The following is a 132,878-nucleotide window of genomic DNA, read 5'->3' as shown; positions in this document are numbered from 1 at the left end:
AAGTTCCACTTTTCAGGGCGCAAGTCGGTGCAGGTAGCCCTTTGTTGACTAACCAAAGGTTTTAGCAGCAGTTTAAACTTGTCTTCTATCATTATATAATAGAAGAACTCTTCCTAGAAATGTTTATATTGGGGATGGAATTTAAGTGGAAATCTGGCTTATTTATAGGAGGTATATTTGAGACTTTTTCAAATGGAAAAATTATTAGCAACTCCAGGGATGAACTCTTGAATCTTATAATTTAACCCTTTTAAGGTAAAAGAGTATGTTGGTCTAAGACAGATAATGAAAAACTGCATCCCTGGGAACAGAAATCCCAGTGAATAAGGGGAAGTACATTGTATATAGAAATGTATCTCCTTAGAAAAAGTAAGCAAAATTTCTCAAATTGAGGGGACTTCCTATTTTTCCTTCTGATCAGTCATAATGCATCCATCCTATTAATATACTTATTCTCTGTCACCCTCAACACCTTTCTATATTTACATTGATTTTGTCATTAAATGCAGTAGTGACTTTAAAAGAACCACAGATCAAATTTCAAATCAGTAATCTCAAAAAAAAAAAAAAAGCTACAACTGTAGATAGGAGTTAGGAGTGTACTTAGGGGAGCAGGATATGGTGATACACACCAATAACAGCCACAGTTTGAAAGTAGAGATGGAAAAATGAGGAGTTTTAGGACAGCTTCAGCTACATAACTTCAAGACCAGTTTAGGCTGTATGAGTTCCTGTCTCAACAGCAACAACAACATCAACAAAAAGTAAGTAAAAAAACAGTTTTATCCTATTTAAAATATAAGTAAAAATATTTCTTTGGCACTTAAGAATACAGAGAATTTTTTTTAATGACTTTGCCAGACTTGATGGTAAATGCCTGTAATCTCAGCACTTGGAAAGTTCAGGACACCCATAGCTGCATTCATTGCAAGTTTGAGTCTACCATGAACCACATGAGAACCTGTCTCAAAGTGAAGGTCGTTCATCTGTGTGAAATGATTTGTTGAGCAGTCTAGACTTAAGTTCTAGGTAAGATGAGCCTACTGTGTCATGCCAGAATCCCTTCTAACTTGAAAGGTGTCAACCCGGGTAATAATTTTCTAGCCTAAATTTTAACAGAGGGACAGTCAGTAAAGTTTTTACAAGTTAACAAGGCTTAAAAATACTAAATATTCGATACCAGAATACGTCTTTTAACATTAAAAAAACACATAGCTGTTGCATTACCTTGTAAAATAATGATTTTTAAGAGCTCAAAAGTGTTTTGTCAGATAACAATATGCACATTCAATTTAATATATGACATGTGTTTACAGTCTAAGAGGTAGTTTGAGTGGTATCTAAGTCTCGATGGATGGGCAACAATTCTTAGAATTAGCCATTTGACTAAAACTAGCGTCCCTAAAATTTAGTGCTTACATTGAAATGGGAGCTGGGATTTACCTCCTTTGTCAGTTCACAATCAGGTGGGAAATAGCGGGAAGACAGACAACCCCACCTTTCAGAATCCACCCCAAAGGTAAAAAGATGCCAGCAATAACACCATGAACCAAAACTTGGATTATATGGTAAAGGAGTTTTGTTTTTATCTCTTACTGCTTCTAATGAATATATTGCACCCAAAACTGTTTTTAAAAATGGGTAAAGGTGATTATGGAATGGATATCATCCTTCTTAGGAAACAGCTTACAAATTAAATGATTCAACTATGAATTGTAACAGGGTAAAATCGGATGGTGTGTTATGATAAGACTGTCAGTACTTAACAGCAGACTATACACACACACACACACAGAGTAACCCTAAGACACTTATTAATGCCACAGAAAATAGACTTTAAGGAAATTAAGGCTTCATAGAGGCAAAAAGATTTCACTGTGGTAAGACAGCCAACACATTAAGACGATCCAAGAACTGTAAACGTCCATATACCCAAAAATATAATTGGTAGAATTGGGAGGTTAGGCTAAAGCCCAATGATAGAGTGTCTGCTCAGCAGCTGCAAAAAGGGAGTGGGGGAGAATAGAATAGAGAGGCAGACAGCAAAAGCCTGATATTTCAATACTCTCATTAATGGGTAGGAAATTAAACCAAAAACCATTAAGTATATAGAAGCTGTAAAAACACTTAACACAAATGGTAAGTGCAGACCACTCTACTTAATAACAGCAGAATTTATACTCATTTATCAAGTGTCTGTTTTCCTGGATAGCCCCATATGGTGGGTCATAAAACAGGTGTGAATAAATTTAAAATGAATGGGATCATACAGGGTATCCTCTCTAGTAACAATGAAAATAAATTAGGAATACACAATAGAACTATATTGGGAAGTTAAATTACTCAATGGTTAAAAAGGCAAAGAAAATTAGAAAGTAGTTTTATCTGAACAAAAAGAAAACATTGAAATTTCCCAGTTCCATCTGAAACAATTATCTGAAAGGCACTGCCTTGGGAAAGGGCCTCAATAGTTTGGCTTTATGACAAAATAAGAAAAGCACAACACACACACACACACATAAATGAGGAATTAATGCACAGAAAAAATAGAGAAAAATCAATAAAAATTAAAAGCTGACTTTTTAAAAAGACTATTTGATTTACAAAAAGGAAAAAAAAAGAAAGAAAAAAGAAAAAGATACAAATGCCCCAAATTAGGCATGAAAATGAGCATATCACACAACCCACTCTACAGAAATTTAGATTACAGGAAACTATGTATAAATTTATGTTAATAATGTAGCTGTTGCAAGTAAACTTGACAAGGTCTTAGATACAAACTGTCAAAACTTGCTCAAGAAGTAAATATCTAAAAGGATTTTATTGTCTAGGATTGGCATTTAAAAAGAAAAATAAAGAAGAAAAGTACCAGGATCTGGGTGACCTAAAACATCAGCTGATTATTTTCTCACAATTCTAAAGGCTGCAAGTCTTCGATTAAAATGTTGACTGGACCACACTGGCTCTGAAACCTGGAGAGAAAATCCTCGCCTCTTTCTTGCTTCTGATATTTTCAGCAAACTTTAGTCTTTCCTTGGTCTTCAAGGCAACACTTGTGAGTCTGCCCGTGTTAAGACATGGTGCTCCCCCAGAAGCTTTTACACACACACACACACACACACACACACACACACACACACACACACACACACACACTATCAGTCTCAAGGTTGAAAGAGCCAGTTTTTCTCACTGTGGCCTCATCCAAACATTACACTTGCAGTGTTCCTGATTTTAAATTAAACACCCTGAGTGTATGGTCTTGGGTATGTGGATCAAGAGGGGCATTAAGGCAAAATGTTCTTTGGGGTAAAAAATGTATTATAAGCTTTGTAAATGCCATGAGGAGACAACATGGTGGAGGCTCTGAGGAGAGTTCAGGCTCATGAGTGTAACATGAGAAGTAAATGACTCAGAGACAGAAATTGGGGTTCAAGCTTCAATCTGAAGATCAGAAAAGCAAAGTGGCCAGCCACCAGCTCTCACCAAAGGGACGATCCTCATACTGCTCCTGACTTCACTGCTCCTCATATTCACTCAGACTGCCATCTTCTCCTCAACATGGCTAGAGACCAATCGTGAGACTGACTCCTGAAGACCCTGCTCCCCCATCTTTTATATCTCTCTCCTGCTGGAATTGAAGGCAATGAGCTCTGTTACTCTTTTAGACTGATTCAGTCTCTTAACCCTATGTGGCCGTAAACTCAGAAAGACCTATCTGCCGTTGTCTCCTGAATACTGGGATTAAAGATGTGTAACACTACTGCCTGATCTCTATAGCGTGAGGCTGACTTTGCTTTCTGAATCCTCAGGCAAGCTGGCTGGCTGCTTTGCTCTTTGGAATCCTCAGGAAAACTTTAATAAGTCACAATATATCATCACCACATATGAGGGAGAGTGGAGGGTGGGTCCCATGCAGGTTTCAGAAGAATAAGGGAGTTCCTGTTTGTAGTCAGGCTCCTCCTAGTGCCCAGATGGCAGAGGAGGATGGGAGGTCTTGCATTTTGAGGAAGGAATATATGACCTTAATGCTGAGGAAGAAAGACCCATTTAGTTAAACATGAATCCTTCCTATGGAGGTGGCACTGGTAGTCTGGGGACTGTATCCCAGCTAGGAGGGTGGAAAGAGACAGAGATGCAAATGGGCTTCACCTGAAAAGTATCTGCGGGGTCTCATCCTATCTTTATGAGTGACACAATTCAACTTATAATATACAATTAAGAATTTGTATTTTTTAAAAATATACCCACAAAGAAAAGCCCACATTCAAGTGGATTTTATCAAACATTTAAGGAAAAAATGATAAATCACTGGTGTGAACTTCCAGAAAATAGAAGGTCAGTTCTCATTCTATGAGGCAATTATATATTTTAAAACAGCTACAGATAATATCCTTCATGTACATATAAAATCCCAAAGCAATATATTACCAAAACGGATCCAGTGATACATAATATGTGAAGATCAGTATAGCTACAAGTTTGATTTTACTTTTTAAAGAAAATAAATGTAAAATACTATTAATAGACTAAGAAGATTAAAAAGCTGAGAAAATGTGTGTGTGTGTGTGTGTGTGTGTGTGTGTGTGTGTGTGTGTGTATTAATGTGTATTAGAACCTTTGTTTTACGGATAATGGATGCTGGTTTAGCTGGGGCTGTAAAAAACAGCTGTAATTAATAAAAAAAAGTCTAGCATTATAGAGAGGAAATCTTCTGAGTTCCTTCCATTCAGCACATGGTGGCCATGGTCCAGGAAAGCCAAGGCTACATATCAAGCTAGCAGTTGAACTCGGTAATGTGTAAGAGTCTCCCACATACAGATTTTGCATGCATAGGAGGCCACTCAGTTTGGCTGAAACTTGGCACCATACAGCAGGGTCAAGTTCCTGAAGAAAATACAGGCTAGGCCATTGGTGAAGATTCAGCTTCAGTTGCCATAGAGATTCCAGGATACTGTAGATCCTAGGACCATCGAGGACAGTCCCCACTGAAATGGAGATAGCTTGAGTCTACTGAACAAACTGTACATGCTGAGAATGGCAGACACAGAGATTGGGAACTGCTCAAGCCTGTTCTGAGTCCCGGAGTTTCAAGATTTGGAGCTATACTGTTATACTTAGGTTTTGCTTATGTGTGACTAGTTTTATGCCTTAATTCTTCCCTTTTGGAGTAAGAATTATGTAACTTAATTTTTATTTTACAAGATCCCACAGTTAAAAGATTTTGATTTTAAATGAGACATTGAACTTTTTTTTGTTTTGTTTTGTTTTGCTTTGCTTTTTGAGACAAGGCTTCTCTGTATAACAGCCCTAGCTGTCACAGAACTAGCTCTGTAGACCAGGCTAGCCTTGAACTCATGTCTTTGCCTCCTGAGTGCTTGGATCAAAGGCATGATCCACCAGCACCCAGCTTGAAACATTGGATTTTTAAAGCAATAAATCTTTTAAAAGTTGGATTTTTAATATTTGGATTGTGTTTTATATTGTGATATCAACCTGAGGTCTTGGGAGCAAGAAAGGAAAGGTTATGGTTTAATAATGATGTGTTTGATAGCCCTGCCCATGGGATGGTTCCATCCCCAGGCAGGTGAGCTCGGGTTGTATAACTAAGACAGCTGAGTATGACCTATGTGTGAGCCAGTAAGCAGTATCCTTTCATCGTCTCTGCTTTAATTCTTGCGTCCTGGTTCTGTTCCTGCCTTGACTTTTCTAAATGATGGATCATAACCTACAAGGTTCTTCAGGTTGCTTTGGTTAGTTTTTTATCACAACAGATACTCAAACTAGAACAGGGCACTGTAACAACAATACCTTAAGTGGATTAAATTGCTCATTTAAAAAAAGGAATTTATGAGTCAGGTGTGGGGGAGCATACATATAATCCCAGCACTCAAAGGTAGAAGATCTCTGTGAGTTTGAGACCAGCCTGGTCTGCAAAGCGAGTTCCAGAACATACAGTGTTACATAAAGAGACCCTGTTTCAACAAACAAACAAACAAATAAATAAACTACTACTACTAATAATAATAATAATAGGAGTTTGAGATGCTCACCATCAAACACCAGCAGATTGAATGTGTAGTAGGAGACTACTTTTTCATAAATTTCTTACTATATTCTCAGGAGTCTTTGTGTGTGAGTGTGAGTGTGTGTGTGTGTGTGTGTGTGTAGCAGCCTCACTTATGAGCACTTCTCTCCCATGACCCAACCACTCTCCAGAGGCTCCCCCTTCCAGTAACATTATCATAGGGGATTGGTAATGACAGAAAATTGCATTCAGTCTAACTTCAGAAGTCCCCATTGTCTTCCTCTCAGCACTGTTCAAAAGTCTGAAGTTCCTTCCGAGACTGGAGACAATGTCTAAACTGTAGGTCTCTCTAAAGTCACCAAGTAATGTCCATGCTTCCATTAAACACAGAGTAAATATTTATATTCCAAAGAGGAGGAGTAGACATGGCAAGATTAGACTAAAGCAAGACTGATGTCCAGTGAGGGAGATCCTTATTTCTGAATCTGCATGCCACATATTGGAGCATGTGGTGAAATGATCCAAAGACCAAGTAGCCTTTAGTAGCCTCACATCCCATGATCATGCTGCCTGCAATGCGTTCTTTCTAGAGCTGGCTTCACCCTATACTTATAGCTCTCCGTTGAGGATAGTCCATATTCCTAGCATCTCCAACATCCTTAACTAAATGGAATAGAACATTGACATGTAAAAATAGTGGAAAATCCATAGACTGTATGTTTAAAATGAAGACTATTAAATCCTAGTTGGGAAATGTGCCATTTAATAATGGGATCCAACCTATTAGTATGATTTAGAAATTGTTATAATTGAATTTTTATGTGAAAATGTATACTTTAAGACTCAAATAGTTTTCCATTGTCTTAGAAGATTATTGAAGAATTAAGAATCCATCATGATTGAGTTATTTTATAGCCAATGAGAAAGATCTTCCCATAAATAAAGTATAGCCCAAACTACAAGTTGAACATTGCATTTACAAGACCTATGATAGTTAATTATCCCAATGGGATTATGGATATAATCATAATTGCATATCAATTTTACTAATCAGTTCTCACTTAATCTAATGGATCTGAGGTGAGTGTAATAACAGTAAAATAATTTCTGCTACTCTACAAGTATTTTAACATACTTAACAATTTAATGCTTGAACTCCAGTTCACATATCAAGCATTTTCTAATTTGCAATAACACCATAAACAGAGTATTTCCTATATTAGGATACTAAACAAAATATTATTCTCTCCTTGTGAATTATATTTTTCTCCTGTGGAGCCATCTCCTCCTACTATGGAAGATAAATAAGCCTCATTCTCTTGTCCTGGTCCCTCCAGGGAATAGTAGTACAGAATCTGTTAGTCAAAGGGTATCTCTGTGGAGTTTGGCTGAGCTCTCTCTGGAGTTGATTGATGGTCTTCATCATACCAACAAAATTAGGTGGCAGAGCTTCCATGGAGAACTACAGATTATGTACCCTCCTTGCAGGCCTGGGAGGAATGATGCTAGTAGAACAAGCAGAACTCTCTAAGTTTTAACACAAACCTTGAACCTCTTTATTTGCTAAGACCTCTGGATTCATATTGTTTCCTTACAGCTTATTTTTATTTTATTAGGCTTGAAGCTCCTTATTTAATTCATTGGACACCCTGCAAGATCTCCTATTATCACTAGTATGATCTCTACTGTACAATTAAAATCATGAATTTAGAGCTTTTATCAAAGTGGTGGAAATAGAATTAATAAATGAAGCAAGTTAATTATTTTAATTTTTATTAGTTCCCATTTGTAAATGCCTGTATATGCCAAGTACCAAATGTAATTGATATTTTACAAATAAGGAGACAAATGGTTAGATTACATTGCTAGTGAACACAGGACAGCTAGCTCATACATATATTTCCTTCTGAATAGTAAATGTCTAGTTGGGTGGCACTGGATTATATCATCCAAAACATAAGTGTTAACTTGTTTTTGTTATGGTGCCTGTTTTCACATTTTAATTGTTTTATTGTCTAAGCTGAAAATACCAAAAGTAATAGCTACTAATGATTTGCTTATGAATTATATTCAGTATTTTTATTTTTCTACATTTTTCCATTTTAGCATTTTTTCTCTTTAACCAGTATGCTGTGCAATCTTCAATTGTACTTTCATTTATTATGATCATTATATCCAACTCCAGTTTAGAAATATCCCACTGATTTTCAGTGTAAAGGGTAATAGGATACAGTTTCAGAGTTCCTATTTTGTTGGAATAACAAATCTTGTGCACTGTATTTTAATAATTATTGGTTTAATATATTTTAAACTCTTCTACCATCCATTTTTATATCAACTGAAATGTACACACTTCCATACACACAATGAGAAAATTGACTTCAACTTCCAAGAGTTGCTTTTCCATGCTCCATTTGCAAGCTCAAAGGAAGTGCCCTAAACCAGGTTGCCTAAAATCCGCAAGAAGCTTCATGAACCATCAGTGATGGGTTCTTGGTTGTGAAAGAGCTATGAATGTTCTTAATAGAAAAAGTATGCAAATAGAACTTGCATCAAAATCTAAGAAATCCAAACCGGGTGGTGGTGGCACACACCTTTGTACTCAGGAGACAGGGTCAGGTGGATCTCTGTGAGTTCAAGGCCAGCCTGGTCTACAGATCTAGTTCTAGGACAGGCTCCAAAGCAATACAGAAAAACTGTGTCTCAAAAAACCCCAAAAAAAAAAAAAAAAAAAAAAAAAAAAAATCTAGGAATCCAGCAATGAAGCAATGATCAGTGAATCAGTGATCAATGCCATAGACTCCTCTTCTGGGCAATTGTGAACATATCCAAACACAAATATATTTCTGGCACTGCTTACTAATAGATAAAATCCCTTCAAAGGGGTCTTTCCTTCAAAATTTGATGTAATGTGTTTAAATTAAATCGGGCCAAAAACAGCTAAAAGTATACAATGGGAGGAGGAAAGCATGTTCAACAAATGGTGCTGGCACAACTGAATGATGGTATGTAGAAGACTGCAGATAGACCCATGTCTATCGCCATGCACAAAACTCAAGTCCAAATGGATCAAAGACCTCAACACAAATCCAGCCACACTGAACCACTTAGAAGAGAAAGTGGGAGGTATCCTTGAACAAATTGGTACAGGAGACCACATCCTGAACATAACTCCAGTAACACAGACACTGAGATTGACAATTAATAAATGGGACCTACTCAAACTGAGAAGATTCTGTAAGGCAAAGGACACAGTTAACAAGACCAAACGGCAGCCCACATACTGGGAAAAGATCTTCACCAATCCTACATCTGACAGAAGGCTGATCGCTAAAATATACAAAGAACTCAAGAAACTAGTCAACAAAACACCAAATAACCCTATTAAAAAAATGGGGTACAGAATTGAATAGAGAATTCTCAATAGAAGAAATCAAAAAGGCTGAAAGGCACTTAAGAAAGTTCTCAACACCCTTAGCTATCAGGGAAATGCAAATCAAAACAACTTGGAGATACCATCTTACTCTTGCCAATGACAACTTATGCTGGAGAGGATGTGGAGAAAGGGGAACACTCCTCCACTGCTGGTGGGATTGCAAACTTGTACAGCCATTTTGGAGATCAGTATGGCGGTTCCTCAGGAAAATGGGAATCAGTCTACCACAGGACCCAGCAATCCCCCTCTTAGGCATATACCCAAATGATCCACATCCATGCAACAAAGACATGTGCTGAACTATGTTCATAGCAGCATTATTAGTAATAGCAAGAAGCTGGAAACAACCTAGCTGCCCCTCAACTGAAGAATGGATAAAGAAAATGTGACACATTTACACAATGGAAAAAACTCTGTTGGAAAAAAAAACAAAAACAAACAAACAAACAAACAAACAAAAAAAACAATGGAATCTTGAAATTTCCAGGCAAGTGGATGGAACTTGAAGTCAGTTCAGCCTAACCTGGAACTAGCTCTTGTGGTCTAATAAAAAGCTGAAGAGCCCATAACAAGGGAGGAGGATAGTAAGTTGGAAGAGGAATTTAGGATAGAGACAGAAAAAAATAGGTAATGACAGAGAGATGCCAGGGTCCTGACAGACATGAAGGACACAGGAAAGTAGGATGTACAGAATGAAAGAAAGGTAAAAAGCCCCAAGGCAAAACACAGATGAATAGCAACAGGTTAAAAAGTTAAAGGAGCTAGTGGCACAAGCCTAAGCTAAGGACAACCTCATAATAATGTCTCCATATCTTTATTTGGGAGCTGGTTGGCTTCCCAAAGAAAACACCAACTACATCATCATTATGACCCAGTACAGTCTCTTAATGCCAGTACATTCTGTATTGGCTTTCAGCATATGAGTTGGAAGCACAAGCACATTCAGCCTTAACAGACCCTTTGATTTAAGCTGCTGACGTGACTTTTCAACATTTTTCATATGCACAAAAGAGTAAGTCTCCCAGTAAAAATAACTTTATAAGAAATATCTAAGAGCCTTAAATTTAATTAATTGAATGAATACGATATAAGCCAACAAAACAAACAACAATAACAATTATCAGTGACTGAGAAGACAGAGCTTGGAAGGAGCTATGATTGTCTGCCCATAACAGGCTGTACTAAAAGTTACTGTCACACAGAGCTAGAAAGCTATTTGTGGGCCTAATAGAAGCTTTTGTTTCTGATGCCTTTGTCATACATTGATTTAAAAAGTACAGAAAATTTGAAAGTAAAAAAAATATGATTTTCATCTCTATTATGAGCTTTATACCCCAGTGTAAGCTCTGAAATATATTATTCTCCACCAAAAGATGATGGAATAGCATTAAATTATTTCTAAAGCTCCTTTTAAATTTTGGGCTCCTTACATCCAGAAAAAAAGTAAATAGCATTCCGGAAAAGAAAAGGATAATGTGTTAAAATTTGACTAGAAGTAAGAGTTAGTGAGTCAAAGGAAATAATAATAATTTGGGATACAAAAAATAAAAAGAATCTCCATTTTTATTTATTTATATTTCCACTCCTGCCTTACTTTTCCATTGCTGTGACAAAACACTATGACCAAGGCAGTGTATAAAAGAAAACATGTATTAGGGTTCACACTATTCGAGAGGGTTAGAGTTCATGATCATCATGGCAGCAGGCAGGCAGGTATGATGTTGTGGGGAGAACTTATATCTGATTCACAAGCACAAGGCAGAGAGAGTTATGTACTGGGAAGAGCATAGGCTTTTGAAGCCTCAAAGCCACACACAGTGACACTCATCATCCAACAAGACCCACTCTTCTAACCTTTCCCAAACAGTTCTACCAACTGGGGACCAAGCATTCAAATATATGAGCCTATGAGGAACAGTCTCATTGCAAACCAACCAACCTGCTAAGCAAAGAGCCCTACCACTGAGCTACACCCACAGCCATGGAATCACCATATTTTTAATACATCTCTTATATGTCTTACTAAAATTTGGTAGCATGGAATAGTAGGAAGAATAAAGTGTACAGCTTTCCTTTATTGAAGAATAGAACGAAATAGTTGGGGAGATTACGATAATGGCAGCTCACAGATGTTTGTGTCATGACGTCTATAAAACATGGCTCCCAACAAAGAAAATCCATGCATTATATGAACACGCACAAGTATGGAAAAAATGAAACAACCTAGGGCAAAAGTTGAAAGCATTTCAATTCTTTGAGTGCCAGTAAGTTCTTTAGGAAGGGAAAAATAAAAATAGTGAAATCAACAACAGTGACAAAACTTAAGCAAAGAACAATTTTCGTTTGTTTTGGTTTGGGGTTTATCAATACAAGGTTTCCTTGTGTCTCCCTGGCTGTCTTGGATCCTGCTCTGTAAATTACATTGGCTTCAGTCACGTTTAGTTAGGGAGGAAAAGATAGAAAGTGTTCATTTGTTGATTTTAAAGAATGTGAAAACACTACTAGTCCCTACTGCATTAGCAAGTGGCTTGAAATCAGAAAAACTTCAGGTCTGTCAAGTTGCAGCTCTGATGTGCAGTTGGTTCTTTCTCAGTGGATTTTTGTCAGGATCAGTTGAGGGAAAGCATACGAACACCTATAAGTACAACAGCATGACAGATACACCCTAAAGGCCCAACACATGTAAACTGCAATAGCAATGTTCTCATCATTCCTATTCAATTTATTGTCTTAAGAAGAAGAAACAAAAACAAACAAATCTAAGAGCTTGAGTGACAGTGTCAGAGGACATAACTAATGCTCTGCTTCCTGGGCCAGCTACAGGCCATATTTCTTCAACATTATTCTTTCACACACCAGCTAACTTTCAGGAAACACCCCCATTTTTGCTTCATCTTGGTAACTTTACAAATACTGCATTCAAAAGGAAAAGTTAAAAAATAAACAATTCCTTTTCTGTGGATTTTTTTTTTTTTTTTTTTTTTTTTTTTTGCACACATACCTGAGAAATACAATGGATGGAATCTTGGGCAACAGCAATGATTAACAGTTAGCTTAAACATGCTCTGTCATGGAAAAACAAAATATGTTTTTCCTTATTTTTTTATTGAGTGATTAAAACTACTTAAAAGAAAGGATGAAAATGGAAGTTCACCTCTTCCATTCTTAAAGGGTATTTCCTTTTTTTAAAAATTTTTAAATTTCATTTTACATTCCAACCATCCCTTCCACCCCTCCTTCTACTCTTCCTCCCACCCCCTTGCCTCCTCCCACCATCCCTTACCTCCCCCCCATCCCACCCCAGTCCATTCCTCCTCACGGTAAGGGGTTCCATGAGGAGTCAACATAGTCTGGCTCATTAGTTTGGGACAGGGCCATTCCCTCTCCCATGCTTTAAGATTGAGCATGGCATCCCATCCACAATAGGGAATAAAAGAGCCTTTTCTTATAGTCCTTTGGACTCAGCGCAGGGAGAATGGTGCCCTCACCAAAAACATAAAGGCTGTCCCTTAACCATATTCTATCACCTCACTATATACATCCTCTTAATGCAGCTATGATGTGGAATAATTATTAAATTTTTATACATAAAGGAGGCTAGGAAGAAGCTACTTCAAAGTTCATATAGCCAAAAATTGGAGAAACAGGAAAAAAAAATTAAGGTGTATGTGTGTGATGTAAACATGTATATATGTGGGTACCCACATGCAAACACAGAGGACAGACCAGGATATTAGGTTTTCTGTTCTATCACTCTCCACCTTATTCCCTTGAGACAGAGTCTCTCATTGAACCTGGACTAGTCCAGCAACCAGAAAACCCCAATGACATTCCTGTCTGTCCTTCCAGAATGCAGTCATGCCAGCATTCACAGGTGCTGGGGATTCTAATTCGGGTTCTCATGCTTGCACACCAACCACTCATACCTACTGAGACCTCTCGTTAGCCTCAAAACCCAGAGAGCCATCATGAATCATGCACGGCTCTTCAGCTTGCCCTGGACAATAGCTACATGTGAGTTCCAGGAGAAGAATAACACTAGAACAGGTAATTTCAAACATAAAACCCAACTTAATATTATATTAATAGATTTTTACCTCCAATTGTCTTGAGGTTTATTTTCAATGCATATCGTCAAAGAAGTGAAAAGAATAAGAGGAAACTCCTATTTCCCAAGGTCAAGTTTCATTTCAGTTTGGGAGAAAGTCAACATGTTGAGTTTTCAAGGCCCTGCTGAGAATGTTGAAATATTAGCTATTTATATTTTTATGGAATGGGAGAGACATAGGATCCATTTGATATTCTTGGGCTATTAGGTGCATGTGATTGATTTAAAGCAAATTTTCCACTTTGGTTTTTAATACAGTTTCAGTATGTATGTCTGAAGACTTTACATGGCCCTACTCTTTCATACACAGCCTCTGACATTATTAATCCATTATCAATCCCACCTCATTGACAACAGATTATGAACATATACTGACAAATGGCTATACAAATATGAATTTATGGATTTTAAAGTATTTCATTTTGATAAAAAGTTTTTAAATAACCATCTCTGGTAAGACATCAGTCTCTATGAACCATCCTTTCTTTGGCTGTGGAAATGCAAAGTAAAGCACGTACATCAATTAGACGAGGCAAATTACATAGCCTGTTAGAAAGGCTCAAGTTAGACTGGACTTTCTTTTGATGAATGTGCATTCTTTAAATGAATTAGTCCAGCGTCTGCCCAGGAACATAGAAAGGGGTATCCCGGGGGATGCAGTAGGACAAGTCTGAATGTGGAATATCTGTCTTCATCACCAAATACTGCTCAAATGCAATCGGCTTTGAAGTACCTTCAAGGCAGGGGTCATAAACTCAAGCGCCTAGAGGATCTGGGCAGGTGATAGAAATGAGTCAAGTGGGCCAGCTGCAAGAAAGCTTCGTGGTGACAAATGGTGCCTGACACTTGACCATGGTGTCAGGAAGATGGTGGCAAACTGACCATTAGAAGGGGCAGCTGCTTTTCTATTTTAGCTGACTGAGAACAGGCAGACACCTGGGGCCAGTGCTTTTCATATTGTTATTTATTAGCACACACTAATTGCATATGTTAATGGGGCTTAGTGTGATACTTGCATACATACTTAGAATACGCATTTCTCATATTCTGCTATCTTTCTTCTACCCCTAGGGTCCATATACAGACCTCCAGTCTCTGGTGGCCACTATTCCATTTCTGTGTTAACTGTAGTTGCCACTATTACATTTTTGTGGTTTCTACATATGAGGAACAACATGTGATACATGCCTTTCTGTGTCTGGTTCATTTTACTTAACATATTGTCCCTGAATTGTAATTTTTTTTAAAAATGGGGACAATACTATCATATTTTGATGTATCATCTTTTAATGTTTAATGTTAACATCTAACTAAAAATACTATTTAGTCCAATTAGAAAGACCATCCATTTCAAGCACATGACATCAACAGGCCTCCACTTTGAAGTTTCTGATTCCATGAAATAAGGTGACGATGGTGGAAAATGACACCTGTATAGAGCCTCATCATTCTCGTGTGAATTCTCACACTTTCAAGCCAGCCTTTAGGTACTATAACAAATGCACTAAGACAAGCAGGAAAGGTTTAGGGAATCTGTGCAAAAACCACAAAATATTTCCCAGTGTAGGAAGTGCTCCCCCGCTTGCTACAGAGTAATCTCCTTAAAAAGTACACACTACATTTGTATGCATTTGGTCTCATGTGAATCCTAGCAAACTGACAACCATACATGCTATCACCAAGTGATGCTAACACAGACATTAGTAGAATTTCTCCATTGAGAACATACTAACTCTATGGTAATTTTGTTGCCACCATTAACTCTTGTCTCTTCCAAATTCTCCCAGGCAGAAACGGTCTCAGTTTTAAAAAAAAAAAAAGGTAAAATTTGGGTCTTCCAGATCTATGCTTGGTTGGGTGATCCTGAGCACAATTGCATTTCGGTCACCCAATTACACAGGTACAGGTTGACACTTTATAAAGACAAATTTGTCTACCTCATTAGCTTCTAGTTTATGGTTCCAGTTTATGTCTTCATTTAGTTAATCCCTTCCAGGGTTGTTTCCCCAGGCTCCCTACTGAGTATCAGTGTAATGTACCTGATCGGTGCCCAGTAAGTAATTTTTGATTGACTATTATAATGCTTTAATTAGAACACTGCCAACAAGGCCTACCAGATCAACTGTCTGTGACTGAACCGAACAATCATTTAGTTTAACCTAGGTAGGCATTTTAGTTAAGCCAGTAACTAGGCTAAGTTTTAGCTTTTGGAAATTTGTTTTATGATAATGATCAAATGAATCCATCTACACATAATGTAACCCCTCACTTCTGCCTGCTCTTAACCTCAGTGAGTAAGCATGCTGTTATGAGTGTATAGTTCACGAAACACTCTTATACAAGACAAAGGAGCACAATGAAAGTGGAAGCAATAATGACTGACATTTTCACAAAGAATTAGGTATTTTAGCATCAGAGGGAAACCACAATTGAAGTATAAATTGTTATTTTTGCTTCTGGAAAAAAAGTAAGTCCAAATGCATTAAAACATTGAAAATGCATTAGACCGTTTTTTAAAAATTTGTCTTCATACCTTGTAAACAACAAAGTCTTGGATATGTGGAGCATAGTTTAAGATATTAGAGTATCCCTTAGTCTAGATCATACGTAGGCTATTTCTCAAACCACCCTAAGCATCTTCAAACAACAGAAATTTATGACCTTTGAGGTAACCCTCTCCAGAAGATGAACTAATAATTTCTTAAATATCTTGCATCCCTCTCCCTTATCATTTCCATACAATCCTGATGAATGCAAGCTGACTTATGGCTCAAAATACTCAAATATCCTCTAGGTTTGTGGCCACAAGGATGGGTATTAACTTCTTCCTAGCAGAGGGGGAAGTAACATTAAATTTGACCCTGCCTCATATAAGTCAGCAATGCAGCATTGCAGAATCTCTTTAGAAATACTAAGTTAAGAAGTTTGTGGAGAGGAAGGTGAAAAGAAGGTCAGTTGCTAACATCAAACCAGGTGCCACATGTAATGACCCTCACTTAGCCAGAGGCACTGGAGCCTGCAAGTCAGCAGAAAGTTACTGAATCCAGCTTCAAGCAGAAGCCAAATGCTTGACAAAGGCAGCCCTACCTGTACAGTCAGCATAGTGTTACACAAGTGGAGACAGAGCAGGGGGACAATAAGAACAAGCATTTCAGGCTACGACCAGCCTCTTCTCTAGTCCATTCCCTTAACCCAAATTTTCAACCTTTATTTTAATGGCTAAAAGACCCATGCACATATTGTAAAGAGAAATGAAATTGGAGTCCTGAAAATTAGAAGAGCATCCTCCTTGGTCCTGCTGTACTTCAGCGTTTGTATGTTTGTTCGCTGGCTAGAGGTTCTAACACATGCAATAGTAATAAGCCTACTTTTCAGTTCCCGCTAAAGTCCTAGATAGACCCAAGCTTTCATGTTAGTAGACCATGATCTTTAATTGTAAGCCAAATACACCCCTTTGTGATGGTTTGAAAGAAAATGGCCCCCAAAGGAAAGAGTACTATAGGAGTTGTGCTTTTGTTGGAGTAAGTGTGGCCTCATTGGAGGAAATGTGTCACTGTGGAGGTGGGCATACATGCTCAGATCACACCCAGTGTCTTAAATCACTTCCTGTTCCCTGCAGATCAAGATGTAGAACTCCCAGCTCCTTTATATATGCTTTCCTTTATAAGAGTTGAATGGTTGTGGTGTCTCTTCACAACAGTAGAAACCATAACTAAACTGTTTTTTATGAAAGTGTTTTGTCACAGCAGTAGCCTGAAGCTACAACATGGAAGGCCTAGTGTTCTTCTTGACTTTCCTACCATTGTTTCCACAGCCCATTCCTAGAATGTTCGTCACCTCCCTTTAAGACACTTACTACTCACCTGAAAAAGCAGGGGGACTGGCCAGACTCTAAAGTTGGAGAATAAATAACATAAAGGTAAAATTTCAGAAAATAGATCAGGAAAAGAAGAAAATCAAATCGTTGACCATTTGCCTCTCCTTTAAGGGATGACATTTTGAGGTGGCCACGATGAAACAAACTTGTATTCTGAGCACCCCAGAGATAGAAACAGGAGCACAGGAGTGTAATGCCAACCTCCCTCTGTTCACATAGTCAGTCTGATGGTAGACTGGACCACATGAGAGCCAGCCTCAAAAAGCACAGACAAACAAGCCAGCAAACAAACGAAAAACTGAAAAGGGTGAAGTTTTGTGACACTTACATGTTTCTTACTAATGAATGCTCTGTTTTATGGTGAAGTGTGGGATGAAGTGGTTTCAAAAATGAGATCTAACCATATTTAAGGTTCATGATGAAAAACAATGGCACAAGAGATGGCTGGACGTGTATTATTTATCAAGCAGCAGTCTGTTTAAGAGCTCATAGCATGGGCTAGAAAGGTGGCTCAGCAGTTAAGGGCACTTGCTGCTCTTGCAGAGGACTTGGGTTCAATTTCCAGCACCCACAACTGCCACTCCAGTTTCCGGGGATTCAGTGCCCTCTTCAGGTACTGCTTGCACATGGTGCATATCCAAAGCAAGCACAGACATAAGGATAAGTAAATGCAGTAGTTTAACAAGACACTATTACTTCCATGTATTGATACTCAAGACACGAAGAAGCCTAAGTATGTTATCTATTTACAGGGATGATAAAAGGCAGAACCAACTGAGTCCAGGCTGCCAGACCTAAAGCCTGAACCAATAGCTATTCTATGAATTGCCTCATCACAAAAAGAAATCTATATGAGTTAAATCACTCAAAATTCCATGTCAAGAGCCACTCTTTCTCTGATCTCCTTTTCTCTAAACATCTTCTAACACTACAAGAGCTGTTTATCTCATGGGAATGATTGAAGGTGTCCTTGTCCTGGTTCAATACCCCCACTACCTGGAAGGATAGTGGGGGTATTGAAGGCAGAGAATAACTAGGCATACATTTTCAAGTTTTCATTGATCTGTACCTTAATTGGACTGAATAAGTACATTTATTTATGTGCTTTAATTTGTAATTTAAAAATTTCATGTGTATAGGTGTTCTGTGTGCATATATGTCTGTGCACTATGTGCATGCCTGGTGTTCATGGAAACAAGAGAGGCATCAGATCACCAGGAATTGATGTTTTAGAAGTTGTTATGTGAGTTGTTACATGGAGTTTGGAAATCAAATCTACATCCTCTAGAAGAGCATCCAGTGACCCATCTCTGCCATCCCTTAACCACTGGCCCATCTCTCCAACCCCATCTTGCTTTGTATTTTGATTACATATAAAGCAACTTAACACAAATAGTAATCTAGCAGTGTCATTAAAAACAAACATGGTGTAGGGAGCCGTCCCTGCATTCTCCATTACAAGATGGCGCCTGCATCCGGCAGGCACCGAATGGTAAACAAGCTAGTGTGTAGGCGCTGGGTAACTTTCCATCCCTTGGGCTCTGCCTCTCCCGTGGCGTCATATGGGCCAATGGGCTGCAGCCAATCAGGAGGTGACACGTCCGAGGCGACGGTTGTAAACCTATATAAGGGTTGGATTTTGGATGTTTGGGGTCTCCGCTCTGTAAGCTTATGCTCTCCCTCTCAAGATGCATTAAAGCTTTACTACAGAAGGATCCTGAGTGTGCCGCGTCGTTCTTGCTGGCGAGACGGTAGCGTGGGACAACATGGACTATAACATATTTTGAAAAGTCAGGCTCCTTCTGACAGAAAAATGGCTTCTAAGAGTTCTCCTTTGTCTCTATAATGTCTTTACATACCCAAGAGCACTCATGCACATTTATGAAAAACATGAATGGGAGCATCTGCAACATAGTTCTGCATCCTACCTTTTTCCTGTGTGGATTGCTCAATACCAGCACACACAGTTCTACTACATTATTTTTCATGGCCTTATGCTATTTCTTTAAAGAAATGTAGCATAAATTATCTAGAAAACTCTCTTTTGGTATGTTGTTTCCAGACATCCTCTTTGACAAAATAACACTTGAGTATATTCTAATACACTCACTATATAGTTCTTCCCTCCAACCAAAGTGGAATTTCTGGGTCTATTTCTGGAATTGAAATAGACATTGGGCTGGGTATAGTCCCAGCACTCAGGAGGCAGAGGCAGATGGATCTCTGTTGACCATCCTGATCAACATAGCAAGTTCCAGGATAGGTTCCAAAGCTACACAGAGAAACTCTGTCTCCAAAAAGAAACCAACAAATAACAAAAAAGAAATAGACATTGGAAATTTATGTAACTCCTTTTTAACTGCCCTCTGAAGGGTCTGGAGCAATTTATACAGTTTATGCCACACCATAGTGAAAGAAGTTATTTAACTGCATTTCATGTAAACCACTAGGATTTCTTAGCCAATTTTCCTATGGTTCTTGAAAGCTGATGCCATACCCATTCTTCCTGATCTTTTATTCTTCCCTAGGACTCTTAGTGTTTTACCTGAATACAACCAATGAACGCATACACATGCACTTGAAAGTGAAACTTCCTATTCATTGGAATTTAACTGTGTGCAGAATGAGCGAGATAATTCCTAACGTGATGCTGACAGTTCTGGGTACTTAGGATCAGGACCTATATTCATGCCTTATTGTCATCCATTCTCAAGGCTGCTGTCTCAGTATGACTTAAATCTCTTTTTTTTAGTGGTCTGGTGTATTCCATAGTTCTCAAAAATGTGACCTTGTGTAAATCATACCAAGTTATGAATTTCAAACTCCAAAAATTGAACATTTTTCAGTAGGCAGCTTATTACTGTTCACTATTGAAAGCAAACTCCATAACGAGTTTCTTCAATGTCCATCTTTCAGTGTCCTGTCGTCTGTCATTAGATGGGATTCAGGTAAGAAGGAATGTTTTATTTGAAGACAAGATCTTGCTGTGTAGCCATGCTTGTCCTGAGCTCACTACCTAGACCAGACTGGCCTTGAACTCCTGAATGACCTCTTACCATAATTCTCCTGAGTGCTGAGATTACAAGTGTCTGCCACCACCTGTAGCTCTCAATGGAGACAGTCAGAAAGCACTAGCCCAATATCTAGAGAAATCATTTCCTCTAAACTTCAGGAAGTCAGCAATCTATTGCTTCTCACTCTGACATTTCACATTAAGCAACACTTCTAAAATTGTCAGGTCTCCTACCCACAAGACTAGGTATTTGTCAATGTCCCCTTCTTGATGCTGTCCACGGTCCTGAACAACACTTGGGGTCAGTTAATGTGATTGGTTTTGTAGCAATTTTCAACCCTCCCACACTAATAAACAAACCACAGTTGACCTTGGAAAAAATTAAGATTTAACAATTTTTAGCCCAGATTCACCCTTTCAACGTCAGTCTCACATGTGTAAATGTGCACTTGTGTTTGGAGTTTCTCATGTCACTGCATCTCCTCCTTTTCTATCCCTCCATGTCTTCCAACCTGTGATAATTCTTAAAAGGTGGCTACTATGTGTATGAGACTGCTTTCATCAAAACTGCGATCCAGGCTCCCTTTTCACTCTGCCGGGGGTTGGGGCTTGGTTTCTTTGACTAATAGGGTACATGTGTGCAGTAGCTATGAAGCCTCGTGACATTTCAATGGGTCCATAAAAGTGACACAATTTCTGGAGCAAGTTTTGATGTTCAGTAGCTCCCTGGGTGATTCTGATCTCAGGGCCTCTGCCCAGAGTCACAGTGGACATTGGCTCATATAGCAATGTAATTATAACTTCTAGAGTCCACAGGAGCTCTTTTATTTGTAGACCAAAGACACTAATATTTCCTCACCTTTAATCAGTGATAAGCCCTAATTTGAAAAATTTGATGAGTCCCAATTTTGACTTTTTTCAATATCATAAAAGGGAGAAGACATAATTTACTAACTTTAGAGTTCAGGTGAGAGTGTGATGAGAAAAAGAGTTGTGGAGGTGAGTTTAAGATGCTGTGCAGGGTAGCTGTGTGTATGGACACCGGCCCCACAGTAGAGGGCACGGGGCATTCACCACTGGGGAAATGTGAAAGTTAAAAAAAAAAAAAAAAAAAAAAAAAAAAAAAAACAATCGACTATTTGAAAGGCAGTTTTGGGTGTTAAATTTTAGACTGAGCACACTATGGCAGAATGAAAAATTTAAGATATCATGTGGAGCTGGACCCATTCTCTGCTCATGCTGGTAATCCTAGCTCCTTGGGAGGCTGAGGCAGAGAGACTGTAAACTAGAAGTCTGATTGGACTACAATGTGCTTAAGGCCAGCAGGGAACCTGACTGAGATTCTGCTTCAAACTAAAGAGTTACAAAAGGGCTGAGATACAGTTCACTCATAGAGGATTAGCTTAGCAGACACTAGACTCTGGGTTTAATTTCCAGCCCTGAGCCCTTGTACCCCCATCCCAGAGTCAAAGAGTGACTTCATCACGCTATACAACTGAATGCCAAACTCCCAGTCTGTATTAAAGACGACTAAAAAGGACATTAAAATAAAGATGTACAAGAGGGTTGGGGAGATGGCTCTTTGGTGAAGAGATTTGCTGCTCTCACAGAGGACCTGGCTTCAGTACCCAGCACCCATATGGTGGCTCACAACTATCTGTAACTTTAGTTCCTGGGTGTTAAAGACCTCCATGGGTATCTGCATGCACTGAGGCATACGTACATACACATACAATCAAGTATGTGTTTAGAAAAGATGCAAAGAAAATTAAAACAAAAAAAAAAAAAAGAAAAAAAGAAAAAAGAAAAGAAAATTGAAGTTATTTAGACAAAGGCCATGTATAGACTTAGCTCTGAAGAAAGGAGTCAGCCATTACAGTTCCTAAAATGGATGAATTAAATTTTGAGATTGGGTTTTCACTTTGCTCATTCCCTCCAGTTTCATCCATGTGCTCGTTTCATGCTTTTGTATACCGCAAATGATAAAAGTTTTGGCATTGTTGAGGGGATGGGTATATTTCTGAAATCCTGGGTAAGCGTTCGATGCCTTTACTCTCCCTGAATTTGCAAGGATATAGTGTGAAACCCAGAGATGGATTCTGGGTAGCTGATTGCCAGAAATTGATTTTTCTCAAAGCTCCTCTGAGATGCAGCCAAGCGTGGGTCATTGCCTGCTCCACCCAGCTGTAGTGAACAGCCCAGAGATAGAGACCTTAGTAGGTAAGCTGTATGTCCATTTAATTTCATAGCGCCTAATTAAAAATGTCCCCTTTGTGCATAAGCCAATATTGCTTAAATTTTTGTCTAAGTAGAAATCTCCTGCAATCCTGCTTTAGATGAGTATGTTTTTACTAGGACATGTTGGTTAGGGGCTTGTATGAGGTCAGAAATCTGCAATATTTTAATCACACCTTGGAAAGAATAACTCTTCGTGCTTGATAGCTGTGATTAAATAGAAAAGTCCCAGAACATTGAGCAGTTAAGTAGGATGTTTATTGTTGCTGTTCTCTTTGAACATGCATAAAGCTGTGAAATAAGTACTCTGCTTGTATTTCATAGCACCTTACTATTGTGTCTTTCAATTCATCATCAGTAATATAACTCTGTGGAGTAAGCAGCACTGGGAATGTGCTAAAAACACAGGCCCTTTGCCTCCCTTTCTGAACCTTCTGAAGCAGGGCCCTTCATTTTAAGATCTCGAGGACAGAGAAACCCCAGTCTAGCAGATTCTGAGGCCAAATGTGACTTTACAGCTTGCTTTTAATAATCTTTTCTAATCTAAAAGGATGGAAGGTTTTCATGACAAGATGGAAATGTAGTAAGTGTAGAGGCATTCATTATTGTAAAACATTGTCTACAAGGATGCCCAAGTTAGAAGACAATTGCTTGCTACGTGATCTTAGGCACCAGTAACTGCTTTTCTTACAGACAGGTCATTATGCTCAAAGAATTCAATACCTAGCTGAAAGCTGGCACACAAGCAGATGTTCCAAGAATTGGAATGAGGGGAAATATCTACTAATCACTTCATGAGTTGTAGCCACCCTTAGAGTTCAAGCTTTTGACTCCTCTCCTCTATAGAGTCCCCCCACTCCCTGCCAAGTTTTTCACAGACTTGGGTTCTTCTGCTTGAGTAAATGTCAGGTATTTAGCATATGTGATATTTAGCATATGTGCACATAACCTTTTTTATATACTAGTTATTTTGTATCTTTGATACTAAAGCTGAAAGAACCTGTTTCCTATGTTTTGGATCACTTCTGCAGAGGAGGCTTTCAGAAATTTGTAAACAAGCATGTATATTAAAATAATAATAGTGAAAAAGAATCCACAAGTTTTCATTTTCCTTCTAGCATTGTTCCAAATTGTCAACATTAATTCTGAGATTCCAATGGTTTCTTTAGTGCTGACCCATTTGTATTAAGGAACATGTCTGCTGATGCAAAAGTTTATATAAAGTGATTTGATAATTTTCAAATGAAGTTATAGCTTTTCACTGTTCTTTCATTTATATATAATAACTTGAACAATTTTTACGATTTTCTTGGTAACACAGGTCATTTTCCTATTTTAATGGTAACTGTAGATATGTTATTCAAATACGCACCAAAGACATGTGAAAATTTAATTCTCACAACCATGACTTTATTCGAGACTTCAATATGCCAAATTTGTTCTCTGACACTATTTCTATGCAATATTTTAAAAACGCAGTTTTCCTTTATTGTTTTCACCAGTGGTCTCTGACTGGCCTATAGATGGCAGCATTGAGCAGCTTTTTTCTGGTAATCAGTTGCTTGCTTGGTCTGCATTTTCTGTTAGGTGTAAATTTTTCACAGAGTATTTCATTATAATACACAAGACTAATTTAGCATAAGGTGACAGGATAATACACGTATCTGCTCAACATGACTTCACTTAGATTCCACCAAAGCCTGCGTTCCTATTCTGTATATTCACAAGAATCGGATGTTAATATGCATTTCCAGACTTACCTCAACCCGTGAATTAAAAAAAGTAGAAAACTGAACTTATTGTAGTACAGTTTAAATGTTCTGTCTCTGTCTCTGTCTCTCTCTGTCTCTCTGTCTCTGTCTCTCTCTCTCTCTCTCTCTCTCTCTCTCTCTCTCTCTCTCTCTCTCTGTGTGTGTGTGTGTATGTGTGTGTTACTGGGGATCCAATCCTGGTCCTTGGACACCTCAAGGAAGTCTGCTTTATCTTCAGCCATAATAATAATTATTTGTATATCATCAAAGCCCTAAGTAACTTTTTGTGAAGATGACTTGTGAAATTTTTCCAAATTAAATTGCTCTTTCGGTTATCCCCCCTCCTTCGAGAAAAATAGTATGTTATAGGGTTCCCCCCCCCCCGGTCTATTTTTGCTTTTGGTTAGGAATAGAGGGCAGGAAGGAATTTAAAAAAAAAAAAATCAAAGTCTATGGATTTGAAGCGCTTTCCCACAAAAATGCGAATTGCAGGACCCCTCCTGTAAAAAGCCCTTTTGGCCTAATCTCGATTTTGCTGTTGCTATCAAACAGCTGTTTATATCTTTTTTGTTTGTTGGGGTTGGAGGGCTTGGGCAAAACCTTCCACTGTTACTCTTCCACAGGAACTTCACGTATCCTCCCCTCCCCCTGTGGCACTCCAAACCTTCAGAATCCGATTCCTGCTATTGCTGCCTCGGTACCACTTCCAAATTACTTGCTATTTATAGCCTTGCTATAGTGGGCACGTGTACCCGCATCACCAAGCTGTCAGAGGGAAAGAGGGAGGGCTTTCAATTCAACATGTGTACCCAGATAATACATTAACCAGGTTTAGTAGAACTGGCGTGATGAAGGAGAAGATGAAAAGAGAAACCAGAGGCTCCCAGGCTTTCGTGAGGGGGTGGCATCTGCGGGTGCGGGATACCCCAATTCTATTGCCGCAGACTTCTGAATGGCGCCAGTACCTGGTACCTACGTTTGTACCCTCACCCTCTTTCCCCTCTACCGCATCTGTGCTAGACGGGAAGGACAAGCAACTCCACCAATCAGCAGGCTGCTCCAGGAAACTCACCCCGCCTTTCGCCCCGCTTTAGGCTGAGGCGCGCTCCCCCCGCCCCTGACTCCCCTACTCTAGGCCAGGAGGTCTAGTGGATTGAGCATGCCCAGCACCTTTACTGCTGCATCTCCCTGTGAGAATTCTGCAGTGCCAGAGAGCTGAGGGGGGTTCCTGGCGTGGAGAAGGGGGCGGAAACCCAGAACCGCCCAGGGCTAAAGTGGGATGGCTTTAAGCACGGGGACCAACGTCACCTTTGTAGGTCTTTAATGCCATTTGGGCAAGACAGGGACATCCTGCTTGATTTATAGGTCACAAAAAAAAAAAAAAAAAAAAAAAAAAAAGAAACAACTTTGGAAATGGTCTGCTTGTGGAGAGACCCGAGTTTCAGGCTTTACTCGGCTCCTGAGACGTCTTCATCACGAAGTACCCATTTTCCTGTCCAGCCTAACCACTTATCCTTGTGGTCAAGGTTAAAAATTTATAAGGTCGTCCTGTGCGCGTGGAACCCATGAAACAAACATTTGCTAATATGTACACAGTAGGGATTTGGACTTAGGAACTCTGTGAAGGTCCTTAACATCTTTTTTAAAAATGACAAATAGACTTGAGAATGTGGTAAGGGGTGGCTGGTTTTCCTCCACTCTCATCCTTGGCCCTAATCACCTACACCTAATCAATCCCTGCTCACCAGCACGAAGGGAATGATAGTGTGACATTTACACTTTATTTCTTTCCTAATTGATCAGCCGCCAGTCTCAATAGTGCCAGGCTTTAGGCTTCTGGTCTTAATTCTGAGAGACCCTAAACCAGCAACAGTCATTGCCCCTGGGCATCCTTCAGTGTTCCTTCCAGGTGCTTCACTGGGACACACCAGGTGGAAGGCTGGTTCAGACGTCCTTTAGAAAATTTTACAATAATAATAATAATAACATCAATAACAAATGAACAAAAACGTAGCTCTCCCCACCAGGGCTTCACACCTAGAAACCAACATCTAGCTGGTTCCCGGAGGTCGCCCTTACCTGTTGGGTGAGAGGCTGAGGGTCATTCGTGTCCCCTCATCCCCAGCTCTCCCACTCGGAGCTCTGCAGCCGCAGTGCACACTCCCCCCCCCCACCCCCCCAACTGCTCCCACCCTCACTCCTGCGTCTTCCCCAGATCGCCCCCTCCCATTTTCCCAGACTCCCCTCCTGCTTTCCGGTAGCCACCCAAACACGCCCGCCCTCCCGCCGCGGGGATTCCTGCGGGCCGGGGGCGCCATGGGTGGCGCGGGCTTGGGAGGCGCAGTGCCCGGGGCTCTGCCGGCCACGCAGGGGCGCTGCCTGAGCGCTGCAGCAAAGGCCCGGCGCGGGCGCCTCTGCGGCACGGCCGGGGGGTGGAGAGGGGCGGGCGCGGGGCGGGCTCGGCCCGGAATGTAGAGCGAGAAGGGGGAGAGAGAGGGAGAGGGAGACCCTGGCTGGAGCCTCCCGGCCGCGGCCGGGCTGCAGAGAGCAGAGGCTCCGTCACGTGTTTTGCTCCTCCGGAGTGAGACGGCGGCGCGGTCAGAGGGGGCCGGCGCGCAGTGCCAGACGCCGCCGCCGCTTGTTTTGGTTGGGGCTCTCGGCAACTCTCCGAGGAGGAGGAGGAGGAGGGAGGAGAGAAGTAACTGCGGCGGCTGCGCCTCCGGAGGACCGGGCGCCTTCCCCGGATCTCTTCCCAAACCCGCCCCCCCCCCCCGCGCGCCCGCTGTCTCCTCCCTCCCTCCTTCGTCCCCTCCCCTCCTCCCTTGCGGACTGGAGCTTGGGGCAGGGATGAGTCTGTCCCTTTGGAACGTCCCCTGCTTCCCCGACTGCCCAGTAGCGTTGCGCGTGGAAAAACCACTTTCCCCGCCCGCCGAGATGGACTCGAGTGCGGGTTGCAGAGGACGCGTCCTCGGGCGGCGGCAGCAGCAGCAACAGCCGCAGCGCCGCGGTCTCTGCGATTGAGCTGGTATTTGGGCGGCTGGTGGCGGCGGGGACGGTTGGAGGGTGGGAGGAGGCGGAGGAGGAGGAGAAGGAGGAGGAGGGAGAACCCCGTGCAACGTTGGGACTTGGCAGCCCGCCTCCCCCTGCCCAAGGATATTTAATTTGCCTCGGGAATCGCTACTTCCAGAGGGGAACTCGGGAGGGAAGGCGCGCACGCCTGAAAGACCAAGCTGGGACTCCTCGGTCGCTGCTGCCTCCCTGCACCCGACTCGACTAGGGGCGGCGAGGGATGCATCTTAGCTTCTTCTTGGCTGCAGAGACTCGGGGGAGACTTGGTTCTCAGAAGATCGCCGCTGCACTAACCCTAGACACACTGCCTTCCCCTCTGGGCATGAAACGCCCTTAAACTCGGGACGGACAATCTTCCTTGGCGCAGCTACCTCGTCCTTAGGCTGCTTCTCCCCAGCGCCCGGAACAGCGAGGATTTCGGAATCAGGGTTTCTGCTTGCTCCAGCCCGGAGTGTATGTGCGGGGCCGCATCGAGAAGCCTCCCCCCACCCAGTTTTTCGGCACCTCCCTCTGCTCCGCAGCAGCATGGCGAGTCCTCCGGATACCGATGGCTTCTCGGACGTGCGCAAGGTGGGCTACCTGCGCAAACCCAAGAGTATGCACAAGCGCTTTTTCGTACTGCGGGCAGCCAGCGAGGCCGGGGGGCCGGCGCGCCTGGAATACTATGAGAACGAGAAGAAGTGGCGGCACAAGTCGAGCGCCCCCAAACGCTCGATCCCCCTCGAGAGCTGTTTCAACATCAACAAGCGGGCTGACTCCAAGAACAAGCACCTGGTGGCTCTCTACACCCGAGACGAACACTTTGCTATTGCGGCAGATAGCGAGGCTGAGCAAGACAGCTGGTACCAGGCTCTTCTGCAGCTGCATAATCGAGCGAAGGCCCACCATGACGGCGCTGGAGGCGGAGGCTGCGGTGGTAGTTGCAGCGGCAGCTCTGGAGTCGGTGAAGCAGGGGAGGACTTGAGCTATGACACGGGCCCAGGACCCGCGTTCAAGGAGGTCTGGCAGGTTATCCTGAAACCCAAAGGTCTGGGTCAGACAAAGAACCTGATCGGCATCTACCGCCTCTGCCTGACCAGCAAGACCATCAGCTTTGTGAAGCTGAACTCGGAGGCAGCGGCCGTGGTGCTGCAGCTAATGAACATCAGACGCTGTGGCCACTCAGAGAACTTCTTCTTCATCGAGGTGGGGCGTTCTGCTGTGACAGGGCCCGGCGAGTTCTGGATGCAAGTGGATGACTCCGTGGTAGCCCAGAACATGCATGAGACCATTCTAGAGGCCATGCGGGCCATGAGCGACGAGTTTCGCCCACGCAGCAAAAGCCAGTCTTCATCCAGTTGCTCCAACCCCATCAGTGTTCCCCTTCGCAGGCACCATCTCAACAATCCTCCACCCAGCCAGGTGGGGCTGACTCGCCGATCTCGCACTGAGAGCATCACTGCCACCTCCCCTGCCAGCATGGTGGGAGGGAAACCGGGTTCCTTCCGAGTGCGCGCCTCCAGTGATGGCGAAGGCACCATGTCCCGCCCAGCATCAGTTGATGGCAGTCCTGTGAGCCCTAGCACCAACAGGACCCATGCCCATCGGCATCGAGGCAGCTCCAGGCTGCACCCCCCACTCAACCACAGCCGTTCCATCCCAATGCCTTCTTCTCGCTGCTCACCTTCAGCCACCAGCCCAGTGAGTCTGTCATCCAGTAGCACTAGTGGCCATGGCTCCACCTCAGACTGTCTCTTCCCGAGACGATCTAGTGCTTCCGTGTCCGGTTCTCCTAGTGATGGCGGTTTTATCTCTTCTGATGAGTATGGTTCTAGTCCCTGTGATTTCCGAAGTTCCTTCCGCAGCGTCACCCCAGATTCCCTGGGTCACACCCCACCAGCCAGGGGTGAGGAAGAGCTGAGCAACTATATCTGCATGGGTGGCAAGGGAGCCTCCACCTTGACTGCTCCCAATGGTCACTACATGTTGTCTAGGGGCGGCAATGGCCATCGCTATATCCCAGGTGCTAACTTGGGCACAAGCCCAGCGTTGGCTGGGGATGAAGCCTCCAGCGCAGCAGATCTGGATAACCGGTTTCGGAAGAGAACTCACTCTGCAGGCACATCTCCTACCATTTCCCATCAGAAGACCCCCTCGCAGTCATCAGTGGCTTCTATTGAGGAGTACACCGAGATGATGCCTGCTGCCTACCCACCAGGAGGTGGCAGTGGAGGCCGACTGCCCAGCTATAGGCATTCCGCCTTCGTGCCCACCCACTCCTATCCCGAAGAGGGTCTAGAGATGCACCCCTTGGAGCGTCGTGGGCCCCCCCACCGTCCAGACTCCTCCAACTTGCACACCGATGATGGCTACATGCCCATGTCTCCAGGGGTGGCGCCAGTGCCAAGCAACCGTAAAGGAAATGGGGACTATATGCCCATGAGCCCCAAGAGTGTATCTGCCCCACAACAGATCATTAACCCCATCAGACGTCACCCTCAGAGAGTGGACCCCAATGGCTACATGATGATGTCTCCCAGTGGCAGTTGCTCCCCTGACATTGGAGGTGGGTCCAGCAGCAGCAGCAGTGCAGCCCCTTCTGGGAGCAGCTATGGGAAGCCATGGACAAATGGAGTAGGGGGGCACCACAGTCATGCCCTGCCTCATTCCAAGCCCCCTGTTGAGAGTGGTGGCGGCAAGCTCTTGCCTTGCACAGGCGACTACATGAACATGTCACCAGTGGGAGACTCCAACACCAGCAGCCCCTCAGAATGCTACTACGGCCCAGAAGATCCCCAGCACAAGCCAGTCCTCTCCTACTACTCATTGCCAAGGTCTTTTAAGCACACCCAGCGCCCTGGGGAGCCAGAGGAGGGTGCCAGGCACCAGCATCTTCGTCTCTCTTCTAGCTCTGGACGCCTTCTCTACACTGCAACTGCAGAAGATTCTTCCTCTTCTAACAGCAGTGACAGCCTGGGTGGGGGTTACTGTGGGGCTAGGCCAGAGTCTGGCCTTCCACATCCCCACCACCATGTCTTGCAACCCCATCTGCCTCGAAAGGTAGACACGGCTGCACAGACCAACAGCCGTCTGGCCCGGCCTACAAGGCTCTCCTTGGGAGATCCCAAGGCAAGCACCCTACCCCGGGTACGGGAGCAGCAGCAGCAACAGCAGCAGCAGCAACCTTCGCTGCACCCTCCCGAGCCCAAGAGCCCAGGGGAATATGTGAATATTGAATTTGGGAGTGGCCAGCCTGGCTATTTAGCTGGCCCCGAGACTTCCCATAGCTCTCCTTCAGTTCGGTGTCCACCCCAGCTCCGCCCAGCTCCCAGAGAAGAGTCTGGCTCTGAAGAGTATATGAACATGGACTTGGGGCCAGGCCGGAGGGCAACCTGGCAGGAGAATAGTGGGGTTGAATTAGGTAGAGTAGGCCCTGTACCTCCAGGGGCTGCTACCATTTGCAGGCCAACCCGGTCAGTGCCAAGTAGCCGTGGTGACTACATGACCATGCAGATAGGTTGTCCTCGTCAAAGCTATGTGGATACCTCACCAGTGGCCCCAGTCAGCTATGCTGACATGCGGACAGGCATTGCCGCCGAGAAGGTGAGCCTGCCTAGAACCACAGGGGCTTCTCCATCTTCATCTTCCACAGCCTCTGCTTCTGCTGCACCTCAAGGAGCAGCAGGGGAGCAGGCTGCTCACTCTTCTCTCCTGGGAGGCCCTCAGGGACCCGGGGGCATGAGTGCATTCACCAGAGTGAATCTCAGTCCCAACCATAACCAGAGTGCCAAAGTGATTCGTGCAGACACTCAAGGCTGCCGGAGGAGGCATAGCTCTGAGACCTTCTCAGCACCTACTCGGGCTGGCAGCACAGTGTCCTTTGGAGCAGGGGCCGCAGTAGGGAGCAGTGGGGGTGGCAGCAGCAGCAGTGAGGATGTCAAACGCCACAGCTCTGCATCATTTGAGAGTGTGTGGCTGAGACCTGGGGACCTAGGGGGAGCCTCCAAGGAGACCGGTCAAGTGTGCGGGGCTGCTGGGGGTTTGGAGAGTAGTCTTAACTACATAGACCTGGATTTGGCCAAGGACGTTAAACAGCGTCCTCAGGAATGCCCATCTCAACGGCAGTCCCTACCACCCCCTGCCCCTCGCCAGCCCTCAGGCAACAACGAGGGCAGCTCCCCCAGGCGCTCCAGTGAGGATTTAAGCACCTATGCCAGCATCAGCTTCCAGAAGCAGCCAGAGGACCGTCAGTAGCTCAACTGGACATCACAGCAGGTGCGTTCTCTGGTGACAAAATCAGAAGACAAAAGTGCATTTCCCCGGGTGCTTGAATTCTGTTCTTTACCTCTCCCTTTTCACTCCTTCCCACAGTGTCCTTGGGGAGGGTACACTTTCAGGAGGTGGGGTGGGTGGGTCAGGGTACACAGATGCTCACCCCACAATGACACCTGGCAGATAGTCAAGGAAATGTGTTGGGGCAGCCACAGAAGGGCTTCTGTATTTGAGAATTCCCAAGTGAAGTACCTGCTACTGCACTGCAAAGCTTACGTTCTAGAAAACCTGTTCTGAGGTTTGTCAAGAATCATTTTCTTCACATCTAAGTTTTCTTTTGACCAGTCCTCAGTAGGGACAATACAACAAAAGAACTTGTTAATACAGAGCCCAACAAGCCCTCATGTAAGATCCTTTCTCAGAGTTCTGAAGGGCAAACTCACTCAGTGGCTTGTGCACTTTTGTTCTGTGATTTCACACAAGACCAAAGCTGTGTAAACAGCAACGACTTTTTTTCAGGCTGTCTTAAAAAGATTCAGGAGCAAGAGCTTTTTTTAAGGGCAAGTATTTAGAAATGCTCACTTATTTCACATCTCCAAAGAAAGTAATTATGGGAACATTTTCTTTTTGTACTAAGATTCATGATTTTTTTTTTTTTTTTTTTTTTTTTTTTTTTTGGTCACACACAAACCTACCATCTTGCAGGCATGGCTGCTTTTGTACAGAATATGCAATAAACACCATGTGCCTGGAACCCATTATGAGTTAAGAGTTACAGAAGTTCACCCCAGCCTCACTGCCTTGTACTTCCTTTTCCTGTATTGAGGCATCACGCATACCATTGGGGGCTACTGTACATTTTTCTATAAGATTACTTAACATTTTTCTAGTGAAACGAACAGGGGAAAGAGGGTGTTTGTTTTGGTGTGTGTTGAATGGAGAGGGAAAACTGTGCGGTCTCCATTCGTAGGGTATTTGTTTTCTTTTTAGCTCATGAATAGATGCCTCAGAGATGTTGAAAGGTGGTTTTAGGTCATCTGCGGCCAAGGCTGTGTTGAAAATGAGAAACATTTGTAATAGGAAGTTAGCCTGCCCTTCTTTCTGTGAGCCTATTTTCTTATGGTCATTGTGGGGAGAGCAGTGTCGTTCCCAGATAATGTGATGAGTTGGCAAATCAGAACTTTCCAGAATTGGAAGCAGTTTATTCTGAGAAACTGATTACCTTGTGAATTTTATGTGTGTGTCTCAGAAATAGCATTGAAAAGCATTTATTTTTCTCAATAAGTATTCATAAGAAATTAATTTGTATCTTGGGCTTTTATCAATAGGAAATGTTAATGAATAACAGGAGTGATTGTGTGGTCAAAATGGTCCTGATTTGCTTCCAATGACTATCATTCTCTATTTTGTAGGACCAAATAGAGGCACATGAACATTAAAACTAAGATTTTATGTGATGTTAAGAAAGTATCGATCTGATTGGTATTTATTTCAATAGTTTCTTTTATCACTGGGGCAGAGAGATTTTTAGTGTATTGTTGCCAACATAAAATTCCTGGTTACTTCTAACATGGTTTTTGAGGGTTGGGACTCCTGCAATACTTGCATTGTAAATGGATTACTTCATAAAGTAAAAAGAGCCTGAAGCAAAGAGATCCAGCAAAGCTCACATTTGGGGTTTACAGTAGGTAAAGGAAGAAGGGGAGAGAGACAACCTTTCCCTCTCATTTGCTTTCATACTTTTTACAGATTTTGTTTTACAGAATAGAATAAGCAGTGTTTGGTCTTTTGAGGAAACAAATGAAATGATCAAACATAATCTTCATTGCTTTAAAAGGAATTTAAAAGAAAATCCTTATGTGGAGAAAACACACACACACACACACACACACACACACACACGCACACACACACAGAGTGCTGTTTGAGCACTTCACACACACACACACAGAGTTCTGTTTGAGCATTACACACACACACACACACACCTACCTCCCTTCCCAAGACTTGAATGCTCAACCCTCCATTCTTACTTTTCTTAGGGAAAATACAATAATCCAGAAAAGTCAGTTGTGTCTGCTACAATACTGGAATAGCAATAGATCATGTTTTTCCAAATGCTAGAAGCAGTCTTCTGCAATGTGTATCTAAGGGGTGTGTGTGTGTGTGTGTGTGTGTGTGTATGTGTGTGGTGTGTTCTTCAAGCAGAACATCTAGTGCTACCTGGTGCTTGTATACCCTCGATTGTGCTTGCTTTTGCTAAGTTTAAAGGTTTTATTTGCTAGTCACTTATCATGCAAAGCCGAGCACAATCAGATCTGCCAGTGGCAGACAGCTTCTGCTCACAGTGAGTTCAGTTAGCTATTTTAACCTTCCCTGCCTTTGCTGTTGCTGCTACTTCTTGTTTCAGGGGGAAAAAAAAAACCCTGAAAACATGGCTAAAGTAATACAGCTGCCACGAGGGGTGTGCGTGCGTGCATTCTCCGAGCCCCTCTTTTTAATATCTCGGCTTGTTTACTTTGTTTCAATGTCAGTTCAAGGAGAGCCATTTGTGAAGCATTTAGCTCCCCGCTAGAACTTAACTGATTCAACAACAATCTTTTGTGTGTGTGTGTGTGTGTGTGTGTGTGTGTGTGTGTGTGTGTGTGTGTGTGTGTGTTTCTTCTCCGGTCCATGTCAGGGTCACCTCCAACTTAGTTCTGAACAGCTAGATTGTGCTGTGAAAGATCACCCCTTCCCCTGATTCCCTTTGTCCCCACCTCCTAGTGCATGGCCCTGGTTAGTGCGCTCTTTGTGGCCTACTGCCTGTACCAGGTTAACCCAGATCCGAAAGAAGAGGGCTAAAAGAAACCTGGGCCTCAGTAAGTCCAAATACCTTTAACCAGCATTCGCCTTAGATTTGTCTTTACTGTTGAAACTGCAGCCTGGCAGCACACTTTTGCTGACACAGATTGGAGTCATCCCTCCCTCTGGGGCTCTGTTTTTTTTTTTTTTTTTTTTTTTTTTTGGTCATCCTTTTGTTAAGGCCTCCTTAAAAGAGAATTTTACCATTCAATTTTATCATTCATTTCTATTCCTGTTTTTCCTTGCTGCGACCTCCAGGATTCCATGCTTCCACAGGCACCTCTCTTTACTCCCTCCCTCGATGCTCTCTCCACCCCGTGGCCTTTAGAGCTGGCGCAGACCCGCGGGGCCCTGGCACTTTCCCTTTTCCCGGGTCACCTCTGCTTCCTGCCAGCACCTCCCCTTTGCTTAGCCCTTGCCCCCCCCCCAAGCCCCCTTCCGCCCCGCCCGGGGTGGGGGAGTCAGCAGGGAGGAGATCCTCTAGGCTCTCGCCCCCGCCTGGCTCGGTCCTCGCGGGACACAGGGCCCCTTCCCAGGCCTCGAGGTTGGCGGTGGCAGCCGAGCCTCCGCCTCTCAGACCGGCAGGCAGGACACCGAGTGCCGATTGGCCCTTGCAAGAGCCAATCGGCATGAGTGATGGTCGGGGCAGGGGCAGGCTGGGGCCTCACTGGGGAAGCTTTCACTCTTCTTGGTGCTGCAGAGCTGATCTTGATCCTCCCGCCCCCAAGCCTAGGATGCGATGCGCTTCATCTCTAATGCATCTCTGCCAGAATCCTAAGAATGAAAAGGCCCAGCAGCGGGCTGACAGAGGCCGGAAACACATCACTTCCTCTTTTTAATTGAGAAAAATTCAGGCCGCGACCATGTGACATGCCCCATTTTGTTTCCCTCCTGTCTTTACTATGGTTTACTATGACTGTTCCTTCATCTTCCCATTTCTGGTATGCAAACAGGAGCTAGCAGCAGACAGCATGTGGTGTGGGATTGGTTGGGCTGGCTCAGGAGTCTCACATTTATGTTTCTTGGTAAATGGGAGGAGAAGGAGACACAAGCCTTGCTTCGGGGTCACTCTAAGAAACACTCCTTTGCCTTGAAAGAGCCCGAGGCTCTTTACAGTAACTAACAATATCCACTTTACTGAGTACCTGCAGTTTAAAACCACCTGAGCTAGATAAGATCAAGGAAAATGGATCCTCCCCACTCCTCTTGTGAGGGAGCCCATAATGCAAGGGAACCTTAGGTTACAGCTTGTACATTGTGTCTGTGGATTCATTAGGAACTCTGGAAGAGTAGAGTTTGTTCCTTTCTCAAGATTTTGAGGACCAGTGGGTGTGTTTTTCAAACATTTGTTTTTGACCACCAGTGACATCCCACCAGGACAGTCTGGACTGATAGTTAGGGTTCGTTCTAGTTGTACTGAGACCTCATGACAAAATTTCATGAGATGCTATAGGGATGGAAAAGGCACTTGAAAAAAAAAAAAAAAAAAAAAAAAAAAAAAAAAGAAAGAAAGAAAAAAAAAGAAAAGGAAAACTATGGAAGTGTTTTCTTCTTCCCCTACTCCCAAAAGAGTTTTCTCAGCAGCAGGTGTCCAGCTCCATCACAGACTCCTAAGTCACAGGGGTAGTGTTTTCCCGAGATGTCTGTGGAAAAATCACAGGTGGAAATCAGTGTGTGATAGCTCTAGTATGAAAGAACTCAAGTTTCTTGAGAGCAGCAGAAAAGACATACTGCAGCATTCAACTTTTTTGTCTCCTGCCATTGTTTGGGTAGCCTATGTCCTTAAAAATATGTCCCTGTATAACAACTATGTATTTGAGCAACCCTAATATTCCCTAACAGGAAAGAATTTGAGCTCCAACCAGCATGCTACTTTTTAATCCCACCCACCCCAACCCCCAGTCTATCAGAATTCCTGGAAAATCAGTGTGTGCTATCTTGAATGATGTAATGGAAAAAAAAGCTGCTCCTGAGAGTGAGATCTTGAGCTCTAGCCTCGTGACCTTGATCAAGTCACTTAATTTCCCTGGGTCTATTTCCTCATCAGTAACTGGAGAAGTTCATTCCACATTGTTCTAAACTTCTTTGCAGCTCTAAACATAGGGATGTTTTGGAGCAAATGACTGATGCTCTTTAATGAGTCATCTGTACTGAGCATTATTTCCTCAGAAGCTGTAGTTGGGGTCATAGGAAAGTTCATTCGATGTCCTAAGCTGTTCTGTTCTTACCTATGTGTGTACCATCCTCTGTCTTGCAGATGGAGGCTTTTGGCTTTAGGACTGGCTTTTGGCCTTTCTTGTTTAGAGAGGGTTTTGTTTGTTTTTCTTTTTTCTTTTTTTTTTTTTTTTCCTCATTTTTCTTTTTCTCTCAGACAAGATTTCTCTGTGTAGCCCTAGCTAACCTTAAACTTGCTCTGTAGACCAGGCTGGCCTCAAACTCACTGAGATATGCCCACTTCTGCCTCCCTAGTGCTGGAATCAAAGGCATGTGCTATCACTGCCCATTTTCATATTTTAACAGACTTTGAGGCAAACACTTCTGATAGTACTTAAGTGTTCAGAGCCATCTCCAGACTAAACCAGTCTCCTCTTACTTCATTTACAAATAAAGTATCCTGTGTTAATGTAAGTCACCTGCAGTTCTCTGCTTTCTGACCTCTCCATCAGGAGCATCATACCTGACAGCATAGGTCAGGCAGGCTGTCACCACTGTAGGTCTGTGACATTGCTCAACATTTCTTCTGTTAGGAATCTCCCGAGTCTTATAGGTAGTCAGTTTACTGATAGTGCTTCTCATTTGAAGCATCAGAATTCTCCAGTGAGATACACATTTAAGTGAATGGACAGGAAATTCGAGAACCCACCTGGGGACTATGGGATGTCTTTCCAATTTTGGGCTATTTAGCTGATTGATATATGTATATGTATGTGTACACACATACATATACATACACACATATATATTTGACTGGCCCAATGTTATCTTGGCTGTGGAGTTACTAATATATTCAGATGCTCTCATGGTATTCACATCTCTACATAGGCTTCATATATCATCAGAACAAGAGTCTGTTCTGTACACTTCTCATTTAAAACCATTCACTTAATCTTTTCCCACCTTCCTATTACAGTCAGATGTCTTAGCTGCACTGGAGATAAATGCTTCCTTTTATTATGATGGGTTGGTAATTCAGTGTAATAGCACTTCATAATTTCAAGGTTCTGTTTTGTTGTTTTAACTAAAGCCTTCTAATTATTTCCTCATGCTAGAGAGTTCCTGGAAATAGCTAACATTCAAGGAAACTGACCTATCATGAATTTGGGTCGAAGACAATTTCTCATAAAGATCTGGTGACTTTTTTCATGCTGGTACTTTTGGGGGAGCTTTAAAATGAACAGGTACCCTAACATTTATTATTACGTATTTGATTTATTGTTTTATTACCTTATGGATCCACAGCTACATGGCCTACTTTTAAAACCTCTTAAATGTTATGTTTGAAACTTGTTGAAAAAGCATAGTTATACATTTTTAACAAAATTACTTCTTAATGCTGCCCAGTATAATACTCATGCACTTTGGTCTAATAAGAAACAGTTTAAGAAAGTGAATCGAGGGCTATTTGAAATGATAGGCTCCCAAGCATCATCAATTGGCATTTACTTTTGTCTTACATAAAGGGTATAGTATCTTTACCAATCTTAAGTCACAGAGAAAGGGAAATGGTGGGGTAGGCAAAACTAAGTTACTTGTCATCACAGTGAAAGAAATCTTTTGCTAAGACGTTCTTGCTACAGGCTCTGCTATAATCTATTTGTTAAAATAAATTCGGTTGGATAAATGTCATTTGTACATTTTCCATGAGTCACTAATGATTGTATAGTAGGTTTTAAAAACTGTGTTCATTTGGAGAAGGTTGTGCTTTGTTTTTCAGCCCCTGCCATTCCTGATGGCAGATGCTTGAAATACTTGGGCCAGACATTCATTTAGTTGTGTCAGTCATCAATAGAGAAGAGGTTTAGTGGTTTTACTGGCTAGATTGAGTTGCATTTATTGCTCCCTTTACCATTTCATGTTTTAGTTTTTTTTCTTGCAGTTACACGTTGCATATATGTAACTGTTCCATTAGTTGTTTTGTTTGTTTGACCTGATATTCTCTGATGCAAGTTCTCCAATCTACCCTGACATATTCAGGTCATGTTGCTATCAGTATTATTTAGTCTTTAGAATGTGATAGTTGTGTTTACTGGAGTAACCAAAGAGATATTTCATTTCAAATGTATGTTGTATTCCAGGCAAATTATGTCTTGTGTAGGAAGTTCTAATTCTTGCTTTCAGGAAAGATATACACCGTGTTAAGTTGTTTTCAAAATCAACATAAAAAAAAAAAATAGCCTTCGGGTCAACAAGATGGCTTAGTAAGAAAAAACATGCTTGTTGTCCAGGCTTGAGAGATGATCTGAGTTTGATCTCAGGAACCCACAGTAGTAGGAGAAAATTGACTTCCAAAAGTTATCGTACACACACACACACACACACACACACACACACACACACACACACACACCATACACATGTACAACAATAAGAAAATAACATGTTTTAGAAAATAATAAGATATAACTGATATGTATAGGCCATTAGAAGACTTGGTAATTACTGTGTAACCCAACTATCATTCATTTGATCTCCACAGATCACTTTTCTGTTCACTTTCAAATTATGTGGAGGGCTCAATATATTAAGTTTCATGAGTTATGGAGAAAATCGGATCTTTGGCTGTTGTGTATGTGGTGTATTCATGTGTGTATGTATGTGTATGGGGGGCATCTTTAAGGGCTTGCCATCTTACTTCTTGCTTTCCATCATTAGTGCAAATGAAGCAGGAGGGAGAGGGTCCATGCCTGAAGTGAATAGAGCTTGAATGTGGGATTCCTTATTGATTGGGTGCCATTAGGAATCATAAAGAGTACAAAAACAGTTACAATCTTTCTTTGTATTTTAGCTTTGTTATTAAGGGCCTCCTGTCCTTCAGGTGGGTTTTGTTTATTTTTCAGAACTCAACTGTGTATATTCTGAAGCTTAATAATAGAAAGCCGATTAAATTCTCAACTCCTTTAAGTCTTCTATGGAGAATGTATTCTGCTTGCAAGTTTGGGTGCTAAAGAAGCCTAACAGATTAATAAACCTGGAAGAGCAGGCTTCCTGGTTTTTGTTTTGTTTTTCCCATAAAGGAAAAAATGAAAAATAGACTCTTTTGAGTTTTCAGATAAAAAAATTGCTAGAGATTGTGTATGCAGTTTAATAAAGATGAAAAGACATTAGTTAAGACGTGATCAATGGTTAGGAATGGTGACACACACCTCTAATCCCAGCACGTGGGAGGCAGAGGAAGGCAGATCTCCAGTTTCAGGCCAGCCTGGTCTATAGAGAGAGTTTTTAGTTTTTCTGGTGCTGAGGTAAGTGGTCTTTAAGTTTTCAAACACTAGCATTTCAAATATTTTCCCTTTTCTTTCTGTCTTCACTGATCTGGTAGTACTCACGGGGTCCCTCGTGCTCCTTAGATGGGATGGATTATAATTCTCTGTGTACCATGGAGGACTAAGTATAATGGTTAAGGATTCTTGAGCAGTGGAGTCTTTCTGGGCACCATGGAGTTGTATTTCTGAGAGCTGGGAAGACTTGGTGCTTTTTACTGGAATTGGTTTTTCTGGGAGCAGCATGTTTTCATCTCACAAGTGTGCACACATAAATTCCTTTCCCTTAGTGAGCTGTCTTACTCAGCTCTCCATGGGACAGGTGTGGAATGTAGAGTGTCTCCTTTGTCCCCGGTGGTAAATTGCTCCAACAACTCCTAGAGAACTTCTCTAGTGCTCAACACATGCATGCCCGACATCCTTTTTTTTTTTTTTTTTTTCCTCTTGAGTGTGGTTCAGGATGATTATTATGGAAATGAGATTGCTCCTGTTACAAATAGAAACTTTCAAGCATATGAGAATGCACAATATGTAGTCAATAATTATCAATGTTTGCCTACTTTTGATGATTCGCCCGCAAAACATATACTCACAGTAATAGTGTCAGTTTTGTTCTAGTTGTCTGCAGTGAAAAGTCTTACATGTGAAACTGTGAATTTTCTTAGATATATGTACTATTTAGCCTTTGAAGTAAAACAAACCATTGTAAAAACAGATCCATTAAAATACCAACTGTTTATTAAGTCTCAGGTCTGTAGGCTGGCGTTTCGGGCAGGGCTCTATTGGGCAGTTCTTTTATGTGTCTGCCTGGGTTGTCTAGATAGTGCTTGCTACTGATAGGTCCATGTGTTCTCTGGAGACTAACTGGACTTTGCGTGGTAGGTAGACTTCACAGACCCTGGAGGCAAGACCTGAGTGTAAATAGTTTCTAGTCTCCATGCCCATCACATTTGCTACTGTCCTATTTCCTAATGCCTAAATCACACAGCCATGCCCAATTTTTAAATCTTTTTTGGGGTCTGTACAATATGTATGTATATGATGTGTGCATGTATGAATATGTTTGTATGTTCCTGTGTGCAGTAGTGAGTGTGCAGTGAGTGTTAGTCCTTACCTTTTTTGTTTGAGACCGGTCTCTTTGTTGTTCTTTTCAGTGTATACCAGGCTTGCTTGCCTGTGATCTTCCTGACTCATCCTCCCATCTTGCCTTAAGAGAACAGAGTAGCCCTGAACGCAACCCAATGTAAAATGATAGAGTTATTTAAAACTTAGGCAATTTCTATTTATTTATTTTGGTAACTTGATTGTGCAGTTACAGAACATGAACTTTGTCGATGACAACTTGTGTGTCACCGTGTCAAAAGGTTGAGGTTAGATGTCTCTGGTGGAGGATCTTAGTTGCTGACAGCCCTCAGGTGACTGGCATAATACCCAAGAGCCAAGGTGTCAGCTAAAGTCAGAGAACCTTTTCACACTATCCCTCTCCTGTGGCAAACCTGCATGCAGACTCAGCAAGCTGGGCCAGATTAGAAGGACTAGACTGTGGGGAGAGATGGGAGGCAAGGGCCATAGAGGAGTATGAGAATTTAAAGTGGGCTGGAAGACTGTCCCCATGTCAGCACAAGTGAAGGTCCGGTCAGGGTTTGCTGAGTCTCACCCAGGGCAAGAACTTTCCTAGACACTGCCCTGCCTTCCCCCACAGTCACCATTTATGCGCTTCCCTTAACAGAATCACAAATGTTTTTGAGTTCAGAGAACAAAACAAAATGGGACACTGTATAAAATATACCTGATGGAGGGAGAGGAGGGGGCCCTGGAGGTTTTAGGTGCAGCTGGGATTTACACTGTGATTTCGGTGGCTCCCATCCACCCACCCCTCCCACCTGCCCCCTATTGCCCACTTGCCCCTCCTCCTCCCAGTTTAAACACACTCTTTGAACCGCAGCTAAACAATAACTTCCTTTCAAAGCAGATCCCATTCCATCTGCTTAGGGTAAGGATTATAAATAAGTATCCTATTTTTAAAAGAATGCATAATGAAATAATTTCTGCAAGTGTTGAAATCTCTGATAATATAATTAAATCATTTTCTTTTGCCTAAATTTCCCCATTTGTGTGTGTGTGTATGTGTGTGTGTGTGTGTGTGTGTGTGAGAGAGAGAGAGAGAGAGAGAGAGAGAGAGAGAGAGAGAGAGAGAGAGAGTTTGTGTTTGGGGGTTGGGAGGAAAGTTAAGCGAGGAGGTGGGAACTAGAGTGTAATAAAAAGGTAACATTCCTAAAACTCAGTCTTTAAAACTATTTTGTAGTTTAAGCCTTTGGTCCCTCACAAGTCTCTACAAGGGACGACCTTCAGCATGAGCGTACAGGCTTGTTGTCTCTCTGCCTTTGAAATGACGAAGAATGTGTCTCAAGATGGAAAAAAAAAATGAATGGCTGGTGCGTTTAGCCTGCAGCGTGAAACTCGCTGCAGGGATGTCTTTCTGTCTTCACAGCCCCCTTCCTACTGCACTGTAGTAGATGGGCTCTTGAAAAGGGTCCTTGCATTGTCAAGCATGTCAGCTAAACAAAACAAAAACCAAAGCAAAACGAAAACATGCCACCCAATTCACCGGGCCTTTTTAGGTGGACTCTTTAATGAATGTTCATCCTTTGTAAGAATAGAGCTTCATGTGGCCCCTCTATACCCAGTTGATAGGATCAGGGACTTTCAGGCTCCCTCCCCAAACAGCAAATGGAACATTTTTAAAAAATAGTGACAGAGGTACCTGGAAAACATCATTGATCTAAAGAGTTCTGAACGAATATCTAGCGCAGGTAAATTGTGTTTATAAAATGTAAGATTAAAAATATATGTATATTTAAATGACCATATTTAAATGACCAGAAAGGCACAGTCGTATTTTCCACTTCCGGTTCAAGCATACCTGGCTCCAGGCTCTCCTTCAGAATGGTCACCCTGTCCTGAGGGACAGTGACAACACTTACTCCTGTGCAGCTGCAGGCTTCCTGGCACTTTTCACTCACCAGTTGTGAGCTTGTATAAGTGGGCTGCACTGCCCAAGTTGGTACTCATAAAAGCCCAGTTAAATTGAAAACTTGTCATCAACAATTCACAGAAGAATGTTTGATCACAGAAGGGAAATGGTGTAGTAAAATCCCCAACAAAAGCCAATTAGTGTATTTTTAGGGACCCTAAATAATTTCACTTGTACAACATCAAAAAACCCTAAAATTAGATTTATTAATGTCATATGTACTAAATATAGGCAAAAATTATATGATAGTGTTTATGATCTGATATGGATATGAAAATGTGGGAGAAATCCATTATTTCATTCTGAAGTTGCAAGTTTTGTGTGTGGAGGGGATATGTGTGTACAAGTCCTCGAGTGTGTGTGCCTGTGAGTATGCGTGTTCCTATGTGTGTGTGTGTGGAGGCTAGTAGTTGAGAGTATCTTTCTTAGTTGCCACTCACCTTGGTTTTTGAGATAGGGTTTCTCACTGAGCCTGGAGCTTGGGTAAACTAGCTGACCAGTGAGCTCCAGGAAGCCTCCCATTTCTGCGTTCTCAGTACTGAGGGTACAGATGTACCCTGTCATGCTTGGCTTTTTGTGTATGCTGGGCCCCCCACACTGGTGCTCATGCTTGTGTGGCAGACATTTTACATACTGAACCATCTCCTCAGCCCCTGCAGCATATTTTGAAGTCTTGGATACTTCTCCTGTTTCTCAAACCATTCATTTGAAGATTGACAGACACTCCACTGTGTTGTGACAAGATTTATTTCTCAGCCCCAACAGCAGCTCATCAACTCGTATTCTATTAATATAGTTCTTCTGATGTTAATTGTAGCTCACTCATCTGGGTCACAGCATAGCATTTGCACTGAGGTTTAAGATACAAAAGCCCTGGGTATAGAGGCACATGCCTTTAATCTCACCACTTTGGAGACAGAGGCAGGTGGGTCTCAGTGGATTGGATGCCACCTTGATCTACATAGTGAGTTCCAGGACAGTCAAGGCTATATAGTGAGGGCCTGTCTCAGAACACAAATAAAGAGATAGCAAAATCAAATTTACTTAAAAAGTACATAAGAAAAGTACGTACAACGTAGCTGTGTATCAGTTACCTCTGTTTTTAGTAAAGGTCAATCATTCAGTCTGTGATTCATAAGCCCCCTTCTAATGTGTCACTTCACTTCATCCCTCTTGGGGATTATTATTGCCAGTTAGACCCTCAGCTGAAATGTGTGGGGAGCACTGGGCAAAGCCATTGCATTTAACTCCATCCATTTGGCAGTATGGTCATTTTTAGCAACTCTGTTGAAGTGGCTAGGTTCAGGAAACTGATCCCAATTGCTAAGATTTGAGGCTTTCCCCAGAGTTCGTTTTGGTATTTTCTTTTGAAGTCAGTATCATGTCCAAAGTAATGCAGTGTGTAGTCTACGCTCAATTACTAGCTGTTACAGCAATTCTTTTTAAAACATTATTTGAAGGAGGGGAAACTGGGATTGGAATGTAAAAAATAAATCAATAAAAAAATCTCCATAAAGAAAATAAAATAAAAATAACATTGAGGGCTCAGTTGAGTGGTAGGTGCCAAAATTCCAGCATCTGAGAGACAGAAACAGGTGGATCTCTATGAGTTCCAGACCAAGGACAGGTATCTAGTGAGACCCTACCACAAAAATGGTAAGTAAATAATATTATTTGACATTTCAAGTATGAAAACCAAAGGTAAGATCCAAGAAAATGTACATGTAACAGCAAGTGACTTCTCATAATTATGATTATTTTAAATAGAAATTCAGGTCAATTGGTCCTCTGTAGACCCTTTGACATTTATACTAATTCCTAAAGCTTGGAGATATGTTCCAACGGGTGTGTATTGATTATAAAGGGAGGTGGCTTCTCTCTGCAGCCACATTGTTGGTGAGCTTCAAGTACGTGGTAGAACGAGCTTGACATTTGGTAGATCCTGTTTGTGGTATCTAGGTATGAAATGAATGAATGTTGCACCATGTTTTTTAGAGCACAGTATGGGAAATATTCAGGCAGGTAATCATCTGTAAACTAGATCCTACCTGTTGAGCATAGACATTTGCTTAATGACATTGATTCCTGACACTAAATGTGCCTGAACATTGTGTCAAACATCGCCACTTGTTGCACATTAAGCTTTTGTATTTTCTGTACCCAAAAGGTAGATAAAATCAGATTTTAGAAGGCTGTCTAGTGTGTGTTGGGACATTCCTAAAGATTCAGATTTCTGTGGACCAGGTAGGAAAGAGTATTCTAGTTAATGACTATAATGAGGAGTTAGTGAATTACTACATCGTAAAAGGGGGTCTCTGAAGTGTATACTTCAAGCTCTCCTACAGCTTCTGTTCCTGAGAACAGGTCAAACAAGAAAAAAGGGTCAGCTTCCCTGGGGGACAAATAAGATGCACTGAGAGAAGATACAAGGACTTCTGGGCCCTTCCATGGACATTAGTTCACAGTTTCCTTATGAAACTTAGGACCCTGTGTACTGCCTCAATGTAAGTACTTCATTCCCCTCGTATGCCTGTGGCTTTGTCAACCATGATTAAGGCTGTCTCCTGAGTCCCAGATGAAACAAAGTCAGCATTTTCTGATGTCGTAGAGATACAGAAGAAGGATATAGAAGGGTGTAGATTAAAAGGATACAGATGAAAGTAAGGATATAGAATTTTAAAAGGTAATATTTAAAATCATTGTGTCTGCTTGAGAGAAATTGTCCAAGGTAATTATCTGGAACAGGTGGCAGCTGGGAACACCAGTGTGTATTAAGCCACATGTGCATGGAGGTCATGAACCCTAGCTTATGTTCCAGGATTGGATGTTAGGATTTTCAGGGGGCATTAAGTTTTCTTTTAAAGATTATATTCAAAACTGATTGTGTGTGTGTGTGTGTGTGTGTGTGTGTGTGTGTGTGTGTGTGTACACACACATACATCATTTCCCCAAATTTTGTTGAAAAAATAAGGTGAGAAAATTATTTAACACATTTGCTCTTCCTTACACAAATATATTCCTTACACAAATCAGGAGGAAAGAGGAAAGATTAGTGTCTTGAAACTGGTCTTATACAAGAAACTTTTATTTTGAAATCACTATGCATTTTTACAAGTAAACATCTTTAGGCTTATTTCTGTTAAGTCTATACCTGGCTGGAGGAAATATTGCAGCTTTTGAGAATATTTTTGTAGGGGTAACAGCTGCTACGCTAGGACATTCCTTCTGAGATGACTCATTCTGGTTTTGTTAGTGGGAATGCATGATATGCCAGGCATTTAAAATTTTTTAATAGAGGCCTTTAAGCTATTATTTAAATCAACAAGTTCAGACTATGTTGTGTGACAAAACTTTTCCTGCAGAGATGCAACACACACACACACACACACACACACACACACACACACACACACACACCCCTAGTCACCCCACACAGGGATCCTATGACCAACCAAAGAAAGTACAGATATCACCAAAGTCCAGCTTGTTGAAACAATGAGTTGTAGTGGGATTGCTTACAGGGGTATGGGTTTGGAGCTACTGAAGGGAGTAGAAATTACTGAAAGACAGCTGGTCCATACTGCCATAGGAGACAGCTCACGAAACTTGGAAATCCTAGAGCACACAGCCTTCAGGGAAGCTCAGAAGTCTGGAGTGTCCTATCCAAGTTCCTCTGTTGTAAACCTCTTCCAGGCAACCTAGTTTCTGCTTCTTCTGCCTCCTTCAGTGAGGTCACTTCATACATTTGCAATACATTTTGAGTCTTTTGTCACATTCTGAATTCCATCCGACAGTCATTGAACTCAGAGTTCTCTAGTCAAGCTATGAAGTACCATGGGTTTTGCAAAGTGCTTAATGTCTGTGTTCACTACTACACTGTCGCCCAGAGTAATTTAGTATTAAGATTTACCCCTGATCGACATTTAACTCTCCCCAATTTTTCAGCAGCCACCAGTCTCTGTGTTATTTCTATGCCATGGTAATTGTCTTAGTGTGTTAGCTGCTTTATCTGACTCCTTCCTTAGCAATATGCATCAAAGATTCATCTACATCTTTACATGGCTTGGATATACCCTGTGCTTTATTGCTGATTAGTAACCCATTATGGCTGTAACACAGTTTGCTTGGCCAGTCCATTAACATTTTATGACATGTTTCTTTTCCATGTGTTTAAAGACCCCCTGTGAAGCCAGCCGTTGGTTTTCCTTTAATTTGAATCATTTTTAGTTTTCAGTGATGGCTCTTCTCAAACCTTTCATTAACTCTGTGTTTGTCCCCGAAACCTATAGCACATGCATTTTCATGTCCTGCATTGTTGTGCATGCTCCCACAGTGTACCACCTGACTGTCCTGGGCTCCAGCTGGAGATTGCTTCCTGTTTCCTGTTTCTCCTGACTTTAATATGTCCTGTGTCGGTGTCTTTTGTTCACTGACAGCAGATCTCTATGGGTTTACGTGCCATCTTAGGGGAACTGTGATTCTCAGAGATCCAGGGTAGGATATGGTTGGAGGAGACAGAGGAGGGGAAGAAGGGAGTGACAGGAAAAACTGCTAAAAAAAAAAAAAAAAAAAAAAAAAAAGTCCCACACCATCCATTTGTGTCCCCTGTTGCAGCTCCATATACGCCCTCCGTTCCCTTTGAAAACAGAATTTCTCTCTCCACCCCCCACCTCTCTGAAATGGTTTCAGATTGTTCTGCAATTCTAGCAATAAAATTCCTGGTATAGTAGATCATAAAGATTATAGCTGGCATCTCTTACAGCTATGTATGTGAGAGAGGGAAAGAGAGTCTCATATATTTTAACCTTGAATCACACATGTAATTCTTCGGATACATTCCTTTCTGTGCTATGTACTTGTTGACTGGAAAATTTGTTTCCAATAGCAGACCCAGAGTTTTTCCCTCCCTCCCTCTCTCCTTCCCTCTCTCCCTCCCTCCCTCTCTCCTTCCCTCTCTCCCTCTCTCCCTCCCTCCCTCATGCCCTTCCTCCCTCCCTTTCTCCCTCCCTTCTTTTCCCCCCTCCCTCTCCTCCCTCCTTCTCCCTCCCTCCCTCTCCCTTCCTCCCTCCCTTTTTCTCCCTCCCTCCCTTCCTTCTTTTCTTTTTTCATAGCCCTTTCACTAAGGTGAATCACTTGATCAAAACTTTTATTAACTAAAAATCTTAAGGTCTTTTGTGAGCTGTGTGTTAAAAAAAGGAATACATATCTCCCAATGGCTTGCATTTCAAAGTTTCCAGAAATAGTCTATGTGGAACCCCATAGGTCATTAGCTCACAGGCATTAGTAGTATCTTCTATAGTGTTTCCATCACTGCTTGGTTGTGCACATTCCATATTGTCACCCGAGTCTCCGAGAGACTGAGCTATGTTTGTGTGCAGAGTGTACCTGATGCTCAGGAATGCATGTGCAGGGCTATTTATGACACAACTTCAGCTGACAGCTGAAGAGCAGAAGGTTCTATTTGGGGGGAGTGTCCTAACTGAGTGGTGGAAAAAAAAAATACAGATAACACATGAAACAGGCTGCAGCGGTAACTTATTGCTTCCTGTTTTGTTGATAAGGCTACTTAGACCAGCTTAAGTCTTGAGTTCTGCTTTCCTGACCCAGGAGTTCTTGTAATCTTCTTCCATAAGAAGATTAGAAATTTCAAAAAAAAAAGTGCGTGTGGAGGGAAACGGGAATTTATTTTCCTTTTTTTTTTTTTTTTTTTTTCCTCTTTCCATCTTGATAATTTACTTGATTTACTACCACTCATTGTCCTTGTTCACCTAAGTGAAAAACGGGTTGCTGATGCCCCCTTATTCCTGGAGTATGTTTCATGACTACAGAGTACTGACTGACCTGTTCCATATATGTCTCTAATGCAATACCAGGGTGTTGTTATAGGTTAATGGACCCAGTGACATAATTGAACCAGTGTGGTCAGAAAAAGAAGACGCGTGGATTTTCTTCCCGCCCCTGCCTCCTCGGGGGAATCTGTCATTCTTTGGCCTAATTTTCTGGTTCATAAAAGTGGAGGAAGCAATATTTCCCCAATGCATCTTGCAGTGTTGTCTTGAGGATCAAACGAAAGCTTGTTTGTAAGCTGTGAATTGCCAGTGGAGGTTGAGGGTCAAAGTGGTCTGCATATATATCCCACCAACTCACTTTCACCTTCAGATCACAACGATACTTTGGGTGTGGGCTGTTTCCTTATTAGAAATATTTTTCAAAGTCAGCCAGTTTGCCTGATTACTTGGCTGCAGGGTGCATCATGATTGAGGGTGTGAAGAGATTCATCCCTGTTGACTCTGCAGCTCGGAAATTTATTTCAAGGAATGAGCATGGTGTGTTCGTACGTTCTAGGAAATTGGGTTGCGTTCATTAGCTTGGCACAGTAAAAAAAAAAAAATAATAATGTTCTCCGTGTGAGCTAAATTATTTTATAAGCTGTCACTCACTATATGTTACGATTAAAGATCAAAACATGTTTATTAAACTTAAAAAGAGGTGTGTACGTATACAGTCTGTAGTTCTTGTGGATTTAATTACATGGTAACTATGGAGCATAAAGATAGTACTGAGTACTAGAAAATGCTTGGTGATGACTATCTATCCTGTTGACTCTCAGTTTTCCTCAGTGGGGAGATCCCATGTTACAGTCTGGGCTGGGCAGAAAGGAGGACCATATTGAAGGGATGGATAAAAGAATGCCGTAGATCTCCCACTTACTGAGCAAGCTGGATCAGCTCTCCCACATTGCCCATAGAATCTAAAGTTTACATGTCCCAACAAGAAGGATCTGTGGGGACCAAGAACCAGGCAAATCCTCTGCAATTCCATGCTTATTGTTCCAGGGTAGCATGTAGTGCTGGCCACTTTAATAAATAACCTGTTTTTGTCAGAAGAGTGTACACTTATGTGCTTTTGCATACATAATCCGGTCTGTGTTTGTCAACTTCAAAGATTTCTGGAAGGTTAATAACAGTATACGGCATAGGTGCTGATGGTGTCAAAGCTGATCCTCTTTTCTGTGCCTAGGGTGCTTGGTATTAGCCAGTTGTCCACTAGCTCCCTCTCCTTATTTCTGTTTCAGAGTTACTTCTGGTAACTTCAGCAGATCAGGAAAGGAAAAAAAGAGAACAAATTGAGTACAAAGGAGGGACACTGGTGGGTGCCTGGGAGTTCATAATGCCACTTTTACAGATTAAACATGGTTTGTTAATAATGTATAATATCCTAAGGATCAGTGGTTTAGAATTCATTTTTCTGTTCTTGCAGAGTGGGTTATATAAGTTATTGACTATGTTTTTTAAATTTATTTTGGAAAATGTTTGAGTTGAAAGTGTCCTTAGAGCTAGTAAAGATGTTTCTATTCCTAAATAGACTCAGGATCAGAAATGTTAAGAAACTTGCTCAAGATGGTACAGTCATCTCATGGTAGAATTGGAAAACACCTTAAGTTCTGTTGCTGGCTTCATATTCCCTCCTATGCTTGAGCTTCTAAAGGTATACTTGTAGATGCTACTTTGTCTCTTTTATAATCTGCACTCACATGCTGCATAATCGCATGTCTGTGTCCAACGAGAATGTGTTATACATTTGCTTGTTTCTTCATTTATTCCTCAAATGTTTATAATGACAGACACCATTTTGGATGCTGAGCTCATTGCTGGAAAAAAAAAGTTGTTGTTTATGCTTGTAATACCAGCATTCTGCAGGAAGGATATTGTTGAGTTCAAGGCCAGGATGGGTTAGACTATAAGACCTGGTGTAGAAAACAAAACAAAATAACTTATTTTCTGTCCTCTTAAGAGTTTGTGTTCTACTTCGAGAAACGTAGTAATTGATGACATTCTCAGATAGTGGGGACTGCTTAGTCAAAAGCAAAGGTAGATGAGTTTATAGACAAAAGCACAATCTTACAAATTTATCAGGGAAGTGTAGAAGACCACATTCAAATTTATTATTGTTATGCTGGGGTTTTTTATATTTATTTATTTGTGAGTGCATGTGTATGTATGTGTGTGCCTGTGTACATGCACTCATGTGCACCATAACACATGTGGTAGCTAGAGGACAACCTGTGGGAGTCAGTTCTTTCCTTCTACCATGTGGTTTCTATGGGATTAAAAACAGTTCATCAGGAGTCGTGACAGGTGCCTTTACCTGCTAGGCCTTCTCGCCGGTCCTTTTAATTATTATTATTACCATTTTAAATTTAGCTTTAAATTAATGTTTCTTAAGTTTCTCTTGAAAACTTTTATCAAATAAGTAGCCATTCAGGTTTCCAAATATATGGTTGGAAAAAATAATAGTTTATAAGAATAATTAAAGGAATTAAAAGGTAGGTTGTTAAATGATGTTTCTCTTTTATATGTAGAGTTCTTGATTATTAGTTTTACCTAACAGTAATTTGTGAGCACTGGTAATTATCTATGATTTAGTTAGCCTTAACCGTGAAGTTTTAAAACTGCATTTGTGGTTCATAGGACTTTATTAGTATCCTTTTTAAAACATTCTGTTTCCCTTCTGGGAGATGAATGGACTTCTTGACTGCTTATCAGATGGTGATTGTTGACACTGTCATGTTATATTCTGTAAGATTGGAAATGCCAGACCTTCTACAGTAGTTAGGCAATCCATGTTGGGGTTTATGCTCAGTGAAGATCTGGATTCATTCAGAACTTTTTTAAGCTTCTAGTCCACTTGATTATGATCGATTGTTCATATACACATTTCTTGGAGTCTTGATACAACATTTTCTGGTAGAGATATCTTTTATCTTTCCTGTTCCCTCTCACAGGGGAGTTTTGCTAAAGTAGTCTGATACCATAATGCAGGTCATGATAGGTTCATAAGCTACTGGTTGTCAAATGGAAGTTGTTTCTAAGACTCCTTTGAATATTCTAAGGCAAAAATGACATCACTTTCATGTCTAGGTCTTCCATACTTGTACTGATTGGCTACAAGGACAGGTCCAAGAATGGCTCTGTGCTTCCATAGAGCTCTGGAGGCTTGGTTACCTTTGCTTAACCTTCCTTAGAGTTGCTTCTGAAGACATTCCAGTTGTTCTTGGTTCAACTTTACTTTCCTCTTTGGTCAATGAATCATTGAATTTGGATTGCCTTGAGTTCAGGGTCCACATATTGCAATACTAGTGACTGCCCTTGGTAGTGGCCTAACTTGTTCATTCTTAATGTCTGTTACAACACCTTTCTGATTGTGCTCAGAACACTGACATCTGCATGTCTTTGTGTGTTAAGTGGGAACTCACCCTCAGGGTGATTCAACACTAGGTGTTATAGGATTCTGTTATCAGTTACCTTTTTCTCATTGGCTCCTCAGGTGCATGACACAATCCTGAAGTCCACTGAGCACAGTTACATGAACCATGTTGACTGTGAGCGGTCCTGTGATGGGAGCGTTACCTCATTGTTATTGGAGAATGGGTCATGTACCAGGAAGAATCAAAATCTTAGTAAAATTTCAAGGCCACTCAAATTGGCTTCACAACAAACACATCTAGTTTCAAATAGATTTTAAAGTCAACAAATACAGAGACATGCTCATTGTAGCCTTGGTAGCTGTTGCATGCAAAGAACTAAGTTTTTGAGTAGCTCCCTGGGTTTGATTCATCCCTTTCATATATATCCATGTATATCTTTGGGGATATATGGGTGTATGTGCTGTATGATCTCATCTATCTTCTTCTGTTGTTCTTCTTGTTGGCTTGTTTTTTGTTTCCTTGTTGTTTTGAGATGGTATCTCTTACTGGCTTGGATCTCACAGATTCAGCTAGTTGTCTAGTGAGCCCATGTGGCTTCCTGCTTCCACCCCCTAACATTGGGGTTGCAGGCCCATACCATCATGCCTCATTTCTTGCATAGGTGCTGGCGAGTCACACTCAGGTATTTACCCCTATGTGGCAAGCATATTACTGACTGAACCATGTTCCCAGCTACAGGCTTTGTCCGTTTCAATCTTTCCAAGTTTTACTACCTTTTTAGTTAGTGATTTTGTCACTTATTTGATCTATTTCAATGTAGTCAGCATATATCAATAAATATTTGTTCATGTGTACTATAAACCAAAATCTTTGTGTCTGGTGAATTAGATAGAATAATAGGTTTGTGTGTTCATGGCTTGTGTACTCTTGTCATGGAAGAGACAAATGACACCCTGAAGTAATATCATTTCAGGAAGAGCCACGAAAGAAATGGAATGCTATAAAGGAAGAAAGAAGGAACGCTAGCATAAGCTATTTTTGAGAGAGAAGGCAGGTTTAAGCAAAAAAAAAAAAAAAAAAAAAAAAAAGGTGTGTGGTTGAGGCAAGGAGGTAAGTCTGTGACTGTACGCAGGTGAGGTGGTTCCTGGGGAGGGGGCTCAGTAGCTGCAGTAGGTTGCAATGTGAACAGTTCAGTTCTGGTATTTCTCAGTACATGTAGAAGAGCAAGAACGAAAGGAGTGGAATACTAGCCTTGGGCCAGACCTTGGAGAGACTGTGAGACCACAGTAAGTTGGGTTCTGTTCACATTATGATGGAGAACGTGAACAAATGTGCCAAACCACCCACCATGCTACCGAACGTTCTGTTGAAGTGGTGTACAGTTCTGCACGATCTGTTATTCTCTCTGTGTTGATGTTGGCACAGCCCATGAGCTGGGACCTCTTAGATGTAGAGAGATTACATAGAGTACCATAGATTCATTCCTAGTACCAACAGCCAGACAAACTCAAGGCTTCAACAACACATTGCTCTACCTTTTAAAACGCCCATTGGCCAAACTAGGCCTGTGAAGAATTGCCAGTAGATTTTGGTCTTAGATTCAATCCTACTTGGACACTGGGCCACTCTGGAATGACTTTTGACACATATCTTTCAAGACATACCTGCTCCAGTTTCTTCAGGGTTGGATTTCGATGATAAAGATTAGTCTGGTGTTTACTTGTAGGGTCAGATCATTGTTTTAATTCCCCAAAAGATATACTAGCTATAAATAATCTGACCCAGTTTTGAATATATCTTGAATTGGTCCTTTTTGTTCTGGAGTCGTATCACCTGATGTGACCTGCTCACTGCCTGGCCTGTTTTACCACATACCCATATTTCAGCACTTTTTTTTTTTTTAATTATTATTGGAAGTGGTTTTTAGGTTATGAGCTCCAAACTTAGCCTTGCTGATAACACTTGGCTACTAGTTGACTGTGTGGAAGTCTCATTATGTTTTAGGAAGTACAGTGTTAGTTCATTTTAATCCTTTAATTGTCCTGTAAGCTAGATAATAGCAGGCTTCAACACCTAAATTTCAAAGTGTTTTCTCCCTTAATATTTAAAGCCCATGGTAGAAACATGTAGCACCAATTAGGTATAGTGGGTTTGCTTTGGTTTTTATTGTTCTTTTTCTCCCTGACATTCTCAAATCCTGATATTTCCTGCTTCTAGAAAATTACGTTGGTCAGATTAACTTTCAGTGGCTTTTTTGGGTGTACCATTTGTCTTTAAGTGCTAATTCGATGGCTATTCCTGTTTTGAACGGCTGTAGACAGCTGTTGCTAGTAGCTTCAGGGAGGCATGCTAGAGGGTGATGACACCAAATCCTACCATATGGTGGCGGGGGGGGGGGGGGGGGGCGGAGGGGAGTGATCTTCATTTTCTGAGTTCCTGCAATTGTAAGGTCCTAGCAAGGAAGCAGATATAAAAATACAGGAATGAACTAGGGACTCCGCGTTCTTCACTCACTCTATTTGATAAATGGTATCCAATCCTCGATCCATTTGATTATGTGTGAAAATGATGCATTTTGAAAACCTGCCAGGCTTAAGCTAGTGAAAGTGATATTGGAGAACCATGAGTTTCACAAATCGTGGCAGAAGTACAGACTAGCACAGTCAGGTGAAGCAAACAGGGCTTCTCTGGTGCTTCTGATAGCTGAGGTGGGGAAGAACACTGTGAGATTAATGGAGGACTTGAGAAAATTTATAAAATCGGGGTGGCTCAGTGGCAATGCTCTTCTTTTTGATTGTTCTATAAAAATTGTACAAGAAATCAAAGATGAAATGTGATGGAAAAATCATACAAAACGTACATGTTTATCGTTTGTTAATAGCTTTGTTCACTCTGGGGCTGCTGTTAACTGCATCCAGTAAAGCTTATTTCATGTTAAACATAAGATGAAATAACTATTTCCCATGTTTTCATCTTTAGTTTTCTATGTAAACTCTCCATTTTAGCACAAACACTGGGCTCACGTGTCTAACAGGTTTCCTTTTTAGTGCAGCTCCCTTCTTGTCCCAGGTTTTTCACTTGTGGAACAGACCTCCAATTTCTCTGGCGAGGTAACCAAGGAGGCTCTTGGGAAGGTCTTTCGAAAGAAGGTGGAGAGGAGGTTTTAATTGCTCTGAAACCTTGAGATCAGTTGTTGAGCAGGGAGATGACAAAGCTCCGTGGGGTCTTCAATTTTAGGAGCTCACAGAGGATTGTTCGTGTTCACAAGGCTGTTTTGGAAAGCATCCACAGATACAGAGGGATGTTAACCAGCTTGGTAGAAAACCCAGCTAAGTTGCTGCTTTCCCACAGGGTCTTCATAAAAATTCTCCCAGGCCCTGATCGCTGTGTATGGTTCCAGCCGGGAGAGAGTAGAACAGAGAACACTCTCTGACGTTTCTCTGACAACAGAAGCCATTCGTTGTGAGTTTGTTATTGGTTAGTCAGTGGAAATCTAAAGTATGATCTCATGCCTAATTCCTATTTTAGTTCAGCTGTAGGTTCAGAGGGAGGTGAATTTGAGAAAATCTTTTCCTAAGAAAGAAATAGTAATTGATGAAGCTGTATGGTGAGTTTGGAAAGTAAGGAATATAATTCAAGGAGTGGGAAACAAAGTTGGAAGCAGATTCTTTTGGCTCAGATGGGAATTAATAAATAAAGTTTGCATGGTATAGTTCTACATGCAGGAATGATGGCATTCCTGGAGCTAAAGGTGCCTGTGTTCTGTTATGAGCATCCTACACACAGTGTTTAGACCTCGACACTACTGCCCAATAGGCAAATGGTCCTACAATTTACTTACAGAAGTCGATGCTACAGAGGCCTATCATTTTGATCTGTTTGACTTCATTTTCTTGGGTTGCTGACCCCATCATTACTCATTCTCTCTTTTTTTCCTGGTATTTATTGAGACTAGAGACATGATCCAGGATTTTAGGGGGCCTTTTCCCAACAGTATAAAACCCATATTTTAAAATAATTTTTATTTGACAACTTTATATATGACTTTAATATATTTTTATCATAGACAGCCCCTCCTCGTTCTTCTCTTATTTTTCTGAACCCTTCTTTCAACGTGTCTTTCTTCTACTTTCATGGTGTGTGTGTGTGTGTGTGTGTGTGTGTGTGTGTGTGTGTGTGTGTGATTAGCATGGGTATTGGGATCATTTGCTGGGGTCATAGATGACTTACAGGGACTATACTCCTGAAGAACAATGTGTTCTTCACCCCTCTCCCAACAGCCATTAACTGCCAATAGTGTCTCAACTAGGGGTAGCCTCATGTACCCATGTTCTATCCATGCTGGAATCATGTTTTCCTCTCTGACTTATTGTGTTCAGTCATTGATCCCTTGTTCTTCTAGGAACACAGCACTTTGCAGGGAGGATAGCCAAGGCAAAAGCAAAGCAGAGAGAGAGAGAGAGAAAAAAAGATCAATATTTGGATTGAATGTGACCATTCCTACATTGTGGCTATTAAGGTTAGCAGATTTAAAATTCTGACTATGTAGCAATCAGCCCACGGTCATGTTAAGTGGGATTTATTAGTTCCTTGTATTACACTCTGGAGAGTCACAATGAAGAGAAGAATAGGAACAAGGATCTTCCATGATTTCTAGATTACCTTCATGAAACAATCGTTTAAGTATCAAGATTTATCATTGTAGCTTAACTAAGATAACAGATTGGGGGCATGCCTGGCTTATTAGCTAAAAAATCTCTAATTGTGTTCAAATTTAGAACCCAAATCATATACAGTTTAGTTTTATCTTGAGGTAGAGGAATACTCTTTGCAAATTCATGTAGGCTCTACTCCTTTGAAGTTTGGATAAGAAACAAAATTTCTAAGTACAGGTGACTGTGCACTGGAAGGAGAAGGTGGCTGGGAAGAATTATTTAAAATAAAAAAGTTTCCATCATGCAGTAGGGTTCTGAGGTACTACGTTCTTGGAAATTGGTTCAGAGTGGTTAAATAAAATCTGCAGTCACATGGTCTGTGTATGGCAGAACGTTGTGGTATAATTGGTATTGACACACACAAAGGCATACATACCATCCTCTGAAGTTGTGCAGCCAAAAACCTCAGTTACAACAGCTAGATTTAATACCGGAGTTCATTCCAAAGCAATTATGTTGTCAAATACCTGGAGGGCTGGATTTTATTAGTCTGTTTTGCTCATTAAAACCAATAGTTAAGAATTGAACTGTCTGGTTGTCACATTCCTGCCCACAGTGTGTTAGGTGGTTAAGCTTGATATAGAACCCAGTTTAATGTCTTAAGTTTAGCCCGGCATCCCGAGCCAGTAGGGTTGGTTCACAGAAGCAGTGTGGAGCATGTTAGCAATTCCTAAATCTTTACTGAAAATCTACGGGATTTCACATTACTTTCACAAGTTGGCCTTTGCTTTATATATATTTGGTTCCAGGTCTTCAAATAGGCTGTGATGAAGATGGCACCCTGAACTTTAGACAGCTTTGAGGGCAAGTTTCAAAACTTTGTTCTGCAGTATCTTTCAACAAAGAATTAGCATCTGATGTCTGATAATGGTCCAGAATGCCATCTTTTAAGGAAGCATGTGCCCTTCCTAGTATTATCTGAAAATGAATAGAAAGGGATTACATATTTGAGACATGTGCATGCATGGATAAAAGTGCTTGCCCTCATACGTGCGCAGGCTTTTGCCAGCTGTGTACTTTAGAGGAGGTGGAGGAGCAAGGGTTTCCTCTAACATGGAAACTTTCCAGATGGACAAGAGTGTAAATGCCAGGTTACATTTTTAGGGGCTTACTAATGGAGCCACAGGAGATTAGGAGGTTAAAAAAAAAATGGCTGTGTGTATTTGTAGAGAAGTGTGGACTGGATTGGATTTGCTATCTGTGAGATCTAGTTTATTGATATTTAATAATTTAATTGGGTATTTTCAAAGGTTTGCTTTTGAGAATAGTATTTCAAGCAACCTTTTAGTAAAAGCCACTTATTGAATCCTGGTTTTTAATCTTGTCATAAAGTGTAAAATAAACAGAACAAAATTAATTGTCTCACGTAAATTAAAAAGTCTTGTTTAGAGGGCGGGAGAGTATTTTTCCTCCGTTTTCTTCTAGCAGACAGAGTATAAGGAGGTGAAACTTCCGGATGTGTTTTTGTGGCTTTGCTAACTATTATTAGGCTTCTCTTGTGATTTTTAACACCCCCCGCACTTTCTGTGGAGGAGGCAATAGGGCAATAGGTTTTCATTTGTATCAAAAAAAGTTTTTTATATTATCTTCATAAGAACTTTGAAATAAATGTCTACCGTATTCTTTATTCATTTAAACATTACCATTGAAAGTATACATTTGCTGTGATCCAGTTTGCTTCTTTGGGCTTTTGTGAGGACATGTGGTTGCTTGCATGCCAGCATTTACCATGCTATAGGACATAGTAGATTGAGGAATGTGCCTTAATTCAGCAGCTGTTTGGTGGTTGATGGCTCAGGACATTTGCTGGCTGCCATGGTTCTGCCATGGTTTATCAGAACTGAGCCGGAGCCCTTGAAGTCTTAGGTTCCAGAAGCCAGTACACATGTGTTCTTTTGTTAAACTCAAGTGCTATGGTTAGAAATTTGTTTGCTGGGGGAAAAAAATCCCTTAAAAGTTTTCTCTGAACAAAACGTTTCATTTTCAGGAAAGGCTTTTTTCATTGGTCAGCACAGCATTACAAAAACCTAGCCGTTGTTTCTCACAGTTACATACGTGAGCATTTAGAATTGTCTTTCCAAACCTTGTGCGCACCTAACAAATATCACCTGCTAGTTGTAATATTTATTTGTGCTCTGAATCTACAAAGCTTCCTTCCTTAACAGCAGTTTTTACTGTGGGTTTTTTGGTTGTTGTTTTAATTTGGTTTGGTTTTGTGGTTTTTTTTGTTTTGTTTTGTTTTGTTTTGTTTGTCATTGTACTTCATTGTACCTCTTAAGTCACACTCTGGCATAGACCATAGACCAACAGACCAAAGGGAATGTATTATTGTAGGACATGTCTTATTCTACAATGTCTAGAAAAAAATTTCTTTTTCTGGTATATTTTAGAATGTGATTGGAGTGTGTCCTGCTTAGCTAGTTATGCCATTTTAACCATGTGTGTCTGATAAGTTTATCTCAACTCTCTCTACCAGGTCCCCATCACCAAGTCCTTTATGGTTTATTTTTCCCTTTGCAGTGGAATATAATACAGGTGTATAAAAGTGTCTTTGAAAATATTATATGCCATCCCAAACAAGGCAAGAATCAAAGGAGAAAATCAAAGAAATAGCCTGATTGACTTATTATTTCTGCATAATATTTTCTCTGAAGACTTAAGAAGACTCATCCCCTTCTCAGCATCATATACTTGGAGAAAAACACAAGTTGTATGTTGTATTTATAATTCAAAGTTGTTACTTATTCAGCATGCACTTACTTTCAGTTATCCTATAAAATTAACTTCAGGAATGTATTATATATGTATGTATGAATTTATATGCAATCGAGAATGGAAGACAGGTAGATATAGGGTATTTTTCTTTATCATGCTCTATCTTTTTGAGGCAGGGTATCTCACTGAACAGGATGCTTCCTGATTCTGGTAGACTGGTTGAACAGTAAGCCCTCGGGGTTCTTCCTCTTTCTGCCTCCCCGGGGCTGGAATTACAGGTGAACAGTGTTAGAGCATTTCTTTTTAACCAGCTTTGGATCTCCAAACTCAAGACTTTCAGGCTTGTGTAGCAAGCACTTTCCTGGGTTGAGTCATTCCCCTGGCTCCCAAGGGCAGCTTTTCATTGGATTAGAGTTCTGATGCTTGAAGGCAAGAATTTTAACAACAACAGCAACAAAGGTGGTTGGTATGAGGCCAGCCAGTTTTCTAACCCTTATCATCTGAGATAAATTGACATTATTTGTATATGTGGATGGCACTAGTTGAAAAAATGTTTTAAAGTGAAAGGAAAAAGAAAAAAATTGAGGGGAAGGCAGAGGAAGGAAGTAGAGGATACAAAGACATTGCACCAGGTAATGTATAAACTTACCTAGTTTCACCCAAAGCAGGCCACCCTGCATAGACTTCCCATCTAGGCTGGCCTCAAGCTCATGTCACTGAGAATGACCTTGTCCCCACCTTAGTGCTATGATTACAGGCATGAACTACCATGTTCCATTTACGTGGTGCTGGGGATCAAACACACAACCTCACACATGCTAAGCAAGCACTTTGCCAACTGCACACCCCAGCCCTCACTTAGATCTCAGAACACAGCATTCTGTAACCTGAAAATGCATTTTTAAAAAAATTATCTAGTTGGGTGGATAGAACTTACATTCATGCCAGACATCATTTTAACAGTGTCATAAGTATTTTTTTTTAATTTTCTGTAGGAGATAATTAACACAATTAATTATAGGTCTCCATTTGAGCCATTCAGTTCAGTTGCTGCCAACTAGAATATTCTGCATGAACTTAGCCCTGTTTATATGTAAACTGTGTAGTAGTTTAAAGCTCATGTCACTGTTTCCTTCTTCTCCAAGAACAGCATGTTTTGATCTACACAGGGAATATTTTTAAAAACTGGCTGTGTAAGAATGTAAACAATTGCAAGGGAGATACAGCTGTTTATAGTTTACTTTTTAATCTTACGTTCTTTTGTGGCCTCTAATGGCAAAGGACTTTTATTTACCTATTATAGTGTATGGCTCATGACCATCTAAGTATAGTTTTTCTGCTTTTTATTTCGGCTTTCTAAATAAAGGAGAGAAGGACAGAAGGAAAACGACTGGATAAAAATATCTCCATGGCCACTAGGTCTTAACCAGAAGCAGTGGGGAAGCATAGTTGGGCTCCTCACAGGAGGAAAAAGGATTCTATCCTATAGAGTCCATAACTGGCAGGCCTCAGTCTTTGTCCTTGGCTCTCCTTGTGTTTGTTTGTTGGGATCTTTTAGTCACACTCAGTTCTTGTGTCTGCCACTGTCTAGACCAGTCCAGAAATGAGGGGCTTGCATTTCCAGTGCCCCTCCCCACCAGTCCCCCGGAGAACACATAAGAAGGGATAAAAGGCATGCTTTGGTGATGGCAATCTCGTTTGCAGATGTGGACACTTTCCAGCAGGGAAGGTATTTCTGATATGTGTAGGTGCCTCTTCGGTGGGCTTTTGTTTTAGTTGCTGTTTATCGGCGTGTCATTTCAGCATGTAATTTCCCATTACCCTCCGTGAACACGAAGCCTACCCTTGGCTTCCTTTTATAAAAATAACTTTGTATTCTGCAGTGGACTCTGTTTAGATGAAAGGTCTAACAATGCTCCACCCATTCTTTTTATAGCATTGTCTACGAGCTTGTGGCTAAAAGCATAGGGTTTGCTTCCCGGGCACCCCGTATACTAGCTGTGAGATCTTGAGCAATCGTGCTCACCATTTCTCATCTTTCCTTTACTTGTTTTATAAACAAGAACAGTAGTATAATCTCAGTGTTGTTGTAAGAATTGAATGTAATAATAGACATTGAGACTGTCAGTATAGCTTCACATGTGACCACTAGAGCCTGTAATGTTTTCGGAGACTGTAAATGAATTTATGTGTGTTTATGGGCAAGGCTGGGGTACGCTTAACCCCCCTGCCCTTCCAGAATGGGGGGGGGGGAAAGGATATGAATATAAACTGAAAATAATTCTCATCAATGTTAAAATCACCTTATTTTCTAAATCACGATTCATGCTTTGTAGCATTAAAAAAGCAGACTGAGTTTTTAAGAATATTATTAAATTGAAATGGCATGGGGTGGGGGAGGGGTTACTGCTGAGAATCGAGCACTATTATACTAGTCAAATAGTTACCCCTTAGCCATATCCCAAACAAATCCCTGTCTTCAATTACTGCCAGCTGTGGGTGGGGGGGGGGGGGGAGAAACCAGTTTTCTGGTTGGTCTGTATGGAGAACAAACTTTGTCCGTTTGCTTTAGTGTTTAGTCTTTGGCACCTTTGAATTAACATGGTGTTATTACTTCCCCCAATTAAAAGTAAAATATATTGCTTCTAGATTTCTCTATGCTTCTGGTCCTGGGCACTTACATGGTGAATTGTCTTTGCCATTAAGAAAGATGGTGACTGTTCATGGAAAATAGGAGCCTACTTTGATACCTGCACCTTTGAATTTTCAGAATTGAAGGGTTTTTTTTTTTTATTGTTTATTGTTTAATTTTCTCCCAGGTTGAGGATAGGTTGAGATTGGTAGAGTTTATCTAAAATGTGAAATCTCAGGTTCAATTCTTAGGACCACAGAAACCAACCAACCAACCAAACAAAACAAAACAACAACAAACTAAAGACACTGCTCATTTGTTATTGCAGCAATGCTTACATTTTGAACAAACCCAATTCTGTCTCTTATGACCTGCTCTTCTCCTCGGATTATCAAAGTGTGGTTTATTTGGTTATAAATGACTACAGTGCAGATTGTATGTATCTCACTGAGTTGTGAGAAAATGTCTGCTTAGTTCTGCTTGTTTTACCAAGCAACTCAGTCATACAATGGTCCTCAGTGTGTCTCAGGTGAGACCCTCTGATTCTAAAACAATCTGCATTCACTTTGTGAAGACAGAAATGTATTGAGTTATCATCTTAGTTAGGGTTTCTATTTCTTTGAAAAGACACCGTGACCATGGCAACACTTAACAAGGAAAGCATTTCATTGAGGCCGGCTTACAGTTCAGAGGTTTAGTCCATTGTCATCATGGCGGGAAGCATGGTAGCACACAAGCAGATCTGGTGCTGGAGAGGTAGCTGAGAGTCCTACATCTGGATGGGCAGGCAGCAGGAAGTGAGAGAGTGACACTGGGCCTGGCTTGAGTATCTGAGATCTCAGAGACCGCCTTCAGTGACACACTTCCTCAATCAAAGCCACATCTGCTCCAACAAGGCCACACCTCCTAATGGTGCTACTCTCTATGTGCCTATGGTGGCCATTTTTATTCAGGCCACCATAGTTGCCATTTTTGCTGCTTTTCCCTGTTCCAGTTTCTTCAACTTTTGGCCTTTTGTATTAATCTGAATCCTACGCAGATTTGTTTTATGTTTTAAAAGGTATATGTAATATCCTTCTATGTATTTAAATTTATTACCATAGAAGGAGATAGAGGGAAGGACTGACTGATGAAATGATTATGACATGTGCATAAGAAAGAAACTCTTGCTGCATTTTTAGATGAAGGCCGGTACTATGTATAGCCAGAAAGTCAGGGTCACAGCGAAGACTAAGATTTGAGGGTTGAATCATTTTTAACATGTCATGTCTTCCAGTGTTCAAGTCATAAGGTCAACTAGAAGGTCCATTATATGATTCTTGATGGAGATAAAAATTAAGACACTGAAGCATTAACACTGTAGAAACTTGGTCAGCCTGACATGGGAAGAAAGGACAGGGAGAGAGAGAGAGGAGAGAGAGAGTACATAGGGATGTGAGGAGTCAAGCCAGTATGTTCTGGAGAATTCTGACTGTTGTCCCTAGTATCATCTTCAGGCATCTAAGTCTGGGTTGTTCAGGAGTTTCCAAGAAGACAGATTTTTCTTATTCTTTTCTAGTCAACATTTTGTGAACCTTCTTGGAGTTTTTGTTTGTTTGTTTATTTTGTTTTCATGTCTCAGTTGAACATTCCCTTCCATTGAAGCCTATTTTCCCTACAGAGGTAAGGAACATGGAGATGATGTAACCCTCCTATCAGCCCTGCAGCTGGGCCTTTTAATTCTTTTATACTTTGCAGAGGGTTTTTCTTCCTTCCTTGTAGTAGGTCCTTCCTTCCATCACCATGGGTGATCCTCGGACCAGTATGTTGTTCTTTTCTATTATTATTGCCTAAGAAACACAAACACAAGACTCAATGCCCACGTGGAGTTTATTGGTAGGGAGGAGAGAAAGGGAGAGGGGGGAGGGGGAAGAGAGAGCAAGGGTAGAGAAGAGAGGGGAGCAGAGCAAGAGAGGGAGGGGAGAAAGAGAGAGAAGGGGGAAGAGAGCGAGGGAGAGAGAGAGAGAGGCGCACTTGGTGAGCTTGCTTTAAAAGGGAAACTTGCACATGCAGTTAACTGAGTCCCCTGTGCAGCCAGGTAAAGCGTGAACAGCCAGGTAAGTCCTGAGCGTGGCCATGAGCATCCCACCCATCATCAGGGGGCGGGGTCAGCAGACTGCTGGATTCCAACAAGTATCCCTGGCTCCCATTGTATGCTGGTTAGAGATGCAGAGACTTGGACACTGCCTCTGACCTGGTCAGCAGAATCTCTCTTCTCACAAATTCTTGGGGTGGTGGTTTGAGTAGTGAGTAGGGGTGGGGTGGGGGTACTCTAATGCACTTTAAGTACATTAAAGTATGAGAAGTATGTTTCCCTCTGTCTTCGCGACTTGTTTTCTTTGACTTTGACCCGTATTAAATCATTGTGAACTGTGCCTGTGAACAGTCTTATACCATTCGCATCCCTTTTCTCTTGTAAATTCACCTTCACAGTAATTCTCACGTTGCCATCGGTTGAAATTTACTCTGCACTGACTGTGGCAACCACACTGCCTTGCTCCCTCTAATAAGGTTGCTTTACTTTTCTATACTGCTGTACTGGTAAGATTTGGTTTCCTTAGTGCATGGCTAGAATGTGCACTGCTTTGGGGAGGAACAGCATTTCTAGTCTTATGCAGTATTAACTGCCAGCCAGTTCCGTGAACTTGAGCAACTCATGTAGTCATTCTAACTGCACAACAGGATGCAATCAGCAGAGGGTCCTGAATGGGGCCGCATGGGCTGTTCCTTTCATATCAGCCATGAGCTCTTAATATGGTAGTGTGACCATTTATAGAAACCAGAGAGAGACATTTAAAATGGAAATTGGAAGCGGTGTCATTGTCATCTAGGTTATTTTAAATATTGCTCATGCACACACACACACACACACACACTTTTTTAAAACAATTTTTACAGCATTTTCAAATGGAAAAAATACGAAGTTGAATTTTATTGAGTCTCTTTTTTATCCCTTGGCTCTCCCATTGCAGGAAGTGCTAGTAAAGCACTAAGTAATCAAAAGCAGAGAGGAGTGGCCATGAGGAAGGGTCTCAGCTTGCACACTAAGGTCGCATGGCCCTCAAGTTAGTACTGGTTGCATTTGAGGCAGGAAATGACCCAAGTTGGTGCAAGGCTGATTCTCCTGCTTGGGGCCTTTAGGAAGGGGATCCTGTACATTGGGAAATCTATGGAGATTCTAGAAGCTGTGGTGAAGATTCCTAATGGGCATTGCTCCTAGGAGAACTGGGAAGATGAGGAACATCTCCAAAGAACCAGCTTGTCATAGAGACTGACCAATCACATCCGTGTTTTATGGGACAGAACACCAAGAGACCACTTGACCAGGAAGGCCATTTCATTTCCACTAGTGGCTTGGGTTTAGGGTAAAAACCTCAGGTGATTTTTTGTTTGTTTGTTTGTTTTGTTTTGTTTTTAAAGCAAAATTAGGGAGAGCCTACTTTTGGGTTCTTCATAAATTATTCATTATAATCCATTAGTGCCTGATAATAAGGCAAAATTGTGTGACATTTTGTCAGCCTTCTGGGCTACAGTCTGGAAAGAAAAGAAGCTGTCATTTCTTTGTTATATGCTGGGACCATGGCAGTTCCTGGGGCTGTATTTAAGGCGGATCTATTATTACTGTTATTACCTTAGGGATCAGCCTGAATTGCTTACTGTTTAATCATCTACAAATCAATTTATTCTCTGCGTTTATTGTTTTTGTGTGTTTAGAATTTTGAACCCTTACTAGCCTTGTGGGTGATGCTACCTGAATCCTTGGTCATTTCACTCCTTTTTCTTATTTTTCTTTAAGATCCATTTAAAGAAAACAGAGCTGAAAATACCTTCCCAGGCAGACGTGCACTAGAACGACTAGAATTCGGGTCCCAGTCTTACATCATACCTCTTCTTTGTTTGCCTTTGTGTTTTTTGTTTATTTGTTTTTGTTTTTTGGTAGTAAATCATCTTTCAAGGTGGATAGTTTGAACATCTAAGCAACAGTATTGTGATTGTGATTTAGATGTACTTCGTCTAAGATTAGGGACTGGGATTGATCTAAAAAAATCAACAGATTCTGGAATAGTGAAAATCCAATTCCTAATTTTATTTTCACTCCCGGATGCTTAAGGACAAAACATAGGACTGATAGTCACAAGTGGCCTACATAAACTGTCCCTTTGCTCCCAGTAGCTTTGTCTTGTATCTCCCTGTGCTTCCAAATGATTGTGGGGACAGATATTTTCTCTACTTTGTTGTGGAAGCAAAATAGTGTCACCACCTTCAGACCAAGTGTTCAAACACATGAACCCACAAGAACATTTCCTATTGAAACCATAGGGAGGCTAAACAAGGCATTCCTAGTTGTCACAACACTGCTGACCTCCTGTCTTTCGAGGCCTTTCTTCTTCCTGGTTTGTTGTGTCCTGATAGGCCAGAATAGACAGCAGACTCTCATCTCTTCTATTGGTACCTTTCCTCCTTTGCCTTCATGCTTTAGTGATAATCCTAAGGGCCAACTTCCTAATACTAGCACATGAAGACTATGAAGGAAGCCACAATTTGTCTGTAATATACCTATATAGCTTTGTAACGATGCCTTAAGAGTGGTCAAGGTCTCCTTAGTAAGAATTGGGCACAATAGCCCTCAGGGATCTTTTGGCTCAACCAGACCACCAGCTCACCACTACATGTTACACCTCCAAATGTAGCCAAAGTAACTTCCAAGTCAAGGACTTTTCCAGGTTATGAAGTACAAGGGCCTGAGGAAATAGCTACATTAGTAAGGTGCCTTTGAAACCATCAGAACATCCTCAATCTCAGAGCCAATGGAAAGTGCTCTTATCATCCCCTCTGGAAAGGCAAAGACAGATTCCTGGTGCTCACTGACCAGCCAGCCTAGCCTGTTTGGAGACCCTCAGGCCATTGAGAGACCCTTGTCTCAAGGAAACAAGTTACATGCAGTGCCTGAGGAATGACACAAAGTTGATCTCTGGCCTACATATGCATGCAAACACACACACACACACACACACACACACACACACACACACACAAACACACAGGGGGGAGGGAGGGGGAGGGGAGGGTGCTTCTCTAGAGCCAAGCAGAAGTGAGACTTGAAAGATGAAAGCAAAGACACAGGACCTTTGGGGTCAGCAGGTGAAAGGTCACCCACTTTTACCAGCAGAGAGAATTTTCTTTGTGCGAGACAATAAAGAACTGTGGGCAGTTAGTCAGGAATCTACACCAGTGTCTTCTTCCAAGGCCTGGGAGTAGCAGGCAGCCATGTATGCATTATCAACTCTTTCAGATTATCTTTCAACGCCCCCCCCCCCACTCCTCCAGCTGCCAATAATTAGACTTCATTGCCTCTGGCATCGACTTCAGCTTTTCAAGTCGCTCAGGCAGCCCTGACTGGTCAGGGCACTGTCCTGTTCAGTTCCTTCAGATGAGAGATTTGGAGGAAGGAATTTAAAACCTAAGCCACTCTGTTCCTCCCCCACAATGGTAAACATGCCTCAGGAACTAGAAACACCCCAGTGAACACCCCTCTAAGCTTGTTTGTGGAGTTTCTTTGTAAAAGTTTTTATTACCACAGTTAGAGAGGGCAAAGGGGTTTCCAGCTTCTAATTTATTCAAGCAGAAGTGACCTTTTGCAAATAGCGTTAAGACCTCAAATGAGCACCACTGTCTTGGTGTTTTTAACTACTTCTGTGCCCTCTCCATATATAAAATCATACCACAGGGCATAGTGTGAGCTGTCGGCCTTTCTTTTCTGTTCTGTCATTTCCCATGCCATCTTCCCTTCTTCCTAAAGGTATCTCTCTTCCAAAATTGTCCCAATTCTGCCTTCAGCTCTAGGCAGTGGCCCTAGGTAGTGTGGTCTATGGACCCCTTCTGGCTTGCTAGTTTCATGAGCTATTGTCAGCTGATGTGTTTTCAGTTATCATGAGCATATCTGAGTGCTGAGGATTTCTAGTTCTTAAACAGAGTGGCCACAAAAGAACCACAGACTAAGGACTTCTGTCGTGCCTAATAAGAGGATTCCATGTATCACCTCAATACATCTCCATGATAACCCTACGCAATCATTATTATTCCATGCTGTAGATGAAAATATTAAACAACAGGAGAGCTAGTAACTTGCCTAAGAGCACAGAGTATAGAACAGAAAGAGAGGTAATAGAAGTCATCTTAGTTTCCATTCACATTTTAATCTGTGAATAACTGGAGTTAGAGAAAATGTACAAAATGATCAGTTATTAGCAAGCATCAAATCTATTTGGTAGCTCAATTTTCATTCTCAAAGAGTCACTTGAGTAGAGTCTTAATAAATTGTCTAGATCCTACTGACCTGTGGCCACATCTTTGGGTATTGATTTGATTGTTAATTGAAGAAGACCCAGCCTATTATGGGCAGTACCATTCCCTAGGCAAGGGGTCCTGAACAGTATGAGAAAGGAAAAAGCTAGCTGAGAATAGGCAAGCAGGCAAACAAGGATGCTTGCCTTTGTCTCTTTTTTTGACTGTGGTTGTAATGTGACTTGTTTCGAGTGTCTGCCTTCACTTCCCCTTAGTGATGGACCGTTGCCTGGAATTGTCAGCCAAAAGAGGCCCTTTCTCCTCTAAGTTGTTTGTTGTCAGTGTCTTATTGCAGCAATAGAAATGAAAATAGAACACCAGGCAAAGTATACACCTCTGGTTTATTGTGAGGAATACCTGTAGCTCATCTTTAACATCACCCATTCCATACGAACCTTAGCTTTGGACTTTAGTTTTCAAATGTGGGTGGCATGGTTTTCTAACTTTCCTTACTCCCTTTACATTTGATCATAGCTAAAAGGCCAAAGAGCGATAAAGTTATGTTTAAAATTTAGCCTCATACTCCATAAACTTTTGTTAAATTGTATTTCCTTAAGATTCTTAAGTTGAGATCAGGGAGGGCTGTGGTGTTTTAATGTATTTGGAAATAATGCCATATTCTTATGTATTTTCAATTAGTTTTGGATAGAAAGTGTACATTTATTAGTTACCCTCCCCAGTCCTCCAGAACAGTTCATTTAATTTCAAGCAAAGAGCAAATTCCCTACAACGTGCTTCTCATCCTGGCAGTCTCTTCAAAGTAAGAAGGGAGACATGGCCAAACAGAAAAACTCCTTCCTTTTGATTTGACATCTGAGTTTCCTGGAGATGTTCTAGCTCGATGAGCTTAATGGGTGAAAGTCTTTTCCTCACACTGAACTCCCAGGAACTGTTGGGAGTAATGTCCTCTGGTAGACCTGTTTAAGCCACCTACAGTGCTGGAATCAGGCCACACTGCTGAGGTACCCTGTGGTTCCTTTAAAAGTCTTTTCTTTGGTTCCATAGACTTTTCTTGCATTACCAAAATCTTCCATAAACTCAACCACAACCAGAATACTGGGGACTCCGGCTCACATTTGAGGCAATTGGGGAAATAGATTAAACACAGGTTTTCCTATTTCTCTTGCTGCCAAAAGTGATGTCAGTTGTGGTAACGATTGTTACCTCAGTTCCCTGCAGATCCAGGGCTGAGTGTGTGAATGTCTGTTCTGGGCCCGATTCAGAAGTTGTTATGGAAAAACTGATGATGGTTGGGAAACAACTGGATGTCCGGACACTTACATGCAGTCAAGGGTTTGCTTTCCTGGAGCAACCAGACTCAAGGGACAGAGAGTACATGAGAAACCTCTTCCTGGTTGAGAGCAAAAGGAAGGATTTGGCTGTATGTCTACCTTCTTCCCTTTTGTCCAATTACAGAAACTGTGTTGCAAACACTTTTTACTCTCTCTACACCACATTGTAAAGGAAGCTATTGTAATTTAAGCCCACTGGTTTGTATCCAAGCCAGACTTATAAATTCTGTGTTCTGACCATTATAAACAAAATAAAACCCCAAACCCAAAAGTGACGTGATGTTACATATAAGCCTCAGAACTAACTAGAATGTAATTCCAGTAAGAGAGAATATGCTGTTGAAACAACCCCCACAAGCGTGAAAGACTTCTTGCCCCACGGCACTTATGGTCAGACTTGTCGGAGAATTTTTCTAAGTCTTTTCTGCTTTAATCCTGTCAAATATGTGGCTGTACATGTTCCTTATCTCATTGCTATGACCAAAGCAGCTTAGGGATGGAAGGGTTTAGTTTAGGTCACCATTCAGGGATGTATTCTATCATGGTGGGGTAGTGGGAGTGGGAGGGAACTTGTCACATGACATCCCCAGTCAGGAAGCAGAGTGGGATGGATAGATTCTGTTGCTCAATCCCTTACATCCTTTTCATTTACTCCTGAGTCCACACCGACATTTCGAATGGGTCTTCCTGCCTCAATTAATCTAATCTAGAAACTCCTTCAGCAATATGCACAGAGGATTGTCCCCTGGGTGAATCTACATCTGTCGAGTTGACAGAAATTATTAATCATAGTAACATGATATTGATGGAAACATTGATGGCATTTTGATTTACTCGTTTCCGGGGACACTGTTATGTCACTGATACCATTTGCTTTATTAATTGTACTCCCCTATAATTAATTAAAGGAATGCAAAATCACTTTGCTTTAAAGGGATTTTTAAAATTAATTTTATGTTATACATATAAGGGTTTTGCCTGTATGTGTTTATGCACTACGTGCGTTCCTGGTGCCTACAGAGGCCCAAAGAGGGTGCTGGGTGCCCTGGAACTGGAGTTCCAGATGGTTGTGAGCTGCCATGTGGGTGCTGGGACTCAATCCAGGTCCTTCTGGAAGAGCAGCCAGTGCTCTTAACCCCTGAGCCATCTCTCTAGCCTCAGTTTCAAATATTTTTGAATTTTATTTAAATTAGTTTTTGGCAGCACACCTTTACTTACTGAGAATGGGACATCGTGCTTAAATTTCTCTCCCCGTCCCTAATCATTCTGAGAAGTTTCAAGAGCACAGTGGAAGCTAGGGAAAGAGGGACCCACAGTGGGGACATCATCGTTCACCCCAGCAGGCCACAGAGAAGCCAAAAGGCTCCGTTGCCTCCTCGATAGATCTTGACTTCTCTTTTTTAATAAAGCCTGCCTTTCTTCCTTGGTGGTCTCCTGAAGTCACCAGCCCCACTAGAAAGGTCTTTTGCAGGAACAAAGGAGGAATTGGAGCGAGATGGCCTCTCACATGTTGGCACTTCGCCCTGGATTTTCTCCCAGGCAACCCTGTGCTCATGAAGGTCTGGCTAGCAACTTTGTTATTTTCACCGGCTCTCCCCATGTGACTGGCACCAGGCATGAGGGCTATTTAAGCAGCTCCACTAAAGCATTGGTTTGGGCTCGTTGGTTACCCTTTGCCATCTCAGACCACAAAACCCAGCCTTTTGCCAACTCAGTCTTGGCTGGTCTGAAGAGAAGTTTTCTTTCTAGTTTTCAATGTCAGGTAGCAGCTATCTAAGCCCTGACCTCTAACTTCCCTTCAACCCTAACTATTTTGGTGCGATCACTGGAAGGCACTGTTGTCTCACTTCCTAATTTCCCCTTCTTCCAAAGCTTCAACTTGTCATAATACTTGCTAACTCCACTTTCTAGAGACCATAGAGATTCTCCTGTGCCCCAGCCTATCGAACCTCTCTGGACTTAGCTTTCCCTTTCCTTCAGTGGATGGTTGGTAGAATTGGCAGAGCTGCCTCTCCAGAGAGCTGTTTTGTTTTTGGGTGCTGCCATCTGACACAGATATTAGAGCTCTGAGTGTCAGTCACAGAGCTCCGCAGTCTACCAAGTAGAATGGTGCTCCCATTTCTTCATGTCAGATTGTAGGGTGATGAATATTATCATTAAGCACTGTTTACTGCAATGTGACATTTGCAACTGGTGTACTTGATTTTTGATTTCTTTCTAGGTTTATCTACCATACTGGAGAATGTCTTTTAAAAACACATTCGAAAATGAGTGCAGGATTTCAAAACCTCAAACCTTCCATGTAAATTGTAAAATTAGAACAACTGAATATAATGTCAGGCATTATAAATGATGTGTTTTCTTTCTTTAGATTTTCCTGTTTTCTTATATTGTTCTGTGTTATAACTTTCCTAAAAACACATTTATGTTAAATGAAAAACCAATGTGCTGTTTTGACTCTATTTTTGCCATGCAGTGGCTTGAACCCAGGACCTTGCACATGCTAAAAGAACCAAGTATCTCCCTTCTTAGCAACATTCCCAGACCTTGACACATTTCTTTATGTAGAGGATTTTATTGATAGGAAATTGTGTTGCTAAATTCACAGATATTACAAACAGCGATCTCCATGGAAGGAAACTGAGCCCTGCAGACCTTTTGGAAACACCATTAGATGAGGGAGGGTTACTTTATGGCTGTACTCTTGAATCATTATTTTTCCTCCTGTTTCCTAAGAATCAAGAATATTAATCCTGATCAGACACTAATACTATGTTGCACTTTACCCCACAGAATGGCAACAAGTTTAAAAAATGCAAGCTCAAGATAAGAACGCTTACTGATGGCTCTACCTTAAAGGGGGTTGCTGGAAGAGTACAGACCCTTCCACTGTACCTCTGTTTCAGCTGAATGCTGATTTCAACTTTCACAGTCAAAACTGATCAGTCATTCAAAGTAATGTGAAAAGAGGCAAAAGCTGTACTTGGCTTTCAGCGCAAGTAGGCATAGTTTAAGTGGGCACAGTTCCAAAAGATGTAAATTCTTTCTGGATAAAATAATGCAATAATCTGTTGTACTCAAGTAGCATTGTTCAAGTGTTGACTTCTTCGATAATGCTTTAAAAATTACACTTTTCATTTTCTGGCAGCAGGATTAGGTGGGTTTTGTCTGACAAGAAGATACACACCAAGGGGTACAGTAGACACTGATATGGTGGTGAAATTTTGTCAAAGTATAGTTTCCTGCTACTAAATTTCATGACAGGTGCATCACATTTCTGGGTTCAGAAGTTACTCCCTGGAGATGTAAGTGCAGAGGGAGTATGGCAGACATTACTGCTTGATATTTGCACAGTGTCTTCTGCTGAGGAAATGTGTTGAATTTGTTTTCCATTTTATGAATAGGGCCAGTGATCTCTTACATTTGGAAAGTAGCATAACCACATTTGGTGTGGGTGGCTAGTTTCTACCAAGGTAGGCAGCAGAGATCTAAGACATTTGACCTTGCATGTACCCAAGGCTATGTCATCATTGCATTTGTGTTTGTCAAAGATATTTGTTGAATTGAATGATTGTAAGAACCCAGTACAGTTATCCTTTTTTTTTTTTTTTTTTTTTTTTTTTTTAAACATATTCCTAAATTACAAAAACCTGTGCATCTAAAGCTTACTCCCCCTCCCCGGGCATTGGGTGTTGCAGGCTCAGTCTGCCTAGACTGCAAGATTGTAGTGATCAGGATATAGGAAGTCCCCAAAGCCTCAGAGAGGTCTGTGAAGTCTATAGTCTCTCTCCCTGATGCAAGAGAAGAACTAAGCCTTTGTAGGTTTAGTCTTGAAGCTCTCTGGGCTTTAGATAATATAGGTCACTGGGAACCATCAACCATGCATATTCAATCCCTTTATTCACCATATTTGTCGGCGAGAGCTTTTTGGCTGTCTTAAAGATCAGAGGTGCTTTCCAAGAGCTAAGGCTAGCTGCTGTAGAGACGATGGGAAAAACCATGCCTGAGGTTGAGAAAGTGGTTGCAGAAAGAAAAGGGAGCTTGAGAAGGCGTTCCATAAGCACTGCTGCCGACCATGGCTTCATGGTCCCAATAAGTATACTGCCTCCATAGGGGCCACGTGAAGGACGGTTCTCACTGGGGTTGTCTGTGTCATTCATTACCTGGCAGCTACTTGCCCTTATGCCCAGTCACAGGTTCACACCAGTGCACGGAGCTTCACACATCCCCTATAGCCGTCCGGGACGTCCCCACATCAACTCCAGTTTTCATCTTTTCCTAAGTTCCTACGTTGGTGACACCAATAGGTGATACTTGTGGCTGAAGTGTGTGTTGGTAGGTTTTATATAAAAGGCTTGTTTAAAGTAGTGGGCTATGACTCCCCCCCTCTGCTTCTTGAACATGCTTATGTGAAACTACAAGAGTGGCACCTGGTGATGCATTTTAGTCTTTTGGCCTCCCCTTCCAGGGTCCCCTAGTCTCTGCCCTGTAGACCCATGCAGTTTGGCACGTGTGGCGATAAACCTGGGTACAGTTTGTTCCCAACCTAAGCTGTTCCTTCAGCCCGTCTGGAGGAGAGCCAGATATGAAATGAAAAGCACGCCATGTGCCGTTCGTTCATTCCGCCACCCTTCTGTATTGTATACTTAGCAGTTTCTTTGCCGTAGCTTGTTTCATGTAGTGTGGCCCACCTAATTTTAAGGCCAGAGCTGTGAATTTCTGTCTAGCTGTCTCTTGATATTATGACAGGGGTTCAGGAGAAACTTAAAAGTAAACGAGAACCCCAAAACTTGGCAGTGAGTATCATAGCCCAGCTGGGGCTGTTGGAAGTATGGTCTGGCCTTTTCTCCCCCTGAAGTAAGTTCTGTCTCTGGGAGAAACCCAGGACACTTGTTTGTTTTTGCTTTGGCATCTCTATGCAGAGTCTTTATTAGTAAATAAAAAGTAGCCTATCTTTTAGAGGCAGAGTTAATGTTTTAAAATAAATAGAAATCTCCTCATAAAATTAGAGTCTTCGTTTGGTAAACTTGGACTTATCTGAAATCCAGTATGTAAATAGTAAATGTCAATGGATCAGAGTCACAACCTATTCAAAAGGAGATGGAGGCTAGGCTTGTGGGTATACACCTGTAATCCTGTAATTGGAAAGGCTGAGGCAGGAGGATCATGATGAGTTCAAAGACATCCTAGGCTGCACAGCGAGACCCAGTCTGGAAAATAAAACCAGGAGAGCACAGAGAGGGGGAGGGAGGGAGGGAGAGCTATAATGGTCAGTATTTGTGTCTGTGAATTTTAGAAATCATTGTCCGCCTTTCGTCTCTTGTGGGCCTTGACCTTATCTGAAAGCGGTGCCTTTGTTATCCCTGTAATTAGATAAAGACCTCCTGGACTGTCCATAGAGATTTTCACCATGTACCTGCTCTAGATCTGTATATTTAACTCTGACTGTCCCTTATGGTCTTTAGCAGTCCTATGAAGCTGCATCCCTCTTATGGCCTACGCATTGCTGGTCTCTTCCCATCCTGAGCCTTGTTCTATCGTGTCTTCAATGGCAAGTCTGTGGCATGCCTGCCCTTTGTTCAGCTCACATTTGTTAAGTACCTGCTATGTGGCAAGCTTTGGACAAACACTGGAGTGACAATCCCTGTTTCCACATCCCCGGATTATCCCTTTTCTTCCAAAGACAGCCAAATGTGTCAGAGAGGTACTTCCCTAATGTTCTTAGCTAGAAGCCCTCTTCCCCTCCTTTGTGCATCTAGATTTTTTTTTTTTTTTTTTTTTTTTTTTTGCCTGTGTGCACCTGTTGTGAAATTCACCTGTTTGTTTCACAGTCTATTTATAATGAAACTCCCCTGCCTTTCTGAAGCTGCCAGAAGGCAAACTTCAGCAGAATTTAACTTTGCATACTCCATGACATTAATTTAACCATCTTCTCATTCAGCAAGCATGTGTGATACTGTACCCTGCTGCACACTCTTCTGGGCACTCTATGAGTATTGATATGTATAGATTAAATTCTGAGTGCATGGAAAATTGGTATGTCTGAAGGACTGTCTGAGGTAAAACGTGAGAGCAAAAGATATTTTCAGGGGTTCATAGAATCTCCTTTCTGAAGGGGAACTATAGGTCATGCCTCACAGTGATGGGTTTTCTCCAACTGAGGAGAAGAAATGTTATGCTTTTTCTAAATAAACTTCTCTTACACCTAGATTGCAAGGTTGAGTGTAGGCTCCAATTGTATGTTGTGTTTTTATAATATTTTAAATGAGAGCTAGAATGGACATTTTTACTTCAAACATAACTACAAAAAATGTATTTATTTGTTGCAAAACTCTGAAACGTATGGATCACATTGATATGTTTGCTGTAGCATTGACTACTTTGGTTTGGGGCTGCTATAAACACTTGGATTTCAAAAGGAAACTTAAATATGGTGTGTCGGTTTCATGTAGGTGCATATTATTACTTATGTGTATAACTTCAGTTGATCTCATACAGTCTCCCTTTTGTGTGGGGTGAGCTTCCCTTATTGTGATTGAATAAACCTCACTAGATACCTATGGTAACCTATTTTTTTTTTTCCATCTCCTTTCCAGAATGAAGACCTAAATGACCTCAGAAAATCCTCCTTTCACTCATGGGTACCCAGACTCAAACTATTTCACAATTCACAAGCAGGACCTCACGTCTTCCTCTTCAATAGATGGTACGATGCATCCATTACAGTTTGTTTACTCTGTACAATCCTCAGGAGTTCATTGACTGAACTGCACGTTCTATATTGTGCCAAGCAAAAAGAAAGCACTGTGACACCGAGACTATGGGTCTGCGTAAACTTCATCTTGAACCTTAAGGACTTAGCTGGCCACAGTGAGCTGGTGTGCCCACCACCACCGCCACAAGAGAATGGCTTTATTCTCGTCACATTTACAACGTATGTTTCATCTATTCTGAAGCCGTGTTCCATGAAACATCACTGTAAATTATTTCATATGGAACTGTTCACGTTGGGTGGAGAGAGTATTAAATATTTAACATAGGGTTTGATTTAATGTGTAATTTTTTTTTAATGAAAATGTAACTTTCCTCACAGCACATCATTTTTTTTTCTTTTTCCGATGTGGAACTGAGGTATTCGATGTTCTGTTGTGAAGAGTGGAGCAAATTCTTCAAAGGAGGCTTAAAAAAAAAAAAGAGTAGTCTAGGGTGTGATCCTTGTTTTAAGATTCGAAGTCAGAAAAATAATATAAGACGAATCATAGTGCCATAGAAGGTTCTGTATTCTGTACTGTATAGTTATACTTGCTGATACTGTCTATTGTAATATAAACCTGATGCTGAGTTCCTTTTAAATAATTAATCGTAGCTTTGATTTTTTGGTTTTTTTGTTTTTCTTTTTTTTTTCTTTCTTTCCTTTTTTTTTTTTTTTTGGTTTTCAAATGGAAGGAGGATGTATTCTACTGGGGTGTTTCCAATTGTCAGCTTAGAGTTGGTAATTGAATGGAAGCAAAGCTGCAAGAAAAAGAAGCCACAGACTTTCATTGCAACTGTATATACGTGGACAGAAGGAGACATGAGTAATCCCTTCCAGTCGGAAGCTCTCTTTGGAATGAAGAGTGTGTGTGTTTATGAATTCTGGAAATGTCTTTCTGTTCATAATAGACACTGTTGATCTCCCCCCCCCCCCGCCTCTATAAGCCGTTTCCCCCCCCCCACCCCCACACACTTTTTTCTGTGTGCACATTATGTTTCATTTCATTCTGTGTCTCGAAAAGGCCGTTAGGGCTGCGTGTTCTTGTTAACTGGAAATTAAAATTCCAGATCCTTCTTTGCTTGCTTCCTTCCTTCCTTCCTTCCTTCCTCCCTTCTTTTCCTCCCTCCCTCCCTCCCTTCTTTCTTTCTTTTTTTAAGTTATGACCAGGGCTCCATGTTATGTTCCCTAAGACACCTATCTCATGTATTCTGAGACCTTCCCGTGTTACGTGTGTTTTAGATGAATGCAATAGGCCCATTTGCCCTGGTGTTTGCTGGGCTTTTAGCGGTTACCTAATAAAATGCAGTTTTCAGAGAGCACATAAAAATATAGCGGCCTGCCATTGAGGCATCTAGTCATCAATGAAGATGTTAGTCCTTTCCTTGTTTGGAAAGTCCACATGTCTTGGAATTTTTTTCCCTTATTAAATAGCAATGGCAATGAATATACCTGAAGATGTTTCCTCCAGAATTGTACATTATCACCATGAAACTTCCTAAAAGTACAGTGAATTAATCGAACAATCAGTGTCCCTCTGAGTCCCTCTGAACTCGGCCCTACTTGGGGGGGAGAAGCAACTCTCTGCTTCTGGGAAGGGTTGAGCTGCTTGGGTGGGGCTGCAAGGAAGGAGCAAGGGTTGCAAGGCACTGCAATGACCATTGCCCTGATCAACTGATCAGGACCCCTTGCTCAATTCAGAGATAAACAGACCCCAGGCTGCTGAGGCCAGGGTTAGTGCTCAGTCAGCCGGATGGCACGTACCTCACAGACTGTTGTACAATGTTCATTGTTGCAGATCTTAATCATTTGCATGCTCATCAGTTTCTAAGGTAAATAGGTCTCTAGTCATAAGAATACATTGTTTTCAAGGAACTCGCTGAATGACATCATTTGCTGTCCATAGACAAAACCCCACTGGCTTTGAAAATCTGATGTGAAAGTTGTTTTTTGTTTTGTTTTACAAATGTGTAAGAAAAGACTTTCATTGTCAAAGTAACTTTTTAGTTTTAAAGCACTCTGACTCAAACTCTTGTTAATGTAAGAAGAAAGCAAGCTGCTTGCTCTTCCCCCCCCCCAAGAATCTGAGTAGCTAGAGAGAACAGTGAATGAAGTCAGCCCCAGCCATTTGCCTGTACAGCCAGCTATAATTTCTCACAGAGCCTAGGCTTCGGATATCTACATACCTCTGCATGTAGGGTTATTGCCATTTGGGGTGAGAACAGAAAAGAGCAGACTGGACATTTGTTTCCTAGTTTCTCGATCTCTTGCTTTTTATTGAGTCGATAATAGTGCAAAGGTAGCCATTCTTACTTCAGCTTCTTCTAGAGTTACCTGAGTTGGGTTTGATGACAGCATCAAATGTAGCTGACTTGGAACTGGAAGTTGCTGGTACCCAGGCTGAATTCTCACGCTCTGCCTCCTTGAAGGGTTTATTTTAAATCCATCAGCTGCTAAGTTCTTGTGTTCAATTCCTATTTACAGGAGTTGGCTTTTAGCTATTTCCAAGTATTTGCAGGTCCACCAAGGGCTTACGTTCTAATGGGGCTTGTAGTGGTCCCTGGCTAATGTGGAAGTTAGTGGCTTTTTCTTTACAAGACCAACCTTTCACAGCATTCTTTCTTAAAGACTTGTTAAGATAGAGTTTTAAAATTCTCCTTTGTGAGAAGAACAGGTATGTTCCCTGGCTATGATGATAACTTTGTTTTGGGAAAAATCTTAGCTCCAAAACCAGCTGAAAATGAGGGGATTCCATTAATGATCAACCACCCGGGTCAATAATGACAAATCAGTACTGATGCTACATGTGTGGCCACCTCTTGCTAACTTTCAAAGGTCAGGGCCACTCTGAACTGATAGAGTCACTACAAAAGGAGAATTTATTCAAGAATCATCTAGCCAGAAATAGAGAGGTTTAGCCTGTCTTCCCCCAGGCTTTTGTCTTCTAACTGTCTTCTGTATGTGAGACAAAGTATTAAGAAATCATTTTAATGTACTGTAAGAAACAATATTTTATAGTGCAGAAGCCCTATTTGATCAGTGGTACATCCTGAATGCAATATGCCATGTAGTTGGAAGCACCTCTAAAACAGGTGGTTTAAAGATAGGGAAGGTGGCTCACCAAACAACGACAGTAAGAGCCATGAGGGATAGTACACTTGTGACTTGCTGTGGCTGTGGGTGATAATGATCCCATATTTACCTCATGATGCCTTGGCTGAGCTCTGTAGGTGAGATGGTCATACAAAGAGGCCCTCAAACAGAATATCAGACATCAACACTGCCACTGGGGGGGAAAGGGCTTCTTTGGAAGGTATGTGGAGGACAATTGGGAGAACCAAATGAGAAATTAGTTTCTTTGTAATGACAAGACAGGAGGGTTAGTGCTAACAAGACAGGGTATGTTAGCTAGCGGGAGGTGATGCTGTACTCATATGTGCGGGCTACTGGGAAACTTATAGCAAGCAATCTGTTCTTGTAGGGGTGTGAGCAGGTACAATCTTGTTAGTAGGAACAGGAAGAGTTCTGGGCTGGGCTGTAGACTTAACTATAGATAGTGAATACAGCCTTTCTTGTAGTTACGAGAACAAAGTGTTAGCCAAGTCAGAGATTGTGAAGGTTCTACTTGGTCTCTGTCCCTGTCAGTTTCCTCCACATGCCTGTAGGAAGTGTGGTGCAGCTGATGTGTTGGGTATCTGTCACTCACTATTTGCAATTAGAGCGCCAAATAGATGCTGAAAGGAACTGAGAGGTGCTAGAGGTGTTTGGCCCTACTCTCAATTAAGAGCCTATAATTAGCAAATATGATTTTAAAATGTATGGCTTTGGGTAAGGCATTATCTCCCTTTCCCAGCTTATCAATGACTTGGCATTTGTGATGTCTACACCAAGAGATAGGTGTGTTGTCCCTTTGCCATTCACCTGCTATTTAAACCTCTCTATGTCCTTACTGTCTCTTTCTCCAGTATTAACCATTATGCCATATCATAGAACAAATTCACTACCAGGGAAAATGTGTCTGTTTGCATATCCATCTGTAGTGCTAGCATTTTTTTTTTTTTTTTAGTCTATTTTAGAACTTTGCCACTGGCCTAAGAATATAGTTTCCAGAAGAATCTTTCTTGTGTAGTTGCTTTCCTTATACCTCTTGGCTACAGGGTGGGCCAAACAGATGCCATCTAGCTTTCCATTTGCTGTGTGTGGTTTGGTTTATCATCTGAAGATGGTGGTGCTACTGATGGTGCTACTTCATCTGTGTTCAAAAGACCGACGCATGGTCTATGTTGCTACCAAAACATTTACTGTATATATGTGGATAATGTATTATGTATATATGTAATGGGTACCAGGCCAGGTTTATATTTTTTTTTTCTTTAGAAGTGTTTTCAATTTTCCAAGCTTTCTTTACAGTGTTATGCTTGTGTTCAATCCTTTTTATCCCCAATCTGTCTGGTACTTAGAATTGTAGTGTCTTCATCGTTAATTAAAGAAAACTGTCTAAATGAATCCACAGGTGTGTATAGTAGTCATTCTTGTCTTTCCCTATGGGACCTGGAACAGACATGGGTTATTGGTTGGGTATGGGCAGTTTACACTGTGAGCAAGCTTCCATACATGCTGGTGGGGACAGTTTTCTATGTATTTATTGGACTGCATTTAGTGGCTGAGTATATTAACAAAAAGAGCTCTAGCTGGGTGGTGGTGGTGAACACCTTTAATCCTAGCACTTGGGAGGCAGAGACAGGCACATCTCTGTGAGTTCAAGACCAGCCTGGTCTACAGAGCTAGTTCCAGGACAGGCTCCAAAGCTACACAGAGAAACGCTGTCTGGAAAAACAAAACAAATAACAAACAAACGGAAAAGAAAAAGCTCTCGAAAGACTGTTCACTGCTTGATGGCTGGTGGTACCAAAGGAGGAAAATAGGAAGAGGAAAAGAATGTGTCTTCTCCTTTCTGTTCACTGGGACAGCCCTGTCAGCTTTGATCTGCACTCAGATATATCCCTCTGTTCAAATGTACGTCATGGTCCTGGGAACTCAGTTGCTAGTCCCAGTAGACAGACAAGTCAAAGAAGTGAGAAAAAGACGCCACACTTCTCATCCCTGGCTCCGTATCATATCATTTGGGTAGATTTCAAAAAGTTGCCATGGCTGGAACAACTCTGAAAATGATGGTTCCTACTGGCCTTCAGGTAGGGCCTGGGCATCATTAGTTGCTTTCAATGTTCCCTGGAAGATTCTAGCAAAAGGTCAGAGTGAGAACCTGTGCTAGGATGTGTTGCCCAAACTTGTCTGCTCATTAGAATTGCTTATTAGAAATACCTCCTGCACTGCTGGACTGTTCCAGGAATGTTTACTCCCCCCCCCCCCCTTAGTATGTGGCTTTTCTGGTAGGCAAGTATAGGAAATCCTGATTTCTGTACAGATGGAAATTTTGGATTGCTTTCGCCACCCGAAGACTTAACATCACTGAATTGGTTATTTTTGTATTGCTGGGATAAAATGTCATGACCAAGGCAGGTTACAGAAGGAAGAGTTTGCTTGGGCTTATAGTTCCAGAGTCATGATGTCAAAGCGTGACAGCTGGCAGGCAGCTGGAGCAGCAAGCTGAGCATTCACATGTTAAAATTGCAAGTAGGGAACCAAGAGAGGACACTGGAGAATGTCCTGAGTCTTTTAAACCTCAAAACCCACCCACCCCTAGTGACATACTTTCTCTAATAAGCCTCCTCCAAAAGTACCACCAATTGGGGACCAAACATTCAAATGTCTGAGTCTATGGGGACATTCTCATTCAAACCACCGCAAACACAGATCTAGAGCTCTGAGAGATTATTATCTGGGTTGCCAGTGTCAAAGCAGCCAAGTCCTTTCCCTTGCTCTTTTCAGTTTTCTTGCTTAAAACCTAAGAGAGAAGATGGCTTTTATTAGTTTGTTTGTCAGGACTAACTCAAGCTACTGACTGACATCTTGGAAACAGATCCAAGGTCGAGTGTTAAAATATACTATTTTCTATGACCACGAGGCTCCAAAGACTGACTTATTTGGTACAAAGGCTAGAGAGAGTTGCCTGACAGGATAATTGATCTTTTCATTGTTTTAAAGCGGCACACAAAATTGACTTAATACAGGCTCGAAGTTGTAGTTGATCTTTATTTGGTATTGCTTTCTTCCATTTATATTAACCAGAAACCCCAAAACAGTTCTCTTGTAGTGGAAGTGCAGAGTAAATAGCACTTTATCTCCTGTTGAAATCACATCTGAACATCACTAATTAGCATTAATTAGAGGAGAGTCTAGTTGGAATACATCAATGGTGTGATTTATAGCAGAATTGTCTTCGTACCTTTACACACATAAAGAGACAGAGTACAGCAAAGTCAAGTGTTGCTGACGAAGGACTTCAAGAAGTAACAGCCAAGGAGAATTTGTAATGAGCTCAGTGGTACTATTAAAATCAGTATCAGATAATTTAAAACTTGAGACTAATCACTGAAGCCTGTCAAAACAAAATAAGAAATAAATAATCAATTTAAGCTTGTATTAAGCAGTAAAAATGTGTGTTTCACTTAATACACTACAGAAATAGTTTAGTACAGAGAAGTGTCTAGCATTGTTGGCAAAATTGCTTACTTATTTAGGTGTTGACATCACAGTCATATTTATACATTAGCATCGTGAAGTAATATGTATTGGAAACACAGCCATAGCCAATATGATAGTAATCAAACAGGTTCGCTGAAGTTAGCAAGCAATATTTTACCATTTTAAGTTAAGATGACTAAAATACCAAAAGGGGGGGAAAAGCCTATGCTGAAGGCTATAATCTACAGCTCTTTGAACACATAATTAGACACAAGACATTAAATAAATTTTAAATCTGTGTTTGCTGCAGCTTATTTTACTCTCATTGAGATTTTAACTCTAAAATTGGACTTCAAAATTATGAATCAAAGGAACATGCTGGTACCCAAGTAGTTTCACATGAGATGTAAAACACTTAAAAAAAATCAGTATCAGTGTATACTATACACCAAAATTTGCATCAATTATCTGGTTTCTGAAAACCCAGAGGGAGACAAGGTATGTGTGTGGTCACAGGTTCTTAAGAGGTTGAACTTCTCACTGAACTCTGTTTGCTGGCAAGTTTTATGTTCTCATTGGTAGCCTAGTAAGGTGCTTAAAAACTATGCTCCAAATATTGAAGACACTACTGAAATGGGATATGGTTCAGTGACAGAGTGCTTACCTGCGTTTGATCCCTAGGAACACACACCCACACCCCCCCCACACACTCCCTCGGCATTCCTCCAAATGCCTTGTGTTAGCGATCTTGCAGAACAGCTGTTGTCAACCTGGAGGTTGAAAATGTGCCTCTATCCAGCTTATACCTTGCATGACACAAGTTCAGCAGGTCTTGCTCTTTATGTCTCGTTTAGTCCATTCATGACTATTGTAGTTTCTTGCTTATCTCATGAGGTACATCTCTTTATTGGCAGAATAGAAACATATGGCTTTATTTTAAGAAAATATAGCAACAGTGAGTTAAGTGTGAAGGCTGCATGCAGCTCCAGTGCGTTCATGTGTATTAGCCTTTACCTCCACTAAACTGTCCTAAATTAGAACTTTTGATATTGCCTGACAAGGAAACTGGTAAGTAAAAGACAATGGGGGAAGTGGGGAGGCAGATGTCATCTGGGCTGGAGGATGAGCCCTTATCACTTGAGAACAGACGGTTGATGCCCATCACAATTGAGATGTCTTTCTTCTCTGATAGATGCCCAGTGAATATAAAGGACTAAACAGCCATGATGGGATTCCCAGAAGTCTTATACAGATTTAAGAAGGGCTACAGGAAGCTCTGTTAATATCAAAGTGGTTTCCTAACACCCATACATCTAGGGTAACCCTGAGCCACAGTTTTATAGGAATGTGTTACTTTAATTCAATAGACAATATCCTTTCTGTTCCCTCTGAGTGTAAGCTGCTCCCAATCTTAAGGACAAATTTCTCCCAATTGTAAAGTGAGAGAAGAAGAGAAATAGTTGGTATTATTCGCTACCCTAATAAAAAAAAAAAGCTGACTCCTAAGATAGAAATAAGTAAAATTGGCTTAAATTTATGAAGAAATTGAATATAAATAAAGGTATCTGGAAAATCTCCACATATATCATTACACAGCATTACAGCACTTAAAAATACACAGATGTGCACACACACACACAAACAGACATGCATACACAGACCTGTATACCCTCCACACATGGAAGGCTGTGTTCCAAAATACTAAGAGGGAATATACCCAATAGCATTTTGTATGGTTTTTCTATAAAATCTTGCAAATTAGATATCACTTTTGTAATGAGAAGGAGAACAATACAATTTTTAAAATATAAAGGATGGTGGTTAAGAATCTTATTAGTGAATCCCCACAGTCTTTACACCATGGTTTACAAATCAGAGGTTGGCCACCTGTGGCTGGATGTTTCAAATCCAATCTGTGTCATGTTTTTTATCACCAAAGTTTCATTGGGACGTAACTGCGCTAGTCCAATTACATACTGCCTGTTCTATTCAGGAGCACGGTTGGGTGACTATCACAGAGTCTCAATGGGCTATGAAGAACAGTGCTTACTTCCTGGCCCAATGTTTCCCAAGTGGAAAAACTGGGCTGAGAGGCGGCACCCTGCCCTGGCCTTCTGAAAGTCTCCAGGACCTGCTACACTACGGTAGATACTGAATCTCTGTGGCCACACTGTGCTGTTGGATGGCTTTCCCAGTCCTCGGTGGATGTCCATCAATGAAGGTGAAGATCTATCCAAGCAGCTTAGGTATAAACTCAAATACTACTTTATAGTTTGGTGAATAGCTCTGAATGAGGGAGGGCTAAGATGGTGCTTCTGGTCGCTGCCTCAACTTTTATAGAATAATTTTTTTTTAGTTGAAGTTTTCTTTTTTATTTTCAAGTAGAGGTTGGTTTTCCTTGAAGGCCAGGGGAACACCAAAGGAGATTATGGCATCCAAAATAAGAAGATCTTAATAAAAATTATGGATAAGTAGCAGGAATTTCTTTTCCATTATTGTTTACTCACTTGCTACCAACTGCAGAACAGCAGACAGGGGTATCCATTCTGGCTGGGGAGCGATCCGAGTCCCTAAAGGACAAGTATAAAGTATGCCAGGATTATTAAATTAAAAAAGACGATTGCTCTATTCTGGCATCAGATGAGACAGGAAGGACAACTCCTCTGTATTTTATCCCCAAGCTTCTATAATCACTGCGTAGGTAGGTGAGTCGGGAGATTTGTACCATAGAGAAACTGCTCTGTGACTTTGTTCCAATGCCATGTTGATATCAGGTTGGCTAAAATATATCTCGAAAGTGCCTTAATGTTGCCCTCTCAGCCTGTTTTGGGAATAGCCTGGACCCAGTATAAAGCTGACTTAAGAAGTCAATTTCTGGAAAGGTGCCAGAGTCAGAGTCAGTTAGATAACCAGCCATATGTGGAGAAGTTAGATTCTGCACAGGAGCCAAACGCTTAAATGAAGAGAATTAGAAAAGGCAGAATGAGAATGTCCTACAGGGGTTGTTTCCAGGGTCCAAAGCATTGGAGGCGCCCACATACCTTCTGTGGAACCAGCTCTAATAGTTGTCATCAAGCGTAACTTCTTATTCTTATGTAAAGACAAGAGGCTGAGGTTACCAGTCTTGTTCATGTGTTCAGAAGTTCTTTCTAGATCAGCTATTGTGAGCACCCAGGTAGCACCCACAACTCATTTATTTTTTCAAATATTTGTCATGCTCCTGTTGCCAGTAATGAACCAGTTCAAGGGTTTTTCCAAATAACACTTCATCTCAAGGTATGTAGAGGCTATGACACCACTTTAGGGATTCATGGTTGTCAAGTGGGATTCTAACTCAGATCCATTAATAGTTGAAAGACATGGGAACTGAAATAAAAAGACACATCCTTTGAAGTCCTGATGAACATTAATAATGTCTGGAAAATTCCATGTTTCATACTTCAGATCTAGTCTGTTGTATCTTGCCAGGTTTCACCCTTGAGTCCTTTTTTAGTCCTTTTGTGGTTAAATCAGGATGGAGGCTAGTCTTGCTGTCTTTCAAGCTCAACTCTTAAGGGTTTTCCCCATCTAAGTAAACGAAGCTTTCCTTGCCAAATATATGCAAATGCACAATACCCCAACTCCAGCTTTACACATACACTCATCTCTCATCTTCTCTCCTGTTCTCATCTTACCTTGCCCTCGCTACTCCTCCACACACACAATTCAAGGAAGAAACGAAACGATGGTGCCTTTAAAACTACTATTTAAAAAACGCACATCTGCAGCATGTTCTGCTTTAAATTGAGATTCTTCACTTAATGTTACATCCTCTATTATCCTCATCATAGGGCATCTCATCCAATCTGCAGGATTCCATGCCTCAGATGTGAAAAAAAAAATCTAAGTCTTGTTTACTTCAGCTGTTGAAAAACAAAATTTGTTTACCAAGCTAGACAAACGTTTTCCTCAGTCTAGCAATCCTCCTGTTTTTGTTTGCAGAAATGTCTGACAGCTGAGTGTCTGCCTTCTTTTCCTGACCATGTGAATTCTTCTGTTCACATTTTGGACTAGTAACTAACGGTGTGAATTTGGGCAAAGTTCTCTCTGTCCCTCAGACTATTTGATGACAGGAGATGAGCAGAGGTGAGCGTTAACTTTTTCAACTCAGGACTCTTTTTTTCCCCTTTTTAAAAAAAAATATTTTGTGTTTAAATTAAAAACAATCTTATTTTATATGCCAATCCCAATTCCTTCTCCCTCCCATCCTTCCGTATGCTCCACAAACCCCCCATTCCATCCTCCATCCACTCCCCTGGGAGGGTGAGGCCTCTCATGGGGGATCATTAAAATCTGTCATATCATTTGGGACAGGAGGTAGGTCTTCCCCTGTGTATCTAAGTTGAGAGTATACCTGAATAGGGAATGGGTTTCCAAAATCTATGCACTAGGGATAAATACTGGTTCCACTGCCAGAGGCCCCATAGACTGCCCAGGACTCCTTACTGACACCCATATTCAGGAGGCCTGGTTTGGTCTTAACGCTGGTTCCCCCGCTGTCAGACTGGGGTTCCTGTGCTCCCACTTGCTCAGGTCAGCTGTTTCTGTGGGTCTCCCCAGCATGGTCTTGACCCCTACGCTCATCACTCCTCCCTCTACAATTGGATTCCATTTCGGCTCAGTGTTAGCTGTGAGTGTCTGCTTCTGCTTCAGTCAGCTACAGGAAGATTCTGGGATGACATTTAAGGTAGCCATCAATCTCATTATAGGGGGAAGGCATTTAAGGTAGCCTTTCCACTGTTGCTCAGATTCTTAGTTGGGGTAATCCTTGTGGATCCCTTTTCAACTCAGGACTACTGAAATCCATCAAAGCTCCCAAATCAAAGGCACTGTATCTGTACCATGATGGCGGGCGTCACTGTGTGTGTTGTCTATTCCTGGGTTTATTATGGAATCCACTAAAGGTTCTGTGATGACAAAGAAATGGCCCCTAAAATAATCCCTGGAGCCAGAGGATGACTCAGTATGGTAAAATGCTTGCTGTGCAAACATGAGGATCTCTGGGGATTCCCCCAATACCCACCAGATGTGGTGGCACTGGCAGGAGGATCCCAAGAGATCTCTGGCCAGCCAGTCTAACTAATTGTAAGTAAGGGTTCAGTAAACAACCATGACTGAAAACCTAAAATGAAGAGAAAGAGAAAATGACCCCCAATGTTGACCCCTGGCTTGTACTCACATGAGCACATTCACAACCCATCTGATTACATGATTTCATAGCTCTAATTTGTGTTATAGAATCAGACAGTGACCCAGGACAAAACAGGACAGCCTACTTCTCCACTCATGACTAGGAATTCGTCAAGGGTTGACCCTCTTTCTAATGTTTCCAGGAAAGTGGGTCTTCCTGGAAAGGGGAAAACTGATCATTTTATTTTTGGAAAGGTCTATGAAATTAATGTGCTGTTTCCTGGACATTTGCCTCAACCAAGAAAAGCCTCCCAGAAGGTGGATGCCACTTTGGCAAAGGGAATGGATTGTTATTGGTGGCATTTCAGAGATCATTACTGTATCGCGTACTGTTTTTTCTGCCTGCCGCCGCTGGTCTTGTCCTGCTGCCGCACCAGCCCCAAATAATGCACAGAGACTCTGTATTTGATACAATGCTGTTGGCCCTGTTACTTGTTTCTTATCGGCTAGCTCTGCCTTAATTATTAACCCATTTCTGATGATCTATGTATTTCTCTTACCGGGGAGCCGGCAGCATACTGCTTTCTCCAGACTCTCCATCTTGACTCCTCCTTACCACTTCCTATTTCCTCCTTGTCTCCTAGTCCCTCCTATCTTCCTTTCCTATTGGCCAACAGTGCTTTATTATTAACCAGTATGAGAAACATATACAGAATGACATCTCCCATCATCTCCTCTTTTCTGTTTAAATAAAAAGAAGGGTTTTAACCTTAACATAGCAAAATATATCACATAACAGTTATCAAATAAGAATCACAGTTAACACTATTTAGTCCATTAACATTTATCAAGATTTAAGAAACTATTCCATCATCTATTTTATCTTTGTGAGTCTAAAGTTTTATATGTAACTTATCTTTAATCCTGACTAAGGAAAACTATAACCATAACTATCTGTCTTCAACTCCTTCAAAGACCACAGAAGGATAGTATATAAGCTCTAGAAATGACAGAGACATCTTGCCTTTTCAGTCACCCGAAGTTCTTCTGTAATCTTCCATCTTCAGCCCATAGGCCATAGTATGTCTGACAGACTCTCCAGTAAAGCAGAAAACTTTAAACTGTCTTCTTTATTGGCAGTTTGTCAGTCACTTTTCTCTGTGTCCTGCATACTGTCTCGAAGACTCTTCCATGAAGCAGGATCTCTGTAGCAATGTCCATCTTGAATCAGGAGTCACTTTCCTGTGGGTCCTGCATGTCCAGTTTATACATCACAAAGTCAAACAGTCCAGACAAGAGCAGTATCTTGTCCAAATGGCTAGTCTTGCCATATTGGAAGCAAACTCCATAATGAGTTTCTTCAAGTCCATCTTCATCTTCCTTTCTGACACAGGTGGTGTTGCCAGGAACAATTATGTCTCATTGTCAAGAAAAACCCTAAACCATTTTAAATGCCATATTCTGTAGGTCTTTGAAAGATTTGAAGAATATCTATCTATCTCAAATACATCTGCATATCTAGAAATACTAACTAACTTAACTATAAGTTCTAACTATCATAGGTAACTATCTATAATCTGTACTACATTATACATTACATTTCTAACTGAGCTCAATAAACACAATACCTAAACAAGAGGAGAAATATACATATCACCTTATTGACCTTAAATTGTATCAATAAATGAAAATCCATTCCAAAACAAAGTATTCATATCTATACCATAATTCCCTTTTTACCTTTAAAAAGAATTGGCTGTGATCATTAACCATTTATAAGCAAATCCATTTAAATGAAAACAAACATTTATAAACGATATTTGGGAATTTGGGCATCGTTCTTTCCAAACTACTTCCTGCTGATAGGGGGCGCTGTCATGGGGAACCTAAGAAGATGCAGAAATCCTGGCTGTAGTCTGCGAGGCTGCTTTGTCCAGCTGTTTTGAATGTAGGATCACCAGCAACTGTTTCAGGGGGCCTGGCTTGCTCAAACCACATTAGTCTGCAAGGAATCCACAGCTTTTCATTTTCTGTGGAAACAAAAATAGAAATCCTTTTCCCCAGTAACTTGTCCTTGAACTTACATTTTTGAGTCAAAGCATTTTTAAAATATATAAATTGAATTAATCCAGCAGTATTTCCTTCAACAGTTGTTGTTTCCTCAGCAGTCAAATGATATAAAGACAATATAATTCCATACAGTAACCAGATTCTCTCTGAGCTTTTCATCTTTATGTGGCTTTATTATTACTCTGTTTCTTTTACTTTTTATTTTTTGAGACAGAGCTTCTCCTTGTAACTCTTATCTGCCCTGGAATTCACTCTGCATACCAGGTTTACTTTGCAAATCACAAGAGATCTGCTTGCCTCTGTCTCCCAATTGCTGGGATTAAAGGCGTGTGCCACTACACCCAGTTCCTCTTTGTCTTTTTAAACTCATTTTATTTTTTTTCCATGTCTCCTTATTTTAAAACACACTGTAAACCTTTAGATTCTTAATATGAATCTGTCTTTACTGTAAATCTTTATCTTCATCTGGCCACAAGTCTTTTATCTGGTAAACAACAACATTGCTAAAATGAAAGTCATAGCTGTATCAGCCGCGGTTTACCAAAGATGATGGCAGGTACTTTTACCCGCCAGCACAGAAAGCTGTGCTCACAGCCTTGCTCTGTGCTGCCATCCAGAAAGCATGCTGCCGGCTTGGAGATGTGGTCACTGCCATTGCCATCTCTCATACACAACAATAAATTGTTAGCAGAGTTATTTAAAAGCTGTGCGGTTTTTTGCCGCTTAAGCTGAGTCAGGAATCTTCCCTTAAAGGAGCCGAACAATCTGCGTGTCTCTAGCAAGTCAGAGTCCAACTGAGAAAAATGCTGCTACCAAGAAACCTTGCTTATCTCTGTTCTTTTGTTTCTAAAACCCATTTTTAACCTTTTGTTAAATTTTAAGTGGAAGTTCTTACTAGCCACGTGGGCGCCATTTGGGCGCCATTTGTATCGCGTACTGTTTTTTCTGCCTGCCGCCGCTGGTCTTGTCCTGCTGCCGCACCAGCCCCAAATAATGCACAGAGACTCTGTATTTGATACAATGCTGTTGGCCCTGTTACTTGTTTCTTATCGGCTAGCTCTGCCTTAATTATTAACCCATTTCTGATGATCTATGTATTTCTCTTACCGGGGAGCCGGCAGCATACTGCTTTCTCCAGACTCTCCATCTTGACTCCTCCTTACCACTTCCTATTTCCTCCTTGTCTCCTAGTCCCTCCTATCTTCCTTTCCTATTGGCCAACAGTGCTTTATTATTAACCAGTATGAGAAACATATACAGAATGACATCTCCCATCACATTACTGCAGTGACAGAATCTGACCAGATCCAAAACCAGACCTAGGAACAAGCTCTGAGAATCAGAAAGAGGGTATCCTTCCCCACGCACCTAACACGAGAAGGAAAAAAACCAAAAAAAAAAAAAAAAAAACCAACCAAACAAACAAACAAAAAACAAAAAAACAAACAAAAAACCAAAAAACTTTACTTTTTAAATGACATCAAATTTACTTACTAACTGAAATTTTTTTCTAGGTACTTTTCTTCTTGAATAGTTCAAATTCTGGATAGACACATCCGAGATTTCTTTTTTCTCAAAGTTTTGGGTGGAAAATCATGGAGAAGAGTGCCTGCCTGGTGGTATCACGTACTGCCTGACTCAACACCCTTCTCACAGCTGGAACATCATCCTCTGTGGATGACTGTTTCCCACTGGCTACGGCCTTGGCTCTGACCTCCTGAGATAGATTCTCATACTTATGCTGGCCTGAAGAGAACTAAACCAGGATAAGAATTTACTCTGCCAACAACAAGCAGGTCCTATTTGCTGCTACTGATGGGAAGTCTGTGTCTCACTCTTCCCTGTCCCTGGTCTGGTGTTGGTGCTCAACAGCTCACAAAGATGAGCTCAGCCAACTCTTCATAGACTATAAATTTAAAATACATTCTTTAAGAAACTACATGACTGTGTTTCAAGTAAGACTGTGATCTCTGTGTGCTTGTTCTCTGTGTGACCATGTTAGGGGCATGTAGATGCAATCAACAACTGAAGAATTTCTCCAATAGATGATCATGAAATAAAAATCTGCTGCTTAAGCTTTGTGTGTGCAGGTGTGCATATTTGTACATGTGTGCGAAAGTATACATCTATTTGCATATATGGGTGGAGACCAAAGGACAGCCTCAGCTGTCATTCCTGAGATACTATCTACCTTTTATTGACTTTTATTTTTTAAGATAGGGTCTGCCACTTGTCTGCAATGTGCCATGTAGACTAGGATGGATGGATATGAACTCTAGGAATTTACAAGCCTCAACCTTCCCTTATGGCGATATTACACAAATGTTAAGTCCTCATGTTTGCAAGGAAAACATTTTACAAGCTGGGGTGTCTTCCCAAATCCTTCCTAAAGCTTTCTGATTGGTCACCAAGAGATGAGCTTTTATTTTAGAAAGTGGCTTTGGCAATAGAATTAAATAAACCTGGGCCAACCTAGAGATTTCCAATAAGCTAAGATCATGGGGAAATGACTTAAATTCTGAGAGCTGTAATCCTCCTCTCTGTATTTGAGGACACTGTTACTGGCAGTGCAGTTTGCTGATCATTAGGCATAGGCAGTACTTCCTCCCCAGCGTACATACTGCATGTCTAGCCTTGGAACTCAATTCTAAACATCTTTACAAAGATCAGGCACAGTCTCTTATCCCATGACAAATGGTGAAGTCAAAAGGCCTTTATAGGAGGGACAATTTTCCTCCTTCCCCTCCTCTGCCTTCTGGTAAAAGATTGTATGCTGAAGGCAAGTTTAGAATTAAGCCAAAGATGGGCTTTTGTCATTGTTGGTTGCTTTCTAGATTTTGTTCCTGAGACTTCTTGATCTGCTGACCCCAACTATCTCCCCCAAACCACCACCACCCTGTCCATGAGGAAAGTGAGTGTAATCAGTAAGAAAGCCAGCTCTACTTCATTCCAGCTACTGTATTTCTTCCTCAAGAGCAGCTGCTTGTAGAAACCCAATCAAATCCATCTCCTTTCGCTTTGTGTTCGGTATAGATATGGTCTCCAAGTCTAGCACCTTCACACTTTTGGGTCATCCAAATGTTGATTTGTTCAGAAGTGCAAACAACTGTTTGGAGATGTTGGTCCAGGAGTGGACATCCTATAGACCTTTTAGGTTACTGTGGCTGACCAGGTTTGAGTCCTATGCTTTTTCCAATTAAGATTAAAAATTTAAAAGAAAAATATTTAAGGGTAGGTTGCTTTTCTTCTTCATTATGATCTAGTTCTATCAACAATTCTTTCTTCCTTCCTTCATTTCTTTCTCTTTTCTTCCTTCCTTCTTCCCTTCCTTCCTTCCTTTCTTTTTTCCCTCCTTTCAGTTTTAAAGAGTAGATTGTATCCTTGCCAAACCATACTCCATTGCTCTGCCTAGACAGATGAAATGTCTTCCACCACAAGGAGTAGGAGACCCTGGAGAAACACCGTGCTGAGCAGTCTTTAGCCTCTGTCTCCAGGGTTACCTGCTCCTACTGCCTCCCAACCCTTTTTCTCTCCATTCCTGGGCTGAGCCAACCTTTTCGGCATCATTTCTTTTGTCTTTCCTCATTTTTTCTTTTTTCTTTTTCCTTTCCAAAGATGTGTGATGACTCGCTTGCTTGTGTGATCAAGGGTGCCAGGGACGCCGTGTGCTTCACTTTAACCCCTTACATTTTCCCTGAGGTACTTTGTTCATTCAATTACACATGGACTTTTAATTCTTTCCAGGCCTGTGTGTTTTGTCCAGACTTCAGCCTCTCTGGAGCTTGGCTTGCCTCCTTGTTTAGAGGAAAGCTTATTGCTTCACAGTAAGACCATCTGACAGTTGTTATCTGGGACCTGAGACACCAAACTGCCAGTGACAAGTGCCAGAGACACTGATGAGCAAGACCTCCTGGTTTCCCAGGCCCTGTTGCCATCTGGGTCCACCCCAGGAAAGAGATGAGTGTGGCAGCAAATGCTCACGGGGGGAGGGGGGCAATCTCTTTGTCAACTCCAGTTCCTGAAAACCATGAAATTTATCTGTCTGGATGTCTCCTCTGATATGCCCTCTTCCCATTTCCTTTCTGCTGTCTTTCCTTCCCTTTTTCCCTCCTCCTTCCACCTCTGCTTTTCAGGGACTCCTGGAGTGTAAGCTGCTGGGCGACCTCTCTCTGGGAGGCAGACACAATGGCAGTCATAATGCTGAGCACACCCAGTGAACCATGCTGTCCCGAAGATCCCAGGTCCTGTGGGAATAGAACCCCATGCTGTTCATCAGGCCAGCCAGACCCTGCAGAGGTGGAGCATTTTGGTTTTAGAGCCTTTCCCAGGTGTGTCCCCTTTGTAGCCTGTTCTCAGCTGGGATGCTCCCACCGGGAGTTGCCTCTCTTTATCTTTGTACCTCCTATCACCCTAACTGTGCATCTCGTTTTCAGTTTCTCTATGGCATTATCTTCACCCAAAGTTATCTGTCACTTGTTTGCTTATTCACTTTCCCTCTGTATATATCCAAAGCTCCCCCTGCTTGTTCCCATGTGGTCTCTGCTGCCTGGTATATAACTCACAATCAAGACATATCTGCCAAACAAGTGGCTAAATAATTAGAGGATGGAAGAAATAACTAAAATAACGTCACCAGTAACAATCCAAATAATGATGCTTTCCTTTTACGTTCTACCAAGTACTGCTTTATGTATATTATTGCAAATTCTCAAACCAATTCTGAGAGAGAGGACAATTTCATGTTTTGCCAAAACAAAAACTGGAGGCTCCCAGGCGTTGGTGCCTTCCCAAGGCCACCCACTAAGTGAAAGATGGACCTGGGTTCCATCCTCAGATGTGTCTGCTTTACAGCCAACAGGCTTTCTTTCCTCTTAGTCTCCCTGTGCAATAACATAAGCAGCTGTAGCATGGAAAAGAGATAAGCCCCCCGAGAAGCAGAGACGAAGCATTGGGGTAGTTCAGAGGAGGAAGAAATGGGGTGGGGCTGGGCAGGAAAGTGTCTGTGACAAGATGACTGTTTCTCTGACTTTTATTGGAAGAACAGCTAAAGAGGAAAGAAGTAATCCCAGGGCTCTGGGCTCAGGGAGGTGGCTCCATGGGTGCGGAGGCCCTAAATTTGGGTTTCCAAAACCCACAAAGATCCAAATGCTGTGATCCCAAGATTTCCACAGCCAAATGGGAGACAAAGAAGAATCATGGTAAATTAATAGGCCACCTAGCTTAGTAATCTATGGCAATGAAAGGACTTGTCTCAAAGAGGGTGAAAGGTTAGAGCAAGTAACCTCCACATATCCACTGTGACATGCATTCACCCACACTCACGAGAACATAGTGCATGTGCATGTATACTTACAAATGACAAAGTGAAAAATTTCAGGGCATATATATCTACTCTTTCTCTTACACACACACACACACACACACACACACACAGAGAGAGAGAGAGACAGAGACAGAGACAGAGACACAGAAAGAGAGATCCTAAAACACATTGTGGGAAAATGCCAGAATGCTACCTATCATGGTGAGTGAGTATGTGAACACATGTGCATATGTGTAATGTGTGTATTGGCATGTGTGCATCATTGAACAGGGCAGAAAGCAAAGACTATAAAATAAGGTCCAATTCAATTCAGATGAATTAGTGTTTGGATAAACAGTCTCTTTGTTCAACTCTGACTTCAGTTGCTAGAGGCAGATGTGCACATCTGTGTGCACTATATAAGAGCTCCACATGTGCACAATGACCTCCCAGACTTCTCTTCAGAGAAACCTTGATGTTTACCTACAGAAAATGTGTTTTGCCATCATGTCACGTTTAATTTTAGATGCTGTCCAAATGTTCCAAAACCTGTCTAGCCTAGGGGTCACCATGACCACATTACTACTGAAACTAAAGTTTTGTGTTTCAGCCTCCTCACTGAATCAAGGAGGACTTCTGCCCACCGAAAGGCTCTGCCCTGTTTTTTTTTTTTTTTTTTTTTTTTTTTTTTTTGCATCTTCGGGGCACCTAGGAGGATATATTCACTGACAAATCTGTCTTGATCTGCTCTGCTGTTCCCATGCTAGGTACCCTCTTTTTACCTGTGGGCAATGTTGTCTCCTCAAGTGTTTAGGCTTCTGCTTTCAGCCTAGCTTTGTGTGGTTGCTCCAAAGCTAAAGTCCTAAGGTTCCAAACTGGCTAAATTCCTTTTTGTTCAAACAGTCATGGGCTCTGTCTGGTGCTCTCACAGATTGACCAAGGTGTTCTCGTTTCTAAGCAACAAAGCCTATGAAGTAAGGCTGGAGCCACACTGCAAGGACAGTTATTGGATAGAGGATGGAGTCTGTTTAGATGAATAACAATGTTACAGTGCTGAACAGTACTTCTGTGATATCTTGGCTAAAGAAGTGAATTGTATCATTTGTAGCTGATAAATCAATCCATAGAATCAAAAGTGTTATTACACTTAAAGTGTAATAACAAATATTATAAACTTAAATTGAATACCAAGGAAAAGATGAATGGAAAGGAAATAGAACTATAATAGGTCCTTTCAACTAGGCATCTTAATAGCTATATGAATCCTTTAATATTATGAAGAATGTGATTCAGAGTGAGGATTTAACAGTTTGGAGAATGTGCATGCCTAAGAACAGAGTGTCTGTATGCATACAGAAAAAAAAAAAAAAAAACCATTTAATCCTGCACTTGGGAGCCAGGGGCAGGCAGATCTCTGTGAATTTGAAGCCAGCCTGGTCTACAGAGCTAGTTCCAGGACAGGCTCCAAAACAATACAGAGAGATTCTGTCTCAAAAAACCTAATAATAATGATGATGATGATGATGATGATGATAATAAAACAAGGCATGGGTTGGAATACATTTTAGGAAGAGATTCTCATGCGTTTTCTTAGTTAACAGTAGACCTAGGTAATAAAAAGTAATGTAAAAAAATAGAATGTCTAAACAACACAAATAGTAAGGGAAATATAATTAGTGTATCCAGTGAATCTCATTCCTAAATTCCACATTCATACATTCAGCTACTGATAGACTGAAAACACAAGAAAATGGAGAAGTTGAGCTGGTGCTTTCCTATAACCTTTCTCCTCTACAGAGTAGTATTCATTATACTGGAAGGTATTCCATGCCACCAAAGGAGAAAGGTAAACACCAACCCAGCTTCAAACCCTTCAGTCTACAAGAGCGTCCTGCCTTCCAGATGTGCAGGTACAATGGTGGCACAAAGCTTGTGGGCATGACCAGCCACTTTCTGGTTTGAGTTAAGGCCCACTCCATGAGATGGAAGCCATGCCCAACACTGTTTGTGTGGCCAAGAACCTGAGACTAGATAAGCCAGTGACCTAGGGGAAAACCAAATACTATTATTCTGCTATAGGAACATGGCAATACAATGACTCCTAATGGTATTCTTCTATACTCATAGTCTATGCCTTGCCCAGCTATCATCAGAGGAGCACCAGATGGGAACAAACAGAGACACATAGCCAAAAAATATGCACAGTGAAAGACTTTGGGACACTCATTCATATAAGGCGAAGTGATGTCTATCGAATTGCTCCCTTTGGGGCTTGGGGAACTCTGTAGAACAGGAGGCAGAAAGAGTGTAAGAGACAGAGGGAATGGAAGACATCAAAGAAATGAGACACTCTAGACACAATGGGACTGATGCACATATGGACTCACAGACACTGTGGTAACCACATACACAAGGTCCACAAAGGCCCCCATCTGTAAGCCAGAATCTATCTCCAACCAATAGCCACTGGCAAAGGAAAACTTAGTTTTCTCCATGGGAGTCTCACTGGGGAATTAAATGACTCTTAAGGGCAGATCCTATGCGCAGAAGTATATATTGTATAGTGGAGGGGGGGACTATTTTCAATAAAAGAACATAAGGAAAATGTATAGAACATTCAGCTGTGCCAAATTCCAAGTGCTATGTTGAATTCACATGAAGTTACGTGTGGGTACACCCTGCTGTAGCTTCTGACTGTTCACAATCTCCAAGCATCTCTTCAGCACCCCTTTCAGAATTGTTTGTCCCATGTCTTATTCATGTATTTTGTAGTTAGATCTAAGAGGGATGTTTCTGTCTCCAAGATGAACAAACATTCCTTAAAAACACAATGTGCATAATGTGACAACTATTTGCCTACCTTTTCTGTTGTAGTTGGTGCTGTAAGTAACCTGGTGGTGCTTTAAATTATGAAGAGGGAGTGAGAAGACTAGGCACAACTATCATGCTGCTCCGAAAAATGGACTTGAGCTCTCATGGGCTCATGTCCACCAGTAGATACTAGAGTATGGTGGCATTGAAGACAGACCATACATACATATTTCCCCCCGTGGAACACACACAATATATAGCCAATTATTAGAATGCAGAAACAAGAGAGTTAATTTCAAACAGAACTTATACTAAAATACCCCAGTCATTTAATTGAGAAGCTTATGAAAAACGAGATTACCATTCCTCTGGAAAAATTTTTTATGAATCTCATGCAAAGTGGAAAGATATAAAAGAACATGGACATCAACTATAAACATTGGGTGCCTGTGTGTGCATGCATGCATACACACACACACACACACACACACACACACACACACACACACACGCGCGCGCGCGCGCGCGCGCACACTCTTGAGCACACACACATATACACACAGATGAGCACAAACACACACAGGCACATACATAAACACGTATGTGCATGCATGTGCACAAACACACACACATACACAGAGATCGGAATGCTTTACAAGGTTATGTCTTTTTGTTAAGCACCTAAACATTAACAAAAGTAACTTTAAGTAAAAATACTTTCCATGACTGGTACTTTATGTATATTATACCCATAAATAAGACTAATTTGTTATTATGAAGATTTTTCCATAAAGAAATTGGAATATCTCAAATGACTTTAAAAAAATTAATGTTTTATATTGTTTTCAGGTAAAAATAGCAAGTCAATAATTTATTCTCTAATAATGATGATAATGATCTCTTCTAATACCTAAGGATGATTTGTAGCATATATTAAAAGGAATATTTTCATAGCTATCTTAAAGTGCTCACAGCATTTTTCTTTGGCAATATAGATTCTCTCTTGCTACAATTTAGTTACGGAAGTAATTGTAGTTGATCTACTTATGCAACAAGAATGTCAAGCTGGGGGCTTTCTTTTACCTGTAAAATTGATTTTATTAGCATAATTAATTATATATGATAATGGGCATGTCAACATGCACGTAATATTTCTAGTCATATGCATATACTCCCATACCTCTTCTTTCCTTCTCCCTCTCTTATAAATCCTCTTCTTCCCCACCATCTCCACTTGTAACTTCAGCTCTCTCTCTGTGTGTGTGTGTGTGCGAGTGTGTGTGTCTGTATGTGTGTGTGTCCCAATGAGTTTCATTAGGGTTGTTAAGTGGAGCAAAGGTAAGGGTCTGCTTATAGGAACATGGGCACTTTACCATAGTCTACACACTGAAGAAAATGTCTCTCTCTCCCCATCGACAATGAACTAGGTCTAATGCTGAGCTAAACATTTTAATGTGGTCTCCAGATATAATAAGCACTCATGCCACTCCTGACTTGTTTATATTTATGAGTGATTTGTCTACCTGTATGAAGCCCTCCATTAGATACAAGAAGGAAGTTCCAGGTTGACCTGTCCCGGGGATGTTGTGGGAAGCTTTACCAGAAGTATTTACTTCTTTACAACTTGAGCTTGTAGAGGTTCTTTTATCCTGTGTGCTGTCTAATATCACTCAGAGGGCTGTGTTCGCCCCAGAAGTTAGCATACTGGCAGTGTTGAATACAGATCTAAACAAGCCTGGAAGGTCCTTCTAGAACAATCGCTAGCTGATACAGGAGGCTCCACTCCTGAAAACATCTTCAGGGTGTACAAGCATCTAGGTCTTGAAGACTCCCCCTTGCTGAAGCATGCACGAGGGAGAAGGAATGTTTGGAAATTCCCCAGAGAGTACCATCATCTAGTTCGTCCTTTCCCTTCTTTGGTTTGCTGAGACCCAAAACAGCAATTGGCGAGGCTGGAAGGAAATAAAACTGAATAGAGGCATCTGAGTCCCCATTTTGTAAAGTTCCAGCACATGCTTAGAGATGCTGTAGATAGTTTGGGGCAGATCTCTTCTGCAGGCGCTTGAGTCCTGTGACTTCAGGAAGTTTATTAAAAAAAAAAAAAAAAAAAAAAAAAAAGCAAGGCAATGGTGCTCTACAGAAAGGAAGGCAAGATGGTAAGCAATTCCGAAGGAGACTTCGGGCAAACCCACAGACCCACTTGCATCTCCAAGCTTCCAAGCCAGAATTATTTGTACACATAGGTTCTTTCTAACCCTGTACTCTTGGCTTTCAGAAGTCAAACACTACCCTCCTCAAAGAGAAAGGAAGCCTTGCAGGACGAATCACACAAAGTCAACAGCTTGATGGGCTGTGAAAGCATTTTCTGTGCAGGTTTAGGATGTCAGGGAATATTCACCAGCAAGATTTTTTTCTCACCTGTGGCACCTGTGGACTGAATTCGCTAATTCTGTTCACAGGCAGCAATCAGCACTTTCTGCAGAGTGTCTCGATCTTCAGAGATGCTGCCAGCTTATTCTAGGAAGTGCTTACAGACAAAAGTATTATCTCAATAGTTTCTGAAAAACTTTATGTGACTCATTAAGGCTCGGGGAAAGAGTCAACAAAGCAGGCACGTATTTCTACTTAGAACTTAATGAGGAGCTTTAAAAGAAGAGTGATCCCTGGTTAAACATTTGGCGAAATTTCATAAGACATCAACTATTATAAATGTGACAGGTACCATAGCAGCTGGCATTATTCTCATCACTTTCTTTAAATACTCCCTTTAAAAATAGCATCTCCACTTTAGAATTTAAGTGGCAAACATTCTGCACATTTAGTTCACAAAAAATTATCACATATATCCTCTAAAATGGCAGCACCATTTCTAAGCTATGCATTATTAAGCAGTAGTGTCTAAATACTTTGACAGTGTGGGCAAGGCAATCAGTAAATAGACTTGCCTTGCTTACATCAACCTAATCACCAAGGGCAGTGTGAAGTGTCAAAACGGGCTCATCTATTCCTAAAACCAGCCTCCTTTCTACCAGTCTGTAGGTTTTAAGTTTGTATGTTCTTAATTTTCCTTTCCCTAGAGCATACTTGATATTTACTGTCTTTGTATATAGTTTTATTTCAAGCCTAAATCTTTTCTTTAGACTAAAAAGGGAATTGTAGTGAGATTCCACCCCGCCCAAAAGTGTTACACTGACCAGGCCCATTGGGTCTGGTGGCGACAGGTGCCAGTGTGACCTAGGGGTACTAGGTCTGGGGTCTGGGACCCCAGCTTGCTCTCTTGCTTTCTGGTCAGAGACAAAGAGCATTCAGAGGCATCCTTGGGACAGGAACCTACTGGGGTAAGTGATTTTTTCCTCTGAATAAACAGCCTATCGTTTTCCCAGATTCTTATTTATTCATGCTATACCAATCAGCATTCCAAGAAGAGCCCCAAGTGCCTGAAATGTGGTCAAGCCCTGTTTATTAAATATCGAGAACAATTTTCTCAAAGCTCTAACGCAAATAAGCTAGACCCCATCGTGTAGATATATAAGATCTCAGAAAAACGTTTGGGTATTGTTAAAAGAGTAACAGCTGACTGCATAGACACATACCAGAACATTAAAATTTGGTACATATGAGATTTGAGATGGCAATCATTTCTTGCTTTGGATCTGTTTTTCAGAATAAGTATGTTTTAGAAGGTACTGATATTGCGCTAAGAAACAGAACAAAGCAATTTGTATTGCTTCACAGGAAAAATATTTATTTGTCACTACAATAAATGAACACATTTTGCTGTGGAAACACTCTAAGTGTCAATCTTTTCCCTCTGACCAGTGCTCCTTGCATGGTGCAGGTCAAGCTAGTTAGGGAATGGAACCTGCACTTCTAGGGGAGGGCCCCGTCCTTCCTGCCAGCTGTCTCCTCTGAATCAAGGCCCTTGGGACATCTGCTCTGCAGACCCTCTTCCCCACAATGCTGCCCTAAACATGACTTGTTCACAAACCTCTAAACTTTTTTGTTCTCGAGGCTGAACAAGTTTGGTTTTCTTTTAGCATCCAATTTAGAGCAAACTTGGCATAGTTCCCTTCCCATTCTTCTAGAATGACCTCTCTCTCTGTGAGGCCCCTTTTTGTGAGGGCAGCAATAAGTTGTAACCACATATTGAACAATTATTGGAGCAGTGATCCAGACAGGAGTAAGGAATGAAACACCAGCTTTCCCTTTCCTGTAGACAAAGACCCTGCCCTCAAAGCTAATGCTCCCATTAGACAAACAATGCTGAACATAGTCTGCTCTGCATATTAATAAAGCATCTGAGATTTATTTTTCTTTTCAAAGTGTGCGTTAATCCATCCTAAATACATCAGAAGAAATTATACTAACTTTTTCTCTACCCTGTATTCTACATCCCCCAAACCTACTGACAAAGGTGCTGTTGTGTCTCATCCACACATTTTTCACCGTTGCTCATTTCGAGTGCTATTATTTTAAGTCATATTCCTCTTCTGGTTAGTTTTTTTATATACATGTTTAAAATACATACATATAAAGGCAAATAACAACACTCCTTAGTAATGGGTAACTTCTTAATAAGTTAAATAGCTATGAGCATTTCCAGCATATTTATAAGTAATTTTTCTCTAAATATTGATTTCCTAACAGTAAACATGCCCAGTCAAATAATGCCAATATTTTTATGATCTTTGGCAAAATTGTTTTTCAGCTACAGATTCAACTTCAAGACTAGGTAGAGATTATAAAAGAAAATAAACTCTACGTTTGGGTCATTGATAATCAGTTAATAAAACAAGCAAACAATGGCTTTGCTGAAATAACCAAGGTAGCTTAGTAATCAGAGTTCATAGGGAACAGTTAAATCAGTGGTTTTCAACACTGACAACCTATAGTCAACACTAACAGGGTTTATTCATTTAGCCAATAAATACATTCATTTATTTTTTTGAGGGGTCGGAGGGAGGAGATAAGTTCTCTGTTTTGGTTAATTTTAAATGTCTAATTGTCGTAACTTAGACTCATCTGAGAAAAGAGCCCCAGATGAGGAATTGCCTAGATTGGATTGTCTTGACTGTTGATGGGTGGAGGTAGACTTTAGCCCATGGTGGCACTGCTGCTTACACATGTGGTCCTGATCTGGGTAAGAAAGGTGTCAGCTGGAAGGCAACAATTTCTACTGTTCTCGATCCTATTCTTTGACTTTTAAGTGAGTTCTTTTCTGGGAAGTAAAGCTGTGTGTGGAAAACAAGTAGTCTTTCCTTCAAGTTCTTGCCTTGACTTCCTTCAAAAGGCTGTGATCTGAAATTGTGAGACAAATAATTCCTTTCTCTCTCAAAGTTGTTTTGGCCAGAATGTTTTGGCATAGCAACAGAAATAAGACTAGAATATGTAGTTCTTCCAAGTAGCCATAGTTTCCTTTTTAGTTTTTGGTAACCCCTGCCCATATCTCCTAAATGGTGGGATTACAGGTTGTGTCAGCATAACTGACTCAACAAAGACATGTTCATTCTACAGTGGAACAGGATGTGCATAATGGATCAGCAATGGGAGAGAGAAAGAGTAGGGTGGATGAGTATCTCCATGAAAGCTTTTTGTAGGCATCTTATTCCTCTGGGGACTGACAAGGGTTACTGTGAAGAGCAACAACTGTTAAATAACCATGATAGTACTATTAATAGCAATCTGGTCTTCACTAACCATACAACTCTTGGTCATGGAGCATGTGGAATGGACCCTAAACCATCCTCCACCCTCCTAAGCTCTTAGAGAAACTGTGAAAAAGATCATAGATAGGTTTGAGTGACTGTACAGAATATAATTATAGTAGATATTATGGATTAGGAGAAATTTCCTTATGATCCTTTGTTGCCAGAAGTTTCAACAACAGGGGAATTGTCCTTGGAGGAACTCTAGTCGTTAGTTGTCTTTTCTTTAGCTGTCCTGGACAACAGCTGGTTTCTCTGGCTTGAGGCTTCCATAGTCAAAAGCGAGAGATGTGAAGATAAGAGGAAAAGATGATGTTGGAAGAAACTGACATTCTGCACATTCATACCTAGAACTTAAACCAAGCGGGAACGGTTCACCTCTGCACCATGGCTACTCCGGGAGATGGTGGAGTAATCTCATTTGTCTGTGGGCATGTGGGTGACTTGAATTCTATCCTTTCGTCATGTTAAGAACTCTAGAGCCAAATTAGCACGGTGTGTGCTAGTTGAAAAATTTTATACAGGAATGTGTGCCATCTCTGCTAGCACTGGTTGTTCCTCCCTTATGGGAAACTGCTACCCCGTTTCAAATCCATATTTGGTGACTTCTCCTCGACCCAGACACAAGTACCGAAAGAGGCAATGGGGGTGTGCTCTTGTAACTTTTAATGAGGCATTTAATTCTTTACTTCAGAGGAAATTTGCCAAGTGTTTATATTTTAAGAATTAAGTATATGTACACATACACACCATTTGTCTCAAATTAGTATAATCTATTTTCTGAAGTTAGATGAGATAAATTATTTAGCTGAATGAAGATGAATTCAATATTTAGCAAACATTTATTGACTTCTTACTCTAGGCCAGGAATTTTGTTAAGTGCTCCGAGGTATATATTGACAAGAGAGGCAATTCCCACTTCACATAATTCTCACTGCCTCGAAGAAGACAGGCGAAAAAGCCAAGAGTGTTATTCTGTGATTCATACTCAGGCATACATAAGTGCAGGGGGCTATGGAAGTTGAAATGCCAAAGACTTTTGTGAGGGCCTTTACAGGTATTATTCCATTGAACCTTTCAGATTCTCTCTCTTCTTTTTCATGGCTCGATATCCTTTCTTTCTTTAAGCATTTCCTTCTTGCTTGAAGTCCTCCCCATTCATCCCGTTTTAAGTTATATCTTCTGCTTGGGCCCATCCCATAATCCTCTTCCCTTCTTTATCATTTGCACAAAACTAAGAACGTGTCTATGACTTGTGCATGTTAGCAATAGAGCGGTTTACAAATAATAGGAATTTAATACTCACAGGCCCAGAGCTGGAAGTTTAAGATCACAATATCATCACGGCTGAATTCTGATGAAGGACCTCTTTTGGGGTTGCATATTATGGGCTTCTTGTCTCATGTTGTGGCAAGAAAAGTCAGAGTACTTCCATGTCTCTTTTGAGGACATTAGTCACTTCACACAGGTCCTACCTAATCTGATCACATAGTGGGTTATTAGAATGTTTACGGGGAATACACAAACATTTCTCTGTAACAAGTGACTAAGCAACCTTGACAATGAATTAAATAAAATTAGACTCCTAGACCAGGAAAGATTTCCTCCACTATGTAGGATTTGACCTTGGATTCAAGAGAAAGATAAAAGGAAAGAAAAAAAAAAAAAAGCCTGTGTGATGGGAGATGTCATTCTGTATATGTTTCTCATACTGGTTAATAATAAAGCACTGTTGGCTAATAGGAAAGGAAGATAGGAGGGACTAGGAGACAAGGAGGAAATAGGAAGTAGTAAGGAGGAGTCAAGATGGAGAGTCTGAAGAAAGCAGTATGCAGCCGGCTCCCCAGTAAGAGAAATACATAGATCAGCAGAAATGGGTTAATAATTAAGGCAGAGCTAGCCAATAAGAAACAAGTAACAGGGCCAACAGCATTGTATCAAATACAGAGTCTCTGTGTATTATTTGGGGCTGGCGGCGTGGCGGCGGGACTAGACAGGGCGGCGGCAGGCGGAAAACCCGTACTCATTACACCTGTGTGGTAAGGGTAATGGGGATGGAGCTAGACTGGGGGATGTAGGGCAGGGTGAAGGTGATGGAGCTAGACTGGGGGCTGTTACTGATGATGTGTATAGCTGTGGCACTAAATCAAAAGAAAAGTCTCTTGGAAAGCTAAGCCCCAATTCCAACCGTAGTAACTGCCACCTAGTCATTTTGAGATGGCTATTTGGGAATCATCTCCAGGGGAACTTCTTGTCCCGGGAAAAACATATATGGTATGTTGAGAAAAGCCCATGATAGTTTGAGGTTAAGTTGAACCAATGAAGCAACTGATCATGGCAGCCACTGTGTGGGATTCAATGGAGTATTCATTGAAATGAAAGAGCTAGATTTTTCAGTATGTTTCACGCACTAAGACAAAGGTATCCCTCTTAAATGGATTTAAAGCATCTCTGTTCTGTGTATAAACAAGAAGACTGATAATCAGATTTATTACAATTCCATGGACTTTTTTTCATCATAAACCTTGGTTTCTTTCTTTTTTTTTGTTGATGTTTTTGTTTGTTTTGTTTTCTGTTTGCTTGTTTGCTTGTTTTTGAGGCAAGGTTTCTCTATATAACAACTCTGGTTGTCTGGTTTTGTAGACCAGGCTGTCCTTGAGCTCGCAGTGATCCACCTACTTCCCCAGTGCTAGGATTAACATTATGTGCCATCACCACCTAGCTAGACCTTGATTTCTAAAGTATCAAATTCTCTGTGTTTTGTTTCATTCTCCCACACTTTTATGGAAGTTTACCTGGGCCTGCTTGGAAAGCTGCTGTTCATTTGGATGGATAATTATTTTAAGAAGCCACCAATGCTATTCCTTCATGAGTCCCTCTTAATAACTGTGTCTTTTAACTCCTCCCGATTTTTCTGAATTCTTCCTCCTAGCCCTTCACACATAGAAATGCTTTTGGTGCTTCCATTTGTGTTGGAATTTCCATGTTTGGATCTGGGTGGTCTCTGAAAGTAAGAAATGTTTTCTGTGGTTTAAGAGCGACACAGTACAAAGGTCATAACCACAGATCTTTGACACCAATATTTGGTGAACTCCAGTTGGAGTTTTGCTAGACACTAATTATTATATGAGCTTTGTTGGTATGGTCAAGGAGGCATTTAAATTTTGACTTTAACCTTAATCAAAGCGAACAAGGGTAGTAAGTGGCTCTGTTGTGAGAATAGAAAATTTGTGGACATTCAGTGACCACTTCTCCTTTGCCAGAGTGATATTCCATACCCAGCCATTCTCAAGTAGGCTTTGACTTGAGTTCTCAATTTTCAGATGACTACTTACAGCTATAGACCTCTAAACTTTGCCTCTGCTTCCTTGGCTCCATGCTGTTTCCGTGTTCTTTGTCACTTTCATATTATTTTATTTTTAAGTGGGAGAAAGATTCCAGCTCCTAAGGGTTTCTATTTTACATATGAATGGGAAGAGCAATAATACATTTTACATTTAGAATCCATGAAATATGTTTTCATGACAGAAACATAAAGATCCTATAGGACAAAATACGTACCATATCCATCATTTAAAAAGGCAGACCTTCTCACTGTGAGATTTGGATGTCATTCACCTCTGTGCCTGTAACTCCATGTGGACTGTGAGAGATAGCAACTAGGATAGTATTTCATTAGCTGCTGACAAATATGTCTTAAGTGCTAGGGATCACTCGGTAAGAATGGGTCTTGTTAAAAGTGACAAGGTCAAGTTCTAGGAATGCTGGCTCAGTTGACACCTCAACACCATTCACTGCTCTTCCGGTCTACATGGCATAATGGAGCCACCTATTTGGACTGCCCTAAAGTTAATGTCTAAGGCCTTAGAATAGCTAATGAACCAGAGAGCATTTGTTTTTCAAACCTTACAATTAATTGAAAATTTGTCATTGTGGCTTCACATGGTATAGACTTGTCTAGGTTACATTAAATTTGAAAATAAAGTGTTTGTACTTGAGTTAGCAAGTATTGAAACAATTGTAACTACCCACGGAAACATCTGCTAGGTTGACAAAGGAACTTGCCTTTTGTAATGAGCTAACATTGGCTTTCACAATGTTGGTGGAAATGTGTTGGAGGAGGAAATGAAGAAGATAGGAGAGTAAAGTACACAATGCCACAGGCACAGTGGGAAGAGGCAAATTATTCTACAGCAGACTTTTTGGCCCACTGTAGCTCCCGTAGCACGGTAAGTTGTTTAGGTTGATGGCTTCAGCTCTTTGTCTGTGTCTGCTGTCTGATCTCTAAATTTAAAGGTAGTGTACAAACTGGTATTTAAGTAGGAAAATTGAGACTGCGGTATTTGCAAGGAAATGCAGACGAACAGGAAAACATGAGTAGCTGGTACTTTGTAGATCATTATTACCCTTGCTTAATAAAGTAATAGATACTTCAAAATCGCTTTGAAGTCCTTGCCAGCTTCTTCACAGTACTCTGAAATCTGATCCTCCTGCCTTTTAACAGTGTGTGAAAGCGCAAACAGTAATGCTTGTGAATTCATTCATCCACTTCCAAACTGTAGTGTGGGCGGGGAATGAGAACAGGAAGAGTGAGAAAGAAGGGGGCAATGGCTTCCGCAGATCCAATAGCAGCGGGCTGTCAGATTGGGCTGACTTTTAGTTAAGCAGACTTGAGCTTCCAGAGATATACAGTGATTTCCACAAGGTTATAAAAACAATTACAGGAAAACAGTTTGATTTACTTAACATTAAAAAAATTTTTTTTTGAGATGCATAAGGGCCAACTTAGGTGGAAAGCAGCTCAATGTGCATTTAGTTGAGACTATTAATTTAATAGATGTATTTCAGAAGGTAGACATCAGCATTCAAATAGTTATGAGGGGGTGTGGAGAGACCAGGAGAATATTTTGTGTACTTGGACTGAGGTGCTTAGTATGGAAGACTGACCCTGTCGTCAAAGGACATAGTTGTTTTCTACTTCCTCTTCCTGAGCAGGTGGTCCATGGGCTGAAGTTCTTGGAAATGTCAAGAGACATTTTTACAAGTACCATAAATGCCGCACAGGAAACAGGGGAAGCTTTATCCCCAGCCCGATGACATGACCTTGGTTGTGTATTCGTAATCCTTGCTGCATTTAGGGAGAATGTGATAAGTAGATCCTGGGTCTTGCCCAATGTGCCTGCTCATATGTGGGTTAGAACAAAGGTTGACTCCCTCCTTGCTCCTTGCCTGCTGAATTGTGTAAGAGAGAAGTTTGAATCTGTGCCTTTTCCTCTTTCTGAGGCAACAAGGTACCAAATCAGAAGAGCAGGGTACTGACTTTCCTGAGTTTTACATTGGGACATTGCAGAGTCGTGTGGTGAAATGAAGATGACTTAGCTGGAACATTGGTTTCAGTGAACACGGGGTCAGTGGGCTTTCAAAGTTTAGGTGATTCCACTTATTGCTCATGAAGCAGCAATGCCAATTGTAAAAACAAGACTTGTTCTTGAAAAACAAGGTACTTGAATAAAACAAGAAAACTTAAAAGAATGGCAAGAAAAGAAAAGGAAAGGAAAGGAAAAATGAAGGCTGCAAGTGTTCCTGGAGAAAGTCAGATGATCACTGTCTGGCCAAATATTTTTTTCTGTTAAAAAAAAAAATAGTACTGTCTTGACAAGATGGCCACCCTTACATTACAGATCATTTCTGGATGCTGGGCTCTTTTACCATCCTGTGTTGGAGAGCCGTTTTCTAAGCTATATCTTGAAGGGGGCATAGAAAAGAGACTTCAAGGTATATTTCCACTCCCTGTAGGTGAAAAAAGAAGCCTGTAGATTCCCATAAAACTGTCCACCTAGCAAAGTACCCATACCCCTATACTGTAACACTATGCATGCTAAGGTGAAAAGCTGGTAAAGACCAAGAGATGGGTGTCAGGGATCTTTGTATCCTTTTGAGGATGAAAAGACATGCTGAATAGGAGCTGGATAGGCTACGGATACTCCAGGAAGAGACGTTTGGAAATGAGTTCCAATTGGTAAGGAGTGACATAGGATTGATCTCAGGGCAACTAGCTGGCAGCAAGTACTGGGGTTTCACAGGCCAGGAGTTCCAAGCACATGGAATGTATCTCTTGGCTTTTGTGTTAGGAAAAGAGGAAGCACTTGAGATAACATGCAAAGGTTGACCTGGCAGCATTGCTGGGAATGTGCTGGGTAGTTTGTGGGATTGCGTCCCTCACCTTTTCCATGCATTTGCTTCAGCGAACGTTCTCCAAGTGTAATTATATAACATGACAGTCATTCAACTTGTCTTATCTGCTATCTTGCCATTCCTTCTGCTTTCTACGAATATTTAAAGAAATGCATCTTGTGCATTTCTTAGTGCTACTAAGTATGACTGTTAGTTCCTCGTACTGGGCAGTGTCTTCCAAAGGTCCAATTCACCCAACTTCGTATTGTAATAGAAGCTCCTCCCCTGCCTCCCCTTTTGCCACAGTTCTATGAAAATCCTTGTAGTATATTTATAACTTCCTCTAGATTTAGAGCTTCATGGTAGTGGAATAGAAAACTAAATATAACCTATGTTGTTTGTGTTTTTCCCCAGAGGCCCTGTGGGCCTTAAAAAGAAGGAAGAAGGATGCAAGCTCTGAGGAAAAGGCTTCAGAGTGAATGAGCATACACCCCAGAGAGACAGTTTGTTACTAAAAATAGAGACTGTCTAAGGATAGCAATGAGAAGCATCTACTATGCAGTTTCTGCATGGGCAGAGATAAATTCCCCAAGAGTGTGTGGTTAAGAAAGGGAATGCAGAAATAACCAGGACTGTGGCCTCCCAGCTAAGTTTGCATAATCTCACACCAGCTTCAAGCAAATGTGCTTGCTCCCAAAAGTCTCACCACAAAAATTGGGGCTCAGTGTAATAACAAAACTAAAAATAAAGAACTACAAACAGCACACAAAGGGTATTCTTAGCACCCTAAGCCAAATTGTTACTCAAATAAAGAAAATAAAGTAATGGGAGAACAGTAAGCTGGGGTGGGTGGCGTGGGTGGGGGGAGAAATGCTCAAACAAGATGGAGACCTTTTGATATGCAATAATCAAGAGTTGACTAAAGCTTGAGCAAGGTGTCTCAGAACAGCTTTTACCACAGAAAATTTAGAAAGTTTGTGTTGGGGCTGGGGTTATAGCTCACGCTCTAAAGACCTTGATTTGTAGGCACAAGGACTCAAGTTCAAGCTTTAGCACTCACTTTAAAAATAAAGCAAGACCTGGGGGTTGAGTGTGTGTAATGCCCTTGCAGATCCCTGAGGCTCTTGGACCCAGTAGTTTAGCTTACTTTGTAAGTTCCAGACTAATGAGAGGCCCTGTGTAGAAGAAAGCAGGAAGGAAGAAAGCAAGAAGACCCTGCTAGAATAAAGCAAGGTTTTACACACACACACACACACACACACACACACACACGAACATGCACACACATACACACACATTGACACAAATAACAAAGAAAGGAAAATAATGTTCATTTACGTATTTTTAAGAGAATTTATTTACTTTTATTTTGTGTGTAGAAGTGTTTGCCTGAATATATGCACTACTTGTATTCCTGGGGCTCTTGGGGCCAGGAGAGGGCATGGGAATCCCCTGTAACTAGAGTTACAGACAGTTGTGAGCTGCCATATCAGTTCTGGGAACTGAACTCATGTCCTTTGCAAGAACAGTCAGTGCTTTTAACAGCTAAGCTATCTGTCCATCTCTCCAGCTCCCATTTCTGTATTTTGTCATTTGGTAAATTATGGTAGCAGGGATATGATGTCCCATTTCTCTAATTTATCATCTGTTCAATTAAGTTATCTATGGCTGGTATGTACTGATGGTAGAATGATTGCAGATCTTGATGGTTAGCTATAATTGCCAACTTGACAGGACCTGGAACTCGCCTGGGACATCTCACTGAAGGGCTTCTGAGCATGTCGGGGGGGGGGGTGAGATTGCCTTTATTGTCTTAACTGATGTGGGAAGACACACCTTGAATTTAGGTGTCATCTTCTGGTAGCAGTCCCGATAAAAGGCCATAGAAGAAGGAAACATCACCATTTTGCTCAGCTGATGAGTTCATCTACTCATCTGCTGTTGCTGCTGCTGCTTCGTTTGCTGACATCCTTGCAACTAAGTCAATTTAATAATCCCCCTTCAGTATCTATTCACTCTATCAGTCCCATTTCTCCAAAGAACCATAACTAATATACCTACCAAAGGAAGGGCTTTGAGTTATTGCCCATCTTCCTCTGCCCTACTCCCTGCTCACCCCGTGCCACTGAAAACAAAGTAATCTAATGATCTGCTTTCTGTGATGGGTTCTGATTGTCTATAGTTTTGATTTTATTATTTAAATGCTACTTCGGATTGAATTGTGTTCGCCCTCCAAAATTGTCTTCCGACCCTAGCTACACCCATGTGATATTTGCAGAAGGTTGCCTTGGAAACTGGTAGGTTCCCATGAGGTTGTGAGCTTTGGATTTTCATGCTGGGATTAATGGCCTCACATGTAAGCAAAGAGTTACTAGATGTGTTTATTTCTACTTCTCTCTGGTCTTTCTTTACTCCTGTGCCTTTCCCTCTTTTATTCCTTTCTCTCCACTCCCCTCTCCTCTGCCCATTCTTCCTCTAAGAGCAATACAGTAAGAAGGCAGGTACTCCAACACATTTATGTCTTGCTCCTAGCCTCCAAAACTTTGGGAGAATGAATGCATATTGTTTAAACTGCTGTGTTTTGTTACAGCATCTTGAACAGACTAATATAATCTCTCCATTGTTGCCGCTGTGTAGAACAACATAGTAGTGACTTAGTAACCAAAGCCCAGCCAAGTGAGCTTGTTTGTTCCTCTCCATATTTGTTTCCCTCTGTAAAAGAAAAAAAAAAAGGCTTATTTTACTTTTCTACTTTTAATTGTGTGCATGTGTGGTGTCTGTGCATGCGACAACCAAGGCCAGAGATGTTAGAGTCCTAGAAGTGTAGTTATAGGAGGCTGTGAGTTTCCTGTTGTTGGTACTGGGAACTGAACTCAGGTCCTCTATGAGAACTGTACATGTTCTTATCATGTAAAAATAAGGATCATGGAAAACAGGCTGATAGATGTTTATTTAGGGAGAAATAACTTACAACAGAGATAGATGACTGCCAGCAGGTTCCCATCCCAAGGATGGCTCCTGATGCTATCTATCTCAAACCAGGAAGCAAGAGAGAGACTCTGGGGTCTCCAACCCCAATGGGCATGGTCAGTGCAACAGGCATGGGCAGGGTGAATATCCCACTACATGTTCTCAACCAGCTGAGCCATTTCTGAAGCCCTTGTCCTTTCCCTCTTTTATTACAGATAACAGTTCTTGGAAGATGTCAACAGGTGATGACATCACCCTCTCTGGTCTCTGATCCTAGTTGGCCTGATACAATGGTTAAGGCATTTGCCATATGCATTCATTTAAACATTGATTAAAAGGCTACATCAGAGGTGCCATGTGTTTCTGCTATATTGCAGTTCAGAAATGAAAGGAGAAAGTTGAGGGCTGCTGATATTTAAACTATTTATGGTCACATCTTGATTTGAAATAGTAAATTGTTCAGACCTTGCCAATGGAAGAAGATCTAGGTTCAAATGTATAGGCAGATACATGAAGGAAATACTACTTTCCAAATTGACATATTATCATGGGAAGCTTATCATGTATTTGGTTCATACCCTCCTTGTGATGAAAATAATTGAGTTAATGTAAAAATTAAAATTATGCAAACACACACCGCACACACATCACCCCCAGTGCTAGGATTTCAGATAGGCCTAGGATCATAGGCAGCTTTTTATATGAATTCTGGGGATTCAAACTCAGGTTCTTTGACTTGTGCAGCAAACAGTTCTTTACTTACCATGCCCTCAGCCCCTAAATCAATGGTTCCTAAGCTCTGTGGATGAATGTGTGTGTGTGTGTGTGTGTGTGTGTGTGTGTGTGTGTGTGTTGATAAAGGACCCAGAGTGGAGGTTAAAATTCATTTTGAGGTGCATGGATAGATATACAGGTGGAAACAAAGGAACACGTATCACACTGGACACTGCTGGATTCTTCTTTATTAAAAACAAGAATAAAAGGAAATAAAATTGCACAGGCTGCCTTCATCCCTTGCTGGCAGACCCATCCACTAGATGGATTGATTTTTATCAGTTGATTCCCCTGGGTGTTTTAATGCAAGGCACATCATATTAAGTTACAGCATATGAAATTGCTGCTTTCTGTGGGTCAGAAGCGGTCAAATGTTGGCAATTTCTTATGGTCACATTTATAGATCTAAGTTGCCTGGGGTGATTGAAAAAAAAAATGATCAATAATGATTCAGGCACTTAGGCTTTCCCTACATGTACCTCCATCCCCCTTATTACTATGATTCATTGATATTCACAATTATGGAAAAGATTTTCTCCCTCAACAAGCTCTAGCCAGCTGGTCTCAATGAGGTCTTGACCTTAGCCTGTGAAGATTATAATAAAAGCTAACATAATCTCTAAGAGCTCAATGCCAAGTCCCTAGGAGGGCTCTAGCTTCCCTGAAAGTACTTGCCCAGAAGCACAGAAGTCTAGCAAAGTACTATGTGATCCACCCCTAACCAGTGCCTGAAGGTAGACTTCATACCTCCCAGCCTCTATGACAGGCTACAGTCTTAACTAAAAGGAGCCAGTTAGGTTGCCCAGATTGAGTGCACACCTGCCTTCCTGCTTTGGGGCATGTTTTCACTTTCCTGACTTGACCAAGCACGCCTCAATCTGACATTAAAATGCTGAGTTACCTCTACACAAATGGAGGCTGAGTTCAGTCTATTACTAGTTAAAATCTGAAGGACAGGAATAGTATTCATCTTTGTTTTCTCTTGATACTACTGGTACTTACAGGTTATACTCATATTTACTGAAACACCAAAATGGGAGGGGCCAATAGCAATAACTGTTGTTCTTATCATTATTAGGAACATATGGAATAGATGAACTGGATCTTTTTCAGCACAGATACTCACAGCTTTCTCTTCCACAGAATGTTGAGTACAGGTGATATTGATATGAAATTAACCTGGAATTGGATCAGATTCCTTGGAGGAATCAATCATTTTCTTATTTAAGTTACGAATTATTTCTCAAACACCTGACTAATACACACAGGGTTACAAAATCATAGCTGAAGACTCTCCTGTATTGCCTTCAAAGGCACAAGGATAAAGTACAGACTGAAGGCTGTGAGCATGACCCGAAGGGAACATGTTTAAAGGAATGCCCAGAGGGTATTACAAAGCCACTAAGGGCTGGGGCTTAACTATGTCACAGGTACCTGTCTTCATTAGTATGATCTATTGCTATTCACAATTATGAAAGGGAGAAAGAAAGAAAAAGAGCATCAAGAAGGAAGAAAAGAAGGAAGGAAGCTGTTTAAGAGTCAGCCCTCCAGGAAAATGCTATTTAAAATTGTTTGCATGGAAAGCTTTTCTCACACACTGACCCTTTTGAGGAGGCTGATAAACAGGGTCGAACTGTAGTGCTTTGCCACACAGCCACCATGACTCTGCTGACAAGTGTCTGGCAACTCAGAAAGCACTGAATGAAAGCAGTGTGGGTAGCAATGGAATGGGTGAACTTGTGTGCTTCAAATTGACATTCAAAGCACAACCAGGTCTCACTGCAGTTAATATTAAATATGTGGTCACAGACAAACAGACTACCAGTAAAAAGAGGTATATAAGTGGTTTATCTAAATTGTTCTATTATTGATAAAAATCTGAGAGTAAGATATTGGGGTAAAAAGATGATAAGAGTTTCCCCCAGGTCTTCAGTAAGAAAGGTCTGTAAGGAAGCAAACACCACATCTTCCATTGTACTGTATTTGTAGTTTGTTTGCTGGGTGTGGTAGTGATACACTGTGTGTGTGTGTGCATGTGTGTGTGTGTGTATGATTAATCAAATATCTAGTGATTTCATAGTATGATTTTGTCATTTTCAAGGGAGTTGTTTATAAAATCTTGGATTAATAAATGTCTTCAGATATATGCATATCGGTAAGAGTTTGGATCCTCTTGTGAGTTCGTGAGATTCCAATCCTTCAAGGAGGATGAGCAAATAAAGAGTTCTGCTTCCTGAGTGTATTCTGGATAACGTTACTCCAGTCTGGGTGGATCCATGTGACCCCCAATACAACACATTACATTTGCTAGTGGTCCTGTGCTCTTCACTTCTGGCTGGCAGAGAAAGGAGAAAAATTCATTTGCATGTACTTTCCTTTTTGCCTACAAATCAGATATCCAGGAGGGCAATAATCAAATTCAGGTTTTCAAAATAGCGACATAAATGAGCAAAGTCAATTATCTGTCATAATGATTGGAAAGGGAAAAAGACTTGAACCTTAGGAACAAATAGTTGGGCTTACTCAAATGGAAAATGTAAAAGTAAAAAAGCAAAGGATAGGTGAAGAACCTCTGCCCCCACCCCAAGAGTCTACCAGACTAATAACATCTGTGTAAATGTTTAACCCTGTGTCAGTAGTAAATTGTCAAGTTTTTATTTCTGTATTAATTTCAACATCTTCTTTTTAATTGTTTGAAAATCGCACACATGTATACAGTGTTTCTTTGGTGTATCCCTCCTCCACATCCTACTTCTGAGCTCCCATCCACAATAGATCTCCCTCTTGGTTTCATGTCTTCTCTTTATAACCATATGGGTCCAACCAGGGCTTCCCATGTGCAGATGGATATGAAGTCATCCACTGGGGCATGGACAACCCACCAATGGGCACCTTCTCAAAGAAAAGTGACCCCCTCACTCTCAGCGGCCATCACCTTTCTCCTTGAGATAAGGGACAATTAATCTAACAAGAAGGAACGACAAACTCTACTCCATCTCATACACCCAGAGAAAACCATATTTGAGCCCAACCAAGACTTACACAAGGTGGCTGTCCACAAGGTCAGACACAAAATCTGAATCGAGCTGGAGAGAATTTTCACAGTTTGAGCATGTAACTCAAATATGAAAGTGGTCATGTGGAGCGTGCTTTTCATCTCAGAGGTGAAGCATCCCCACTGTTGGGAGAGATGGTTTCTTTGCTGTCTCTCTGGAAGAGACCCCTTGCCTGGTGCCTGTTTCTGAACTGAAGGTGGATTTTGAATGAGAAAGGATATGGGCTGTTATAAATGGGTGAATAGTTAATCACTGAAATTGATTCTAGTGCAGCTTAAGAATCCTAAAAGACATCATTTCTATAATCTCCAAAGTGTTTTTAGAACAATACTCAGTAAAAACATATAATATACATTTCATACTTTTCATAGTTCAAGCAGTTTTATGATTAAAGGCAGTCATGGTGGAAACACACACAGACACATACATACACACATGCACAAATCCAAACTTGCAGGGCTAACAAAGTGTTTCCATTGAACAGCCTGTATTGTCAAGATGTCTAATAGAGAGGTATGTCTAGATTAGCAGACAGGAGGGAGACACCCAACTAAAGAAACTGGATAATGTAATGACATGAAAAAATAGTTTAGGGGTAGGACAGTGGGAAGGAGGATCCCATTCTTATTGATCCAGTGTGCAAAGGCACTTACGTTTTTAGAGTTTCTTTAAAAATACTGGAGAAGTTTACAAACTTCTACTCTGAGTCATGGTTTCAAATGCTCACAATGCATAGGATTGTTGAGAAAATTAATCATATTGAGAAGCAATTATCAAGGCCCTTAAAAAAAAAGGTCTAAGTTTTCAGTGGCATGTATTATTATTATTGCACTGAACGATAGCATGCATTTACGTTTCCCTCATCGTGAGGTAGCAAATTATGCTTGTGAGATTCCAGACATTTTCATGGCTCTGAGGAGGCAGGGCAATTTCTGAGGCTTCTGTCTAGTACAGTCACAACCCTGCCTGGGTTATTGCCTGTTTCCATAACCGGATGTAAATATCACCTAGAGGTGAGCAGGTTAGGTAGAGGTTAGTGGCAATAAAGAAGCAATTTTTTTTTTCTGTCCAACTTCACAGCCCCTGAGTTCCTTTGCTCAAGGGATTTCTTCCTAACGAAGTCTAGTCTTGCTTTTGTTACTTCTCCCTGGACTCTGACTGGTGATGTTGGAAAGGCACTCAGCTCAGCTTAGCCTCTTGAAAAATCTTCTTTCTGTGAACCCTGCCTACACAAGGCACTGCTGCAGTCTACTGACCATCTTTGAAGAATAATAGGTGTTCACAGTGTCACCTGCAGTGGTCTGGTGGTACTGGTGACTAAATGGAAAATCCACCCCATCTAGGGGGTGTTTACTGTCCTTCAGAATGGTGCTGAGCCACAGAGTTCCAAATGGCTGCCCTGTTGATCTCCAAATGCCTTGTGGGTCTTCCTTCTTGTGTTGATCTGCCAGTAAATCCCTAGGAGTTTAAAGCTGCTGCTAGAATAATGACAGTTTATAGGACACCTGAATTGTGGAGAGGGGTGGACTGACAGCTGGTAAACTATGTTTTTAGGTGAGTCTGTGGGAGTCTCCCAGGAAGAGAGCAACCTTTGTGTCTATTGGCTGAGTAAGGATCACCCTCCCTATGTAGGTTAGTGCCAGCCTGAGTAGACTGAGGAAGTGGACAGAGGGCAAATCTCTATGTGTCTGGGATTTCCCTCTTCTTCTGTCCTTGGACATTGGCACTACTCCTTCTTGGGCTGCAGGCTCCTAACAAAATGACAAGATCCTGCTGCTTCTTATTGGTGTGGGGGACTTCCATTTTGAACCAGAACGACACCAGTAACTTTCTAGCTCTCCAAATTTTAAAAAAGAGATTATGGGACTTCTAAGCCTCTGTAATAATCTGAGCTAGTGTTTCATGGTAAATATCCTTTGGGCCATCTATATGAGTCTTGTTGGCACACTGTCTTTGGAGAACCCCGACTTGTAGGTGCACAGGCTGTAAAGATAGACAGTTTGAGTGCTAGTTACCACGTGCCTGTGGCTTTGGAAGAGGGTGTGTTTCTTTGTGCCAGGCTTTTTCGTTGATAAAAATGAGTAGATTCTAGTCTCTACCATGGGAAGTTATATGAGACTCTAAGGTCTTCAAAAAATGTTAGGAACTTAGGGCATTCTTGACAGTGATTACCAGTTTTGAATGAAGTGTGAGAAAGGTGTACTGTTGATTGATCACCAATCCTAATGACTTTACTTATGACTTTAAGTATCTGGTGGTCTGAATGGGTAAGTAAACCACCTGCCTGACAGGTAATACCTATTTGTATATGATGCAGTGAACTAGAGAGCTAAATTTTGCCCATTTGCCTGGAGAAACTACATATGAATTTCATATGTATACGCTGATGTGTCCCAGCATGGTACGGAAACTATAAACTACCAAGTAATACTGTAGAAAGTGACTTTTGAAAGCCCTGGATGGTTAAATATTAGGGATTTTCTGTAATTTAACCTAATACTTGCATCATAGTGGTTAACTAGCCTTTGCCTTCTACTCACCGTCCCCCAAGATTCCTTAGACCTTTCCAATCAATAAGACCCTAGGGATCTTGCTGTGAGGCCAAAGCTGTTTAGTTCCATATTAAGGGGAAGCTTTTAAAAGAGCCTATTGATATTTGTTGACTTGTATTAATGGTGAGATGGGACATGGTCCTCTTATGGTTTGGATCCAGTGTTCTTGATCGGTCATTTTTATAAAAACAGGATTCAACGCCTACTTTGAAACATGAAGTCATTCAGGATACTTCTGAAACATCTGTGACGTGTCCCTAACATTCTAAGTGTCTCTTCTTTGAAATGTATGAATTACTGTCTGGTTTTCCTAGGGGAAGCACAGAATGAGGACTAAGTCAGCCGAGGCCCTAAAAGGATTAATAGCAGGCACCTGGCTCTAAATCCCCACCAGCTGTGCCCAACCTCCTTGGGCTTGGGCTTCCAGGTCCCAGTGTCCAGGTTAGGGGAAACAGACTGAGCAGGGAATCCTGTCCTAGTGTTATTTCCTGGCACTGTGGTAGGTCATCTCATACACACCTGACAGCCTCATACATGACCTGACAGCCAATGTAGGGTAGCAGAACACAAAAGAGTTATATTTTGGTTTTCAAGAATCTCTGGGACTTGGCTCTGCTCCCTGCTCCCTTTTCCAGCAGCTCTCCATCTCTTCATTTTTAGTAGAACCCTTACCTTCTCTGGAAGTCTCTTTTCCTTCCACTCCCCATTGCTGAGATATTCAACCCAGCTACAATGCCAATCCTTTTGAAGTCCCATTAGACATAGCCTACAACCCAAGGGTGGCTACACCACACAGACTTCTTTCATATGGGTCACACAGACTAAAACTTCCTTATTTGAAAGGTTGCATCTGTAGGAGGAAGAGACTTGTTAAAGATAGACACGAATCAAGGCCCTGCTAAGAAACAAATGCTTCTGGGAAATACTGCTTATCATTCTTATGGCCAACATTTATTTGCCAGGAGTGGGCTAGGCAGTGGAGAAACAGTCCATGAACTCCAAGAGACAGTCAAAAAAACTAGAACTTCCCCTTCACTTATAATACACAATAAGGTCTCTCTCCATGTATCTGACTGGCTTGGAGCTTGTTATATAGACCAGGCTAGTCTTGAACTCAAGGATCCATCATGTGTTACCATGGAAAGCATGACATATAGTTTTATAATTTTTTTTTCTCGAGACAGGGTGTCATTATGTAACCTTGGCTATCCTAGAACTCTTTTTGTAGACCAGGCTGACCCCGAAATTAACAAATCTCCTTCTGCCTCTGCCTCCCAGATGCTGGGAATAAAGATGTATGCCACATAGCTAGCATGAAGTCTGACTTTTATAGCGATGTTGTTTGTTATTGTGGAGGACGAAGGTCATGCATTCAAAGCCAATTATCTATGAAGTGAGAACCAGATATGTTTGTCCCACTGGAAAATTCCCTCCTCCTGATGAAGAATTTTAACCCTTATTTTTTTTTTTTCCCAGCAGGTATATACTGTAAGGATGGAAAAATTTAGCCTAATTCTCCCTTGACCCTGCCCCCTAGTAGTGAGTAGGCAAAAGGTCACATTCTTGACTTTTTACGACAGGGTGGTTTGCAGTTTACCACAGCACCTGTGAGTGAATGAACACAGGAAATGAGCCTTGCCACACCACCCAGAAGCCCTAGCAGAAGCAGACTTCCTGGGCTAAGCGAGGGCTTGGATAGTTCAAATTGATTGGTCTGCACTGGATGCTATGAGATGATTGGTTTATGATGAGCGGGCTTTGTTGTAACCCTATAAAAGCTGTCTGAACCCTGTACCCGGGGTTCCCAGTCCTCTACCCCACATGGAGTATGGTTGTGGACCCCAGTGCACTTGGAATATAAAAGACCTCATGCTTTTGCATCAAGACCGCTTCTCGTGAGTGATTTGGGGGGACGCCTTTCCTGAGTCAGGGTGGCGTGAGCGTCCACGCCCGCTGCGGGTCTTTCAACACCAGTGTGAAAGAGAAAGAAAGTGGAACACAAGAGCCAAGGGACCAAGCCTCTGATTTCCTCTTGTTACTCAAGACCCAGTGAGTCTTTCCATACCTCCATTTACACCCATGAGTAACACCCATGACAGCACCAAGCATTTGTCACTGGGCCACAAAGGCGGTGCCCTTTCAAGGAAGGCCACCTATGTGGAGAAGCCTGCTTAATTTACCAGCCAGCATGCAGAGATAGGGACAGGGCCAGAATGAACTCAGAAGCAAATCCATGCTCAGAGAAGCAAGAGCAGATGTCCCTGCGGGCACAGAGAGTTACACCAGAGGCAGCTAGTTACAACCTCATAGTGTGTAGTTTGCTTCTTGCTTTCTTTTGGGCTCAGGGGCAGCATTGTTCAGGAGAATTATAACACTCGATTGCTGAACGGAGAAGGAGAAAACCCCCAGCTTTCTTTTTGAAAGTATAATAATTTTATTAATATAACTGGTTTTGAATTTTATAATCCCTGAAGGCAAGTGGGGTTCTTGTGGTTTCGCCTAATTTTTGCACCCATTTTCATGAAGTATGTTTTATGAGTAAGCCACTGGCACATATAAAATAAGCAGTTCCTATCTTAATGAACTGTGAATAACTGGTGTTTGTTGCTATGTGGATTCCTTACATACAAAGTATTCTAAAAAAACTTTGTGTCTAAAGATATTTCAGGTTTGAAAGGCTAATGCAATGTTGGCATTTGGGTAAGTAGGATAGTTAAAAAGAATTATGCATATTAATATAGTAATTCCTAATTAACAAAATGACTTTCAAATAAGCCATTGAGCTGGGTGTCTAAGGAGCAATATCTTTAATTGCCCCAAGATAAACTACAAACAGAACCCGCAGCAGGGTAACAGATAGCAATAAAATCTGTCAATAAAACAAATATTGCTCCACCTCTTTCGGCTCTGTTCTCTTGTCAGAGTGCTTCGAGCAGAGTTTTAATGGAGAATTATTTAAAAGGCACCGAGGCACGCTGGAACACATCTCTGCTTTTGTTCAATGTGGTAGAATATTCTTTTAATCCTTCAAAGCTAATCATAAAGGAATGGAAAATATTTAGGTAAAAGTTGCCTCCTTTGAAGACTTATGTGTCTGCAAGAAGCCGGCCAGGATTATCAGCCTTTGGATCAAACATTTCTTGTGCCTGTTTTTCATGCGAACACTGTGTACCAGCTAACTGTGATTACCATCTAATTAGGCCAGACTTTGCTGGAAGTTAGTAAACACTTTCATCACAGACATATTCTTGGTCTCCTCTGTCATGTTTATTCTTAAACAGTTTTTAATAGTAAATTCACAGAACTCCTAAATTATCTATTAGGTGATTTCTAGATCTTACTCTAATGTGAGTGAATGAGGATTACCATGGTCATAGCTTAGTGCATGATTAAGGATGGGACCCCCTAAGACTATTTCAATTACCTTTCCTGAAGCCACAGAGTAAAGACAAAGATACATAGGATTGGTAGGATGGTAGGTAGGAATTTTGTTCTCTCAGTGTCATATATTTTCCAGAGTCCTTCTGATAGAAGCCCCTTGTTTCCATTTTGCTGCCAACTCTGCACATTTCAGTGGGACTGGAGGTTGCACTGGGATCCCCTGTCCTGACCATAGTCCTGGTACAAGACTAGGAGTACCACCCTTTCATGCTGACAAATGGGCATAATGGCCAATTTGCCTCTCTTACCAAATATCCTAAACTTGTAACTTGGGTTATTTATTTATTTTTCATTCATGTTCTGTTGGAATTGTTACATTGACAGGTCATAGTTATCTGTCACCAGAGACTATCTTGAAGTGACATAAAAAAAATGAACTTCAACTAGGACAAAGTTGAGGGACTATGAAACTGAGTTCTGAAGACATTTGTATCTAGATACCTACCTACTATTGCCAAAGCCAGTGATAATTCAATACTTCTCTGAAATACAAAATTGCCTTTTTCCCAAGACCAAGTTTGAGTTATCTGCATCATTTATAACCCAGAGTCGTGGTGAGTATAAAGAATTCTGAGCTTCACCTGGTAGCTCTAAAAGCAGACATAGCTTGAGTAGAAAGCCTAAGTGCAGTACATACAGATCCCACCAAAGAGGGAGCCCACTCTGCTAAGATGGGGAATACAGTTTGGAAGCTAGACTTGCTAATTTATCGGAAATAGCTACGAAAAACATGATCAAAGAATTAAAAAAAAATATTGTGTACGTGCATGATTGTGCCTGTGTGTGTTCTTTTGTGGAGGTGTGTTATGAGCACTCTTTCCCACCAGCTTGGCCCCACAACCAGGTCAGCCCCAAAGAAGCACACAGATGCTATATTAGTTATAAAGCTGTTAGCCGGTGACTAATGTTTCTCACTGGCTAGCTCTATCTTAATTATTAACCCATTTTTTATCAATCTATGTATTGCCACAAGGCTGTGGATTGCCCAGTAATTCCAAGCATGGTGTTACTCCTCTGGTAGCCTACATGCTGACTGACTCTAACTACCTTTCCCAGAATTCTCCTTCTCTCCTAGTTCTACCTGATGGGAGATGTCATATGTTTCTTGTATTGGTTAATGATAAAGCACTGTTGGCCAATAGAAAAGCAAGATAGGCAGGACTAGGAGACAAGGAAGAGAGAGGAAATAGTAGGGAGGAGATTCAAGATAGAGAATCTACAGGCCATGTGAAAGTACTTAGATGAATAGAAATGGGTTAATATTTAAGACAGAGCTAGCCAATAAGAAACTTGTAACTGGCCAACAGAATTATATCAAATACAGCATCTCTGTGTGTTATTTGGTGCTGGTGCGGCAGTGGCCCAGGGTGGAAAAACTACTCATAACATCTACCTATCTTGCTTCCCTGTTGGCCAACAGTGCTTTATTCATCAACCAATAAGAGAAACATATGTACATAAAGCATCCCCATCAGAGGTGTGGGTGGTTACACATGTGTGTACATGTACATATGGAGACTACTGGTTGACACTGGATGTCTTCCTGGATTGCACTCCACTTTGTTCTTTGAGACATGGTCTCTCACTATACCTGAACATCACAGATTTGTCAAGACTAGCCGATCAATGAGCTACAAGGATTCCTTATGTTTTTACCTCCCCAGTGCTGTGATGCAGGGCTGCCACAACACTTGATTTTCTATGTGGGTACTGGAAATCTGAACCTAGGTCTGTATGCTTGAGCAGCAGATAATTTACCAACTTAGCCATCTCCTTTAAACTCTACTTGCACATGATTTCTACCTTAAATAAGCACTGTTTATTTATACAGAATTCATTTTGGACAGGGGTAGTTGATTCGACTTGTGACTATACATACTCACAAAGAAATACAGAGTGTAAACACACTGGAGACAAAACAGAAGACACCCCTCCTTCTCACTCGGAAGTTATAAATATATCTCAGTTGAACAAGTCATGTCTCAGCGGCTCCTCTGAGAACAGGTTATAATCATCAGGTTTTCTAGAAACCAGCTCTTTCTCATCAGCTTTCAGACTCTCTGACCTCACTGAATGACCTTCAGTCTCTACACTTGATCAGCATTTACATTTATCTTGTCTTCACTTTGAATCCCCAGTCCTTGGATTTCTTCTTCCCAAATTCTCATCCAAGATCTTATCTCTGTAGGATAGTTCTGCTTGGTGGGTATTGTTATGGTCCAGTCCTCCTGGATGCAACCTTCTCTTCCAACAACATTGAAAACATGACTTGAACTCCCCAGTTTCACCTCTGTTATCTCTAGGATATCTCATTATAGTGTCTTAGTGGCACATTGTGTGTGTGTGAGTGTGTGTGTGTGTAATTATGTTAGTCAGATATCTTATATACTCATACTCATATAATGTTTGTCTCAAAGTAGATCTCTGAAACACAAAATTTCAGTGATTCAGTCCTCTCATGGTTCCTCCTTCAAATAAATGTAGAACTTGTTGGGAGCAGCAAGGTAAGAATTCTCTCATCAATAATGCCCACATTTGAGCAGACAAAGGAAAACAGTATTTTCCTTTTTTGACTCCACAATAGTTCTTCCTATATTCCTCTGTGGGTGCAGTTACAGGGGTTTGGGAGATCAACTCAGCCTCAGTGGGGAGGGGATCTTGATCAACATCTATGGATTAAGGTCATTAGTAGCCTGATTGAATATCTCAGGAGAGTTCATCATAGGGAAGGAAGCTACATGATGGTCCAATCCACAGAAGGAAAGCCTTGATTCCATGGCTTGATATGAAGCAATTTCCCCATCCCTCCCTAGGTATCTTCACCTCATCACATAATTTCTTAAGCATAAACAAGAGACAGAGTGCCCTCACCAATGTACACAACAATCTTATAATCAATAACACAGGAAAACAGAAGTTGTGTTTGACAGCCAAGAGGGGAATTGAGCTGAGTGTTTCTTGACATTTTCCAGTCACCATGTCATCCAACCCTTATCAGGACTCCTTAATGGACCAGTCACATACATTTGTTGTTGTTGAAAACCTTTGGGTCAAGAAACATAAAGTAACCAAGTTGCTGTGTTCATTTAGTTTTTCCCACAGTGATGGGAATTGAACCCTGGGTCTCTGCATGCTAAGCAAACTCTCACTATTGATCCTAAAGAATGTGTTTATTAGTATTCGTTTGTGTATCAGGTTGTGAGTAGAAGAGAATAAACAGAGTAAAGAAAAGAGGAAAACAAAAAATATTAAAGAATGGAAAGGGTAAGTGTCTGAGATAGGTGCTCAAAACACCAGAAATATACTTTTCTTATTTCAAAGCATACCTGAGAGTCAACTTTCAGAGTATAAAGGAGCTAGGATTACTCTCTTCTCTTGATGAGGAATAAGAACCCCTTCTCTGAGAATTGCAGCTGATACTACACAGCTGCAAAGATTCCTGTGTCTCTAGGCTAAGATCATAAGGCCCGGCTTCAAGTCCAGGAACTGATAACAGAGAGCTATCATTAACATTGAAAAGTCACTTTCTGCTTCCTGAGGGCAGCCAGTACCTGATACCCAGAGCCTTACAATAATTCTCTGGAGTCACATGTTATCTTCATTGTGCAAATGAGGCACACATGATTCAGGGAGACTCAATGGATAGACTAGAGCCATGACGTTTATAATATCAAATCCAAGGCTAACTGGGGAACCCAACTCTCAGGCCACCCCCTCTATCCCTGTGCCGTTCCTCATTTTCTCTACCTTTTCTGGTCTAGGGGTGCTTCCTCTAAATTCATGATCATTTTCCTTATTCCATATTCCTTCCTCTGGGAAGTCAGCCTCTGGCCGTTCCTTATCAGTCTGTGGGTTTTAGATTTCTCATATCATGAACAGGGCTTTATTTCTTGGCCTCTAATTGGCTTCCTTGTCCACTCCCATTACTTTCTTACTCACTAGGCTTCCTGTTGGTTTTCAATTATGAACACTCATCATCTACAACTTGAGTCAGTTTTTGCATTTGCTTCAAAGGCAACTTGAGTGAATGAACCCTTTACAGTGGTGAATTGAATGAATCATTACATCTTGAGTCATTCCCAAGGGATGAGATGACACTATAGCAAGGCATACTTAATCCTAAATGATATGAGCAGAGTAAATAAGATTTTTAAATGATTTATTTTTATATGTAGGTTTGCTTAGGGATATTTGTGTCTATATGTATGGGCTGGGCTTGCGTGCATGCATGCATGTGTGCGTGCATGCGTGTCTCTCTGTGTGTGTGTGTGTGTGTGTGCATGTGTTGTGGTATGTGTATATGAGTGCAGGGAACTATGGTAGCCAGGAAAGAGGTTTGTGTCTCTTGGAGCTGGAGTTGTGAGCCACCCAACGTTGAATGCTGGGACCCAAATTCTGATCCTTTGTAAGCACAAGCAGTACACACTCTTAACCCCTGAGCTATCTTTCCAACCCCCTGTCTTGTGTTTTTGTAACTAGCTGGCAGTCTGTTTGTTTAAAGCATTGATGATTATGTGGAACTCTAGGAAAGGAATTTGGGATTCACCCTGATTTTTGTTTTTAGGTGAAGATGATACTTGGAATACAGGAATATGAAAACAAACCACCACCAAACTACATGATGGGGGTGGGGGTGTGGAGATGTACCTACATAATTTCACTAATGGACCTTTGAGAGTTGCTGAGGAAAAAAAAATCTAAGAGTTGGATTTGACACAAACCTAAATCATCAATATGTAGGAGGTATTAGAAAGAGAAGATTTTAAGTGAGATAACAGAGTGTTGAAGGGTTGCTAAGTGAAGAATGATGTTGGTAAAGTTTAAGTACCAGGTATTCAGTTGTCATGCTGGGTGTTTGTGTAGTAGAAAATATTTAAGGGATCAGACACTTTAATATGCACATTCTAAGTACCATTTAGCAATATCCTTCCAGGGCATGTTTGTACCTGGAGCATAGCCATACATTGTGCAATCATTCTAAATTTGCATCCATGCAGGAAAGGGTTTTGATGTCTTTGTTTGCCTTTTCTTCTTTTGCACTCTGATTCCTGCCTCACTACCCTTGTGGCATTTCCATACTCAAGTGAGGAAGTTCCTCAACCCCTCTGTCCAGTCCAAAGTGAAACTTGGAAGAGCATTGGTTAATATTAGCAAATCATTATTGGGGCAAAGGACATGAGCAAGCTGAACTGCTACCTCATGCTATTTACAATGCTGCTTCTGCAAGACTCTGGTCTCTGTATGGTTGGCAATGCTGAGGCAGAGATCAGAGATCACCTTCAGTTTCTGTTTCAAAGGAAATCATAGGCACAATAGCCACATACTTACCCGCCTTAGTGGCCAGAGTATGAATGTATTTGTGACTATTATCTTGCTTTAATCCTTCCAGTAACCCAGGGAGGAAGGTAATATTATTGTATTTGATAGGGAAGGGAAAAGATACATGAAAGGCAGTCAATGAGCTCAAAGCTGCACTGTCTGTGAATGAGATTGTCACAATTAAAGCACAGATTTGTCACCCTGTAAATCATATGTTTTTGTTATTCTACCCAATGCTTGGGAAAAAAAAAACAATTCCCTTGTTTATTTAATGTGTGTGTCCCTCAGTGTATGCATGTATGTGTAGGAACAGGAGAAGATCCAGGTCTCCAGCAAGAGCAGTGAGTGCTCTCAACCTCTGAGCCATCTTCCAGCTCTAGCCCAGCACCTTTTAAAAAGTGGGATGCTGAGATGGTAGGGATGAGCTACATATTCTTTTCTCCCCCATCTCTCTCTGCAGCATGCATGCTGTACATGTGGCTGACACCAGCTGCCTTGATTCTTTTCTACCCCAACATCCTGTTTTGAGGTTCGCTGACTGCTAGACTGAGCTCAAGGGATTCTCTCTCTCTCTTCGGCTCCTATGAGTTGGGATTACAGTTGCTCCAGGGTTTTATGTAGGTATTAGGACCTGAACTCAGATCCTAATGCTTGTGAGGCAAGCATTTTACTGAGGTCTCTTGGTCTCTCCCTAGAACCTTTCTTTGCTTCTCTGGTAGCCGTGCTAAGCAAAAAACCAAAACCAAAAACCAAAAACCAAAAAAAAAAAAAAAAAAAAAAAAAAACAAACCCCCCCCAAAGAAAACAAAACAAAAACCAACAAAAGCTACTAAAACACTAAAAGAGACACTGGTTATTATGTGTCAGAAGTACAAGAAACTCCTGCCATATTGTTAGAGAGTTCAGTTTTTCTATGCAGTAGATATCAACAGAGCCCTTTAGAGAGGAGATCACCCCAAATATGGATAAATCTTGATTCATAGTTTCAGGTATAAAAGGCTTATTTTCTTCGATTTGCCTCTCAGATTTCCTTTGTTGATCTGAACAAGTGGTCCTCAGTTTTGGTGTGAATTAAACTGTTGCAGGCAGGATATTTGAGGTGTGTGTGTGGGGTCTATTCTTGTTAACTGGTTGGAAGCAAGAGGAATTTCCCATTTCATCTCTAAGAAGAAGGATTTGGCAAATGGAAATCTGGAGAATGAGGTCTGAAAATGATGGGGACCAGGAAGCTTCATGACTCTTTGGAGGAAGAGATTAATTTTCTGTTCTAGCTACCTTTAAATTGGTAATCTCATTTACAGGTTTTAGGTAATTTCTATAGTGTTTGAAATGCTAAGATAAAAACAAGACTTCTGGCCCTTTAAGTAATTCCCTGGGTGGGTGGGACATAAAGGTGATGGATGTCAACTCTGGGATTAGTTCATTCAGCACTTGAGCATGAGTTAATCAAATTGGGACATTTGATTGGTTTAATCTAATTGGCTGAACTTTTCTAAGAGGGACTGGGTGTTCATTAGAGTGGAAGATCCTATGGGAAAGAGATTCTCTGGCTGGCCTTGAAGAAAATAGCCATACTGTAGAAAAAAACAATACAGCAGGAGACTGTGGACACCTAGGCACTGAAAGTAATACTTGACTGATGGCCAGCAGGAAAATGAGATTTCAACTTTTTGGTCACTGAGAACTCAGCCACCAACTGGTGATCTTGGAAGAAGACCAGTGACATTTTTTGCTGGTCCCTTTCTCTCCCATCAGTAGGCCCATCAAACACTTTGATGTTGGAATGTGATAGCTGAAGCAGAGAAGCCAGCTATGCTATTCTGGACTTGACTCACAGACCTGTGAGATGGTCAGCAGGTACTGTTTAAACTGCTCCATCTGTGGGAATTTGTTATTAGTGATAGAACATTAATATGCCACCCAATCGTCAAGACTAAAGTTTAGCTGTTCAGTCCTGCCTAGCTACTGAACTCTGCCTGCCAGATGTCTCTACCTGCAGGTGGACTAGGGACCACAACCTTTATATTTTAAGTGATGGGTCTCAGTATCATAGGGACCGGCACTTTTCATCGCACGACCACCTTTGCTTTTCTTTTCTCTTCTTTCATTTCTTGCACTTCAGCACATTGCTCTCTTTGCTTTTCCTTCATCATCATCCTAGGTCTACCCCTACAGTTCCTATGTGCCCACTTTCGTCTGTCTGCCTCTCTCTCTCTCTGTATTATGTATATATCAACTTAAAAAATAATAACATGATCTTAAAGTATAAAATTTGTGCCACTGTTGGGGAGAGGGGCAGAAAGAGAAAAAAAAATATATATAGCCCTCTGCCAACAGTAACAATTTCACTGAGAAGGGTAGGGAATTTTGTCTGGTGTGTTTACTTCTGAATGCCCAGCTCCTAAAATGTCACTCAGTAATGTTTATTGAATAAATGCAGTATAGATTAATTAATTTCTCATAGCTTTTCCAGGATGCCACTTTGTCCCTCCCATTTTCTGGCACTGTGCCTAAAACCTGAAATCTCAGGTTAAGTGGACTTGGCTTGGATGCAGTTTATTTCTCTGGCCACTGCAGGATAGCACAGCTCCCTTTGCAGCACCCTAGGGGAAGTTCTGCAGAGGAACTGGACATGCTAGGACCTAACCAGTGGCTAACAGACAGCTCAGGTAAGGGAGGGGTCCATAGCTGAACCCAGGCTTATACTAATTTTTAATAAGTGGCCTATGAGAGACACAGAAGACACCACGTGACGGAGTTCAAATGGAAGGTTTGTTTTGTCTTTTAGGGGAAAAGGACGGTGGGGGAGACTGGCCTCAGGGCACAGGAGCAACAGGAGAGAGGAAAGATGAGCAGGAGGGACAGACAGAGATGGAGAGAAAGGGGGTGGGGAGGTGGGCAGGGCCCTTTTAAAGGGAGCACAGTGAACAGGCACAGATGCTCTGAGTGGCAGCAGCTGAGGGCAAATCCTGTCAGAACCCAAGGACAGGCCAGTACAAATGCCTAAATACTAACAAGGCCCATCCCATGTAATAGAGACCACCTCAAATTCTCAGTGAAACAAACCCAGAGATTGTGTTTATGTAAAATGAGAAGAGAAAATGGCATCAGAATTTTGAGCCAGGTAAGAGTCTCAGAGCCTGGGGTTGAGGCATGTCACAGAACAAGAAGGCAGGCAGTCAGGATTTCCAGGGGGGTCAGCCTCCTTGGTTACTCATATTAGAATGTTCTTTTAAGCCCTTTGTAATCTGTCTGACCTTTACCCTAACCAGAGTCACTGTGGAAGGCCTCACAGGTCCAGTGGGTCTCTCTCCCCACTTTCTGGCTGTCTGAGAAGAGGTGAAAGGGGACTGCCAGGCCTGAGTGTGACACACACGCTGTTCATGCTGTGCAGGGCTTGGGTTTGGGATCCCAGGCATGGTCACAGTTCAGGTCACTGTGCTAACACTGAACTTCAGCTTATTGGCTTGAGGATCAAAATTGCACCACAGAGCTATGAAAGGGCATTCTGACCAGCAGATACTAAGTAGCTGACCTGTTTTTAGAATACAGACTACAATTTGGAATATACTAGAAAGGGAAAATGACAACTTTCCAGATAAGGTGACCCAACGTTTGACAATTCCCCCTTTAACCTCTTTCTGTTTGATTTGAACATTAAGAAACACCAGTGCTGTATAATCTAAGAACTCATCTTAGCTGCCTCCCTATGCATCTTTAGTATTTTCTGTTCAATGACAGTAAATGTATTTCAGATCTACATCGGTCTGCTCTTGGAGGCATAGATCAAAGAGGAGAAACTGCATAGCACTGAGTCTTTTCAAAACAGTTATTATTTAAGTTCATTTATTATGCTTTTATATATTGACTTTATTGGCTTGTTAGACATATATTTTTACATTTTGCTATTGGTTTAGGTCATATAATATTATTCTTAGAATTTTTAATGCCATGGGTGGGTCTCTCTCTCTCTCTCTCTCTCTCTCTCTCTCTCTCTCTCTCTCTCCCTCCTTCTGTTCCTCCTGTGTAAAGTATATGTACTTGACTTGTTATTATAGGTGTGTGCATTTATGTGTAAATAGAGGCCAGAAGTTAATGTTGAGTGTCTTCCCCAATTCCTCCCCACTTAC

General features: G+C 41.3%; 1 protein-coding gene across 1 annotated transcript; it reads left to right on the top strand.

Annotated features, from left to right (window-relative positions):
• Nucleotides 1–27,217: 27,217 nt before the first annotated feature.
• On the top strand, nucleotides 27,218–77,110 carry Irs1 (insulin receptor substrate 1). Its single transcript, XM_051190568.1, has 2 exons — nucleotides 27,218–31,771; nucleotides 76,666–77,110. The coding sequence occupies exon 1, from the start codon at nucleotides 28,043–28,045 to the stop codon at nucleotides 31,748–31,750; it is 3,708 nt and encodes a 1,235-aa protein (XP_051046525.1). The 5' UTR covers nucleotides 27,218–28,042; the 3' UTR covers nucleotides 31,751–31,771; nucleotides 76,666–77,110.
• The last annotated feature ends 55,768 nt before the right edge of the window (nucleotides 77,111–132,878 follow it).

The sequence above is a fragment of the Phodopus roborovskii genome, unplaced genomic scaffold, assembly GCF_943737965.1.
Source record: "Phodopus roborovskii unplaced genomic scaffold, PHOROB, whole genome shotgun sequence".
NCBI classification, from domain to species: Eukaryota; Metazoa; Chordata; class Mammalia; order Rodentia; family Cricetidae; genus Phodopus; species Phodopus roborovskii.
Note: the sequence above shows the minus strand (reverse complement) of the source record. Positions and strands in the feature narration are given on the sequence as shown.

Bases quoted from the DNA above. Each gene is read 5' to 3' on its own strand.
- Irs1 (XM_051190568.1), top strand. From the start codon at position 28,043: ATGGCGAGTCCTCCGGATACCGATGGCTTCTCGGACGTGCGCAAGGTG.